Source organism: Crinia signifera, chromosome 1, assembly GCF_055691185.1.
Source record: "Crinia signifera chromosome 1, ASM5569118v1, whole genome shotgun sequence".
Classification (NCBI taxonomy): Eukaryota; Metazoa; Chordata; class Amphibia; order Anura; family Myobatrachidae; genus Crinia; species Crinia signifera.
In genome coordinates this window covers 343,544,182-343,671,803 of record NC_139217.1, presented here as the reverse complement: position 1 = coordinate 343,671,803, position 127,622 = coordinate 343,544,182, and the positions used below count along the sequence as shown (strand labels likewise).

At 43.0% G+C, this 127,622-nt stretch overlaps 3 protein-coding genes and 1 pseudogene across 6 annotated transcripts; 2 read left to right on the top strand and 2 right to left on the bottom strand.

Moving 5' to 3' along the window:
• Positions 1–20,071: 20,071 nt before the first annotated feature.
• On the bottom strand, positions 20,072–20,168 carry LOC146045293 (U2 spliceosomal RNA; annotated as a pseudogene).
• An 8,041-nt stretch (positions 20,169–28,209) lies between these two features.
• LOC146007895 (clustered mitochondria protein homolog) lies at positions 28,210–74,999 on the top strand. Its single transcript, XM_083146639.1, has 26 exons — positions 28,210–28,427; positions 34,291–34,421; positions 35,349–35,520; positions 35,981–36,124; positions 36,885–37,039; positions 40,771–40,925; positions 41,644–41,769; positions 42,278–42,425; positions 45,520–45,612; positions 48,257–48,951; positions 54,138–54,226; positions 55,439–55,543; positions 55,689–55,789; positions 56,531–56,683; positions 57,632–57,694; positions 58,782–59,026; positions 60,023–60,107; positions 61,997–62,150; positions 64,113–64,252; positions 65,062–65,142; positions 65,581–65,706; positions 66,049–66,170; positions 68,308–68,401; positions 70,470–70,604; positions 71,554–71,627; positions 71,741–74,999. The coding sequence occupies exons 1-26, from the start codon at positions 28,340–28,342 to the stop codon at positions 72,297–72,299; spliced, it is 4,233 nt and encodes a 1,410-aa protein (XP_083002765.1). The 5' UTR covers positions 28,210–28,339; the 3' UTR covers positions 72,300–74,999.
• A 1,236-nt stretch (positions 75,000–76,235) lies between these two features.
• SRRD (SRR1 domain containing) lies at positions 76,236–93,658 on the bottom strand. 2 transcript variants are annotated; one of them, XM_083146627.1, is made up of 8 exons: positions 93,502–93,658; positions 91,138–91,365; positions 90,547–90,587; positions 88,578–88,789; positions 88,053–88,151; positions 86,159–86,310; positions 80,130–80,175; positions 76,236–76,864 (listed from the first exon to the last, which is right to left on the bottom strand). In XM_083146627.1, exons 2-8 carry the CDS (start codon positions 91,302–91,304, stop codon positions 76,673–76,675), a joined length of 909 nt encoding a protein of 302 aa, XP_083002753.1. In that variant the 5' UTR covers positions 91,305–91,365; positions 93,502–93,658; the 3' UTR covers positions 76,236–76,672. The 2 variants fall into 2 exon arrangements, with proteins under 2 accessions (XP_083002753.1, XP_083002744.1); XM_083146618.1 differs by having other exon boundaries at positions 93,488–93,645.
• HPS4 (HPS4 biogenesis of lysosomal organelles complex 3 subunit 2) lies at positions 93,596–126,099 on the top strand. Of its 3 annotated transcripts, none has more exons than XM_083146596.1 (14): positions 93,596–93,715; positions 99,699–99,874; positions 102,159–102,249; positions 104,996–105,139; positions 106,563–106,670; positions 107,243–107,356; positions 108,208–108,302; positions 108,807–108,873; positions 115,987–116,017; positions 117,852–117,948; positions 120,515–121,415; positions 121,696–121,828; positions 123,979–124,087; positions 125,756–126,099. In XM_083146596.1, exons 2-14 carry the CDS (start codon positions 99,834–99,836, stop codon positions 125,925–125,927), a joined length of 2,103 nt encoding a protein of 700 aa, XP_083002722.1. In that variant the 5' UTR covers positions 93,596–93,715; positions 99,699–99,833; the 3' UTR covers positions 125,928–126,099. The 3 variants fall into 3 exon arrangements, with proteins under 3 accessions (XP_083002722.1, XP_083002731.1, XP_083002714.1); XM_083146605.1 differs by lacking the exon at positions 93,596–93,715 and adding an exon at positions 93,757–93,987; XM_083146588.1 differs by lacking the exon at positions 93,596–93,715 and adding an exon at positions 95,805–95,946.
• The last annotated feature ends 1,523 nt before the right edge of the window (positions 126,100–127,622 follow it).

Genomic DNA, 127,622 nt, shown 5'->3' with positions numbered 1-127,622 from the left:
GCACATTGTGCTGATGCTCAATAGGAGCTAGTGAGCAGGGACAAGTGTTATAGCGCCAGGGACTTGGACTGCCAAATCGGATTACCATTGTATGTTTTGGGAATAGAGAGTCACTCCGGGGCTTGTGAAAACAATATGATTTATTTGGGTCTACGCCATTTTGGGCCAAGGCCCGCCTTCAGGACACAAACCTATATAATACAAAGTGCATCCTCCCCCTGGTGTGTGGGACTTCTGGGCGGAAGTGACGTATTGCCAGGCCTAGCGGTGATGTCAGAACACTGGCACATAAACAAAAGTAAATACAAAGCAATAAAGCACAAACAGTGCCTTTAAAAAACTAAAAAACACAATACATCCTCAAGTGCTTAATGTGTCCGTAAACATTTTTTTGTATATACAGTAGTGCCAACCATATTCAAAGTAATTTGTTATCTAACAGAATAAAAACGTTGTGTATTGACCAGAGGCATAGTGATGTAGAACTGCCACTAGATGTCACTCTTTGGCAGAACTCTAAATTATTTGTGACAAGTGATATCTAAAAGTGAATGAAAGTGCTCTATATACTACATATCTGCATTGCAGACACTACTGGGGGAAGGAGTTAGAGAATTGTCAACATAATTAATACAGGAAAAAGAGGTCTTGATATTGTTATAGAAAAATATATACAAACATGGAAAAATACATGTGGAAAACACTATTACTGTATATTGCAAATCTCATTAAGAAGCTACCCTTGTGTTATGATGTGCAGCAGACATGATATCATAGAGACTTCTCTTTTATTAGTACTTATTGCAACACTTTAAGTGCTATAAGTTGTAAGTAACAACTAAAATGTATTGCTTCAATTAAGCCTTTCGGGCAATGTATCCAGCATATGTATCCACTTGCATTCCAAGCGAAGTAGCTGTTTATCACAGTTCCCTCCTCTAATAGAGGGGGGGGACGTGGTCTATCATTCTGTACTTCAAATTAGCCATACTATGGCGTCCCATGGCAAAATGTCAGGCGACAGCTACTCACTAGTTCCCGAAGTCAGTGCTGCCCTGATGGCCATTCTGTGAATGGCCATCCTCTCTTTGAATTGGCATGTTGTCTTGCCCACGTAATGCCCACATGGGCAAAACAATAGGTACACAACGTACCTAGGGGTGCACGTCAGAGGGTACCTGATGGTGTAGTATTGTCCAGTAAATGGGTGTGCAAATTTATCTCCAGTGACCAGATAAGTGCATGTGCAAGTAGCACATTCGGTGTATCTAGAACAGCCTGTTTTTTGCAAGATAAAACATGGACTGGTTTTAGTTTACTTATTCCTGAGATATCCGTTCTCACTACAATATCCCTGATGTTCAGGCCACGTGTGTAACTTGGCATTAGTTTGGTAGATTTGAGACATTTCAAATCCAGATCAGCGGTGATCAATGGCCACATTTTTTTCCTTCGATACAATCTGAGGGCTTTTGTTACTATATTTTGTTACCCATATCATCGTCTTTTAGATGTATCTCTGTTTTTTCTTTAAAAGATCTGTCCTCATAGCTTTTGTTTTTGCCCTTACTAAATCCCTTTTAGGATAACCCCTTTGAAGGAATTTGGCCACCATTTTGTTTAGTTGTAAACCTTGAGTAGTGATGTTACTATTAATGTGACAAATGTGCAAAAAATGCGCATATGGTAGCCCAGAGGTGGTTGCTGTGGGATGGGCACTGGAATGATGTAGCATAGGTAACACATGCTACACCCACAAATGACGACTGTCCGTCAATTTGTCTTTTACATCAATTGGTTTGAGTATTTCTACACCATTTCTCACATCTGGTAGCCCAGTGCATTTGTCTCTGTACACACAGGGCGATTTGAGTGCTAAAAATTAAGCACACATCACCCCATGTGTACACACCATAGTGATGGCGATGCACGGTCCCCCGTGTCACCATCGCCTGACTAGATTTATTCAATAATTCTTATTGATTTTTGTTAACACAAGAACAAATAAAACAAAAATAAAGAAAATAAAAAGAAATTACATACATAACTTGAGATCAGACAGATGTCACAAATATATCTAGCCATCAAAAGGTTAGTAGAAATAGAACAAAACAAATAAAACAAACACCTCTTAAATCAAAACTCTATCCATAACCCCCGACCCCGTATGACCTAGCCCCGACTTGGGTATATATGATTCCCTGAATAAGAAAAAACCCTACCCCAACTATGCTAACTACCTATAACAGTTCCTCCCTTTACCATAAAAAAATTATAATAATAAATGGGGCAAAGTATATAATGACCTTAAGCTATGGTAGCCCAGCTCTCCCGCAATGATCAAGTATATATTGCCTATTATCAAAAGTGCACCGTAATATGAATTTTAAAAAAGCGTAATACAAAGTAATATGACATGTTCTTAAGAAGATAAAAAGAAAAACATATAAAAGCATACTAAACAGTATAAGCATTACAAACAACAAACAGGATATTAGAGCAAAAATAGAAATCAGAAAGAAGGCATGGCAGCTCTCATACAGAAATGGTGCATCTCATTAATCCGGCCAGGTGTCAAAGCCATTTTTCGCCATGGCAAAATAATAGTCCCACTCCAAGGTACATGAGGATAAATACAGTAGTGTTCATCTCACAAGTAACGTTGGCAATTGAACTCCGTGTCCTCGGTCTGGAGTACGGAGGAAATCTTCGGAACATCTAAATTAGCTTAATAACATCCAGGCCCTGAGGCAAATCACTTCTCCATCGGGCAGAGCACCTCTGGGTAGGAGAGGAGCACACTGCATCCATCTGTAGGATATGCAGTTATAGCAGGAACGGGTGAAAAAGATGGATCTGCCTCAATCTCTTCAATACATGCATCATTAGCAGAGGAGGCAGTTTGAGCAATAACATGTGCATTATGAAGCAGTCTTCATAAGGGGGCGTTTATTGCATGAAGGAGATAGTAAACATGGGTAGACATGGTGTTGGAGACGTATATAGGTTACTATAAACAGCCGCCGGCTCTCAAATCAGCCCCACTGAGTAATGGAGAATTCAAGCCTCCTGAATCCACAGGGCAAAAGAAGTATAATAGTCTCACTTCTTGCAGCAGAGCAAGGACCGGCATCCGGAGCTTCACACTGCAAGGCTAGAACTCGGAGGTTACCGTGTGTCAGATGAAGTGAGGCACCGCAAGGATACTGGAGAAGATGCCACAGGAGGCGGGCTACCCATGGAGTGGGTCAAAACAGTATCGTAGGTCTAAATCAGGATAAAGTAACAGGATAGAAGCGAGAGAGCTGGCAGATAAGTCCTACACCATGCTACTCTCGCCTGACTAGATTTTGACTGCATCCTGTCAAAATTTAGTCAGATTGCAAGTGTTTTCACCAGAGAACCACGGTCAGCACAGATCTCTCAGCACACATCGCTGGTGCATCGCATGTATGTCAGAGATGAGGAGAGATTTCTGCTTAACCCTTTGAGTGCCAACATCTATGTGAGAGATTTGCAAAATATCCTCTAAAATACCCAGAGGAAACCCACGCAAGTACAGGGAGAATATACAAACCCCGCACAGTTACCCATGATCGCCATGCTGTGCGGCAGTAAATTCTAACCATTACACTGTCCATGCTGCCACATTGCTCTATTTCATTATTTTTTTTTAAAACTGTAATCTTCTAGATAACTTTTTCATTCTGATTTTCTCATCAGGTTGTGACACATTGCTGTTTGTTGCCCATTTGTTCCATTAAATGAGCATTCACTAACTCTGTGGTTCTCAACTCCAGTCCTCATGTACACCCAACAGGTCATTGTTTTTGGATGACCTGTTTGGTGTAGTTAAGGACTAGATTTGAGAGTCACTTTTAAAGAGGATAATAGTAATAATCATAGCCTCCTTGTAATGTATTTTATTTGCCAACAAACTGCAGATGCCAGTCTGGTTTGGGGTCAGACAGGACAGCAACTGCTGAGATGGTTGAAACTTGATCCAGCCCTATTGCAGTAGCAGTTTCCATCTACGTGGTTCAGCTTAAAATTAACCACAGCGGGTTCCGTGTATGCCCCCAAATGACGGTGATGCACGGCCCTGCACACCGCCGTCGCCTGACTAGATCTTGAATACATGTAGTCAGGATCTAGTCAGATCACCAGTGCTCTAAGCAGAGAACACTGGTTAGCACAGATTGCCCACACACACACATCGTTATATGTGTATGGGCGATTTAGCCACCCGGAAGCACAATGGCAATTTCCATAGCCTGCATCGCTCAACATGCAGGCTAGCAAAAACCACTCTGTGTGTATGAGGCTTTATATCATAAAATCTTAACCAGTTATTTGCTTTAAACATTTCTAGAACACTTGCTTTGCAACAAAACAGAATACATTAAACTGCACAAGAACAGTCTTGCAGATAACTTCTCTGTCTCACCATAGACAAATTGGCCACTTGACAGTAGCGATGAACACCTTTCCTTTGTGGTTACATTTTGCATCACTTGTACATGTGCATAAAGTGGTTTAAATGTCATAACAAGCGTTGTCACTTAACCTTCCCTTAGTGTGTCTTATAGATGCAGATGCACATCTGGGGTGACATTCTATGGGATGAGATTTCTGTTTTTTGGCGTTAATTAGTAAACAAAATGGCGACATCACATTTTTCCGTCAAATCGCCTATTTAATAGGATGCGCAAAGGGACTGAAATCGCATATTATGTGCGTTAAAGCATGCGGACCAAAAGTGCGTGATAAATTCGCAATTATATCGCATCCAGATGTTTTCGTACAGAAAAGTATACAAATCGCTTATTTAATGCAATTTTAATCGCACTTTTTAGGTGTCTAATAATCGCATTTATTTCAGACCAGGTTCTGTTTGGCGATTTGGCCCAGAACTCACTTTGGTCAAGTGCACACATGGTTAATTTCAGCACAGGTGCCCTCATTTTCACTCAGAAACACCCCTACATAAACCCCAACATCATTAAGGACACCTGTGAGGGTTTGAGACATGGAGATTTTACAGAGTGGTTTGGAGTTGCTTATTTGTGATGTGGCCCATTTGGAGAAGCTGCGCAGGAGGGAGGAAGCTGCGCGCCAGATCCAGGTAGCCCCCCGACTACTGCGTACCCCACGTATGTATCGTGCTTGGCTGTACCTGGACTCCCTCTCGGATCAACAGGTTGTGGGGATGTTTAGGCTGAACCGCATTAACCTGTTGGACTTATATGAGCAGGTGAGAGATGATTTGGACCCTTTTGGGGGAGGCAACTATGCAGTGTCTGGGCTGCACAAATGAATGTGTGCCCTCTACTATTTGGCCACAGGCTCCACTCAGTCTGTGACCTCATGGTCCTTGGGGGTATCACAGCCCACTTTCTCTAAGCATTTTACTCAAGTGTTACTTGCTTTAAAGAAGTTGTGGCGGACATACATCAGATTCCCCAGTTCTGAGTTGGAGTGGCAGGACCACAAGTTGGCTTTCTATAGACTCTCAGCATTCCCTCACGTGCTGGGAGCTATAGACTGCACACACATTGGGATTAGGGCACCGCACGTGCGGGGCCACGTCTACGTCAATAGGCATGGGCGGCACTCCCTGAACGTGCAGGTTGTTTCCAAGGCTCACCTCAAAATCCTGAGTGTTGTTGCAGGCTTTCCTGGGAACTGCCATGACGCCTATATTCTGAGACACTCAGCCCTCTGGAACCGATTTACCGACCACCAAATGCCAGAGGGCTGGCTACTAGGTAAGTACCTTTTTACATATTACCCTGTCTGTCCTTATTTGTACCTGCTCTAATGTGTGTGTTTCCTGTTTCACAAGCATATTGTTCTTCTACCAGTGTCTCCTGTTTGCAAAAAACACATACCTTACCATATAAGGCAATCACTTCCTCTCTGTGTTTTAGGTGACTCAGGATATGGGTGTGTTTCCTGGCTCATAACACCTTTGCGCTCCCCAGAGGGCCCGGCACAGCACTGGTATAATGAAGCCCATATTGCAACCCGCAATGTGGTGGAGCGCACATTTGGCGTTTTGAAGAGTAGATTCCGGTGTTTGGACCAGTCATCGGGTACGCTGCTTTACCACCCTGCAAAAGTAGTGATGAACATCCAGGCTTGCTGCATGTTGCACAACATAGCCCTGTCCCAACCTGCCTATGTGGAGGAGGAACATGCAGCAGTCGTGCAGAAAGCCCAACCTACCACACCTCGGGTAGTGAGGGGTACGCAGAGGGGGAATCTGGTGCGCACACACATCATCAGCCGTTACTTTTCTGGTAAGCACATGTGCCCTGTATTCCAAATTGTACCTTTGCTGTAAGTGTACTCATAAACAAATTATTTACCAATACCATCTGTTTCCACCCACATTTAGCCTAATACACAGAGCCCAACGGATGCAGCTGGTGGGGCTGACCTATCCCTTGCTGGTATCAAGCTTGTAAGTACATTTGATACATGTATGAATGAAGTTTGCTGTAAAACATGGCTCACTGGTGTTGTGGAACTACACGTGCCAGCATGCCCTGACACACTATAACCATTATAGTCCAAACCATGAGTGTCAGAGCTTGCTGGAATATGTAGTTCCACAAGCTTTGACGGGCCAGGAGTTACCCAACACTACTTTACAGCAATCCCATTGTCATATACCATTACACTATGTCATAATTCACACAACAATTGGTTCATAAATAATACACTGACAAAATGGTATGCGGTTAGACATTTTTGCTGCAGTATACTATGTCAGAAACAATCTGCATTTTTGTCAGTAAAACATTAAAACTGTCGGGGGATGTAACAAGATGTATTGCATATTAGATGCAAATTACAAAAGTAACAAAAATATGACCTATCTTCTCCCACCATCAGGCCACCCTACACCACTTCTTGAACCTGCACCCAGGCCACCACGGGTCCTAATACTCCGACAGGGTGGGGAAGTGGGCGAGCCACTTATTGGGGTGCTAGATACACTACTGAGAGTTGATGCTGCTGCACCTACGACATTGCCTTCCAGCTGCTGTAGTTGGGCCTGCATACCTATTAAGGCATTGGTCTGCGCTGTGCATGATTGGCTTAGTGCAGCTATACTTTGCACAAGGCTGCCAATATGGCTATTCTGTTCCCTCACAGCAGAAGTTAGATCTGCAAAACGGGTGTCAATGCTATTAGCAATGCGCACATGAGTACCTACACCTACCCATACACTACGTGCAATTTTTCGTAATTGAAGAAACGTGTCCGGCATGTACCCCTGGATGTTACCTATTTGCAGGCTTTGGGAGGCCATAAATTCTATTTGTTTCTCCTTGAAATTGACCAAGGAGTTAGCTACTTGGGAAGCAGAAGCTGCTGTATGGGGTGTGTTTGTGGGTGGGGGTGGGTTGGGAGACACCCCACTTGGGGGAAGATCACTCTGTGATGAGGTCTGTATTTCCTCCTCTGCCGCAAATGTCTCCCCAGTTTCAAGAATGATGTCCATTTCGTCCAACACCATCATCGAAGAATCTGTTTGATGTGTTCCTAGTTGTATAGTACCTGTGGATACAGATGAGGAGGTAAGTACTGATGCATATATAGGCCAGACTCTCTTCAGTACTGTTTTAGAAAGGGCTTGAGATGCTGGACGCACATACCTAGGGGTCTTATGTACTTACACATGTTCCCCGATACAGCATGTAACATTGACATTAATAATAAGTGAGATGGCTAGGTCAGATTACATTCATTTCCGTTGCAATGTAGCAGCAGGAGATGAATGTAGTGTGAGATATTGTTGATGTGACATGGGTGTGTGTACTGTATGTGTAATGGCGTGTTTTTTGTTCATTTACCTGCTTCCACAGATTCTGCAGCAACGGGCCTTCTTGTCTTGGATGCGTGAGCACTTCGGGACGGACAATCTGTGAAAGGAAAGATGGGCAGCCATTATGTACCTTGCAATGGATAAGCATTTACGGCAAACATGCATTGAAATGACATTAATGGACAATACTTCCTTTGGTTAAGGACTACATTATTTAGTCCCCACATTATTTGACATCTGTTTTTTTACCTGATTATTTTGTTAGAGTATTATTAAAATATTGGACATATTACAACTGTTGGATAATCTGTGGTATGTAGCCATGGCAGCTAAACCACCAGTACACCTATGTGTTTTTGGCCACATACATGTTAGGCTGCTAGAAAGAATGTTACAGTGTTGATCAATATCAGCAGTTGTGGAACTACAAGGCCCAGCATTATGAGCAATTTGAAAGTAGGAGCAGGCAATTTATTGTGCATGACCTTGCTGGGCTATGTAGTTCCACAGCAGCACTTTACTTAGCATAACAATTCATGTGAACATTACAGTTTGAAAACATTTGCATGTATGTTTAAGATTGCATGTGGTCACACTTACCAGCTCTGGATGGCGTTTGCGGCCTATCGGTATCCGCGACGTGCATGCCAGGCAGGACCTCAGGGGGTATGATTCGCTTCAACTTGACCTCATAGGACGTGTAGCACTCAGTGGTGGGGCTTCCTCCGCCAGTCTTGGTGGCCTCCTCCAACTCCATGGCCATTTTACATTTCAGCTGCCTTTTGATGTCATTGAATCTCTTCTTCACATTTCTGACCAGGTGCTTGTGCTGACTTACAGCGTTCACCGCCTGGGTGATGTCCTTCCACATAGCCCTTTTCCGCTGTGCTGTGGTCTTGTGGTGAGTTTTCCCAAGTAACCGGTCAAACACAGGCATGATAGCCCGGACAAGTGCAGCATTTTCCTCGTAGGAAAATCTGACCTTTCTGCCACTTTTTGTGCGGCCAGCTTCTACCTCCTCCTCCTCCTCCTCCATGCCAATGTCTTCCTCCTCCTCCACACCTCCATCTTCCTCCACCTCTGACATGTGGCCTTCCTGCAGCTGCTGTGGGGTATGGTCAAGGTCTTGGCTATAGGATGGGGATGCCAGCGGATCCTCCACCTCCTCCTGCTGGGGCTGGACGCCCAGGGCCTGGTCTGGGGCTGGCCTTGCTGTGGCCATGCTGCCTGCCACACTGCTGGCTCTCCCACTTGGCTGGCTGCTGCCACTGCTCCCTCTGCCACTTCTCACTCTGCCACTGCTCCCTTTGCCACTCCTCACTCTGCCACTGCTCCCTCTGCCACCAACACCTCTTCCTCTACTCACACTGCCACTGCTCCTCTCCATGCTCCTTACTTCCTATCAAAGAGTGAAATGGCGCCAGTGCCCCTTTATATAGGGGGTGTGATGCATAATGGAGGGGACAGAGGTGGGCCAATAGGTTGGGGGGTTCTTAGTCATGCGGAGACAGTTTTGTAAATCGCACTCCGGTTGGTCCAAAACTCGCACATGACCGGCGTACTAAATCGCACTTTTTTGTGACTTAAATTCGCACCACTTCGCCGCAAATCGCACCACTTCGCACTTTTCAGCCTCCAAAGCGCATCCCATTAAATATGCGAATTATTTAAAAAAAATGCGATTTGAAAAAGGGCGAATAGCGGCGATGTGGTGCGATATAAAAACATGCGCATTTATCTCAATCCATAGAATGTCACCCCTGATTTCTTCTGTGCACAAAGCATCCAAGTCTTAAAGTTGCTTTGTTTCACTTGCCATAATCCACATATTATTTATGCAGACCTTTACTTGCAAGTCTTTTCTCCATGACATTGTCGTAGGAAATTAACTGTGTTCTGCATAAATGATCAAAAAAGAACACATTTCTAGCTTTCATTCAGGATTCTATGGGGTCTATTTATCATTCAATATTTGTGCTATATCCCACCAAAGCATCTGTTTTAATTGAATATTTACATATATTAAGTATTGTCGCAATGTAGCATAGAAGGGTAGCTGCTGATGTCACCCTATCTGTTGCAACCCCTCCATTTCTGAAAGCAGCCATAGCCCCCAAAGGCTTCAATGGTGGTAGCGAAGCTATCATATTTATCAATCCGGCTCCTGCAGCTAACACCATCTGGCATTAGCCACTGTAGTCCGTGGGCTACAATCTGAAAAACATACCATTACATACTGTTTAGATCAGCCCTACAGATACAGCCCCTCATTCATTCCCGGCGCCCGTCAGAATGTCCCCGCTGGCGAGGGCTGTTGCGAGAGACGGACTCCATCAGACTGGGACGCGCGAGCGTCTCACACGCACATGCGTCACAGTCACTTGGCGGCGGAAACTCTGCAGGGATGGGGGGGAGGGTGCGGGCAGGCAGTGGGCACTAAGGACGGTGAGCGGGGAGCTCCATCGGAACGGGGCGCGCAAACCCACTTCTGATGGATGGCGGTGCCTGTCGGCTGTCGAAGAAAGCTGACAGCAGGGGCGGATTTAGGGATGAGGGCACCCCTAGGCACAACAATAATGTTTGCACCCCCGCCTAATTGTATTATTTTTATTGATTACTTATAAGCCCTCGTTTGATAATAGCCAATATAATGGATTTATTAAAAAAAGCCACTAACTGTGACATGTTCTTTTATTATGTATACATAGTTACTAAGTAGGACAGGTTACAGGGGCATTATCTGCATGTCCTATCCATTTACACTCTATTTAAGATGGAATATAGTACAGTACAGTGGATATTTTGCAGTTATTGGTATACTTCGGGCTGACAGTACTATCACAGGCATCCAAGTGCCGCCCCCAAACATGTGCCGCCCCTAGGCACGTGCCTCACGTGCCTAATGGGAAATTTGGCTCAGGCTGACAGGAGCTCCATTTGTATGTCATACCTCCCACATAATCATCCTTCAACAGGCATGTCCAAAGTGTGGCCCTCCAGCTGTTGTGAAACTACACATTCCAGCATGCCTTGCCATAGTTTTAGCATTACCTAATAGCAAACCTGTGGCAAGGCATGATGGGACTTGTAGTTTCACAACACTGGTGGTCCATAGTTTGGACATACCTGTCCTACAGTATAACAAATATATAGAAGAAACTCCTGTTTCTGCTGCTGAAACCAGAGAGGGTAAGTTATCTCAGCATGATGGCCATGATGTGTCGTGATGTGTCATTCCAGAACAACACATCACACCCATCAGCAGTGTGCTGGTAAACTTGCCATGTATGCACTACCATATATGGCTGATATGTGTGCTGCTCAGTATGATTCCTGCTAGAACCCTGCAGAGAAACAATCATGCACTTATGGAAAAAAGCGTTTGAAGCTTATTTTAAGAAAAGTCACATAAATGCGAAATTTTGTGCCGCTTGGGGCACGGGTTAGAGTTGTCCAATTAAGTTGATATTTTGCATGGGCTCTCGGAATAGCAAAAGGAAAACAAATCACGGTTGTCCTATCGCTTTTTCGGACCTCCGATTTTAAGGGATACCCTACCCAGGGGGCCCACACCCAGATACTTACCACAAGAAAATGGGTGCCGGATGATGCTCCGACAGGGGGGATCCCGACAGACAGTATCCCGACTGCTGGTGCTCCGACAGGGGGGATCCGAGCTCACAGGGGCTATTCTCCCTTGTGGGGGAGAATAGAACTTGTGGCCTGCAGCATGGCGAATGCAGCGAGCCCGCAAGGGGTTTCTTTGTGCTCCCCCCTGTCAGAGCACCGGCAGTCAGGATTCCGACGTCGGGAACCTGACCATTGGGATCTCCACTGTCGGAGCGCCATACCACACCGAAGAAAACTTACACTCAGAACAGTCAATCTTTGGAACTCTCTTCCTGGAGAAGTGGTGTTGGCAGACACTATAAATATGTTTAAAATAAGGTTGGATAAACATTTATTAGTTAAAAATATCCACGGTTAGGAATAAGTAACATAATCTGTCTTTAAAATATCGAAACATACGATACAACAAGGGATAAACTATTATAAACATACGTTGAACTAGATGGACGCAAGTCTTTATTCAGCCTCACCTACTATGTAACTATGGGCCTTATTCTGGTCTGTGCGGACGGAGCCGAATATGCGGCCAGGACCGTGTGTCCTAAACCCCGCCTTTCGTACGGATCGCTCACTCCGTCTGAATGCGGTAAGAAGCTGTCCGAACGGACCGCAAGTGTATTTCTCATGAATACACCTCCTCCATCTCAGGGAACCTCCCCCATCATTCGATGGTCGCAGACCATCGAATGCAGGACCGAGTGGTCAGGCAGCTCCCGCAACCTCAGACCACACGGGCATTTCTCCGTGCAAAAGCAGGGATCTGGGCGGCCAGCTGACATCCGGCAATGTCATATGTCCGCCCCCTACACGTGCGTCACGGCCGCATTACGTACGCCCAGCGTTTTCATGGGAACGCCCATGAAACGCGGGGTGTAAACATATGGTAATGAGCCCAAACAGCCCTTCACGCCCCTCTCCACTCCCTGTTCGTAGTGTACACATTTCATGCGGAATTTGGACGTGCGTCCCGTTCGCACATGCGCAGAGACGCCTCTGCACATGCGCAGACACAAAACATTGGCGGACCGACCGCACGCGGACATTACCGCACCAACCAGAATAAGGGCCTATGTAACAGTAAATGTACAGTCACTGCTAGTCCCTGCTTAAAAACATTTGAGGGAGGGGTACTAATCTAGGAATTAGCAATCTCAGACTTCAGGTGTGTAAGAATATACAATATGAACTACAGTTGTGCTCATAAGTTTACATAACCAGAATTTGTGATTTTCTGGCCTTTTATCAGAGAATATGAATGATAACTCACAAACTTTTCTTTCACTCATGGTTAGTGGTTGGTTGGGTGATGCAATTTAGGGGGACATTTACCAAAATGGATTCGTAGAAAAAAGGTGTATTCGTAGGGAGAAATACACCTTTTTTTTAACGAATTTGTATTTTCGGGATTTACAATCCCAAAAATACAACAATTCGTATTCCTAAAGATGGAACATTTTGTATTTACAAATACGAATGTCTACACCATCGATAGGATACGACAGAAATCACCATTTAAAAGAATGGTGGTTTCTGATTTACTAAGCAGCCGTACTGATAATACGGCTGCTTAGTGGTGTAAAACAGGCATGCAAATACGACAGGAAAATAGAACACCATTTTCCTGTTCTATTTGCTATAAGCCTGCACGGATCAGTCAGATCCGTGCAGGCTTCAGTGTAAAAAAATAAAAAAATTAAATAAATTAAAAAAAAAACGGCGTGGGGTCCCCCCCACAGCCGAAACCAGCACCAGGCTGAAGGAGCCGGGGCCGGTAATTAAAAATCAGGGAACCCGACAAATAGGGGTTCCCCGATTTTTAACAACCAGCCCCAGGCTCCAGGATCGGGGCTGGTTCCCAAAATACGGGGGACAAAATGACTAGGGGTCCCCCGTATTTCAAGAACCAGTCCCCGGCACAACCAGCCAGCAGGGTAATGTCACAGCCGGGGGACACTTATAATATAAGGTCCCGCGGCCAAAACATTAACCCCCTGACCGGTCAGCCTGGCCAGGGGCCCTGGGGGAGTGGGGACCCCCCCAATGAAGGGATCCCCCCCCTCCAGGACTTACCTGACCAGGCTGAAGCCTGGTACTGTCCCCGATGCCCCTGGGCGGTGGGCATCGGGCTGATTATGGTGTAAAAAAAAGACTAATCTATTGTTTTTTACTGTGGCACTACAAGTGCCAGCAAGCCTCCCCAGCAAGCTGGGACTTGGAGAACCACAAGTCCCAGCCTGCTGGGCATTAAAGGGCTCGCTGGCACTTGTAGTTCCACAGTTAAAAAAATAGTACACAAAACACACTGACACACTTTTAAATTAAAACTTTAATACATACAAAGCCCACACATACTAATACTTACCTATCTTCTTTCCGTAGGTATCCCTGGTCCTGTGTCGTCTTCTGGTCCATGTCGACGTCCTCTGGATCCATGTCGTCCTCGCTGTCGGCGGTCCGGAGTCCGACGAAATCCATGGAGGAAGCTGTGGAAGGAAACCATACTCACCTGTCGCAGCGCGACATAGTCCAGGTAAGTGTCTTGGCAAAAAAACAAACCGAACACCCCGAAACCAGACGGACAGGGAGACGCACGGTACTCTGTGTACATCGTGCGGCTCCGCCTCCCGAATGCCGCTATTGGCCGCCTTGCTCCTGATTGGCCGCTAGGCCGCAAGGCGGCCAATAGCGGCATTCGGGAGGCGGAGCCGCACGATGTACACAGAGAACCGTGCGTCTCCCTGTCCGTCTGGTTTCGGGGTGTTCGGTTTGTTTTTTTGCCAAGACACTTACCTGGACTACGTCGCGCTGGGACAGGTGAGTATGGTTTCCTTCCACAGCTTCCTCCATGGATTTCGTCGGACTCCGGACCGCCGACAGCGAGGACGACATGGATCCAGAAGACGTCGACATGGACCAGAAGACGACACAGGACCAGGGATACCTACGGAAAGAAGATAGGTAAGTATTAGTATGTGTGGGCTTTGTATGTATTAAAGTTTTATTTTAAAAGTGTGTCAGTGTGTTTTGTGTACTATTTTTTTAACTGTGGAACTACAAGTGCCAGCGGGCCCTTTAATGCCCAGCAGGCTGGGACTTGTGGTTCTCCAAGTCCCAGCTTGCTGGGGAGGCTTGCTGGCACTTGTAGTGCCACAGTAAAAAACAATAGAGTCTTTTTTTTACACCATAATCAGCCCGATGCCCACCGCCCAGGGGCATCGGGGACAGTACCAGGCTTCAGCCTGGTCAGGTAAGTCCTGGAGGGGGGGGGACCCCTTCATTGGGGGGGTCCCCACTCCCCCAGGGCCCCTGGCCAGGCTGACCGGTCAGGGGGTTAATGTTTTGGCCGCGGGACCTTATATAATAAGTGTCCCCCGGCTGTGGCATTACCCTGCTGGCTGGTTGTGCCTGGGACTGGTTCTTGAAATACGGGGGACCCCTAGTCATTTTGTCCCCCGTATTTTGGGAACCAGCCCCGGACCTGGGGCTGGTTGTTAAAAATCGGGGAACCCCTATTTGTCGGGTTCCCTGATTTTTAATTACCGGCTCCAGGCTCCGTCAGCCTGGTGCTGGTTTTGGCTGTGGGGGAGACCCCACGCCGTTTTTTTTTCCATTTATTTTTTTTATTTTTATTTTTTTTACACCTTGCAGCCTGCACGGATCTGACTGATCCGTGCAGACTGCTACAAATAATTTGTATTAGCAGCCGTATATACGGCCGCTAATACGAATTCCTACGACATCGGTGGGTTACAAAGCAGTCGTATCTGACTGCTTTGTAAATGACCCTCCGGAACACGACTTTGCATACGACTGAAACAGTCGTATGCAGTCATAGGGAAAATACTAATACGAAAAACTCGGTTTTTCATATTAGTAAATTTCCCCATTATTGTCAAACAACTGTGTTTACTCTTTTTAAATCATAATGACAACAGTAACTACCCAAATGACCCTGATCAAAAGTTTACATACTGTACCCTGGAGATTTTGGCTTGATAACATGCACACAAGTTGACACAAACGGGTTTGAATGGCTACTAAATGTAACATCCTCCCCTGTGATCTGTTTGCTTGTAATCAGTGTGTGTGTATAAAAGGTCAGTGAGTTTCTGGTCTCCTGAAAGACCCTTGCATCTTTTATCCAGTGCTGCACTGACGTGTCTGGATTCTGAGTCATGGGGAAAGTAATTGAACAAAAGAATTGTCAAAGGATCTGCGGGAAAAGGTAATTGAACTGTATAAAACAGGGAAGGGATATAAAACTATATCCAACCAATTGAGAATGCAAATCAGCAGTTTTAAAACTATAATTAAGAAGTGGAAAATCAAGTATTCTGTGGAAACCAAATCATGGTCAGGTAGACCATCAAAAATTTCAGCCACAACTGCCAGGAAAATTGTTCATGATGCAAAGAAAAATCCAAAAATAACTTCAGCTAAAATACAGCACTCTCTGAGAAAAAGTGGTGTGGTTGTTCCAAGATGCACAATAAGGAGGCATTTGAAGAAAAATGGTCTGCATGGTCGAGTTGCCAGAAGAAAGCCATTTCTGATTGAAAAAGCAAATCTTTATCGTACATAAAGAAAGCAAAAAACAGACGATAACATTTAAACATATTTACCGTGTCACTGCACAGCCAAAACACTGTACATAGTACACATTACAACATACAGCATAAAATTACACTATAGGCTACACTATAGGCTATACTATACTATGCACTATGCATGCTAACGTTAACATTACAAAACAGTATACAAGACTATGGGTGTGGAGTGTAGTCGGGTGATGGAGGGGGAATCACATGCCTGAAGCTTTATTGACCAGACAGACACATATAAGAAGAGGGCAATAAATAGAAAGACATCAACAAAACAACAGACATTGTGAATTGAGGGGGAAGGGGCCACAGTCTCAAAGTCTTATAAAAGAGTCCAAACACGGGGAGAGGACCAGAAGAAGGGGGGTTTAGTCCTCTTCTTCCTCAGGGCTATCCCTAATGGAATAGTCTCTGAGCAGCCTTTGAACCAGCGGCAGTCCTGAATGGACATTCTCTCCCTTCCCTGAATGAGACGATTTCTGGCAAACCACAAAGCGTCCTTAACACAGTTTATAAGGCGCCAGGCTTCCTGGGTCGCCCCATATGTGTAGGTGCCTGGGAATAGTCCATACAGTACCGAAAGGTATGAGAGACAGTGACTGGGCACAGAGTCTTTGAATTCAGTCTCTAGGGCATCCACAACAACTGTGCTTAGGCGCAGTCCAAGAAGATGTGCATGGAGGTTTCCTCATGCACAAAGCACCAGGGACAATGTCTATACCTACACAAGTTTTGGGAGTGCATGAATGACCGGTGAGAAAAGCCCCCCTGAATGGCCATCCATAATATGTCCTTGTGTCTATTTGTAAGCCTTTTGTGCCACTTTCCGAAGACCATAGCCTCTGGTTTCCCAAATTTGACCTTTGCTCCTGAAGCACGGCCGAAGTCTTCGCAGGTCTGGACGAGGGCCGTCCACCGATCTCTGGTCTGCACAGAACACAGTGACGTCATCCATGAACAGTGAACACTTGACCTCTGGGTGGTCTGGACCTGGTGCGGTGATCTCTCTGATCTCTGGATTCTGTCTGATGGATACAGCGAAGAGCCCTATAACACAAACAAAAAGAAGAGGTGAAAGAGGGCAGCCTTTTCTGACCCCGGACAAGACCGGAAAGGGGTCAGTCTTCCAGCCATTCACCAACACCGAGCTGTGAATATCAAGGTACATAAGGTTAACTTAAGAACAGAATATCACACAAGACCAAATTTACGCAGTACCTTGCCCATCAGCTTATGGGAGACACGGTCAAAGGCCTTTTCCTGATCAAGACTGATCAGGGCCGTGCGCACATTACGGTCTTTCACGTAATGGACAGTGTCTCTGAGGAGGGCAAGGCTGTCTGCGATTCTGCGGCCAGGAATGCCACAGGTTTGGTCTGGATGAACTATCTGCCCAATGACATCCTTTAGCTGGATGGCCAGTACCTTGGCAAGGATCTTGTAGTCCACATTCAGGAGAGAGATGGGCCTCAAATTTTTCAGCTCACATCTCTCCCCCTTCCGCTTATATAAGATTGTGATCGTTCCTTCCCTCAGCGAAGGAGGCATTTTGCCCTCCACCACCATCTCCTCATACAGCTCAAGCAGGTCCGGGCCAATGAGATCCCACAGCGCCCAGGTTCCAATGAGATCACTGCCCGGGTTCCTGCCTTGCCAAAAGGATTTAGTAGAGAGCACCTCCTCCAACGCCAAGGAAGTGTCCATGACTGATTTACCTGCAGGATCAATAGTGTTAGTGATACTTGACAGGAACTTATCTTCCTCATCGGTGTCTGTAGTCTTAGAGGAGTAGAGGTCGCTGTAGTAGTCGCAGACGACTTTCATCATGCCCTCCTCCTGTCTGGGGATGCCATTCTCATCATGCAGCTCGGTCAGGGGCGTGTGGCCAGAGTGGAGTTTCCTGAAAAAGAAAGAAGAACACTTCTCACCCTTCTCCAGATTCTCCACCTTTGGAATGGAAGACGATGCCTCTGGACTCCTCCTCAAAGTGCCTTTTCAGGCTCTTTTTGGTCTCGTCCAGGTCATCTTTCACGTCCCAGCCACACCGTTGGAGGTCCACCAGGGACTGGAGCTAATGCTACAGTTTTCTGAGGTTCCTCTTACGGTCGAATGCCTGGATACGCCCTTTGACCTGAAAGAAACTGCGGATGTTAGATTTGGCATATTCCCACCAGTCAGACATACAGTCAAAATAACATTTGTCATTCTTCCATGTGATGTAGGCATCCTTAAGCTCAGGCAGTAGAGTTGCAGTTGGGCAGTTGAAGTCCCTGGCCCTCACTACAGCCCTGGTGGTGGCTGCGAGCTGGGTCCACAGGGTCTGGAATAGTTCCAAGCGCTCATTCTTAATAGGTGAAGAATACACGCAGATTAGCCTGATAGACTCACCTGCTCAGGAGCCATCTACGACAAGTAACCTGCCGCAGACAAACTCCTGAACAGAATCTCATGTGAAGAGGCTACCCCTAATCAGAATGGCTACCCTTGCAAACTTACATTTACCTCCACCGGACCAGTAGGACAGGCCATGAGACCACAACTGGGCCAGGTGCTTGTAGGACCTGGAGAAAGGGAGAGAGCATTCCTACAACATATACACATCACATTTCTGAATGTGAAGAAAGGCAAAAATAGATTGACGTCTGCACTTATCCTTAATACTCCTCACATGAATGGTAAAAGGATTAAAAGTTACCATTTGTTAGGAGGTAATGCAGGGTTAGGTCATTGTATGTTTACGTTACAACTCCCATCGGGAGGCGCTTCCTCAGGGTCTGCAATCGGATCTCCCTGTTGGGGTGTCTGGATGCAGTCAAGCAGTTCATCGATCTCTTGCAGGCTGTTGAGCTCAGGTACCCCACTCTCATCATACACTTCCGTGTAGGCCTCCATCTTCCCTTCGAGGATTGGTTCAATCGATTCCACTGCCGTTTTCTTGGAAGATTCCGGGTCAGCAGCTGGGCTGTCCAACTCCTTCTCTTCATTCTCAGCTGTACATTTCCTGCAGGGGCAAGAGGTGGAAACTCTTCCTTGGAGAGGAGAGAGACAGGGAGGGGAGCAGAGGGGGTGGTGGGAGGAACATTGAAACCATCACCCACCTCTCTTTGAATAGGGCAATTGCCCACAAAGCTTCCCAATACCTCTTGTAGATTGCAATGGAGGCAAAGGTGGCATAGAAGATGCCTTTAAAGAAACTCTGGTGCAGATAATCCTTGCTCCTGGACCATCTTCTTGCCGGAGTACTCGACCGTCATGTCCGGTACCCGTCCGTCTACCTCCTTAAGCTTCATCACCACGGTCTGCCTCATGCCAGGGCTCCAAGGGTGGAAGGCCCTTGGAGTGGTCCTGGATGGGCACCATTGGTGGTGTCGCAGAAGGGGCAGTGGAGCTGGGGCTGTCCGGTCCGGTTGGACATTCAGACGGTGACTTACCCTTCTTCCCAGCGAGGAGGACCGAAGTGGAGGCTGATGGTGGCATAATGGCGGGAGCAGCTGTGACCATCCTTCCGGCTTCTCGGGGCAACAGAAGTCGGGGCGAGGAGTCTTCTTCGGTGTCAAGAGGGCAGAGCAACACAAGTCTAACCCTCCAAGGAGGCTAGGGAGTGATGCACGGCTTCAGAGGGCAGAGCAAAGCAAGTCTAACCCTCCACGGAGGCAGGGGAGCATTTCAGAGCTTTGGAGGGCAGAGCAGAAAGGCTGACCCTCCAAGGCAGCTCGGGAGCGCTGCAAGGCTTCAAGAGGGCAGAGCCAACAAGTCTACCTCTCCAAGGTGGTGTTGCAATCCTCTTCAGATGAAGTCCTCTTCTACTCGCAGTTGGGGCGAAGCGTCTTCTTCTTCAGCGTTGAGAGGAGGAGGGTCGGAGGTCGCTACAGAGGACAGAGCAGAGCAAGTCTGACCCTCAGTCTTCTCCCTCTTCAGGCAAAGTCCTCTTCTCTTCGCAGTCTCAATGTCTTTGCTCTTTTGCTCTTCTCGGCCTGGCAGCAGTAGCCCTGAGAAGGACCATTGTTGGTCCGAGAAAAAAGGAGCAGAGCTGCCTCTCAGAGTGAACTGATAAGAACAGATACTACACTTGATCTTAGCCAAACAGCCGAGAAAGCCATTACTATGCAAATGCCACAAAGCATCACGCTTACAGTACTCCAAACAGCACAGAGACAAGCCTAAAAACTTCTGGAACAAAGTCATTTGGAGTGTTGAGACCAAAATTTAACTTTTTGGACACAACCATAAACGTTACGTTTGGAGAGACCTATGATAAAGGGTACACCATTTCTACTGTGAAACACGGAGGTGGATCTCTAATGTTTTGGGGATGTGTGAGCTACAAAGGCACTGGAAACTTGGTCAAAATTGATGGCAAGATGAATGCAGCATGTTATCAGAAAATACTGGAGGAAAATTTGCACTCATCAGCCAGGAAGCTGCGCATGGTACGTACTTGGATGTTACAACATGTCAATGATCCAAAACATCTCTGGGGAGATCTCAAACGTGCAGTTCATGCAAGACAACCCAAGAATTTACAGGAACTGGAGGCTTTTTGCCAAGAAGAAGGGGCAGCTTTACCATCTGAGAAATTAAAGAGCCTCATCCACAACTACCACAAAAGACTTCAAGCTGTCATTGATGTTAAAGGGGGCAATAAACTGTATTAAGAACTGGGGTATGTAAACTTTTTATCAGGGTCATTTGGGTAGTTTCTGTTTTCATTATGATTTAAAAAGAGTAAACACAGTTGTTTGACAATAAATGGCTTCACCCAACCACTAACCATGAGTGAAAGAAAACTTTTTGAGTTTTCATTCATATTCTCTGACAAATGGCCAGAAAATCACAAATTCTGCTAGGGTATGTATGTATTATGAGCACAACTGTACAGGGGCAGATCCAGGATAAAATGACAGGGGGGGCACCATGATAAAAGCGGGTTTAGGTGGGGGAGGGCCAGTGTTAGTCGTGCCAGTGTACATGCTAAGAGAGCGGCAGAGAGAGGGTGGCAATGGGATTAAAAATAGGCCCTGGCATTTAAAGTACGCAGGCCCACCATGGCAACAAAAGTGAAGGCGCGCTCTGGAAAAGGGGGTGTGGCCACTCAACAGGGGGCATGTACAACACCATATACAACTTCTACACATTATGCAACAAAATACTAGACCCCATTATACTTGCCCCTTACACATGATGCCAAATGGAATGAGCCAAAAATTCAAACAATGCCACATGGATTGTGTCAAAATTCACATAATGCCACACAGATTGAGCCAAAATTTACATAATAACAAACGGATTGAGTCAAATTCATAAAATGCCAAATGGATTGAGCCAAAATTCACATAATGCCACATGGATTGAGCCAAAATTCACATAATGCCACATGGATTGTGTCAAAATTCACATAATGCCACACGGATTGAGCCAAATTCATAAGATGCCATATGGATTGAGCCAAAATTCACATAATGCCACATGGATTGAGCCAAAATTCACATAATGCCACACGGATTGAGCCAAAATTCACATAATGCCACATGGATTGAGACAAAATTCACATAATGCCACACGGATTGAGCCAGAATTCACATAATGCCATACAGATTAAGACAAAATTCACAATACGCTTCATAAACAGGGACATTGTCCACCAAAGGTGCGCATTAAACATTTACACCATAATGTCCATTGCACGTTAAGTTACACGGCATGATGTCCATTATGTATTATGCCAAACACCATAATGCCTATTAAAAATTATGCTACATACAGTAAGTGCTGCTTATCTACATGCTCATTGCCAAGGGTTCCATGCTCATTTCCAGAGGTTCCATGCTCGTTGCCATGTGGGATTACATGCTCATTGCCAACGGAGAATACATGCTTGTGGTAAATGGGGGACAGCCGCCGCCAGGCAGAAGTGATAGCCACTGACAGTGGCAGAGCCTGGCTGTATTCCGAGCACTGCAGGTCCCAGCTATTTGAAATAATACCCATTTCACACCAGAAAATGCATTCCCAGGTTGGCCCCTTTTACACCAGCCTAGCCCCTGCATTTTCTGGTGTGAGGGGAAGAGAAAACCACCCCTCCCCCCCTTTAACCAGTTATCTCATTTAACCGGCTATATCTTCGGAACTAAAAGACCCATTTACATGAGACAAGTATCATATTGAAGAACTTTTGAGTGGGCTTTGAATGATTTTGGTCCAGTGAAACTGGGCCGTTTGGTTCCAGAGTAATCTGCCCTCAAAGAACATGAACAGCCATGAAATAACATTTCAAAAATAAAAAAATCGATTTACATGCTATATCTCTGGAACCGATTGACCGATATGGACCATCCTGGTATCATATTGAAGGCCCAGCGATTTGGAATTGAATGACATCAACCACAAGCTCCTGTGATGCCAGGGGGGGAACTGGCAGCCGTTGGAACAGGGTGGGGGTCGGAATTGACTGGTCCCATATCATCCTATGGGGAAAAAATGTTACAGATTTGCCAGGCGATATCTCCGGTTCCCGGGGGGGCTAGAGACATGGGGCTGGGCTCGTTGGAAAGCTCTGGTCCTCATCTACAACATGAATGACAGGGGGGGCACATGCCCGGGTGCCCCCCCCCCTGAATCCGCCACTGCAACTGTATATAGGAAGAGGGGGCCTGCACACCCTGTAATGAGAGGTGCTAACTTGCTGAGACTTTTAGCTACATGCAAAACAGAGGGGATTTGCTGATGCACTATGCACTAATTACTACTAACATATTCCTAGCGACCAGTCATGCATTTTGGGGGAGAAGGGAATGTAAACAACATTCTCAGCTACTTAGTTCAATGGCTTCAGGTATTGGCGTTTTGTTATTTTTCCTCGCGTGGATGCTACTTGGAATGACGAGTACGTGATCCACGCCCAAGGAGCTGGTGAGTAGAATTTTCAACCACAGGTACCCATACGGAATTTCTACTGGAGAAGTGGACCGATCCTTTGTGTTAAGGTAAGTATAAGAATGTATGGGCTACGTATGGAATAAATTAATACTTTTCACCAGTGTGTGACTCTTTATTGGGCTATTGGTTCTGCTGTGGAACCATCATGCTTATTAATGCCCCGCATCCTGGTACTTGTGGTTCTCTGGGTTAGATGGGGGGGCACTGGACTGGGGCTGGTTGATTAGATGGGGGTCACTAAGCTGGGGACAGGGGATGGTTGGTTAGGTAAAGGGCACTGGGCTGTGGATGGTTGTTCAGAGGGGCGTTGAACTGGGCCGGGTTCCCAGGGACATGAGTGCATTGAGCTGGGGACAGTGGATGGTAGAACTGACCTGGGGTTTGCTTCTCCTGCTTACTCGATCCAGCTCCTCGGCTTCAGCTGCTGCTTAAAGGTCCTTGATGATCAGTTCCAGGGGGAGGGGGGAACAGAAAAGCCCCCCCCCCCCCCCGGGTCTCATGGTCAGCGCTGGAGACAGAGGTGGAGCCGGCGCGATGGACGGGGGAAGAACCAAGGTCAGTTCCTAAGCACCGTCCCACCGCCGGGGTTTCACGATCAGCATCGAGGAGGGGCTTGCCACCATGGCCAGATCCTCCTGCTGTGTTTCACTTCTAGTGCTGGAGCTGGCTCACCGGTAATGTTGCGCGGGTGGGGGGAGGGTGAGATCTCCTGCTCACATATACAAGAACTGTAGGAATGGAGTGAAGTAGATCACCAAAGCCTCTGCCAATGCACACTTAATTAAAAAACTTCAAGAGGGAGCAGGGGAATGTAAATAATATAAAGTGTCATAGAATATATGGTATGAAAGCAACTAATAGTGATAAGGGGTGTGTCAAAAGATAAAAAAAAGAGAATTGGTGTCCCCATTCTGATATTTGAATTATTAAAAGTGCATGCTGAAGATCCCACATGGCCACACAATTGTACCCCCAATTCAAATTGTACCACACAGTAGTGCCACCTTTTTCACATTATACAACATGATTGTGTCCATAATTCACATTTTATCACACAATAGTGCCCCCTGTTCACAATATATCCCTTACACATAAGCCACACATTATTACTCCTCCCAAACACACTGCACAGCACTTACCTGGCCTGGACTCTGCAAATTTTAAAGCATTGGCAGCAGCAGTAGCTCGGTCGTGCTGTAAAGGAACATTGTAGGAGGAGCTGCCCAGTCCCAGAAGCCCTTCTCTTGTTCCAGTGGCATTTATGTTAATAAAAGCTGCTGCCTTATTTATGCTTCCCGGTACAGTGCTGCCACTGCTTCCAGTTCAGCTATATGAACCACCGTCTGATTAGAGCTGAGAGCTCTGATTGTGGTAGGCAGCCAGAGCCGCCAGTGCCATCCGCCTGTCAGACACCACCGCTGCCAATAATCAAGCTGAGATAGCCCTAGGCTATAAATGCATGCATCTCTAGGCATTCCAAATGCCAAAATGCCCAAGGCATTTGACTAGTTTGCCTATGCCTAGGGCCAGGTCTGAGACAACAACTTTTGCAGAGGGTTGTGAACCGGACATTGGAAGCAAAGCATTGAATGCTTGCCATTCTTCCGAAACCAACCATCTGTACAAACATAATGGTTATAGTATGTGAGGTACTTGTTTCCTAGAACGGCGCCCAGATTTCCTACGTACGGCACCGTAGGGAAATCGCATCGCATGGGCCATTAGAGTGGCATGTGATGCGATTTTTTCATGTAATTTTTTTCCCTCATTGTAACCCACTACATCGCATCGCATTGCTTTGCATGTCCCGCAAAATCGCATGCGATTTTATAGGGTGTGCGATGCCATGACATTAGGTATACAATAATATGATTGTATGTCCCAAAAATAGGCAATAGGTTTAACGCAGACACCACTTCTGGGGGTCCACACCTGTATAGAAGCAGCAAGCTGTTGAATGGGCATCAGAAAGCTGATTAGATTAGAAAAGTATGTCACGATCCCTGGACACAAGTGGCGCTTACCAGTTTGGGTCCAGCGTCTGGGTCTTAGGTCCCTTCATGTTGCTACCGGCTGGAGGAGTCCTGCGGGTATGTCCTAGTGCTCGTGCCTGTCATCACCTGCCTAGCATTGTGGGTCTCCATTCCCGGGCGCCATGTTGGCTTGGCCCTGTGTCTTACAGTGCGCCGCCATCTTCCAGTGGCCGCCCAATGGCTTTCTCTCCCTCATCTGTGCTCATCTAATCAGGAGCTAGCCCGGGGGATTTAATCCCTCACCTGAGACTCAGCAGACGCCAGTGCTTCGCTATCTCTTCCAGGAGGTAACCTGCGACCTGTGCTTCCCAGTGTGCTGCTGAGACCAGCTCCTGCTTCCAAGATCTCCCAGTGTGTACCAGCACCAGCGTTTCCATACCTGCGTGCTTCTGAGCTCCCTGCTCCCTGCTTCCTAGTTCCCAGTGAGTACCTGCACCAGAGTCTCCGCACATGCGTGCTTCCAAGACTGTGCTCTATCTCCCAGTGTGTACCGGCACCAGCATTTCCACACCTGTGTGCTTCCGAGCTCCCTGCTTCCAAGTCTCCCTGTGAGTACCTGCACCAGAGTCTCCGCACCAGCGTGCTTCCAAGGCTGTGCTCAATCATCTCCCTGTGAGTACCTGTACCAGAGTCTCCACGCCTGGGTGCTTCCAAGACTGTGCTCTATCCTTCTCCCATTTGAGTACCTGCACCAGAGGCCGTATCCGTGTGTCTCCAGCTCTGCTGCTCCGCTGATCTCTCAGTGTGTACCTGCACCGGTGCTGCCGCATCCGTGTGTCTCCAGCTCTGCTGCTCCACTGATCTCCCAGTGTGTACCTGCACCAGCGCTGCCGCATCCATGTGTCTCCAGCTCTGCTGCTCCACTGATCTCCCAGTGTGTACCTGTACCGGCGCTGCCGCATCCGTGTGTCTCCAGCTCTGCTGATCTCCCAGTGTGTACCTGCACCGGCACTGCCGCATCCGTGAGTCCTCAGCTTGTCTATTCCATTGGATCCCAGCGAGTCCTGACACTTGCACTTCCGTCTCCGTGTACCTTGTGTTTCATTGCTCCAAGGATCTCCCAGTGTGTTCCGTGAACTCTTGCTCCAAGTATCTCCCAGTGTGTACGCTTGTTCCATGAACTCTTGCTCCAAGTATCTCCCAGTGTGTACACTTGTTCCATGAACTCTTGCTCCAAGGATCTCCCCATGTGTACACTTGTTCCATGAACTCTTGCTCCAAGGATCTCCCCGTGTGTACACTTGTTCCATGAACTCTTGCTCAAGTATCTCCCAGTGTGTACTCCTGTTCCATGGTTCATTATTCAAGTATCTTCCAGTGTGTATCTTTGTTCCATGAACTTGTTCCACGCTTCAAGTATTAATATCTGTGACTGTGACATCTTAATAAATGGTATTATTAATCCTAGCTTATGTGTAAGACTTACATTAAGCCTGCTACATTCCAGCCCTCAGTGTGCCCCCAAGCTTCTGGTCTGCAAACGGACTCACAAAATCCAGGAGTCCTGACAAAGTACTTAAATCAACTCAATAACATTGGTTGTTGCTATCCATCTGCTTACTATATCAATCCCTATGGCTGGCTGTGTCACATAATTACATTTTTTCATGTTTTGTAGGGCTACCCAGGTAGATTAGGGGCCTGATTCAGTACCGCTCGCTAAGTAGCGGTTGATTGCTGCTTAACGCCACCCAGCCGAACGTCCGCAGCTGCTTGTGTCACATAGGTTAAAGAGTTTTATTTCTTTTTTTTGGTACTTGCTTCCTAGCACAGCGCCCATCGCATGCCATCTTGTACCTTATTTAGTGATCTGCGATGCGTGCGATGCTTGTACAATTAAATATCGCATGCCAGCAAATGGGATGCGATTTTTAATTGTACAAGCACCCATACCATGAGATGTGATGAGTGCTTACAATGAGATGTAACCCCCAGTATCCACACCATCCCGAAGCGTGGTGAGCGCAGCGGTACGCGTCCTGTGACCTTTTCATACCCCCACTATCCACGTCAGCGTGGAGTTGAATTTATATAGTGTGGCAAGCGCAGCGAGCCACCGAGCCCAAAGCGTGGCGAGCGCAGCGAGTTTACTTCATGCGGGGATGCGGTTTACTTCACATGTATTCCACGTCCGCTCGCCACGCTTTGGGCTCGGTGGCTCGCCACACTATCTAAAATCAACTCCATGCCGACATAGTGGGGGTATGAAAAGGTTGCAGGACGCGTACCACTGCGCTCGCCAAGCTTCAGAATGGTGTGGATACTGGGGGTTACATCTCATTGTAAGCACCCATCACATCTCATGGCATGGGTGCTTGTACAATTAAAAATCGCATCGCATGCCGCAATATTCCAGGGTTGCCGACTTTAAAAAAATCCTCTCCGGGAGAAGCCCGGAGAGGAATCTTGCATTACGCGTTTTGGGGGGTGGGGCTTAACTGTGACGTCATTAAGCCCCGTCCCCATTACGACAAATAGCCGAAATAACTGTTATCCATGGAGGGGCTAAAACGTCACGATTGTGCCGTTTTAGCTCCGCCCCCTCCCCTGAGACCCGCGGATTGCGGCATATAAATGCCGCGATCGGGGGGCTCAGTGGGGGTCCCGCTGATTCCGGGAGGGTTGCCCACCCTTCCGGGGGCCGGGAGGAAGGACCCGATTTTCGGGAGACTCCCGCAAATTCCGGGAGGGTCGGCAACCCTGCAATATTCCAGGGGAATGCGATGCAATAAGATTTTTAGGAGCCCATACGATGCAAATCGTGGGCGCCGTTCTAGGAAACAAGTACCCTTTTTTTCCTTAAATCAACCATATGGAACGTCCCCTTTCAGAAGCCTGGCTGGTTTATCGTCCCTTTGTCATGCTCCATTTCAGCCTGTCGCATCAGGGTAGGTTCTATGTATAAAGGTTACATTGTAATAGTTTAGTAGGTGCACTGGAAATCATTCCCTTTCCTGCCGGGCTATAGAGCAACGTCCGGCCTACAGCAGTATAATAGGGTCGGGTGCTATGAACTTGAGCCATTGTTGCCAGAAGTTTCCCTGCACTGGTGACCTCCAGCAGAGCCCTTGCTGCGCGCTGTCACCTCTACAGTACAACACCTGCTGCCACCAGCGCACATGTACCAGAGCAGGATGGCCGGCAGCGGAAACGCCCCCTCTCCCTGACTGGTCATCCGCCGCAGCGCCGCCCCCAGCACGAGAGGCAGGGTGACCTCTGAATGCGATCATTCGGTGACTGCGCCGGGGGTGAAAGCGCTGCTGGGTCAGTTCACGAAGAGACGGGGGACCGGGCACGGGAGCATGGTGAGCGATACGGAGAGCCGGGCGGCGGGGCTCTCCCTGCCCGGGCAGCACAGTGCGGGGGAAGCTGCGGACAACTTGCGGCAAGGTGAGAACGGGACATTGCCTGTGTAACTTTGTCTGCTGCATGGCAGCTCGTCCAAGGTAGGCTCCGATGTTATCTGCGAATGGGGGCACAGCTATTCGGAATGCTATAGGGATTTGGTGATGCTGCTGCACTGATCACACTGGTGTCTGCTCGTACAGGGTAATGCAATGTATTCCTAGTAATAAGGGTTCTTAGCGCAGGCTAATATGACATCCTCATATACACAGCGAGGATACTAGTATCTCAGTGACAGGAATGACTGAAGGCAGGGTTGAAATTTAGGACTCGCCCTAAATCTTATATGCCCGTGCCCTGGCTGCATAGGGTCATTCAGCACATGGATGTGTGTACAAACTATCAAGGTCATCTTTACCCCTGCTGTGCCCGCCTCTAGGGACCGACCCCTGCTGTGCCCGCCTCTAGGGACCGAACCCTGCTGTGCCCGCCTCTAGGGACCGAACCCTGCTGTGCCCGACACCAGGGTTATTATTCCTGTTATAAGTGTTCATACTGTTGCCACCCCCCCCCCCCCCCCCCCCCCCTCCCCAAGCCATCACTTGGCATGAGCTTTTCACTTTTTTTTTTTTTTTTTTGGTGTCAATGTCGATAACTGAGCATGTGGACCACCACTTAGTGTACTGCATGCTTCAGGTCGGGTATCTCACTGCTACCACTGTGCTCGGCACACTTTACCATTCCCAATCGTAGTCCATATGGATGGTAAAGTGTGAAAAAGTTCTCAAAAATTTAAAAAATCGGTACTCTTTACCTAGAAGGGCTCCAGCGATTGAAATCGCGGTGATCGGGGGTAAAAATCGCGGTGATCGCGGGCATCGCGGGTAAATCGGGATGACCGCGATGCCCGCGATGACCGCGATCACCGCGATTTTCCCATAGGGAACAATGTTAAAACAGCTGATTGACCGCGATTTTACTGTTAAATGCCTCAATGGACCCGATTTGGGGCCAAATAGGCCAAATTAACCCTTAAATGTCCCCCCAAATGTTTAACGCCACCCCACGATCCACGCCAACCCGACGCGTCCCCTCGCGTCGACACGGACACCTGTGAAGCCCGCGAGGGGACGCGCATAACTGTGAAGGTATCCGCGGGGCTCGCTGCGCTCGCCACACTATTATATTCTCACACCACGCCCTAGTGGATAGTAGGGCATGAAAAGGTCGGAGGACGCGTACCGCCGCCCCTCGCGGGCTCGCTGCGCTCGCCACGCTTCGGGTTGGCGTGGATCGTGGGGTGGCGTTAAAAATTTGGGGGGGCATTTAAGGGTTAATGGGCTCTGTGGCCCATTTAACCTTGATTCCTATGGCCAAATCGGGTGGATTGAGCCATTTAACAGTAAAATCGGGTCCATCGCGCCTTTTAACATTGATTCCTATGGGAAATCGGGAGCATCACGTCGCGGGCATCGCGGGTACATTTATGTGCGGCCGCGACGCGACCGACACGATTTCAAAGTTTAACATTGGTTTCAATGGGATATCGCGGGCATCGCGTCGGTCGCGTCGCGGCCGCACATAAATGTACCCGCGATGCCCGCGACGGGCGCCCTTCTAGGTAAAGAGTACCAAAAAATCTTGAAAAACTCAACTTTACCTTTTTCACCTGTCAACCAATGCCATGTTTACCTTTTGTCTATGTGGACCTTATGCATGTCAACCATATGGTATGCAATGGGATAAGGATTTGCAGGAAAAGACTGCCACACATCGCAGTTTTGTACCCCGTGCCAGATCCACTTTAAATCCATTGAAAAAACCTAACTACCTTGCCGCCATGGGTACTGATTCACCTTTCACCTACACTGCCACCACTGGCACTGATCCGACCATCACCTACCACTGTGGGCCATAGTTGCCAACTTTCAGTTGCTATTAGCAGGTCAGCACATCAACAGAAAATGTGGTGGGGTGTGGCTTTTGTCCGCATCAACCTAGACACGCCTCCCAGTATTCGCTGGTGCGATTATCGGCTTCGTACAGCATAGGGAGGGGGGATGTGTGTGGCTACAAAGACAATTCAATAAAGTCATAAAATAAAAAAACTTAACTCCTGTTTATTTTATGGCGAAAAAGAGCAATATAAAAAAAAAGCAATAAAATGACCCCAAACAATGCGCTAGATTTAATACAGTAGACTTTGAAGTAACATAAGACACAATTATGTTCCACAACATGATTTAGTACTGTAGTATCAGAATGCTTTCTTCCCAGGTAATAAGTTGGATAGCTCAATATTTGACCGCACCAGTATGATGTGAGAAGAACATGATCTGCCTTTGCAAAAATGTTACTGGAGGGCCTTTTAGAGGAGCTATAGTTTGATCATGCCTAACATACAGTATTTACCTGTAGGGGATGGAATATAGGAATTTATCAAGCCTTTAGTTACTTTCTGGAATCTTTGCTGCATAGTCACTGTTAGACTGTCCGGGGATTTTTTATATCGTTTACAAGTTTGGTTGAAACTGGGGTCAATGGTATATGTAATAACACTGTATATAATAAAACCTGTGTGTGAATATACAGAATGTACTATAATGTACTGGCTGCTGCTGTAGTCTGATGGTGTGTACACACGGTCAGATGTGCCTTAAGATACTATCCACGATCCGATGAGATTGGATCGGAATCAGATTGCAAGGCACATCCGATTTGCATACAAGTCTGACTATATAGCGCAGATCTGCACTATATAGTCAAGCAAGGGCGTAACTACCATAGGTGCAGGGGGTGCAGTTGCTATGGGGCCCAGAGCTTAGAGGGGCCCACTTAGCCTGTCAAAGTATCATGTGCTGTATACATTTTTCAGCATTAGGTGATAAATAGGGGCCCTTACAAACATTTGCTATGGGGCCCACATGTATCTAGTTACGCCACTGTAGTCAAGGCAGACAAGACTTTCTGCCTTGCGATACGTGAACGCGGATCGGGATCGCAAGGGTTAAAACCCTTGCGATCTGCATCCGATTCTGATCCGATGTTGACAACATCGGAAGGCAAAAAGTACCGTGTGTACTCACTATAACACCCCATCATGACTTTCTCAGTATTGCCTGCTCTTTAGGTGCCACAAAAGCAATGGCCATGTTTCTTCATAGAATCTCATACTGCTTTCAGACCACAAATGCAGGGTCACACCGGGACTTTGAAATGGTTCAGTCCAGTGTTCCCTCTAAGCTGTGTGCGCTGACATCATCCGGGGCAGGGGAGGAGGCAGCGCTAAGAGCTGGCGCTGCTCCAAGCACTGCCTCCTCTATAGTGTTAATGGGAAATGGGTCGCTTGACCTGATTAACCCGTTCACACCACAAAGCAGCATGGCTACAAACCAGTAAGAACCCTTCTTTTTAACCAGTTCTTATTGCCGTGTTGCTACCGCTTTCCTGTAACTGGTAACCCCTTTCACACCGCACCAATTACCGTGTCAAACCAGCATGAACCCTGTAATTAGGTGCAATGTGAAAGGGGTATAAATCTAGCTACATACCTTTCTTTATATTTTTATTTAAAGCATATTCTGCTTCTCTTAACAGATAATATTTATACATTCACATCAGTCCCTGCCCCACTGGAGCTTACAGTCTATATTCCCTACCACATGTACATGCACACACATTCATTCTATGGGTAATTTTGTTTGAAAATTATTAGTCTATCAGTATATTTTTGGATTGTGGGGGGGAACCATGGAACCCGGAAGAAACCCACGCAAGCAAAGGGAGAATATACAAACTCTGCACAGTTGAGGTCCATACACACTGGGCGATTTTGCGTATTGTATGTATGGACAACGATGATGGGAAAAATGACTGGGCTGAAAAATGCTCAGTGCATTCAGCATTTTTCACCTGTCTTATCGATTTTTCCTAGGAATGGATGACTTTCCATAGCAGGAGCCAGCAATGATGGGGAGCGTGCATCAGCGCTTGCCGCTGCCCTGTACATACTGGGCAGCTTTTGAGCTGAAAGCCGCTGAAACGAGTAAACTTAACGGCTTTCTACTCAGTCACCCAGTGTGTATGGGCCTTTAGCTAAATGATGGGCATACAAACACCAACACAATATTAAGCACAAACAGAGGGAGCAATAATAGTGCAGGATATACTGTATACAGAGCTTACTTTATAATGATTACAACATATGTAATGATAAAAGGATGGAAACAACACAAATATGTTCAGCTATGAGTACCCCTGGGTGGGTATCAATGTCTATATGTCTATTAAAAACAAAAACAATATATTCAAACCTTTAAAAAGAGTAAAAGTGAAATTGCTTATTTGGATTTTCACAATGAATTTTAGAACAATGAGAGTGTGGGGAAAATGTGGTATAAATGCTGAGGAAACTTCTACCCTTGTAGAAGGGTGCTGTAGTACCCTTATGTCTGTATCTCTCTCTTCTTTGCTTTCGTACCCATAAACCGAAGTGATGCAAGTGTAATTATAATTACCATAATATAATAAACATGAATTCCTAAAATCATCTAAAAAAGTAACAACTCCTTTTTATTTGACATGATTTAGTCCACACAAAAGAAATGAACTTGTGTTATGGAAAATAAAGGGTACTTATGTAATATCTGGGCTCCCGTTTTTCTTATGAGACCGCGTCCCCTTGCGGGGCTCGCTGCGCTCGCCACGCTTCGGGCACGGTGGCTCGCTGCGCTCGCCACACTATATAAAATCAACTCCATGCGTAGTTGGATAGTAGGGGTATGAAAAAAATGGGGTGCATTTAACATGGGAGCCCAGATAATACATAAGTACCAAATAAAGTTATAGCTACCATGAAGAATACTGTAGAACTATCTCTCATACCTAATTCAGACCTGTTACACCTGTTAGCAAGGCTGTAATTTTTGTATGTGGACAAAACCCTGTTGCACTGCAGTTGGGGCAAATGTTACATGTGCAGAGAGAGTAATGGCCAATACACACTGGGTGACGAGAGCAGTGTGCTGAGCGATCTAGTTAAGCACAGATCGCTCAAGACACAGTGCTGCAATAGTCATGTGTGCTGAGCGATCTGTCACGGCCAGTGTTGTCAATTGAGAGAACATTGGACCGGAAGAACCATCGTTGTATAGGCGCTTGAATCTCGTTTTTCCAAATGTAGCTTATCAGATATGGGTAACTCCCATGAGGATTTTCATAAAAAGGGGCAAACCATTACCAGGTCTGATTCGCCACAGTGTGGATGGATAGTGATAATGGAGCAATTGGTTCGTACCATACTTACATGTGCAGAAACAAAACCTTTCTATTAAGGTATCTTTAGATCCACTCCCAAAGGTATGGGTCCGGGAGGATCTCACCAGTAGGCAGTGGTATAATAAGAAAGACTGTTTCTCAGTAAAAATGTTTATTTAAAAAGGGGGGTAGTGCATATACAGCTGTAACAATGATGAAATAAAAATGGGGGTTTGGCATCATGAAAAATCAGTATGTGGCCATCAACCGCTAGCCAGGTAGTCACAGTGTTACAGGTAGGCAATGGCAGTCCCTCTCCACCAAAGCATTTCGACAGTCTAGCTGTCTAGCTTTTGCTTCGAGCGGGATTACTAGTGATTTAATAATATGAATGATGTTCTGACATAATGTGTGTATGTGTGTGTGTATGTGTGTGTGTGTGTGTGTGTGTGTGTGTATATATATATATATATATATATATATATATATATATATATATATATATATATATATATATATATATATATATTAATTTGTTTCTGAATGAACGCTAAGTGTAAAAATGTTTATAGTACATTAACTTGCTTTAAGTTTGTAAACCCTTACAATTTTCAGATTTTTTGCATATTTTAATAGCGATATATAATTCTAGATCTTACTGGTGTGTCTGAAAGAATGGAAGACAACAAAGTAACTGTCAAAGTGGAGACTAAGGAAGATGGCTTACAGGATTTATTTAATGTAACTATTCAGCTGCCTGGAGGAGATGATCTTGAAATACAGGTGAGAACCTCATTAGGAGTGATGACATTAAGTTAGCAGTAGACTTCATTGGGTTCGTGCAGGGAAGGGGAACCTCCAGCTGTTGTTGAATTATACATCCCAGCATGCCCTGCTACAGTTTTGCTATTTGGTCATGCGCTAAAACTGTTGCAATTCTTGGATGTGTAGTTCAACAGCTGACGAACCGAAGGTTACCCATCCCTTTTGTTAATGCGTGGAAGGTGGGGTTTTTTCTTTGTTTCTTGGATGGACGTTGAGTTTATAGGATCTGGAAAGAAATGGGTTCCATCTTGAAGACTATATTCTCCCACTGTACTAACCCCCTAATGAGGTTATTGGCTACTTTTGTTGTAGAATAGAGGTCTATCCTACTTATAGAACAACTGCATGGAAATGGTCCCTAATCACATGGGTTGTATTAACCCTTTGTGCCCCACGTGAATTTGGCAAAATAGGTGAGAAAATTGCCAAGCAAACATTTGTATTCATCATAATGACCTGTAGTGTTTATATGAAATGTAATCTTTTATTTTATTTTTTTTTACACAACATTTTTTATCTTAATTGCCATAATTAATCTGAGGAACACTGGAATGTGGATATTTTGCGCATCTCACAGATGTTGGCACCCAAAGGGTTAAACCATATTTGGAAGAATATTTATGTGGGTTTTATTTGTTTTTTATTTATTTATTTACTGTTTTGCTTCATTATATGGTACTTAGTTTATAGATTGTTTCTATATATCATATTATTATATTATAATTTATTTGTATTATTTGTACAAAATATCATTGATGGGAATTTGTCTTTTTAAAAGTTTTTTTGAAATGCAGAGTATAACTTATATTCAGAAGACCAGTTAATGATGATCATGTTTAAATTCTTTAAGATTATGTAAAACTATAAACTTCTATATTTGCACAGGTATCATCAAAAGAGCTGGTTCAGGAGATAATCCAGGTCTTGATGGAACATGAGGACTCTTGTCATAGAACATGTTTCTCACTGCAGTTTGAAGGGAATGTTCTAGACAACTTTTCAGAGCTAAAGTTGGTGGAAGGACTGAAAGAGGGGTCTGTTTTAAAAGTTGTGGAGGGTAAGACCAGAATTTGGGATAATAAAGTTTCAATCTAAAAACAAAAAATATATGAAAAGGTAAATTTGTATTTTTGAACTCTGTAAATTTAGTCTTTTAGGAATTGATGATATTTATTAACATAGTTGTCACCTTGTACCGTGAAACAACTGTTACTATTGTCAGTTGTTAATTTTAACAGTTAGAAAACAGACAATGAATGGAACAGTTGGTTTTCCAGCCTACGATCTGCAGTGTCAGGACTTGCCGGGACTTGTAGTTTCACAACATGTGGAGAGCTAGAGGTTTGCCAGGCCTGCCCTAGAGTGTATTAAATTACAAATATTTGTCTACCTGTCATCCTTGGGGTCAGTTATGTGGGGGTGTACAGAATTGTACTTCTGCTTCTACTTCTCTATGATTGTTTAGATAAAGTTTGAATTACTGAAAGAAAATGAAATTAAAAACGTTTTGCTTTCAGAACCATATACCATTAGAGAGGCTCGAATTCACATCCGCCATTTCCGGGACTTACTGAAGAGCTTGGACCTCACAGATGCCTACAATGGGGTAGACTGCAGCTCGCTATCCTTCCTCAGCAACATCTTTGAGAGTGATATTGGAGGTACACCTTACACAACTTTTGCTGTTAAAGACTGGAAGTACCCTTGTGGCCCAATATTATTAGGCATTTAGGGGCTTATTCAGCATGTGTATATATTAATGTGAGAATTCGCAGTGGGCTGCAAAGGCGCAAGCAACTGCCCAAACAGAAAGAATACGCCCCATTGCTATATTGTGAGAGAATTGCGAATGGATCAATAATCGCTATCTACTCGTAAATCTATACGCAATTTCCGAACCATCGAAGAAACTTTGCCGTCTGTGCAAATCTGAGTATCTCTGAGGCTTCCGCTAATTTGCGATAGAGACAGGCTGGAAGTGGTCAGCGTAGATGTCAGTTTCCACCCTGAAAACACCTGGACACGCCTGTAGTTTTCAAACATTCCAAGAACATGGCAGGTTCCACCCCAAACTCTGGCTTCCGGTCAGTCAGACTGTGAGGGGATGGTGTTGACAATCCATACGCATTTATTTTTCTGTTGCTGTTTCCATTTGCGGGTGTGCAATGCGTATGTTACAGTCATTCGATAATCGCTCGATTGGCAAATTTCTTGATTAGTGGTTTAAGCTAAATTAGCCCATTCAGTCTTGCTGAACGTGGAGGGACATTAGCCATGCAGACTCTCTCATAGCTCCAGTTTTAGGATTTCATACCAAACCAGGGAATATATAGATCGATCAAATTAATTTATTGAACCTTTGATTTCTTACCCATGAAACTCTGTCTAAATTGAAGTCGTGGCATTTTGTCCCCATTCTAGAACCTTCCTCAAACGAAAACAATGGCAAGAAGAAGAAACGATCATCTACAGAACAAGGGCTGGATGCAATAGATTGTTCTCCTCCAGAGTATATTCTTCCTGGAAGTACAGAGCGTCCTTTACAGCCTCTCCAACCCATTAACCTGGATAACAAGGTAAATGTAATAACCATTACCAGTTATTATGTAATTTCTCTAACCAGCCCAGTAAGGTCAATTCGATTTCTACCGATTAACTGTTTTAAAACAAAACCACTGGATAGACTTGCTATTCAGATTAACATCTAAATCACTCACGGAACAAAATGCTTGAGTTCAATAAATCCCATTAGTCATGAGCTGCCCTCAAGCTTTAGGGTTGAATTCAGATATGTACTCAATGCTGTTTTGCGGTTGTATGATTATTTGCCGACTACTCATGGATAGTTGTCACTGCAACCACGCAAAGGTACCTTTAGCATTGTTTGCAGGAAGGATTCATTCCCAAAGTGTTTGAAAGTCTGGGACTGTGGGCCTTATTCTAGTTCACTCTTTCTGACAAAATCCTTCTTAGATGGACAAAACCATGTGCACTGCAGGTGGGGTAGATGTTAGGTGCAGAGAGAATTAGATTTGGGTGGGGTTTTACTTCAAAGTGAGATCTATATTGCAGTGTAAAAATAAAGCAGACAGTATTTACCCTGCACAGAAACAAAAGAACTCACCCAAATCTAATTATCTCTGCACATTTTACATCTGCCCCCCTGCAGTGCACATGGTTTTGTCCATCTAAGAAGGATTTTGTCAGTGTGAACTAGAATAAGGCCCTGTTTGAGGGAGGTTATATGGAGTGGCAACAAAAATGCAGACGTGTTTTCTGGTCGCACCTCTGTATACAACTGCAAGGAAACATGGCAAATATACAACAGGTTTGTCTGTTTAAACAATGTGTGTGTCAGTCTCCTATGCTGAAATGGCACAAATAAGGTATATAGAAATAGAGAGAAAATGGCGCTAGAGATAAAAACATAGTAAAAAAAAAATAGTGCGGTTTGATATTAATAAAAAGGTATAAAAGAACAATCAAACATAGTGACATCGATTTTGGTTAAATAAAAAGTGAGCAATATGTTCTTATGTTGCCAGTGTCTCCGTTCCTGTGACTGTAGAGTTACCAAGACGGTTGAGTATTGACTGAATACCTGAATCGGGCCCATAGTTCCTCCTCATGGTTTACCATTGTATGTAGTTTGAGTACAGCACTGTTTAATATGTTGGCCTTTTATAAACAAAATAATTTAATATTGTGTTTTTGTGTCAGCTGATTCACTAAAAATGGAACATTCTGTGGGAACCCTCCCTCGTGTACCCTCTGCCTCCTAGTCAATAAAAGGTTGTCTCTGCTCCACACCTCTATGAGGGGAATTAGAATGTATTGCTTGTGGCTGGCCATAGATAGCGGCCTCGGAAACAATACAAGGGTTTCTCTGTTCGGGTGGGGTATGGGTCATAGGGTCAACATACATTAGGTCGACCACTAAAAAGTTGACCGGGCATAAGTCAACATGGCTAATGTCGACACAAGCATTATTATTACAGTCAAAAGGTCGACGTGAGTTTGTTTTTTTACCCCGAATTTCAATGTAAGTCTACATCATGGGTCCTCAAACTGCTGCCCTCCAGATGTTGTGAAACTACAAATCCCAGCATGCCTTGCCACAGTTTTAACACTCCCTTATAGCAAAACTGTTGCAAGGCATGCTGGGATTTGTAGTTTCACAACATCTGGAGGGCCGCAGTTTGAGGACCCATGGTCTACATCAGGGCTGGGCAACACCGGCCCTCCAGATGTTGATGAACTACACATCCCAGCATGCCTTGCATCAGTTTAAGCATGGCTACATAGCAAAACTAATGCAAAGCATCCTGGGATGTGTAGTTCATAAACATCTGGAGGGCCGGTGTTGCCCAGCCCTGGTCTACATGGACACTGTATCAGTGTGCCGATACACTTGCCATGCTTCGGGCACGGTGCCTTGCGGCGCTCGGCACACTATTATATTCTCTCTCCAGGCCCTAGTGGATGGCAGTGTATAAAATACCGCCAGTTTAAAAAAAAAAAACATGATAAAATTCATGTCTACCTAATGCTTGTCGACCTTAGCCACGTTGACCTATTTCATGTGTCGACCATTAAGTGGATGACCTCATGTATGTCGACCTTCGTAATGTGGACTTGGCGACCGTATCCGGTTCGGGCGCATACATTACTGTTATGTTCCGCCATTTTGGCAGGCTGGTAAATAGTTTCATAAACATAGTTTTCTGCCTCTACAGAGATAACATTTTACCTACAAAAACCATGATCTACAGTAACAACAACTTGACATTTTACCTACAATAACGTTGTACATGATCTGAAGAGGAGCCATAAATGACAGCCATTAACAGATTTATGTGCTGTAAAAATGCCAAGGTCTTACTTTCTCACAAACGTCTGCCTCCATACTTTCCATGTTAGCTTTGGCTCACTAATGTTTTCCATGGCAGACCAGAATAAATGTTATGAAGACACAAATATTTCTGTGAGGAAACCGCTACAAGACCATTGCATTAAAATTCCCCTTTATGTGCTCTATGCACCAGTAGTCTGCAGGGGATGTGGCCCCTTTGGGCCTTTTTCAACCTATCCATTCACGAGTAATGAGACCCTAAATTAATTGACAGGTTGTGTTCTTCTTAATATGGGCACAAATGTACACCTGTGCCTCATATAAGAGATTAGTACACTTCAAAGATTTTGGGTTGATTTGAGTCAATTATTTTTAAAGGCTACATAAAGTATAGCCACATTATTCTTATTATTATAATAATAATAATAAAAAATATTATGTCATCATCATTTTGAGAAGTACCCACATTAATTTACCTTGGGTATTTGTATCCACAGGGGTTATTCAATTGGCCCCATTAAGCGCAGGTTGCAGACAAAACCAAATCTCTGAAAGCTTGTCTTCTTGTGAAAATGGCGCTGCGGCTGTGAAAACACACAAGCTTCACTGAACCTGTGCCTTTCTTGTAATTTTTTTTATGGGTGCTTTAATAGGATAGCTGTCGGTTTTTTGTTTTTTTTTTAAATATGGGTAAAACATCAGTTAAAAAAAAAAAGTGAAAACCATTGTTTTATCATGGCTAAATAAATAGCTACCATATATATGACATGTACAGTGCACACATTTTTGGCAAATGTGCAAAGTAAAAATGGTTTAAAAAAACAGATATGTCAAATATTTTTTTTTTTTTATTAACAAAATGCAAAGTGAATGAGTGGAAATCTAAATCAAATCAATATTTGGTGTTACCACTTTTTGCTTTCAACCGCATCAATTCTTCTAGCTACACTTGTACATCATTTTTGAAGGAACTCTGCAAAGGGTGTGGGGGGGGGGGGGGGTTTGGTTACGTAGATAATAGACAATTTCTAGGTCAAACATCACTAGGTTGACCACTGATGAGCATTCATAGGTGTCAACCCAGTCTGTGTAAACCAACGTAGTGTGGAGATATTAACTGCAACTACTTCCCAGGGCTTACAACAAACTGAATTTTCTGACTTATGTGATTGGGGTTTGCACAGTACAACCAATTGAATAGCTTCTTGCACCTATCCCTGGATCATAGCAAATTCGCACTGAATTGAATACTCCCCATGGTGATAATAAAATTGTCTGTTTCCAAGCTCATGGATCGAAGTCGGAATTAAAATAGGATTACCTTTTTGGTGATGCATCCTTTTTCATCTTCGGGGCTTTCAGTGTGATTTTTCACTGGTTAGAAACTAGTTTCACATAGTTATACTGTATATATTGTTTGCTCACTATTCTTATTATTCATTGTTTTTAATTCAGCCTCCCCAGTGTCTCAAGTCCTTGATTATGAGTGGCTGGAATCCTCCTCCAGGCAATCGCAAAATGCATGGCGATCTTATGTACTTGACTGTGGTGACTATGGAGGATCATCACATTAATATCACCTCTTCCAACAGAGGTTTCTACATAAACCAGTAAGTAGCAATATATGTGGTTTCCTCTGAAATACAAAAGATTTGGCAGTCAGAAATGGGATGTTGATGGCTAAAATGGAATTGGCTGAATGCAGCTTATGCTCACACACTGGGGGACACTGTACACTTGTCACATGCATTCCCAGACACCACCACTGCTCTATTATTATTATATTTGACCGCTTCCATATTCCTGCCTTTGTTTTCACGTCTGTATTTATTTGTCTACCATGTACAGCTGGTGTTTTATGTACTTTTAAGAAAGCTGTTGAGCTGGGGAGTTTTAAGAGTGATGGTAGGCCATGTTCACTTTCATGCAGTGAGCCCCAAACACTAGTGTCTGATTGTGTGTCTCCGAAACACTGCCATCTGTTGGCAGCAAGTGAAACTACAGTTTCTCTCACACATACACAAACACAGAGGCAGTTATAAGGTATCAGACTAGCTTTCGAAGCATTGGCTAGTATAATAAGTGCCTTAGAGGGTTGTGTGTGTGAAGAGGTGAGTTTTCAGGGAACGATTGAAAGTTTGGTGACTAGTAATCCATGCAGAAGACGGTAGTAGAACTTTTGCAGAGCGGAGTAATCAAATTTAGAGATAAAATGGGTAAACTTATATGGGTTTGTTTTTTTAATAATTAAAAATGTATAACTGTTGCAGTTATTTAACTCGTACTGCTTTGGACATTGTAAATGATTACTTTGTTTTTACTGTTAAGATCTACAGCAGAAGTGTTTAATCCCAAACCGGCTTCACCAAGCCACTTGTGTCACAGTATTGTTGAACTGCTGAACCAGGTCAGCCCAGCTTTCAAGAAGAACTTTTCAACTTTACAAAAGAAAAGGTAAAATACACAACTCTCACTTCTCCATACTACCGGTACAGAAAATGGTGTGCGCAGTACCATACATAACAGATCAGCAGGTTGAAGTCAGTGGTTCCCAATCTGGTTACCGTGGCACCCTGGGGTGCCTTGGGGTACTTGCAGAAATGAGAGGGTGTTCCAGGACTATTTAAAATGATTTATGGTCAATATAATGGGCAAAACCAGTGATGGGGCTTCCAGTGATAAAATATGTGGACAAACCGAAGGAATTCCTGTCCTTCACCATGTAACTGATCCTAAGGATAACAAATAACACAATTTACTTAATTAAATATGTTTTCTGAATTGCACAATTGGTTCCGCTTGCCTAAGGCAAGAGAACTAAACCCTCTCCGTAAGTTTCGGGGATCGAGGCTAATAGGAAAGCCGGGGTGCGCTATGTAGCAATGGCTAATAGGATACCAATTGATGCTGTGAGGTAAAGAAGTATAGTATACACAGTGTCTCTTTTTTTTCCACCACGTAGGGTTCATCGTCATCCACTGGAAAGAATTGCAACACCTTATCAGGTATACAACTGGATCGCTCCCAGTACTAATCATATCATTGACTGTCTTCGAGCAGAGGATGCTTATAATTCACGTCTGGGATATGAGGAGCACATACCTGGCCAGGTACAGCAATTTATTATTATTATTTTCCTTTATAAAAGGGGGTTTAGCAGTGCCCAACAAAGTACATGCACAAAAGTGATTTTAGAAGGTGTGAGTGCAAACATTTTCCATGAACTTTACCAGGTTACGGGCTTAGACCAGGGAACTTGCCAGTATGCTAAACAAATTCCCAGGTCACATATCTGAAAGGGGTATTTCAGTACAAGACATTTGCAGGACAAGTACATGGCTTATGAATATAACTGCATCAGTGGTCATTGTACCCCAAAATGCATCAGGGTGGCAGACACTAAGGGCCGTATTCAATGAGCCTAATTCGCCATGTTTTCTGGCGAATCTGTGCTTTTTTCGTGTGTGTAGGCGATTTTTGGAGGTCCAAAAGCGAATCACCCTATTCAATGAGCAATATTCACCGATGGCGGCCTGCGAATGACGGACAATTCGCCATCTGTTATTCGCAGCAAATCGCCGGGCTTTGTCAATAGGATTTTTCATTGAGAATCGCCGGGATTCGCCATGAATCGCCATTAGTGTATTCAATGAGAAGATGCTCAATCTTTTTCTTGGTTTTTATCGCCGTTCTTCTCCGGGTTTCCCTTGTCATCTTTTTATGGTGAACTTTAATCTGAACTTCGGAAATAATTGGTTTTAAGTGTTTAATTTAACTCTGCAAGTGTAATCTAATATTATTTGCTGCCCCTATGTGATCTTATGGTTGTAGAAGTGCCATATAAATATATATTTAATTTTTTTCTGGTATTTATTTTTCTCCCACAATGCATTATTACCCATGATTCACCTCAATTACCCATGAATCTCCTCCCCATCTCACTCCTTCGTTTGGCCTTTGAGGAGATAACACAGCTTTTGCAGTCTGCTGTTTTGGAATCGTTTTTTCAGGGCAATTTGCGTTTTTTTTGTATTTCACTGCAATTTCTTAAACACTGACTACAGTAATGGAGCTGTTTAGGGATACGCCGGATTGGCTGAGATTTGCCGTTAGGGGCGGCGAATCTCAGCCACGTTGAATAGGGTGACTTGTTGAGTCCCGGCGAATCGCCATACATGGCGAATCGCCGCAAAAAAGCCGGTGAATTGATGGCGAGTGTAAAAACGGAATCGCCGTGGCCGGCGATAAAAGTCATTGAATACGGCCCTAAGTATTAGGTGCTGTTGTTTGGAGTAGATAATCCTATAAGAAAGGGAATGAAAGCACATGAGAGGAATATACCCTGCTCATGAGACCATAGCTGGTGGGATGTTTGCCTGGGGCGGTACACCTGTCAATCCGTAACACAGGTGTCCTGAGTTGAGCTTGGGGAGGACTGAAACTTTCTGAGGAGCAGGAGGACTTCATTTACTAAAATGGGAGTTCTATTGACGATGGGATGTTGCTATGGGCAACTAATACAATTCTATCTATTCTAGAAGATGCTAAATAAATAAGTTGATTCTGATTGGTTGCTATAGGCATCATACCATCTTCAATAGAACTCCCATCTTAGTACTTAAACCCCTTAGCGTCTAATCGGGAGGGGAAGACCGTGAGAATGAACCAAGGTTAGGATGAGAGATTGCTGGGTTTAAAGAAGAAGTTGGTCTTGAGAGCCTGTTTGAGGTGTTGTAGAGAGGTGGAGAATCTAATGCCCCAAACACACTGTTCGATTTGGTCTATTTTTCTATTCATTATTGCTTATAAAGCATTAGATTTCGATTCAATTGCGATGTGTGGCACTGAAATTGAACAGAAAAATGGACTGTGCAGGCAAGACTATATAGTACAGATCGAATGCGTTTGCCTTGCCATGCGAATAGCAAGGCAGTCAGTGTATACACCCCTTGGGCGAGATGTACTAAGCCTTGAAAAGTGATAAAATGGAGAGCGATAAACCACTAACCAATCAGCACCTACCTGTTATTTTTCAAACACAGCCCATGATATGGAAGGCAGGAGCTGATTGGTTGGCTGTTTATCCCTCTCCTTTTTTTTTCACTTTTCAAGCTTAGTACATCTGGCCCCTTAAGAGGGAGAGAATAACAGTGGTAAGGCAAAGAATGGGAAAAATCTCAGGAGTGAAGTGGGTGGGCAGGATTTTAAATGGAGATGAGGTTGGACATCCAAATGAAAAAGAAATGGGTGTGGCTTTGTAAGAGTGAAGATTGAATTGGGTTCTAAAGGGGAACAAAAATCAACAGCAAAACTGTGGCAGGCTCTGCTGTCATCTGTAGTTCCACAGTAGCTGGCATGCCAAACCTTGCCTACTCTGGAAATAGCTAATACATTGTACATGTTATAGTGTAATCGATAAACATGTTGTAATACAGACAACTAAGCAGAGCATCTAGTAAGTGATACATTAATAACCCTAGTTTATTGCAATAAGTTTGCCAGAGAGGTTGTCCTTACTGCTTTACAGTTGGTTTTATAAACCTCTGAACTGATCAAAACATGAAAGATGCCCGTTCAATCCCTCCTTCCACCTTTACCCTCCCTGTTTCTTGTCCATTGGCCAGCAGGTTGGAGAGAGAAACAGGCTTTCTGTAAGCCACAATTTTGGTGGGATGCGTCAAAGGTCTAATTCTGCTCAAGCCTCCAAATATACCATTTTGTAGGTCTGGTTGCATTTCACATATACACCAAGCTTAGGAATGAGAGAGATTCTCATGGGCTTCTGCCTGTAATGTTCACTGAGACCGTGTTCCCTGTGGGGGTGTCGTCATCAGGCGTGATTGCAGATAGGACTCCACACACCACTGAGGACAGCTGGGTTTGGGAGAGATGTCCATTTTGCTTACGTTTTCTTGCATATGGTAATAATAAATGCTGCTTTGTATGTGTATTTACTAAAGTGGGCATTTTTAGAACTTCCACTCATTTCTCTAGCACCTTCTAGAAGACAATAGCTAGAATACTGTAGATTGTTTGCTATAGGCAACATCTCCACTTCTAAAAACCGTGCATTAGTAATTATACTCCTAAGTATCTTAATCTAATGTGTAATTACTTTATTTCATACTGTATTAGAAATAAAAACTATTAGACTAGATAGACTGATAACTCTATAGTTTTATATATATTTTTTTAATCCCAAAGACCAGAGATTGGAATGAAGAGCTGCAGACAACTAGAGAGCTCCCACGTGACCTTTCTTCAGATCAACACCTGCGACAAAGGGCCAACTTCAAGGTAAAGACATGGAGGAAGCCACATACTGTACACATGTATTTCTAAAAACTGGAAGTATTCTTTCAATGCTGTATCAGACTCTTCAAGTGTCTGCTGTCCAGTTGAAAGCATGAATAACACACCAAGTAACCCATTTGACACGTCAAAGACTACGACGTAACCAAGCCAACCATTTTTTTTTCTTGTGTGTGAACAAAACTACATTGCAAGCATACTCTGACCACTGTGGTTGACAGTACTTGTGCTTCTATCTATGGCTGAGTTGCAAGCCTGTGTGGATACAAAGGTTCCAGTATGAGAGGATGCAGCCAATCCATGTATTTTTTGTTCTCAAGTATTTCTTTTTAAAATGTTTTTTCAAAGAGTTGAACAACTTGACTTCTAGACTAAATAAGTGAGCTGTAAAAACTTGGTGTAGATCATAACAATACAATATACTTTAGGGATGTCAGTAGTGCAAAGGTTATTTCTACTATTAAACAGTACTTACACATCCAGTATTGCAGATGAATAGTAACGCAATTCCTTCCAGCAGCCGCCAGCTTGGTCACATGAGATGAGACCGTATCAGGAAAAGCCCAGCTGGATGTGGTTGTTTTGATTCAACCACACCAAACAAGTGGTTTAAAATAAATAAATAAATACCCTCCGATATTGATACTCTTAACTTTTGAATACAGTAGCCAATAGTCTGGCTTCTGTTTTATGGCAGAATATGAAGTGGTTCACAGGACTAACAGAATGGCTTAACAAATAAATAAAAAAAAAACTCAGATTCTCAGTTGTGATGCTGCTTGCATCAATAACTCATTTACACAGTATATAATATCAGTATGCCGGATTGTATTACACATTTGGTATAATCCTGGGATGTAGTCAACATCCAGCATGCTTATGGTCAGAATCCCGGTACTCAAAATCCGCCTAAGGTTAGGCTGTGGGAGGATATGGTTCGGGACAGTGGTGGCTGCAGGACTGACCATGTGGTGCAGGGGGGGGGATCGATAAGCACATACATACATACATACATACATACATACATACATACATACATACATACATACATACATACTATCCTAGAGTAGATGGATCCCCCAGAGATCATGCAGCGCCCAGGAATCAACATAAGCCATAACATACTCTTTCTAAGCATGCCCATTGGCTAGTTTTACAGGAGCCCAGGGGTGACCTTAAGGTTGTGTTTTGGCTTATTCTGACTCCCACTCTTTGCAATCCCTGGGGGATCCATCCACCACATATATTACTTACATGATAAGTCATATCTGCTAATCACATCATATTCCATTTAATGAGTTTAGTATGTTCTATTGACACGAGAATATTTACATGGACGTTATGTGAACATGTTGATCATATTGACTGTTTTGGAACATGAATTTATTAGAATGTCAACAATTTGCTATTGAATTAAGTCGGCCCCTCACCGTAATGGTAAACATTTTTCACAATGTTGACATTCTGCTCATGTTGACATTTTAAAGGTGTCAACATTTACGCTTTTTTTGGTACTTATGTAGTATCTGGGCTGCCGATTTTGTGATTGTATGCCTTACCTTAAGGCATACAATCAGATGCGATGCGATGCGATGCGATTCGATACGATTTTGCATAGGATTCAATGTTAAGAAGGTCCTGTTCATTTCCCCACTATCCAAGTGGGCATAGAGTTGATTTTATATAGCGTGGCGAGCGCAGCGAGCCACCGAGCCCGAAGCGTGGCGAGCGAACGCATATTTCTTAAAAAGTATTCCTTGTACCCTTGCGGGGCTCGCTACGCTCGCCACGCTTCGGGCTCTGTGGCTCGCTACGCTCGCCACAGGTTTATATCCAACTCCATGCCCACTTGGATAGTGGGGAAAGGAAAAGGACCCCTTTTCCCATTGAATTCTATGTTAAAATGGACTCAGACCATTTTAACATTGAATCCTATGGAAAAATCTTGACCATCGCATCGCATACGATTTGGTCGCATGCGATGCGATACGATGCGATGCGATCCGATCCGATTTCTAAATCGGCAGCCCAGATACTACATAAGTACCCTTTTTTTTGTTCGTTTTTTTTAAACCAATGTCTAAATAATTTCTTGTCATGTTGTGACTGTCGAATTTGTCAAACACCATAGGATGACGTCATGTGAGTGAGCAAACAGTAGACATTGGGCAGTATTCAATGCTGCCGGTGAAAAGGTGTCTGCGGTGAGGCTGGCTTGTTTTCGTCGAGGATTGCCAGAAAGCTATCCTCGCCATTTAACATCTGCGGCCACTGCTTGCCCTATTCAACATTCCGGGGGACTCCAGACGGCGAGGTTCGGTGCTAATGCAGCGAGCCCCCTGCATTTAGCTGCGAGCATTGACTTTTTGACGGCTGCATATGCCCTTTCCTTGCTGGAAAAACCAAGTGAGGTGAAAATGGCTAGTGCAGGGGAGGTCAGTTGAATATTGACCCACAAGCTTTGACTGCCAGCTATCGTCACTGTCACAGCTCGCTAAAAAGCAATGAATATACCCCATTGGCTTGTAGGGTGCCAATTATTAATGTATAATATAATACTAATATATTCTTCTCTTTGCATTGGAATAGCACCAGATTGACGTTTGACAATTCCATTTTTTCTTTGTAGATCAACTCTGATTTTGTTGGTGCATCCACCCGAGGCGCCATGGCTGTGATTGATGGAAATGTGATGGCAATTAACCCTGGGGAGGAGATAAAAATGCAGATGTTTATTTGGAACAACATTTTCTTCAGCTTTGGATTTGATGTGAGGGACCACTACAAGGACCTTGGTGGAGATCACGCTGCCCATGTTGCTGCTACCCATGACCTGAAAGGAGTGCAAGCCTACAGTGATTTGGATATTGAAGAACTTTATGTGCTAGGAACTGTGGTTCTTGACTACAGAGGATATAGAGTAACTGCTCAGTCAATCATACCTGGAATTTTGGACCGTAAAGAAGATCAAAGTGTAATTTATGGTTCTATTGACTTTGGAAAGACAGTGTCTACAAATATAAAATATCTCACGTTACTTCAGAAAGCCTGTAAACCATTGAGGATAATTAGACATGCTGTGTTAAATGAGAAGGATGAAGAAGTACTTCTTTGCTCTTCTGTGGAGTGCAAAGGGATTGTGGGCAATGATGGACGCCATTACATTCTGGATCTCCTCAGAACATTCCCTCCTGATGTAAACTTTTTGCCACTGAAAGAAGAAGACATAATAAAAGAATGTCATGATCTTCGATTCCCTAAACCTTATCACCACCGTTTGTGCAGTTTACGCCCAGAGCTGATGGAAGGTTTTGTCAAACACAAGTAAGTCATATAATCAGCTCAAATTGGATAACCATTAGGATAAAGTATGATGTATAATCAACTCACGTGAGATGGGAATATTATTTTCTCTCGACTCACCTTACATTAAAATTATGATCTTTCACCTTCATCCACTAGGTGACACTGGAGTTACAGTGGGGGATAGAAGGGTGACCAAAGGGAGCATGGGCACTTTAAATTAAATTGACTGACTAACTCCTCCCTTTCTACTTCCTCTCCAAATCAGTCAGATTGTGCCCTGCGGGAGCTAGGCACATCAGTAGATCTCTCTTCGGCTTTTTTATTTTATATAGTTATGATCTGCATACAGCAGGAGGACAGGCAGGTAGCACCCTGCCATTACCTGCCTGCGCGGGGGAGCTGCCGGAGGGACAAGTTGCAGCTGCATGCGGCTTGCGCTTGGGTCCCTGGCTGCTCTGGGACCATTGTCTTCAGAGGCTCTGGACGCCGCCGCGTGCAGAGTGCGTCGCAGACCTCCTTCAGCCACACTGCCGCCGGCCTGCATGGCATGGGTATGTATGCCCTGGCTGCCCGCTAGCATTGGCGGTCAAAACTGCACTTTTAAAAAGAGCACATTTTTAGGGGGTGGAGCTTATCATGACACGGCTGCTCGATTCTTTACTGTGTCATACCTGGATCATTGAGTCTCACAGTAGGGGTGTAGAAGTGTGCAGGAGAGAATAGGAATGTGTCCAAATTTTAGTTATTGCGCTCTGTGACAGCTCCTTCTAAATATTCCTCTCCTGACCAGTAATTCTCTCCTGTTTGACACTACTGTCTGTGTGAGTGCCTATTGTGTGCACCATGGCAGGAGGTTCTTCTAAGAAAACCTCCTGTCAAAAATGCAGCTTTAAATTTACACCTCAGTCTGAAGGAACTCTTCTGTGATCTAATGTTATGTCTCAATTATCCTCTGAGCTGTCCACCTCACAGAGGCACTAGGAGCCAGCAAGCTGATGTAACGTCACCGGTTGAAGGGCTTACTAGGGCCTTAGCTCCAGTGACTTCTGCCCACCCCCCTCCCTCTTTGGTCCAAACTAAACGGCTATTCACTCAGAGTCCTCAATTGGAGGACACTGATGATGAAATGCTGGATTTAGAGGAGGGGTAATTTGAGGACCCTGATGAGCAGGCACTTCCGGAGCAGCCGGAGGTGGCTTCTCAGGGGTTGAAGGATTTAATCCAGGCTGTTAAACTAACATTGAGGGGGAAATTTAATAGGATGAGAGATTCGGTAAGAAATTTAAAGCGGCAATCATTTAGACTTCAAAATCAAACTGGTTTTGCATTTTGTGTAAATGATTGCCACATTAAAAAACTGGATATTTCTTACCAACTCTCTCACTTTCTGAATCTCTCATCCTATTAAATTTCACCCTGAATGTTGCAGAGGGGGAACAAACTCCTGTTCGCCCTTCAGTTTTTGGTAAAAAAAACAGTCAGTGGTGTTTCCTACCTCATCTGAGTTAGATGATCAATTGAAAAATGCCTGGTTACACCCTGATAAAAATTTCAGGTCTCTCCTCAGGTTTTTCTCCTCTTATCCCTTTCCTGCAGATAGTTGAAAACTATGAATCCCCTCCATCTGTAGACTCTAGACCACGGGTGTCAAACACAAGGCCCGCGGGCCAAATCCGGCCCGCCAGACCTCTTCATGTGGCCCGCGCAAGGAGATAGCACGCAGGGGCAGTGTGTCTAAAACAGGAGTGCTGCGGGCCACGTCCACCTTACATGTTCCTTCACTGTAGGCGGCCATGTTCCTGTAGGCACATATGTATGCGGCTACAGAAACATGGCCGCCGGCCTCCACGGCTACGTGGAGGAGGGCCCGGCCGCCTGTTCCCTCTGATGCCCGGCAGTGACAGACACTGGGTGGGGATGTCATGACGATGACGCCGCCCGCCCATGCGTCTGTAGAGAAGTAGTAGCAGGCAGGGAAGCTGGACCGGGAGTCGGGGACAGTGTGGCCGCAGCAAGCAGTGAAGAAAAGCTGGAAGCCGCAGTAGCTGCAGGACAGACGGAGAAACAGTAAGTGAGAATGAGGATCACACTCGCAATAAAAAATATATATATATCTGCTGTTTCCTGAGGTGTTCCCGTGTATAATAATAATAATGCCATGACACCACAGGCTGCTCCTCCTGTATAATCATTTATGTGTCATGGCATTACTTTTATTATATTATACAGGGGGAGCAGTCTGTGGTGTCATGGTATTATTATTATACAGGGGGAGCAGCCTGTGGTGTCATGGCATTCATTTTATATTATACAGGGGGAGCAGCCTGTGGTGTCATGGCATTATAATTATACAGGGGGACCTACAGATACAACCGGCCCTTTGAGGGTGACCAAACTGCTGATGCGGCCCCTGATGAATTTGAGTTTGACACCCCTGCTCTAGACTGTCAATAAAGACTTCTTCCTATACCGGGAGCCTCATCCCTTAAGGACGCCTCTGATGGCACACTTAAGAATATTTATACTGCTGCAGGTGTCTTGCAGCGTCCAGCTCAGGTGGGTTGTTGGCTCAACAAGGCCATGGAGGTCTGGGCTGGTCAGGTGGCCACCATTCTGTTGAAAGATCCGTCAGCTGGGGAGCGCTTGTTTTTAACAGAACACATTTGTGAAACAGCAGGCTATCTGGTAGAGGCTTCTTGCAATGTCTGTTATTGCTGCACTCTCTATTTCAGCTTGCAAAGGTCTTTGGCTGTGGCAGTGGCAGGCAGAAGTAGACTCTAAGCGGGCTGTGGAAGCACTGCCCTTCTCAGGAGACGCACTCTCCGGGCCAAAAGATGATTTCCCAGGCTTTTCTTCCATGCAGGGCCGTATAAGGCAGAGGGGGGGTCATTCCTTTCGGCCGGTAACTAAATTCAGAGGCCAACCTTGAGGTGGTGCAACCACACTCCGTGGTTCAAAAGGACAGGGTAGAGAAACTACCTGTGCATCCCATCTGGTCTTCCTCCCTCCAAATCCTCGGCATGACTGTCTTCTGCCCCCAACTAGGGGATTTCAGAGTGGGGATCTCCTGTTACATTTTAAATTGGTATGGTCCCACTCTTTTAGATATGGTTGGGTGAAAGACTTGGTTTCCTTTGGGTACAGGCTGGATTTTCTGTTACCACCCCCTCTCAAGTTCTTCCCAACTGATATGCCAGTTTCTCCAGAAAAGTGCACAAGGTTGCAGGAGGCTATCCGCAACTCCAGGGCACGGGCGTGGTGATTCCAGTCCCGGCCACACAGGGAATGCAGAGCTTTTACTTGAGCTTCTTCCTAGTGCCGAAGCTGGATGGCTCAGTCAGGTCTACTCTCAATCTGAAACACTTTGATCCATACTTGAGGGTAACCCGTTTCAAAATGGAATCTTTGCAATCCGTAATTGCGGGTCTGGAGCGAGAGGAGTTCTTGGTATCCTTTGATATCAAGGATGCCTATTTTTACATACCCATTTCGCCTCCATATCAGGCCTACCTGCAGTTTGCAGTACGGGATTGTCACTTTCAGTTCCAAGCCCTGCCATTTGGCCTATCTCCGCTGCACCCAGAGTTTTTACCAAAGTAATGGCGACTATGATGGAATTACTGCGGGCACAGGGGGTGACGTTTATACTTTACCTGGACAACCTCTTTATTAAAGGCATCTTCCAAAGAGGTTCTGTTGCACAACATCCACTTGACTCGAGAGACCTGGTCACCCATGGGTATGTCTTTAATCTTCCAAAATCACTCCCTACTCGGTTTGATGTTTCTAGGGATGATTCTGGACACTGTCCTCAGACGAGTTTTTTCTTCCTCCAGACAAAATACAATCCTGTCAGGCATCTGTTCGTCTGGAAACACCGACAAGTCTCTCTCCTTCTTTGTACCCGTCTGCTCGAAAAAATAGTGGCAGCTATCGAAGCCGCACGGTATGGTCGCTTTCGGACTCAGCCATTTCAACTTTGCCTTCTTAGTCAGTGGTCGGGTTCTCATTTTTCCCTACATTAGCCTGTCTTCACAGGCTCGCTCCTCACTGGCGTGGTGGCTCGACGCCACGAACAACTGGGCACAATTACACAAGACTGCCTTGGGGAGGAATTAGTCAGTCAATTTAATGTAAAGTGCCCATGCTCCCTGTAGACATCGCTACACAAGCTTTCTGGAAATACCCAGTGATTTCAGATGGATAAAATCACTTTAATATGTAGGAGACCCACGACGCCACTGCAAGGAGGCTTAATCTCACTACCCAAGCAAGGGACATGGCTGCAGGTAGTGGTCATGCCCCAGTATGCTGGAGATGCTTCAGTGTGAGGAGGTGCTCACTTTAAAAACACACTCCGTTCCACTGGTGCTGCTAATACTGTGGGAAGGAAGGATCTAATTCCAGACACGGCAGCCCAGAGCAACACTGCTCTCTGTTCACCCAGGGTCAAGGCACTGTGCAATAGAACATTTATAAGAGCCGTAGGTAAGTGCTGTCTCGGGGTTGCCCCTGCAGTGTGCTAACTCAGGACCTAGTTGCAGAACACCGGGGATCTAGTCACCTATGTGGTGTATGATCTGGGTTTGCGGAAATGTGGTTGTGAGCGAGGGATATAATTTGTGTCACCCTCAATATTGACTTACAGTACGTTTTTCATTTTATACTGACGCACAGAAATGTGCTTGTATGCAAGTTGTCTCCTTTCTAAGTACATATTCCACTGATGGTAAACTTGGTGGATCGAACTCTTTCATGTGGATGTTGCTTTGTGCGTGTGTGTGTGTGTGTGTGTGTGTGTGTGTGTGTGTGTGCGTGTGTGTGTATAGTAGCGATGTAGCTTTATGTATATTTTTAGCCTAGATTCTGGTTTTCAGCTTCATATAATGACTGTCATGTTATAATAACACCCACGGGCCACACTTGATCAAATTAATTGATTTGTGTTGATCAATTTAATTGATGATTTTTGTATGAAATTACTGAGTTCTAATAACTTTATTGAAGCATTGGTGAAGGTATATTGAATTTTTGTCGGGGGGTGTGGGGGTTTACTGGTAAAACATGATGCTCATATAAAAATAAAATACTGATTCCTGTTTGTTACTCCCAATATACCATTCCAGTTTGTTTAGAGGCTTTTTCATTAAAACCTTTTAAATTTGAAACCAATCTTTCCTGACTAATCGGCAATCTTCTCACAGGTATGCGCAGTTTATGAAAATTGTCATGGAAAAATCACAAAATGGAGACTTGCTTCAGCTTGATAACAGTGGAGATTCCCCCCAGGATGGTAATATTCTGATATAGTCAATTTGAAAATATTAAGGCATTCATCAAATTATTATATATATATTTTATTCCATGCATTGTTGTTCCATTTATCATGGATTGCATATTGATAATATTTCAATGTGCAATCCTATCAGCTGGATGTACAATCCAGCATCTGCAGGTAAAAGCTCTCCAATAGGATCCAGTCCCTGCGACATGCTGATATGGCTGCAGGGAACCTGTGCACTTTCATTAGAGGGTTCCTGGAGAGCACTGCCGGAACTACATCCCACTACCTGTAGCCCATAAGAAATAACTTGCTTCCAGCAATCTACACATTGTGGTAGCTGCGGGGACCATCTGGCAGTATTGCATCCCTAATAGAAACCTATGGGGGATGCGGCTGCTGGCAGGAATTGAGGGATCGTAGAAGGTATCGAAGTTGCCTACCTCTGAGAGAGAACATAGTGATAACTTATAGTTTTAGGCAATATGGTGTTCTTCACCATATAACAGTGGAGATTCCCCCCAGGATGGTAATATTCTGATATAGTCAATTTGAAAATATTAAGGCATTCATCAAATTATTATATATATATTTTATTCCATGCATTGTTGTTCCATTTATCATGGATTGCATATTGATAATATTTCAATGTGCAATCCTATCAGCTGGATGTACAATCCAGCATCTGCAGGTAAAAGCTCTCCAATAGGATCCAGTCCCTGCGACATGCTGATATGGCTGCAGGGAACCTGTGCACTTTCATTAGAGGGTTCCTGGAGAGCACTGCCGGAACTACATCCCACTACCTGTAGCCCATAAGAAATAACTTGCTTCCAGCAATCTACACATTGTGGTAGCTGCGGGGACCATCTGGCAGTATTGCATCCCTAATAGAAACCTATGGGGGATGCGGCTGCTGGCAGGAATTGAGGGATCGTAGAAGGTATCGAAGTTGCCTACCTCTGAGAGAGAACATAGTGATAACTTATAGTTTTAGGCAATATGGTGTTCTTCAGTTGAGTTCATGTCATGTTCCAGTACTGAAAAACAAGAATATGCCTTCCATTATATGCAGAATATGAACTCAATAGAAAGTAACGGTTTGGGCTTGGCAGGTGGAAATTTAGAACCCTTTGGTTTAAAGCCACACAAGGAACTGTACTAGATATCGCAACCATTAGGTTGTATTCACAGAGTAGTAATTGTAATGTTTCCCTTCCTCAGATGAGCTAAAAGGAGCAGACATTGTGAAAGAAGCCTGTCAAGCGGTTGGCTCTTCTACAGACTACATTTTTGATATACGATTTAATCCGGATGTGTACTCGCCAGGTAAGTGTTTTATAGCAGTAGCAACCTTCTGAAAAATGTGGTTATTGTCATCATTAGTGAATACTGTCCGAATTAAAAAATATAAGCTGCAAAAATACATTTTTCTTTGCAGACGAAATTGACCTCCTTTTTCTTTTCACTTTAGTGGTTAGGTTTCCAGAGAGCCAAACCCAGGCCATACAAATCCAGAAGCGTTTGTTGAGTGAAGCTGCAGCCTTCATACTCACCGTGCAAATCCCCAGCTTTGTAAGATATCCAAAATATTTGGGATTTATAAATGTGTAATGCTTTTAGCGTGCAGTTGTAAGCAGGGATATGTAATGTAACAAAAAAAACTTTCTTGTTTGGTAGCAAAGCAGATTAATTGCTTTTTTTTCAGTACAGTCTATTGGGTAAATGTATGAAGCTTGGAGAAGTGGTATCTATGACCGTAAAGAATGTTATGGCAAGGTGATAATGCTTCAGCCAATCAGCTACTTACTTTCAATTTACATATTGTAGCGGATTGGCTGGTGCATTATCACCTTGCACTTTATGGGGATAGATACCGCTTCTCCAAGCTTTATACATTTACCCCTATATGTGATGTTAATAGATTATGGGGCCTAGGGAAGTGAAAAATGCAGAAGGGACTTGTTAAACTGATCCAAGTATTTTAAAATCCCCCCACACACACACACACACACACACACAGACACACACGCGCGCAAACACACACACACTTACTTTCTGGTGGGTTTGAGGTTTAAACCGGCAGTCAGTCTAAAGCCCAGCATGCTCTACACCGCTGCGAGTGCCACTTTCAATCATCACCTCTAACACGCCTGTTAGTTACAAAAATCACTGCTATGTGACTAAAGCCCTTTTTAATTTATATTAGAAAATATTCTAAGCACAAGACAAAAAAAGGGGAATGTACACAGTTTATACATAATTGTGTTTTGTTTGTATTGTGAATTCACTTTTCTGTATTGTGTGTCCTGGCAGATAAAGGCATGTCTAAGTCATATGATTGTTCCCCTGGATGGTAAAACACTCACGGAGGCTCTTCACACGTATGGGATCAATATGCGGTACTTGGGAACAATCGCAGAAATGATTGATACGATGGAGACATGCCACTCTCTGGACCATATTTATGTAAGCATCAGATTATTGGTACAAATGGTGTAATTCAACTGAAGTCTGTCTCTGCCCCCAATTATTGCTAGTGAAACCACATGTTTTCCATGAGCAGCATGAGGACCATTTCTGGACTGGGACAGAGGAGATGGGCATTAAGGTTGCAGTCTCTTCTTAATCTTGAATTCCTATCCCCCACCCCACCCCCACATAAAGCAGTACATTTAATGATACTGGAACAAAATAATCCTATGCCCCTTTAAGACCGCACTTTTTACCCGTTATTTTGACGTGTTTTTTTACCGTTTTAAAACGGTAATTTGTGCAGTCTGAAAGGTGCAGAGTGAAATTACTGGTTCTATTGAACTGGTATTTCTAAACGGTAATAAAGCAGGGTCCTACCTGTTTCAGTCCTGTTTTTTTTTCATCCACTGTTTTCTATGGGTTAAAACAGGTTCAGGGTTGTGAAGGAACAAAAACTGCACTGAAATACTGTTTAAAAACATGCGGTGTGAAAGGGGTTTTAGCTGGCAGACCCGTTTTTAGAAACGTTTTAAAATACCTGGTCAAAGCCAGTTTTGCGGTCTGAAAGTAGCATTATTTGTATATTTATGGGGATTTAAAAATGGATAGAGAGCGGACATTGTAGTTTAGCTAGGATTTGTATTATGGATAGACTATACTTTAGCAATGTAGAGAGAAGATTATTCTATCTATTGGTGTTTACAACCTTAATTAGATAAAAGTATTGAAAAGTCCCAAGTGTCCAGAGCTGACTAGCGGTATTCTATACATTAGCAAGATGACTCAAGCACTGAATAGACCAGCCATCTAATTAGCGGGCAAAACTCTATGGTAGTAAAATGTAATTAGAAGCCTTGGGGAGAGATAAAGTTCTGTAACAGTGGGAATTGCCAGTGGTGTTCTGAATCTTCATTATGAACCTTTTTTTTATTTTATCAACAGAGCACTATAATCATGGAGATAGTGACACGTTCAGCCAAAACGATTCTACGCAGCTACTTACAGGTATGAGGAACAGGAGGAAACATCCCAGGATAATAGGAGCAGAGTTTGCCAGAGGTGCAGGATTTTTTTTTTTAAAAGCAGCAATCATTTACAAGGCATTGTTTTAACCTGTAAACGATTGCTGCTTTAAAAAAAAAAAGTCTGAGATCATCCTGCACCTCTGGGAAACTCTGACCCTATTGCTTATGAACTCATAATAAAATTTGACCAAAATATGTCAATATATCATGGTGATTGCACTGTATTTTCAGATCAGTTCTTGGTTATTAGAACATTTCTTGAGAGATGACTACTGCTATATGTCTGTGGAAGTTCATCCAAGTCACTGACTTTAATCAATAAACAAACTGCTGTTCGCAACAATGTACCATATACTGCAGTAGAATTTGTTTTCTACTGTGTTTTCGTCGTTATTGATTACACTTCAAAATTAATGTAACTTGGGCAATTTACTGTCTGTGTATTGGGATCAGCAGCTTAGTTTGGCATGTCACATTGCAGGCACCAACATTGGTCCTTGTGGAACGTCATCCTGACCTATGTGTTTTTCTGACTGCAGCCTTCCTAATTAGTATTGGGACTTGCCCCCACACCACCATGCTGGGTGCAAAAGATTTGTCTTAAACAGGCACCCCATCTCTGTCTGCACACTGTGAATGATCGCTGAAATTGATTGGCACACCCATGTCAGTTATCACTCAAATGCCCATTTTACAAAATGAGTGGTGTGTTAACTGACTGATAGATCCAGACCATCTGCTATATCTGTCCGTTTTTATGTATTATTATTCTGGCGCATGTGCAATTTGTGATGACTTTTTGCACCAGATGGCAGGTTTCCATAAAACCAAACACCTTTCTCCTTGCATCCCCTAGAGTACCAGAATTTTCATGACCCCCCCCCCCCTCCCTCCTTCATGTCAAGCCTAGATGCCTAAGCACACAGTTTGGGAACCACTGAAGCAATTTATACATTACCAATATGCTAAAATAGAATTAGGTCAATTGGTGCAATGATGGTTGATATTGGTGTGTACAAGTGTGTAAGTTGGTGTTCACAGCATCACATTCTTGTGCTTTACGGCAGGGAGTAGAGATGTCGGCTTTGTCAGCTGCAGTGAGCCACTTCCTGAACTGTTTCCTGAGCTCCTACCCAAACCCTGTGGCTCATCTGCCTCCGGATGAGCTGTTGTCTCGGAAACGGAAGAACAAGAAGAAGACTCGTCCATTGGAAAATGGAGACAGCACGGCATGGGCCAGTATGACTCCGGTTGATCTATGGAAACAAATCCAGCAAATTGCCAAAGAGAGCTTTGATTTCACACTTCCATGGTAAGATTCTAATAATGAACACAGACGCAGAGATGCGATCGCAGGCACACTCCCCCCAGGATCCCGGGAATGTGCTCTGTAAGATCACGTGTGTCCGGGCCCAGTGTAGCTCCCTTTTATAAGCAAGGGGCTGGAGGGTCAGTCTTGTTCATAATTGGGTGAGACAAGGAGACCAGACGTCTTCTCATTGGTTCTTACTTACTTCGATTTCAGATGTCCATCTGGCGTTCATCCTAGCCACAAGGTATAGCTGGTTTAAACCAGATACATTTACAGCCCTTTGTTCCTTGGTTGGAGCTATTTGCTATTTTATTCTATACATTGCACATCTATACATACATATATCTCTGGATTTGTGTATCTATTTGCATTGCTATTAGTTTAGTAAACTTGCGTCTGACGGTGGTTTCAAGAATACTAAACAATAAAGTATGGACAATCATATGCCAATACTTTGGGGAATACCTAATGTGCATATGTCGGGAGTACCACAATGATTAGATATTGATGCATTACGTCCACCCTCGATCGATTTAAACTTCTTTTTGATTTAAACTAGATCTACGCAAATAGCGTAGTTAAATGGCGTAGAGGGCGTTCACAATACATTAATACCATAGAGGTGCAATTTCAACTTCCACAAAACACACACACACAGTTGAGTTTATCACAAACAGCTAGAAATGCAGCAAGGAAACACCCTGCAAGAACATGCTTTTCCCCACCACAAGATGGCTTGAGTTAAGCCCATTAAGAAGGAACGTGGTCCCGCCCTTCCTCTAGGTAATATGTAACAGAAGTAGCCAAAGTGCTTTCTGTTTAATAACCTTTTTAAGCCATCTTTATCTGTATTGAACATGCTGCATCCTAGTAAGGTGTTTTACCCATGTTAATGTATGAGAAATGGTATTGTCTTTTTGCATATTTTCCAACTGTTGCAATTCTCTGTTCTTACACTCGGTCTCCTTATCGGACTCTTCCCGCTCTGTGTTTTAGTGACTCTGTGGAGCAGTTAGTTGAAAAGTTCACGCTGCAGAAAGTGACACTCCTCCGGGAGTTCTGCATAAAGGCTGGAGTCCAGGTATTGTCTCGACATGTTGATAGAATTTTCTGCTCTTGTCTGCAGGGCCCAAGCTACATATGTAGCAGGTCTCACAGATTTTTTTTTAGCATTCAACAGTATAATCTACATTGCCCTGTGCGCTATGCAGTCTTATCATTAAGCGGTGTGCTCCGAGCCAGAGAAATTCCAGTACGGACATGCTAAACCTGAATACACAATATTCTAAGTTTATCCTGTACGTATTTTGACAGTTCAGCAGGTTCAGTGGTCAGTACGTGCATCCATATCACATGTTTTTAGTCATAGTCTTTCTTTTTTTTATTGAAGCAATGCATCATAAACACATTCAGTTTACATTTTTAGAAGTTTGTTCAGGGTACAAAAGGAATAGGACCATTTACAATGTGAGTTATAAATGTATATCTATTACACCCCTCTTTTCCAACCCAAACTAATATATTTCAACATATCAATAGTACAAGTACCAATATATTTCGATGTACAGTGATACAGGTAATTTTTCGTGAAAAGTGTAAATTAGATATTTTATAATGTGATATTAATTAATACACTACAGCAGGCCTGGCTAACCTGAGGCTCTCCCAGATGTTGTGAAACTACATATCCCATCATGCCTTGCCACAGTTTTGCTATAAGGGAGTGTTAAAACTGTGGCAAGGCATGCTGGGATTTGTAGTTTCACAACATCTGGAGAGCCACAGGTTGGCCTGTCCTGCACTACAGTAAAGAAATGATCTTGTGGACATACAAAACAAATGTTCAAAAATGTGTTCACACCTATGTAACAGTTGTTTACAAAAGTATATGTAAGGTATTGTTTGATATTAATCAATATATTACAACAAAGAAATGATCTTATGGACCTACAAAACAAATGTTCGAGTTTTGTTCACAGCTATATAACTGTTGTGCTCTTCTCCCCCACCCAATACCAACATGCAACACAATTTATAGTTGAATAAGAGGGTAGTTTCCTAAGCTTCTAGGGTACTTATGTACTAACGGGGCTGCCGATTTTTCCATAGGATTCAATGTTAAAATGGACTGAGTCCATTTTAACATGGAATCCTATGGGAAAAGGGGTCCTTTTCATACCCCTACTATCCAAGTGGGCATGGAGTTGGATATAAACCTGTGGTGAGCGTAGCGAGCCCCGCGAGGGGACACAGAATACCGTCCCCTCGCGGGGCTCGCTTCGCTCGCCATGCTTCGGGCTCGGTGGCTCGCCACAGGTTTATATCCAACTCCATGCCCACTTGGATAGTAGGGGTATGAAAAGGACCCCTTTTTCCCATTGAATTCCATGTTAAAATGGACTCAGTCCATTTTAACATTGAATCCTATGGAAAAATCGGGTCATCGCATCGCATGCGATATGGTCGTACGCGATGTGATGCGATGCGGCATCGCATCTGATTGTATGCCTTAAGTTAAGGCATACAATCAAAAAATCGGCATCCCAGATAATACATAAGTACCGCTTCTAGTCATATACCATATAGGATTGCTAAAAGACATGTGTCTTACTTTTTAATGTCCTTCTGGTTAATTTGATAACTGTTGGGACAGGTAACCACATAGGTCAAAAAGGTAATCTGTATTCTAGGACGCTTGTGAAGGTAGACTTTTCTGTATACAATAACAAAATGGGCCAGTTGTAACGATACCCAAATTGGCTGGAGGTGTGGGTTTCTGGTTGAAGTCTGACCTTTTTTTTTTTTTTTTTAAAGCGCCAATCTACTTGGTATGGGTTTGCCATGTAAATGATTGCCACTTTAAAAAAATGCCTGTGTTTGGCCAGGAACCTGCATCTCCGGCCAACTGGTTTAATTGCATCCTGCCCAATTGTTGAACACTGCAGGTCTTATCTCCCTTTTTTACTGTAGGTTCTTCTACGGGAATACAACTTTGAAAATCGCCATAAACCAGCTTTAACAGAAGAGGACATTCTAAATCTGTTTCCAGTAGTGAAACATGTCAAAATTAAGAGCAAGGAGGCAAATGAGCTGTTTAATAAAGCTCAACTCAGCATTCAGCAGGGTAAAATCTATAGCATGCGGTTATGTTTATTGTATGTTTATTGTATGTGTATCTTTTGTGCCATGACGCTAATCAGAGGAGGGTTGTTGTTGAAAGCAGTGCGCTGTCATCACTGTTGCCTTGATCATAAGATGATAGTCAATTAGGAAACCGTTTTTTATGCCTGTTAGTGTTTAAATTTAGGCAGTCAAAATTTAATTATGCAGGAAATAAGTAAACATATAATTTAATAAGGAGCCAACATAAATGTTCTATAGTATATTAAGGGCAATATTACTTTGTAACAGGAGCAATAAAATGTATTTGATAATGGGGAAAAATATATGTGTGTGTGTGTGTGTGTGTGTGTGTGTGTGTGTGTGTGTATGTATGTATATATCCTCTTTGCTTAGTGTGGGTAATCTTCTATATATAAGCAAAAAGTTGAAGTTTATATCTGCTCACCACTTTAAAAAAAAAAATGCAGGAGACCTGTGCTTTCCTCATAAACATATTATATTTATTACTTAAAATCATTTAATAAATGGAGAAATGTAAAAGTAAAAAATTCATTATAGCAAATTACGCTCTATCCCCTTTATAAATTTGGCAATAAAGGTAAATGTAATAGTGCAGTATCTCAAACTGTAAAGGTTGTGTCGATGTAGTATAAAGAGATTTATAAACTTCCAATATTGATCCACAGCATATACAGTCACTGATTTAAATGGTAAAGTTTGCCGACACACGTCAATGGTAAATAAGAATAATGCTCCACATATAGTCACAGGTAGGAATCTTCACCCCAGATACCGGTGTCCTGGGTAACTGGAGGCTTATAAAGAGGATTGGTAGAACTGTATAGTGTTATTATATACCCCAAACAGGCTACTCACAAATAAGCTGATGAGTGATGGCACTGTCAGAGCATAATAAGCGTCAGGGTAGCCTTTTACCAGATACTGAGTGGTTCGCTGGTGGTCTCAGTGTATGGGTCATAGGGAGGACCGTCAGGACGACCACTGTTGGTCGACATGTTAAAAAGATTTAACAAAAGCAATCGGTCTGGCATGGTCAAAAGGTCGACATCCAAAAGATGGACATGGAAAAAGGTTGAGATGTTTTTAGGGTGTCTTTGTCGACATGGACACTGTCTAAGTGTACTGCTTCCCCTTAGACATAGACACTGTCTAAGTGTACCGCATCCCCTCGCATGGCTCACTGCGCTTGCCATGCTCCAGGCACTGTGCCTCGCTACACTCGGCACACTATTTTATTTTCCCTCCGTGCCCTAGTGGATGGTAGGGCATGAAATACCGCCTCTCGGCTGAAAATTTAGTTAAAAAAAAAAAAGCATGTCGACCTTTTTCATGTCGACCTATTGCCTGTCAACCTTTAAACCCTTTCGACCTTTTGACTGTCGACCATATGACTGTCTATCATGAGTCAGTCTACGATCAGTCTGGATGCCGTCTCATGTGGTAGTCTAATGCCTGGGATGCTTAGTAGCGGGTAGATCACTAAATAGCCTGCACTTTGCGACTTGAACTTTTATGGCGTCTGGAGCGCTGGTAGCGGCAAGCATTGTGTTTATGGTGTTCAGGGATGGCGGTGGCAGAGTGATTTCAACACGCTTTGACCCGTAAGTCACCGGAACTATCTCAAGCCTTGAGAGAGTCCCAGTGACTTGCGTGACTTTCTTGACCGCAGTTTTGTCACTTACAAGCAATAAACCAATAGGCCTTAAACAATACTTAAAAGCTCATTCAAGTCTCCACCTTAATTGTCTGTTGATGAACATGCCTAACTGCTGCCTTACAGTGTAGTGCTGCTGCCTTATAATGTAGTTAGTGTAATGCCATTGTGTCTTACTGTGCACACAGATCCATAGTATTTTGTAGAAGGAAATTTAATAGGCTGTAAACATGCTGAAATATCCGTTTATATGCAAATCCTGAGAATGTGTGTTATTTTGCTTTGCAGGTAGCCTAAAAGAGGGTGTGGTTCTGTTAAATGAAGCCCTGGTACAATTCAACACTGTGTACGGTGCTGTACATCCAGAGATTGCCATGTGCCTGCGACTGCTTGCCAGGATCAAGTTCATTCTAGGAGACGTAGCCGAGGTTACTATCGGTATAGATAACACATGTGTAGATATGCAATATGAATAGTAATTATGGTACATGAAGTTAGTTCATAGTTAGGGGCAGATTTATCAAAGCTTGGAGAGAGAGATCAAGTACCAAACAATCTGCTCTGAGGAGTAGATTTACTAAAGTGCAGATCTATAGAAGCGGAAATATTGCCCATAGCAGCCAATCAGATTCTAGCTATTATCTTCTAGAAGGTGATACATAAATAGATGAATGCGGTTGGTAATTTACCACAGGATTATTGATCCCCCGGGGCTATCTAATTAGCCATGAAGGTAGTCTAACACTTACCTGGGGTTTTTTGTTTTTTTTCCAGGACCTGCTGAGGTCCAAAAGAATATCCCCGATAAGTGCCCTGCTTTTTCGGTTATGGCCACAAAAACATAAATATGTCATCTGGCCTGTCAAAAAAAAATGTTTTTAATCGCACAATCCAGATAGTCAGGTGAGGATATGGCGACAAAACATGGACCTTCTTGCATTGTCACTACCTATCAGCTTGGAGCTGGAAACATGTTTGCGTTAGTGTCTGGCCCCATAGATTAGTGTGGACAGTTAGTAGACTTTAAGCCTAGAAGAATTTGAGCAGTATTAGGGGAAAATGTGCCATGTACTAACCCAGTGGTCATGTTAATTTGGCCACTCATTGCATTTGCCACTGACAGGGGCCTTTAACAGTAAAATCTGTATATGCCAGTCTGATGCTGAACTGACACAATGTGAGAATCTGAAATGGTACTTGTAATATTTATACATATATTTTATTTGTTTATCAACAGGCCCTGGATGACCAGCAGAAAGCACTGATTATGACAGAGAGGTCACTGGGATATGACAGCACAAACGCCATTCAGGATTATGTATGTTTGTCACTCAGCACATGGGAACATGTCATACTGTATCTTTGCCTAAATATGTAACATGCATAGGAATTATACAGGGGGGTCTGTAGATGAAGTAGCTGGGATAAACAGGTTAAATCAGGTGCTTGTATTGAGCAAGCAATAAAGCCGGTTACTGTAGTTTATTTTGCTTGCCCAAGAGTCCTATTGTGATTGGTTAGTCACATGCCGCTTCCTTTAGAGCCGCTGTATCAGGCCTATTACTGTAATATGCAATAACTGCTTATAGTGATAACCGTAGTCCAGGAGTGGTCGCATGTCTTTTATTCGCTAAAATACATTTTGTGCTTCATAATAAATCACGATAAACACAATAAAACCATATTGTCTATTAACCAACACAAGACTACATGTTTGCTCAAAATGTTGACCGAGTTGTTGTGCATAATCCTACAGGTCCTCCTCTCACATTACTGTTTTGCCAGTGGGCAGCTACCAGTATCTTTGAAGCTGCTTTACCGTGCCCGATACCTGATGTTGATTATAGCCGGTGAAAACCATCCAACTATGGCTACTCTAGATGTAAGTAAATTCTTTGTACATGTGATCTGACACAAATATTCAGTGCGATCTGAAGATCTAAGTACACCACACATTTGTATAACAGACTAATGGAACACTACTAAGAATATGATCACTAAGCAAGAATTCACCTGGTACAATCCATCAGGTTTTAATTTAATTCAATAAGATACATGTGATGTATATTTAGATGTGATCTGTTTAGCTACTTGCAAGTCTTATTTTAATTTTACTGTATACAGTATATCCTTTTGGGTTATGCGGTGTGCAGCTAAATGTGCTCCAACACTGAGCTTAGGACACAATTTCATATTAGACTGATATGCCTTCTAACCCTGACAGAGTAATATTGGCGTGGTATTACAAGCTGTCCTGGAATGTGACTTGTCCCTACGGTTTCTGGAGAAAGCTTTGGAAGCTAACACCAAGTACTATGGAAATAAATCCTTGGATGTTGCTCTAAGGTATAAAAATGTTATATAGTTATGGAATGCAAATTTACCTGCGATGAGTGTGTGTCTTCTCAGTGGGAACTACGTTAATTTTGGCATCCTATTTCTGTCAGTGGTATATATATATTCACCAAACTAGAGGAATGTTCACGAGCACGGCAGTTTACAGTTTAATGCCAAAAAATGTAAAATCATGCACTTGGGTCTCAGAAATCTGAAGGCTAAATATAGTATTAATGGTACTAGATTGGAAACTACTGAGGAAGTGCGGGATCTAGGAGTCACTATTTCAGGTGACTTAAAGGCAGGTAGGCAATGTAACAAAGCAATGATGCGGGATCTAGGAGTCACTATTTCAGGTGACTTAAAGGCAGGTAGGCAATGTAACAAAGCAATGATGGAGGCCAGTCAGATGCTTGGCTGCATAGGGAGAGGTATCAGCAGTAGAAAGAAAGAAGTAATAATGCCACTGTATAGGTCATTGGTACAACCTCATCTAGAGGACTGTGTCCAGTTCTGGCGGCCATATCTCCAGGATATACCGTATTTATCGGCGTATAACACGCACCTTCATTTTAAGAGGGGATTTCTAAATAAAAACTTTATTACAGTGTTTATTAACATAATTGATTATCTGTAAAAGAAAAAAAAAAATCCACCTTGAATAACAGAAGCAGGGCAGCACAGTTAGCACAGAAATCCTTCTCCTCCTCCAGGCTACAGCCAGCGCTTGGGAAGGCTGATGACGCTGCTGTAGCCAGGGAGGAAGGAGTCACTGTGCAGGGAGGAGTTTTAAGCGTGCTGCTGCTGCGAGGACCCGACGGTGAGCAGCAGCAGCAGCAGCAGAGAACGCGCGATTAGTAGGCGTCCCGTGGATGACAGCAACGCGCATAACAGCAACACCCGGCATTACAGGCATTACAGGTACCCGCCGGGTGAAATTACCGCCGTATAGCACGCATATCGGCGTATAACACGCACCCATCTTTTCCCTCTATTTTCAGGGGAAAAAAAGTGCGTGTTATACGCCGATAAATACGGTAAATACATTAGAGACTGTACAAAGAAGGGAAACTAAAATAGTACATGGATTACATTACAAACTTACCTGGAAAGACATGTATAAACCATTTGGGGTTGGTAAAATGGGTATGTTTAAACATGTTTAATTTCCCCAATTCTCGGATTGATTGCTGATCATCACTGTCCACCTATCTGTTGTTGGCAGATTGGGGAATCAGGGCTGCTGATGTACAGTATGCAACCTTTAACTTACTCCCCTCCACCCCAAACATTCATGAATTGCTATGTAATTAAATGCAGAGCAAAAATTAATGGGACATACCTCCCTCATACGGACAGAGACCTGGAGGTGTCATTTAATAACCCACAAAGTTTAGTTGGTTCCTTTTAATTACTACTGTAGACCGCTGCAATGAATTACTGCAACAAATGTCTATAGCAACTTGGAAACTTATGAGAGTCATGAAGGAACTCCTGACACCACCCATTAGTCTTTTATAGAAAGAACATTTGGTTTTCCTCTGGCTTTGTACAGCTTTCCAATCACTGGCCTTTTGAAAGGCATAGTACAGTAAATTACTAATTAAGCTATATAAAGTATGTGTCGGTTATCAGACTTAATTTCACATTCTTTGTGTTTTTTACATATTGCATTAAAAATGAATCCTTACAAAAGGCTATTACTTAAAGATGGCAGTTTCCTGCCAGTGCCGCGATCCTTGTTTAATATCTCTTTAGAAGTTCTGCTAAAAACAATTCATAGCAAATCTGGAGGCAATAAGCTTCGCCAGATCAAATTGCACACAAAGACAGTCTCCCTCTGCATCAATGCCTAACAGTAGTAGGTCAGAACTACTACTGCACACTTATAAAGGAGTCCTGGTTTTGCCAAAAGGCTATACTGTAACGGTGAACCAAGATCCAGGCATCTATGGCAGTGGGGTCCTACTTGCTAACTTATAGCATAGATGAGTTCTGAGGGAAAACTTTCCAATTGTTTTTTTGGGAGTTTTTTTTACATTTAAATCAAAGTTTCTTTTTACCAGGCAGCTCAGTTTAATGCAGTAAAGTTATAGATTGATTATTTCATTAACTGAATTACTTTGGTTCAATTTATGTCTTCCAGTCACCATCTGATAGCCCTAGCATATACAAGCAAGGCAGAGTTCAGAGCCGCAATGCAGCATGAAAAGGAAACATATACTATATACAAAGCCTTGGTAAGCATGTGTAGTAAAGCATTACATAGTACAGCAAGTATATGGAAAAGTGTAATTGCTTTTACAGTAGGGTGTAGTCATAACTAAGGTCTCCTACTTACTTACCGGGCTGTTACAATTAACCCCTTGAGTGGTGGGTTTTGCTGGGGCAGGACAAACCTACCAGGGCAGGTTTGTCCTGCCCAGCAAAACCCACCACAGGAAGTTATAAGCCCCCCCTCCCTCACCTCTGCTCCGGCGTTAGTACGCCGAGCTTCCCTGCCGCCGCTGTCCCCGCTGCATTAGCCGGCCGCCTGTCACATTCAGCAGTGACGTCGGCGGCAGGCTGGGGGATGTTCGCGGCGGCTCGGGAGGACTCTGGTGCCTGAGCGCTCCCGAGTCCCCCAAGCCTGCCGCCGACGTCACTGTAAAATGGGTGTCGGCTGGCGGGCGGGTCAGGGGAGCTCCGGCGTGCCGATCACCGGAGCAAAGGTGATGAGGGGGACTGGGGGGACACCATGGTTGTAATGGGGGTGGGCTCTAGAGTATATTAGTGGTATGCCTGGAAATTTTCCGGGACAGCCCGCTGCGGCAGCGCAGCTGAGCCCGGAAAATTTCCGGGCATACCACTCAAGTGTTAATATCCATAATACTACCATCAGTAGCTTCCACTTCCAAAGCTTCAAATACATTCTTCTGTACATCCATGTGTAATAATTACTTACTTGGTTTACAATTAATATGGTAAGAAGGCTCATCAAACACAACAGAATACAGGTAATGAAACAGTCAGGTACTGCTTGTTAGAAAAAACACATCGAACTGAGAGAGGTTACTCTCAAACACCCTTCCGCTCCCCTCCCAATATTGAAAATATTGAAAATATTTATAGTTGCTCTAAACTTCCGTTACGTGACAACTGATTTTTATTAATGCATAATTACCAAATATCTTATGACACAGGGACTCAATTGCAGGGCAAATTTGTTCTCACAATGGACAAAACCATGTGCACTGCAGGTGGGGCAGAGAGAGTTAGATTTGGGTGGGGTGTGTTCAAACTGAAATCTTAATTGCAGTGTACAAATAAAGCTGCCCGTATTTACCCTGCACAGAAACAAAATAACCCACCCAAATCTATATTTTTCTCAACCCCCCTCCCCCCCCTTGTAATGCACAAATTTTTGTCTATTTTGAGAACAAATTTGTCTTGCGATCAGGTCTGAATTAGGCCCATAGATCAGTCTGTTAAAAGGGAAACCAATAACCATCCTTTCTGGCAGATTCAGCAGCTCTTCTCACTGATGCAATAGGTCTTTGCAGAGACATCACGCTAATCCTATGTAGTAAAAGGCTAACACTGCTCCTCTCCTCTATGGGGGGGGGGGGGGGGGGGGCGGTATTCAAGTGTTTTGTGGGGCGGCCACTTCATGGCTCTGAAGGAGCAAGTAAAGTGTTGCTCTGTTCACATGCGCACATCCTCCCCTGCTGATGTTACGGTTCTGATATTTTGATGAGCTGGGGTAACTAGTGTACTATGTAACTATTAACATCTAGTATCTCTTTAGTGTACATTTTCTGGCCTGATATTTATTTATTTCATTTAGTAACAGTTATTTATATAGCGCACACATACACCGCAGCGCTTTTACAGAGAATATTTGAAAATTCACATTAGTCCCTGGCCCAGTGGAGCTTACAATATTCTAGACATGTACTCAGACATATTTTAGGGTTAATTTTTATTAGAAGCCAATTGACCTACCAGTATATTTTTGGATTGTGGGAGGAAACCAGAGTACCTGGAGGAAACCCACGCAAGCACGGGGAGAATATACAAACGCCGCACAGTTAGAGCCATGGTGGGTATAGAACCCATGACTTCAGCGCTGTGAGGCAGTAATGCTAACCATTACACCCTCCGTACTGCTCGATGAAATGGGCAGTATGATATGAAAATGGGCCATATATATATATATTTGTATCTGTTATTAAATTGGGCATGCGTTGTTTGGAGTGGAAACCCGCCTGAGCATTGCTGTTTATACGGACATGGCAAATATTCATATTTTCTTTTTGTCGCTTCTAGCTCAGCGATTCCCATGAAAAAACTAAGGAGAGCTCTGTATTTTTGAAGCACGTTACACAACAAGCTGTAAACCTGCAGCGAACCATGAACGAGATTTACAAAAATGGATCAATTGGCACCTTATCTCATGTCCAGGTATGTTGTACGGATGTGGATCATTGAAAAAGCCAACAGAATAACAAAAAAGATTGAAGTGGAAGTGGCCTGGGGGCTTAGTGATGTTTTTCATTGAATCATGTCATGGTGACCACCATGGTGTTTTTATCACAGTAACAATATATACTTTGTGTTTCTGTGTTTACTGGAGCCAGGATAGACTATAAATGATCACATAATCCCTGAGTTAATAGAAGTCGGGATAGGGGAGGACTGAGCATGCCCCTAGGCCTCTGGGTGCCATGGTGGGGGAGATTACATTTTTATTCAGCTGCTTCCTTCAAAAGCAAAACTTGTGGTTTTGTGGTTATTGTTCTGTCTTTAAGCCCTTTTAAAGGTCTTAATACACTAGTCCGATATGGCTTGATTTCACCCGATTCCAATGGATAGGCGAAAATTGGATGTGTTTGACATCCCAATGCGTGGTTTTGTGCACATCAGGCTGGAGTCGGTGGTCAGACCTGCTGCACATCCGACCCCAGAATCAGATACCCTCTCGCTGGCGGGAACAGGGTCGCATGAGATACATTGCATGTCAATGTATTGCATGCTGCCACCCGTATAGACCCCTTGAGCAGCCTGGGACATCTGATGGCCATACACTGTTGGGAGAAGTTGCAGCAATGTATGGCCACCTTAAGACTGAGTGGGACTAGTTTTTAGCACATTTTAGAGCTATATATTCACAATTAGTCTCCCTTGTACTTGCCACTGAAGGTGTTAATTATATTTTATATAAGTGCTACTTTTGCAATTAAGTGCTAATTAAATTATTCATGTATTTTTCGTGTGCAAATATCCCAGACCTGCTTCCTCCTCTACGTGAGCCCCAATTTGTTTTCACTCTCTACTTAGAGCGTACACATATTACTGTTGGATGATAAGTTTAGTGTACATTTATGGTTTGTCTACTTTGTTTTCCATGCAGACTGTCCCTCCAGGGATTGATACTTTGTTGCAGCAGCTGAACCTTCTGAACGGCATTTTACGGATCAATGTCTGGTAAGGAAAAGCTGGCTGACCATTCTGGCTGTTACTCAGTTCTTTGTAGTGTAATGGTGTTACAAGGGATCTTTGGATAAATATATACTCCCATATTGTGCCTTATTTTGCAGCACTCGGGAACAAAATGGCAACCATGCAAATGAAGTAAAAAAACAGAATTCTTTGGAGAGCGCTGAGGAGCCAATAGAGCAAGAACAAAAATTATTCTCTAAGGAGGAAAAGCCCGGTTCTGAGATAAAAATTGAGACCAAAGATCAGGTAGAGGATGAGCAGAAAAAGGATGATGTTGGAAACAAACTAAAAGATGAAAGTGAGAAACAAGTTGGGACTGAGAAGCCGCCTAAGGACACCGGGGAACTAAAGGATGGGACTGAGGTGCAGACTAAAGAAGCTGAGGATAAAAATAGTGCAGTTGAGGAGCAGACCGAAGATGGTGTGGAGAAAAAGAATGAAGCGGAGAAGAAAAAGGAGGGACTTGAGAAACAGATTAGTAATGCTGATGATAATGGTGGAGAGCAGACTAAGATAACTGAAGAGCAGGAGGATGCGCTCTTAGAGCATAAGGAAATAAATGTATCTAAAGATGGTGACAGTCCCGATGTGGAGGCACACAATGACAGCAAGTGCTGTGCGCCTGTGGTCAAGCAGAAGGAAGTACATGGAAAATAATACTGTACCAGTCCTGACCTGCAAGACCTGGACCGCCCACACTAATATATTATTAATGTCTATCTATTGATTACATATAGAGAGAGGTCAACTTGTGAATTCATTTTTTTTACAGATTTTTTTATGTAACTATTGTAGAAGACTGGCACAAATCCTAATTGAACACTGTGATGTATGTATGACATGTTACATATATTTAATATGGGAGACGAAGAGTAAAATCAAAGCAAATCCTATGTTGTACACATGTGCCAATAGATTGCATGATGCAAAACAAAGCATATTAAGGGTTTATCAAATGCACTTTGTAGATGTTTACATCCCAGTTGGTGAGCAAAAATAAAATACAACTTTGTGCATTGAGAGACATCTACCTTAAAATAATATTTCTATTTTGATAGGATACTAACTTATTGGATTGTTTGCTCTAGATAAAATGCAATGAAAAGCAGTCCATAATATTTTGTGATATTAACCCTTTGAGTGTAGGTGAAATTGTCTGTATAAAGACGTGTAATGTTTACCATATGCAGGAAATATACTTTTTTTTTTTTTTACACAACATGTTTTGATTTGACTTTATATAACAAATGTGAGCAATGCTGGCATTTTTAGCAGATGTTGGCACTCAATGGGTTAACATTCATAATCATTATTGCCTTGCCTAGCAATTGCATATTCCGTTATATGTGCCAGGATACGGACAGGCAGATCAGTTGAGTGCAAAATGGGCTACTAGTTCTTATTTGTTTGGGGTTTTTTAAGCTATAAGACTGTTATTTGTATTTCTAGTACATTAAAGTACTACTTTTTGTAAGCTGTAACATTTACAATGGTCTGCACATTTCATTAATACATAAATCAATTACCAGCATATTTGCCTACTGTCCTGGGACCTATTTTCTGTTAGTGAACCCCTACCCCCCCTCTCACTTAGGGACAAACACCGTTAATCCAGAAGTGAGCCAGTTCAGTCCATGAAGGCCCTGTCTTCACTGTAACTGCACGTAACTTCCTATTGGAAGTCCTCCCTGTCAGTCAGACACACGGGGCAGTGCCATTGAGGTGTTCCCTCCCTCCCGGGATTGCCAGTTTGGCCTGCGATTAGCAGAGACCTGCCTTATGTCAGTCCAAGACAACTTTTATGGGCTGCAGCCAATGTATTCTATAGAACTGTGTTTTCCTGGCACCAGTCAGCTTCTTTAAGCGGGTGCGGCATCTCCTCCTTCTCTAGCAGACCAGGCAACTTAGCACATGTAGGAACCACCGCTTATTACCAGACATATGGGCATATTTATTATTTGTCAGGATGTTAACCTAATAATTCAAATTTTTTATTACAGCAAAAGGATTCAATCCAATGATTTGCAGGCATAGAACATTATTCATAAGCAAATCTTAACCCATCCCTGCATTCTGTACAATTTTAAAGAGGGTTTTGGCGGTCAGGGCCAAGCTTGGTCATTTTGACATTTCATCAGCCCTATGGGCTGATTTGTGACTGAAAATAGAGGGCTGCAGCAGATATCTGCTGTGGTACCCTCATTCTTACAGGTAGATTTACTAATGCTTCTAAAAGCAACCAATCAGATTGTCTATCATTTTTTAGGATGTGATAGAGAAATGATAGACAGAATGATTGCATACTAGGGGCAACAACCTCTTTTGATATTCGAAAACTTTAATAAATGTACCATTTCCAGTTTAGCGATTTGATGAATAGTCAGTGTGCCTTACTAGAAGAGGAAAGTTATGATAGCCTCTCACTGCCATTTACAAGATGAAGCATTATATAGCTAAACCTCTGTAGGTAAATTCCTTGCCGTAGGATTGCCAGCACCCTTTAGGTAGTTATCATTTTTCAAAAATTTTAATTCTTTCTGCATAGTGGAATTATTTATTCAGTTTAGGAAGCTGCTATTAAGGGAACATATCGCACACAAATCTAGGTACACCCTATTCAATTATTGGACTGATTACCCAATAAGAGTTTAGGCAAAATACTGATAAACTGTTCAGTATAGAGTACGACCAGGAAAGCTCTGCTTCTTAGATTATTGGTTTGGTTGACTTTGACAAAAAATATCTGCCAATAGGTCCCGATATCATGCAGTGTGTTTTGCATGCCCGATAATGTTTTATCCTGGTTACCTCATCGCCCCTGTGGACAGGCATATGCAAATTCAGGGTGCTGGGCCGAAAAATCTGAAACTCATTGGTCATTGTGACCAAATAAATTGCATAGTGTGTACCTGGGTTAAGAGTAAAGAAGGACAGATCTTTGTAGTCCACAACAGCATAGTACCAGATTCATAGAAAGAAATGGGATTACTCTAACTGTGTAATAAAGGGTATATTCCACAATAAAAGCTGAAGAGCATGAGCCACTAAATTGATTTTAATAGTACTAAAGTTAAATATTCCCATTTGGCTGAATGTAAGGGAGAAGTCAGTGAGCCGAGGTGACCTCCCACTATAGTTCCTGATGTCAGAATGAGTTTACATGTGGAAACCTGGGAGCTTTTGTATGACCTTTTTTTACAACAATAAAGAGGTTACTTTGGTTTGGATAGTACATTGTAACTATAACTTTTTGATGACTAATCTTTATATTTTTTATTTTTACTTTTTTTTAAAACAATCGGCTTTCTAAGATTTTATTACTTGCAATTTAATAAAGATTGTAAACTTTCTGCAGTATTCATAGTCTTATGTCAATTATTGTTTATTGGTGCACATTTGAGTATGTATGTTGGCAGTCATTCAATAAGAAAAAAATCGCTTGACCAAATGGGCTATAATGTCATTGTATTGACACCATATGGACAACCTGCATTAGGACTACATGAATATAGTTGACCCACAAATCTCGGTTCTTGCCTCACTTCACTAGACCACGCTTCGGGCATGGTGACTTGCTCCATTCGCCACAGATTACTATTCCCAATAGATATTCGTGTGGATAGTAAAATCAAATGTTTTGACCATTCAAAAGGTCAACATGAATATGGTGGAAACATTTTTAAGTTGTTAACCTAATAAATATGGTGTTGACCTGTACATTGCAATAGAGGTAGCTGGATAATAGATCGACAAACTGTGGGCCTCAAAGGGCACTATTCAATGCGGCCGGTGAGGGGTTAAACGGTGGGGATCGCTGAAAACAAGAGACTCTCACCATTTTAACACACACACCTCCCCCCCCCCCCCCCCCCCCCGCGCCAGCCGCTCACTGTATTCAATATTCCGGGGGGAACCCTCAGTGTCAGATGACTAAGGATTCTACCAAACAGCGAGGTTCACAGCTAATGCATTTAGCCACAGGCCTAGCTGTTTTGGCGGGTGCACACGCCATTTCCACGTCGCTGGAAAAACTGAGTGTGCAGGAGGTCAGTTTAATACTGACTGTGCTCGCTGTGACCGCAAGCAGGCAGCACTGCTCGCTGTCACAGCTCACAAAAAACATTGAATATACCCCTTTTTGTGCTCTGTGTGTGTGTGTGTGTGTGTGTAAAAATTCTATTGGAAAAAAGTGTTGCATGTTTATATTCACTTTACTTGAAAAGTGAATATAATTTTTATTTTTTTTGCTAGTAAATTAGCAAAACAATTTTTTACATTGTCACTAGTAATTCACATCAAATGGATACATATACATGTATTCGTAACCATTCGATCTTAGTAAATTTCCACCATTGAGAATAACTTTGGCCACTTTAATGCACTTTCTTGCTGACCAATTCTCCTATTCACACAAACAACAAAAGGTGGGTTACCTTTTACATGTGCAACTTTTGTCAAAGAACATAGACCTTTATCATAAATGGAAAAATATTGTTGAAAATGGCAGAGCAACATGGCAATGAGGTCACTACCGAGGTTTAGGTCAAAAGCTCATCGGCTTAATGCTGTGCAAAACATATCAAGACGCCAAAATCCAACAATAGGAATTTATTAATGATTCAAATGAAAATAAATATTTTTGTACACGAGAAAATCTACTTAAAAAGAAAATAAGATAAAAGCAAAAGGTATCATTGGGGTAAATTTACTAAAGCTTTTATAATTGAAAAGAGGTGATGTTGCAACCAATTAGATTCTGTGTGTCATTTTCTAGGAAGCAGTAAAGAAATGTTAGACAGACTCTGGTTGGTTGCTATGGGCAACATCACCTATTTTCATTTTTAGAAACATTATTATTAACTTATTGTGCCTGGATGTAGGAGTTACAGTGGGAACCAGCACTACCAGCTTGTGGTGTTCCACGTGCGATTGGTAGTACAGGGTGCGAGGAGAGAACCAGCGGTGCAATCTGATCTTTGCATGTGCACCTTTTATGTGAAGTCTGTAGAGTATGGCAAGTGCAGCCAAGGCTATCTTCTAGGGTTGCGGATGATCTCCAGCTCATCACAGTCTCTGTACTGGGGCTCATCTCCAGGCTGCCACATTTCTACAGGTAAATTCTCCAGTTTTGCGACCGTAAAGATATGGATGGATGTGTCATTGAAAATATCACTGTATTGAGTACTCTCTGGAAATGGTGTTTCTTCTATCACTTGTAAACTCTGTATTAAAATAAAGGACATTTGATCATAATAAATATGTCACTTGCACGCAAATAGTGAATTTAGTAATTACAGGTTCAGAGTACCACAGTGTCCCTCTAGGACTAACAGTGCAAGTGCCTATACTTCACAATGGTACGGGTCATAGGATCGACCACAGGAAGGTTGACATGGGGAAGGTCAACAGTCAAAATATCGACATTTCAGGTTTTTCAAGTTTTTTTTTTTTGTAGTGAATGTGGACATATCCGTGCACTGCTTTATTCGTCCTACATGTCGGCTCAAAAAAAAGTGAAAAACCCATGTTGACCTTTTGACTGCCCACATATTGACCCAGTCAACCTAAGCACATGTTGACCTTTCTAGGTGTTGACCTAAGGCCATGTCGACAGTCAGTGGTCACCCTTAGGTATGTCGCCCCAACGACCATATACCTTCACAACTGCAGTGACATTATATTCTCTGTTTGCGGCTTACCATATTCACCCCAACAATGTCTTGTTAAACCACGGCCTAGTGCCGTACAGTATCAAATACCCCATCAGGATAATGGACTCGCTTTATGAAAAATGGAAATTATTATCATTGGACTACGGTATTAAATTAATTATTAGAAAATGTAGAGACTAGAATTTTGTGGCCCTTAGGTCACCTAGGAGCGCTGGTTGAACTGGAGGAATATATGTTTTATAATAATAAAAAACTGGACACAGTTGCCGTACCTTGTTCGAGGTTGTGTACCTCAATCAGAGACCAGATAATGCATGCAGCCTAAGCTTGCAGGCACTGCCAAGAGGTGCAGCTGTGTTCAGAACAAGAATTTAGAGGCTACAATCTCCTTAATTAATATACATATTTGTTAAAAAAAACACAGATAATTCATAAAATCATAAAGTGCACTTCATATAGAACACTAAACAAAACAAGACAGATAACATACATAATGCTTGGCATATATAGATTTATATTATCAGGCTAGAAATGGCTCAATTCTCAGGCATTTTGACATAGTTTAGTAAAGCATGTTCTTATAGTTACCAGTCCCGCTCATATATTGAAATACTCCAGAAGACTGTATTGATCAATACATCAGACAGCCTTCTGGAGTATTTCAATATATGAGCAATATCTGATTTTAGACTAGAATGTTCAGAATTTTTTTTTCAACGCTACACATCTGAACTTATGAGTCATCATGACCTAGAGAATTTAATCTTTTCAGGACACCTTTAGGCCAAATGTTTCTTACTGAGAAATTCAGAAACAAATTTAAACTTAAGTAACCTGTGTTTATATGTCAGACTCAGTTATGGGGTGAGAGACAGGATTCTCTTCTGGTTGCTAATTTGGAGTGCATACAGAAATTATTCACAGCGCTTTCCTTTTACCACATTCTGCTTTTGTTACAGCCTTGTTACAAAATGGAATACATTTTTTTTTACACACAATACCCCATAATGACAATGTAAAAATATTTTTAGGAGATTTTTTGTTAAATTATTAAATCTAAAAACTAAGAAGTCACATGTACGTAAGTGTTCACAGTTTCAACCATTCCTCTTTTGCAGCACCTCACAAGCTCAATCAGGTTGGATGGGAAGCATTGGTGTAGCAATGTTCAGAACTCTACAGAGATTTTTAGTCAGATTCAAGTATCTGCTCTGTCTGGGCCACTCAAGGACATTCACAGAATTGTACTGAAGCCACTCCTTTGATATCTTGGCTGTATGCTTAGTTAGGGCAGGTCTGAGGGCAAGAGCAGTCATTGGAGCAAGTTTTCATCCAGGATATCTCTACGTTGCTGCACTCATCTTTCCCCTCTATCCTGACTAGTCTTCCAGTTCCTGCCCCTGAAAAACATCGCCACAGCTTGATGCTGCCACCACCATGGTTCACTGTAGGGATGGTATTGGCCTGGTGATGGGCGGTGCCTGGTTTCCTCCAAACATGATGCCTGGCATTCACACCAAAGAGTTTAATCTTTGTCTCATCAGACCAGAGAATTTTGTTTCTCATGGTCTGAGAGTCCTTCAGGTGTATTTTGGCAAACTCAAGGGGGCTGCCATGTACTTTTTTTTACTAAGAAATGGCTTCCATCTGACCATACAGGCCTGATTGGTGGATTTCTGCAGTGATGATTGTCCTTCTGGAAGGTTCTCCTCTCTCCACATAGGAATGCTGTAGCTCTGACAGAGTGACCATCAGGTTTTTGGTCACCTTCACGACCTCTCCCCTAATCTCTCAGTTAACATGGCCGGCTAGCTGTAGGAATAGTCCTGGTGGTTCAGAACTTCTTCCATTTACGGATGATGAAGCCACTGTGCTTATTGGGACCTTCAAAGCAGCAGATATTTTTTTGTACCCTTCCCCAGATTTGTGCTTTAGGACAATCCTGTCTTGGAGGTTTACTTTGACTTCATGCTTGGTTTGTGCGCTGACATGCACTCTCAAGTGCGGAACCTTATATAAACAGGTGTGTACCTTTCCAAATCATGTTTAATCAACTGACTTGACCACAGGGGGATGCCAATTAAGCTGTAGGAACATCAAGGATGAGCAGTGGAAACAATGCACCTGGGCTCAATTTTTAACTACATTGCAAAGGCTGTGAATACTTATAAAAATGTGGGTGAAATGTAATAGGGTGAGAGATTCAGAAAGTGAGAGATTTGGTAAGAAGTCTCCAGTTCTTTTTAGCGCAGCAATCGTTTACACTGCAAAATCAAACTGGTATTGCAGTGTAAACGATTGCTGCTTTAAAAAAAACTGATAGTACCAGGAAGCTAAAAGCCCTTGCCTTTATTGCCTACTGTCTCTCAATCACTACCTCTGACAAAATTTATTACAAGGGGTCTTCAGAACTGTATAAAAAGAACAGCTTTAGGGGCTGATTCAGACCCGTTTGTTCAGTGCTGAATGTGTCCAATGGTGGGGGGGGGGGTTTGTGCATGTGTGAATCTGCGTAATCCCCGGGAGCGAACGCCTCTTACACACTCGCTGAGCCATTCGCTCCGGACAGGGAGGGTTGGGAGCAGGGGAACGCCCAGCATTTTATGGGCATCCCTATAAAACCACTGGGCGTTCCCCTGGCGAGTCGATGCGTAGGCGAGGGGGCTGATGTCAGCGCTCACCCCCTCTTCGCCATCTACGGCCGAGATAAAAATGTTGGCGCTTACCTGTTCGCTAGGCTGCGAGTATTAGCAGTCTAGCGAACGGATCTGAATCATGGTCATTGTTTTGTTTCATACCGACCCAGACAACTTACCTTATGGATATAAGCATAATCTCTCTGTAGGATTCTTGATACCAATCTATAAGACAAGATCATTTTACGATTTGAGTAACTGGTCTAACATTTTATGGTTTGGTTATTTTTTCACAATATAATAAGAAAGTCCTGCAACAACAAGCCCGGTGATGGGTCTCAGGGACCAGATATATATACAAAAATTTGGGGTTCTACTTGTATTTGTGTCTCATCAAAATATATGGTTATTAATTTGGAATTTCGACATCAATGAAGATGCCAATGTCAATATCCCAACTGCCTGCATCCAAATTGTAAGTATGTGGGGGTGGGTTATGTTTTGGAACTAGCGGGGATACGTTGTTAGTCTGATGGGGGGGTAGAGTAGTTAGGGTTAGGTTGCGGGGAGGGAGGGTTAGAGTTAGGCACTAATGTGGAGGGTTACGGAATGGGAGAGGGTTTGGGTTAAGTTGCAGGAAGGGAGGGAAGTAGAACTACTGGACCCCTGTTGAGATTCCCTCTTATCGCATGGGTCTTCAACCTGTGGCCCTCCAAATGTTGTGAAACTACATGTTCCAACATGCATTGCCACATTTTTTCCTATAAGAGCATGCCAAAAAACCTCAGGGCATGCTGGGACATGTAGTTCCACAACATCTGGAGGGCCACAGGTTGAAGACCTGTGCTCTATCGGGATACCAGCTTCTGTATTCTGACCGCAAGCATCCTGTCTGTCAACCATGTGAATGGATTCCATATACAAACATGCAGCTATGCCAGGAGTGTTGGGTAGTCAGGTGAAGAGTGCTTAGGGTGTCTTGTTGCCTTGGTAGGTTGTTTTTTCTCATTGTAATCCACCCTGCCCCTTTAAAATGCGCCCCTCTGACGCCTCTGAGAGCGGCGGGGGGACGACAAAGAGACTGGAAGAGCTGACATTTGTTCTCCGCGAAGGAGGTGAGTGGCCTGTCAGCGCGGTGTGAAGCAAATAAATATATATATATACATACTCACAGACAATATAGGAGGGGGGGGGGGAGGGTGGAAGTACAGCAAAAAGTGAAATGGGGTGTTGGGACTGGGAGAAAAGACAGCAGTCTTACAAGGAATGCTATGATTGCGAGCTGAAGTGCTGGGACTGGTAGAGGCAGTGACAGCACACTGCAAACAAGAGTGCTGAGTCTGGTAGGGAAAATGACAGCAGAATGAAAAGAGGGATGCTGGAAATGGGAGGGAAGATATGATACTGGGAGACTGGGACTGGAAGTATATATGTTGGGACTAGGGCGCTTATTCAGATCTGATCGCAGTACAAATTTGTTCTCAAAATGGGCAAAACCATGTGCACTGCAAGTGGACAAAGGACGGTGAACCGAATCAGAGCGCTGGAGTTCTGCAGGTGGGTATGGAATGCGTGTGGTAACCGCGTACCACAGAAATAATATTTTCAATGGACAATGTGTGCAAGACACATCTATTGCACTCCAAAAATCCTCCTGCGAACTTTAGAATATGCGGGTGAAAAGTTACGTCCCTGTCTCAAAAGGAACGCTCCTCTTCTCCGTCACCGTCCATAATTCAAACCCCAACCATATTGTCAGATTCCTGGGCATCAAGGAGATAAAGGATGACCCGAGAAAAAAGAATAAAGTATCACAACTGGCAAAGGAGGAAATGAAATGTATTTTTAATCTCAATACACTACTCCCCAATGGTCTCAACAAAGACTTTGAGATAAAATGTTTTTTATAGTCTCTTTTTTTACCACATTTTAAAGTTTTTTTATTATACTTCTAACCATTCATTATTCTAGTATTCATACTTTTGTATTTTTATATTGTGCCGATTTGATCCTAATCATGTTCCCCCTTCTTTCTATTTATTCCTCTTAAAATTATTCTTTGGAGGAAAATATTCTACAGAAAACGGCTCCTTATCGCTCTGATTCCCACATGTTTATACACACTCCGATGTCGACGCAGTGTGGAATGCAGAAGACATGATTCATCAGATGACTCCGGGCGCTACCTGAGCGTCTATAACGAAAACCGGAAGTGTGGCAAAGACGCAGCACCCGGACAAGACGGAAGTGGGGCAGGATCAGTGATGACGACTTCCAGCACTCGTAACGGAGAACTTTTGGCGCGATCAGACGCACCACCCTGATTGGCCACTCATCATCATAAATAGGGTAAATGACAGCCCAACAACATATCCTTGATAAAGACCGCAGCAGGCGGTTGAAACGCGTCGGATCCAATCTACTGACTACCGATCTGGGGACCTACTGCCAGAATGACAAAGGGTGTTCTATTTGCCTGAAGTAAGGGAGTTTCCGGGACTCCAATCCTCCATGCTCGTTTGAGAACTTTTTCCACCAAGTTCTCCACCCATTCTGGTAATTGTTTGATTCCCCTCATACGGCTGTCTTTTATTCTTCCACTACAGAACTTTTTTTATTCGTTTTATAATCACATTGTGTGTCCAAATAAATAAGATTGTATTACACTATATTCGATTACATTTCATTCCCATATGGTGTCTCGATCTACGGCTGTATATATGGAAAAGAGAAGGATACTAATGCGAACCAGTGTGTGACGATATAATACTATCTCGGAGAAGAGGAGACGTAAAATCCCTCATAAGGGACGTACGGTACCTCTTCGACTACTATAAAGTGTGGTGCAGGGGTGCACACCTTGTTCGATATTGATGAGATAAGAATACACAGTGGTGAAATTTGTATACATCTAACCTTCCTGAGGCGGAGAAGAGGAGCGTTCCTCGTGATACAGGGACGTTACTCTCTATCCGTACACCTATTGTGAAACTTGCTTATATATCCATTTAGCTTGAGGCGGAGAAGAGGAGCGTTCCTTTTGAGACAGGGACGTAACTTTTCACCCGCATATTCTAAAGTTCGCAGGAGGATTTTTGGAGTGCAATAGATGTGTCTTGCACACATTGTCCTTTGAACATGTGCACTGCAGGTGGGGCAGATGTAACATGTGCAGAGAGAATTAGATTTGGGTGAGTTATTTTGTTTCTGTGCAGGGAAAATACTGACTGCTTTATTTTTACACTGCAATATAGATCTCACTTTGAAGTAAAACCCCACCCAAATCTAACTCTCTGCACAAGTTACATCTTTCCCCCTGCAGTAAGCATGGTTTTGTCCATCTAAGAAGGAATTTGCCAGAAGGAGTGAACCAAAATAAGGCCCTAGGAGGGAAAGAAAAGCAGACAGAGAGATGTGGTGCCAGGATTGGGAGAGGAAGAGACAACAGACAGGGAGCAGGGGTGCTGTGAGTTTGCCACAGACTGAAGAGGGGCACCAAGACTAGGATGGAAAAGAACAGCAGACTGGGTAATGGGGTGCTGGAACTGGAAAAGGGAAGAGCAGCAGACTGGGAGCAGGGGTGCTGGAACTAGGAGTGGGAAGGAACACCAAACTGGGAGAATGTGTACATACAAAAGTTAAGTTAATATGGGATGAAGAGGTCAAGGCTCACTCGGGAATGTCATAGGATCCTGACATGGCTCATGAGGCAGACAACACTGTAGCGCTGTGTGCATTGAGCCACAAGTGCCATTGCTGCAATGCCCACAAGTTGAAGGATTAGACCAAAGGCAAGAGCTGCAAGGTGAGGCACCCATCCTTCAAACATGTCAACAGAGTGAATTATTAAGTACATGTGAAAGAAATACTGATGCTTAGACATACTGAGTTTTTTAATGCATATTGAATAAAAATGATATATGGAAATGATACCAGAAGAGATGTCATTTATTAGGAATGCAGCACATGCTCGGGCTATGAGTGACAGAACAATCTGCCTTTCCTTTGGTAGTCGTATAGTTGGCATTGACTATATATGAAAAAGTGGTACGCAACACTTACAGTACCTACTATGCATAGCTTGACAGAGGGATTATTGTATGCCTGGTTTGAGTACGGTAGTATGGGATACTGGCAGTGAGGATGCCGGTGGTCAGAATACCAACACAGACATCCTGACTGCATATTATCTCGACATGGGCGCTCAACTAAACTAACCCCAACCACCTCACCCCCTAATGCAGCCTATCCCTCCTCTGTCACAGCTTAACCCTAACCTCCCTCTTGCATATTTATGGATGGGAATCAAACTGTTGGCATTCTGACAGGAGGTGGGATTCTAGCGCCAATATTCTGCTGGCTGGAATGCCAACTACATCCTGTATCCACAGGTGAAATATCTCCCCATCACTTTCACATAGAGTAGACCAGTCTGGGATAAATTATATTAAGGCTTCTCTCTCCATGTCTCTTGCTACTGGCTCCATGCATGGGCTGTATATTACTGTCAGTCCAGCACTACTTGTGTTACACAGTGGTTTCTTTGTGGAACCTTATGTGGAGTCTTCCACACTACCTACACAACGAGCAGACTTCACTACCTGTCAGACAGGAAATCTGTTCCTGTATCTGTCACTCTTCCACCTTCCATATTACATACAGTACATTTGTGGGTTTCTTTCCCCTTGACCTATGAGGTGTTGTTTCACAACCAACAGCATTGTGTATTATGCTTACTGTTTTATTGACCAATGTCATTTCCTTTACAGGCGCATTTATTATCATATCATCTCCATCCCTAGCAAATGCAGTGCAACATATTCAGGGAGTCTGGAAATAGTTTTCCAATTTAAGTTTATTACTTTTTATAGTTAAACCTTCAGTCAGACTTCAGAACAAAAAAAAAATGGTGGTGGAGCACTCAACTTTTCTGCAAATTAGCAGTAAAAAGGATTATGATCAATTAGGTATCACATAAAACAATTTATTTTAAGAGAACACATAGATATATAAAAAATAAGATTAAAATTACATGTAAACATATAATATAAAATGCACTCTGTTGTAAAGTAAAAGGACAATGGATTATTAAGCTTATATTCAATCTCTCCTCTGATCATTATATGTGGTTTCCCATAGTGTCCATAATTGAACTGGTATGGTGGGTGTCCATATACCTGGCTGGATGCCTTATATGTTATATCCACTTATGTGAGACAAGTTTGTTGTAGTCTCTTGATCTGGATAAACTCCAATATTTAGCAGGTGGTCTTGTCCCAAAGTGTCCAGTTGATAAATGGCAGATATGGAGAACCAAAAGTGGAAGAATCGTGTGGAGAGCTGGTCCAAGTGGGAAGCAAATTCAAAGTCCAGCAACAGAGTGTAGCCTGGCCTGATGCGTTTTGTTGTTCTCAGACAACTTTATTTTTGATAAAGTTGTCTGAGAACAAAGAAACGCGTCAGCCCAGGCTAAACTCTGTTGCTGAACTTTGGACTTTGCTTCCCACTTGGACCAGCTATCCACACGATTCTCCCACTTTTTATCCAGATCAAGAGACTACAACAAACTTGTCTCACATAAGTGGATATAACATATAAGGCATCCAGCCAGGTATATGGACACCCACCATACCAGTTCAATTATGGACACTATAGGAGACCACATATAATTACCAGAGGAGAGTATAACTAGGAACAAGTGAGATTGAATTTAAGCTTAATAATCCATTGTCCTTTTACTTTACAACAGAGTGCATTTTATATTATATGCTTACATGCAATTTTAATCTTATTTTTTATAAATCTATGTGTTGGCTTAAAATAAATTGTTTTATGTGATACCTAATTGATCATAATCTTTTTTCAGCCACTATTCTTTTGTTCTTGTTTCTATAATATTTTGGGGAATGACACCCCCCCCCTTCCAGGTGTGAGCAGCTATCTCAACCACTCATCCCACTAGCGCCTGTTTTTCCCACCTAGGTGGTAAATTCTTTCCTTCAGTCAGACTTAATAAAGAATCTTATTTCAATCCATGATGCTCCATCAGAGTCGTCTTTATTTTCTCCATGTTTGTCCTATAGTATTCACTGCCAACCCGACACATTGTGGTATTATACCGTATAACTCATGTCATGATGTTCTGATACTTGAATGTCTTCTATCATATATTATCTTATGGTAATACATTATTGTATACTGATCTTACCGTTCTTCTATCCCTTTGAAACTGTTACCGATAATAGCCATCTGTGATAAAGCATCCAATGACCAGTTCCGCCACAGCAAATTATTGTAGAGAGCCTTCCCACAATGGACCATGTAGAACAAGGTAGGTTTTCCGACAGCATGCTTTCCCTCCTATAAAGAAAATGTTGTACAGGGCAAATTACATGGGAAGTCCTTATTAGTAAATTGTTAATATGACATAAAAAGCAGGGCTATTAAAAAAAGGGCTTGAATAAAGACCTTTAACTTTTGTTGTACTTCCTTCTTGCTAATCTGCTCCAATGGAGCATATAAGTAGTGTCCGTTCTTATGATTCCCCCAAGTCACAAGAAATTCCATAACCACAAACACATTATTCTGAGCACTCATAACACAGGGAACCATGCATTTAATGTTGCTTCTATTTCTTATGCATTTGAATATTGGTCGTTACTGAATTATATTAGTTACAAAAAACACAATTGTGATAAAAGACCTTTTAAAGGCCCATACACACTCTGCGTTTTCAGCTTAAAAGCTGCCCAGTGTGTACAGGGCAGCGATGAGCGGTCACGGTGTGCACCAATGCATGCTCCCACATCATCACTGGCTGCCACCGCTCATGTGCTGGAATTACCAGCATACGAGCATGGGGGTTCACGCCTTTTTATAGCGTCCAGCTATGGTACGTCGTCACCCCTGGAAAATCGCTTTATTTGTATGCACCTTAACACACACTGAAAGGAACCACAGAAAGTGAATGCTGCAATGTGTGCTGCTTATGCACCTTGTGGGAATGTGACTGCGCAGAACAATCATCTCTCATACACTTAAGGCTACAAAATGCCAGGCAAGCCCTGTATAGATGTTCCCTTCTGTACCTGGGAGGTGAATACATTTAACGGCAACGTAATGGTGTGCTGAACCTATATGCTAGGTTATGGACTTGCAGAAGGTTCCTTGATGTTAAGTGTTTTGACCAAATAAGACCAAATCCCCTCTCCTTTATCTGGTGCACCAAGTTGTTTTTGCCATGGTAATGATTCCGCTTTATAAAAATGGGAGAAAAATGGGAAGAACAAAGCCTAGCATTGTTATTTCAGGACTTACTTTAGGTAACATGACAGAAGTGAAGAGATGGATCTAGGAGATTAGAAAGAGGTAAACCCCATGTAACAAATCACAATCTATGGAACCATAGTTAAAAATTTCCAACTTTTCTAAAAAAAAAATATATATATATATATATATAAATATAGATGGACAGAATAACTGCAGAGACTGGCTTCTGAACCCCTAACAACCGCATCCCCTCCACTTTCTCCAAATTACTAATTAAGCAATTGGAGGTTTTAATTAGTCCAAAAATTACTCCTTTCCTGGCAGCTCTGTTCGCTGCCTCAAAGATGCTGAAATTACATAGGTTGGTGCCTTGTACATCTCGTGTGATTCCCCTGGTGTGCATGTGTGAGATTCCTGTTTGTTAAAGTTCTCCTGTCAGTGTGTGTGTGTATGGGAGACCTCACAGTGAGTGAGACCCTGTCAGCCTCGGTGTGTGTGAGACCGTATAGTATGGGCCTCTCCTAGGAGTCTGAAATAAATGCGGCAGCCAGACACAGCAGTACTGGCTGTAATTCAGCGGTGAGTGCCCGGTGTTCTGTGACCCCAACTTTTTTTTCTCTCGATTAAAATATTAGATTCGATTATTGATACAAAGAAGTTTACGAACATTTTTTTTTAAATTGAATACTTCAGGTATCGGGAGCACTCATACCAGCGGTAATTCAAAATGTCTTTCAGCGCACGCATATGAAACGTCTTATCGTTTATGCCACTGGTCAAAAGCCTGAAAAAGCGCTACCCTGCTTGAAAAGAACAGCATCACAATTACTTACCTCATTTTCCAAGACAAGAGTCATGCCTAGTTCTTGAAGTACAGTAATCTCCAAATGGGAAAAAATTGGGTCAAAAATATAGCACTGGTGTCTTGGAATCTGCAAGGAAGGCCAAATACAAAAGTTATTTCAGGAACCAGATCGGCTTTCATTATCTGCTCCTTGTAATGTATGTCTTAAGAATCCCTGAGATCTCTAATGTAAACATAGAGATATCAGTTTTGCAATTTACAGCTAGTGATGCAGTAACAGCCAATAACAAATATTAATCGTGTGAAAGGCATAGGTGATGCCACTCTAAAAATATTAAAATATAGAAATGAAAAACCCATCCAAAAAATGATTATTTTCTGTATTGTCAATAAACAAATCCTAAACTATAATAGTGGAATAGTTTAATGTCAAATAATTATAAATAAAATAAAGGTACTTAAACTAAAATATATTCCTTACCAATTGTAGCAATTACACTCGACTGCACATTCTGCAGTGCTGTGATTTATTCTCATTATTTCAAACTATCACCTTAAAAAGTTCCAGGATCAAAAGTAAGGCGGCCATTTGGTGTCGGGATATAACACACGATGTAAAGTTTCCCAGCCCATAGCACACACAGTCAGTGTATTGGAGCGAGCTGTAGGGAGATTCCTTCAGTTGCAGAGTTTTCATTAGGTCGTCAGTACCACAGTTGTTCTCTGAAGTCACTTGAGCTATTTGATGACATTTTTTCAGACAACCTAAGAAGATAAAGGTGTAAATATGGTGTCCAGCAAAACTGAACAACAAATTCAGAACTGTGATATTGTGTTGAAAAATGTACTTTTGTTGCTCACATGATTACACTGAAATAAAGAATAATTTTCATGTTCACAGATAATCTCACAATGCGTTAAACCAATCAAACTGGATTATGTTTCGATTATTCGGATCAGTCACCTTGGTGGTGACTCTAATTCAGAAGTAAAGACATAATTGCCAGTGCTAGGTTTACGCTGGGGACAGACCTGACAACGGTGCCCAGTATCACAATGTATTGAGAGATTACATCGTGGCTCACGGCAAAATCCGCTATATCATGGGGCGATGCCGAATGTAACAACACATCAGCTGTGCAATCCCATTAGATTTGCAGCTCATCCCATGGAATTATGTGCCCACCTATTTCATCAAACAATGAATTGATTGGATTTAAGCATACACACTATATGATGTTGTTGCAATCTGTTGCTTATAGCAACATGTCAGGTATATTGTATAGTGCGTACCCAGCTAAAGAAATTTAAGGTGTCTGAGACTTTGAAATGTTGTTTGTGGTCAAAGCATAAGTAATGTAGTCAAAATACCAACAGCGGGATCCCAACAGCCAGACAGCGTCTGGGGGTAGAGTTAAGCACTAATGGGAGGGTTAGCAGTTAAGATTAGCCTGCGGGAAGGAGACTGTGGGAGTTTGAGCTTTAGGCTGCAGGAGTGGTGGATCAGGGCTGGGGTAGGGGTGTAAGGTAAATATACTTACCGAGATGTGTCAGGGTTCTGGTCACTGGGATCCTGCTGTCGGTCTGACTGTTGGGATCCCAACAGTATTTTGTACTTAACCCATAATGAAGGGTATGGATCATGGGGTCGACAAGAGGGAGGTCGACATGCCTGAAGGTTGACATGGAGTTAGGTTGAGACAAGCATTAAGTTGACATGGGTTTTTTCACTTTGTTGACACATTCGGCATAGACACTAAACAAGTGCACCACTGTGCTCTCCTTGCTTCAGGAACGGTGCCTCGCTACAATTGGCACGCTATTTTATTCCCCCACAATGCTGTAGTGGATGGTAGGGCATGCAGTACCGCCTGTCGGGACATGGCGGCTCAAAAAAAGTGAAAAACGCCACGTCGAATTTTGACTGTCGACCTCGCCCATGTCAACCTAAGGCATGTGTCGACCGTATGTCCCTGTCAACCTAACCCCATCTCGACCTTGATGTGTGTCGACCCCATGCATGTCGACCTTCCCCTTGTGACCATATACCATAATGAAGACCTATAAAGTTCTAGCAAATTGCGAATTACATTTATTCCGCTTAGCTGCCTACATCTATCCCCATAATGGTTACTGGCAAACACACGTGGCAACATTTTAGATGACATGATTTAGCATACAACATGTAAGTCATTTGTTTAATCAGCAGTAAACATATTTGTTAAATCATTTGGGTGAATGGTTGGTTGCAAATACACACAAGGCTACAACTATTCTTAGCCAGAAATTGCTCCATTCATTCCATAGGCGTTACTAGAGCAATTACAGGTTGCAAATAATAATTGCAGCTTCATGTCCCATGCAGCAAGCCAAGTTGCATCATGCTGCGTCACAGCAAAAATGAGCATGGCTACATCAGTACGTATAAATGTTGATATACCGGACAATAGAATTGCTCCAGTTTGTCTTTCCAAAAATTGTGATTTATATTTCCATAAACCATTTCACTTGAATATACTTACCATGACATGAGCGCCAAAAGTCAGATAGCCTCAGATTCTCTCTGTAAATGAGGTAATAAAACCATTTATTAATAACATAATACATTGATTTTACTACTAAAGTTAAGAAAATAAAATTGCCAAATGATGCTGCTCAAACATATACCTAAACTAAAATATTACATTACAAATAAATAAAGCAAAAAACATTTCTGTTATTGTTTTCCTTTTATGACACATAAAACACACTGAAAATAAGAAAATATCTAATTCAATAGCAACAAAAACATGCATCCTAAATGTCTACACTGAAATAAGCTCAGTACTAAAAACGCTGCATTTTCCGGAACCCTAAATGTACTGTGATGTGGTACAGTCTTGTCTGCTGGGACAGTGTATAATATCTGAGGGGTGGCAGAGAAATGTGTAAGGGACAAGTTCCCTTCTTGTTTTTTTGTATGGTTATGACTTTTAAAGTTATTTTTAAAATAGTGACTTCCTTCTCCTTTAAGTTTTCCTTTGCATTGTCCTATGTTACAATAATAATTCAAATAATTACACTGTTTTAAATAATAAGCTGTAGGGAAGCATCACTGCAGCTAAGTAGCTCACATTGTTTCATTAATTTGCTTGATGACAGCTTTACAGTCTTTAACCGGATACAAAGGAAGAGACTGCGTAGTTCCCTCAGCTTCTGAAACTAGATTTTCTTTCAGCCTCATGGATTTCTTCTTGATTGCCTTCTTCTTACTGACCACCTGCCACGTGTCTGTTTCCATCCTTGAGGACAGTAAGGATGACTATGTACTGTACAGCGGACATCGAGGTTCCCAGGTGTCTCTGGGAAAAGCAAGACACACAATATTTTATTACTCTTGGCACAGATAATGAAAGCTGACTATCTTACTTGATTATATAGCCTAGTACAATGGTTGAAACAATAAAATGTGACTAGGACAAAACAATGTTGAGCCAGGATGTAGTCATAGGGGTCAATCCAAATACCAGCTGTATCCTGCACTTTGGGTACTCGCAGAGTTCTGTCTGCAGAAACACAGGACTGCATACAAAAGTCTCCAAATTTGGAGTGAGATTGCAACGCAAGATAGGTGATTTGCAGCAAAAACACCTACTGTAGGTCTGTCAGATTACTGCAGATCTGATATGTTTTCACCTGAAAACAGGTAATTTGTCAGACAGTAAAAATGGGCTCTAAATGGATTGCCTGATAAAAGAAAACCACAGGAATATCCTGCTTTTAATGCCGGCAACTGAATTCCCCCATGTCTGTTCCTGTAGTCAATTCGACAGTCAATAGGTTGACATTGACAAAAGGTTGTCACAAGCAATAGGTAGGTATGTCAATGGTTAACATGAGTTTTTTTATGATTTTTATTTTTCAGAAAACTCTCTCATACTTTTCGATCCATGTGAACTACAATTGGGAAAGGTAAAGTCAATTGATCTGCAGTTATAGCGACAAGTGGATTGGGCAATGTGTTCTCCATACATGCTGCCAGATTCATCTGGAATGACATCACAACTGGGCAGGTGCTACTGCCAGTGCCCGCTCATTGAGTTGTCGATTAACAGTGGCTCCTGCAACATATGTATGAGTAGTCTGTGGATTGCCCCTAGACTCAGCACACCATACTGGCTATATTGCACAGCCAATGCAATATATCTGCAAACGACGTCATTCACAGATATATCGCTGGTACACACTGACCGATGTTCCAATGATATATCGACTAGTGTGTAGTCATCTTAACTGTCATTTTTCAAATTGAGCCGGTTTGAGCCTGGCAATTAGCAACTGGCCTCTATCTGTCTTAGCACATAGGGGAAGATTTATTAAGCCTGGTGAAGTGATAAAGTAGTCTTGATAACGCAGCATCCAGTCAGCTCCCAAATGTCCTTTTTCTAAACCAGCATGTGTAACTTGACCCAGATCCTCTTCAGCAAGACCCTCTTGGCAGGAAGGAGACTGTACGTACATCCTGACTGGACACAGTCTCTTTTGATCCTCCTATCCTGCCTCCGTTCACCTCCGTTCCTACTTATCCTATTGTATTTCGTTCGTCCACCCACCTATTTTTAGTATGTTAACTCTTATGAGCAGGGCCCTCCTTCCTCACGTACTCACCCTACCTCATTACCTCACCTGTGCTCCTGTCCTGTTCTTCCCTTCCTCTACTTCATCTTCAGTCTCCTTGACAATTTTGACACCTACTTCTGAACTGATGCTGATTTTAGTTCTACCAGCTATACCCCTATTTATACTGTATCTTTCAACACACCCTGTACGTCACCTTGTAATTTTTTTTGTTTTTTTTGTTTGCTATGTACGGCGCTGCGGACACTTTGCGGCGCCTTATAAATAAACGTACTACTACTACTACTTATGTTGCCAGCAACATATATACAATGGGCCACAGCGTCAAAACGCAGATGCCCATAACAGCATGCTTTATGAAATAGAACTCCCATCAACAAATTTCCCCCTTGGTCCTCAGGATTGCACACAGGTCACACTTTTCAGGGCTGCTCCCAGAATCAGAAAGGACATATTTAGCCTCGCCTCTAGCACTTTTAAAATGTGTCAGGGAAGTGAAGACTGCACCAGTGCCCGTCTGCTGGGTGTCCTGTTTGTGGACCTGAGGACCGAGCTTTAGAACCCATCAACTAGGTGTAAAGGACATGATGAGGGACGATCCTTTGCAACACTACACACCACACATGGGGGTAGATTTATTAAGCTCGGTGAAGTGATAAAGTATCTGGTTTTTATCACCGGACAACCAGCTCCTACCTGTCATTTTTCAAAACAAGCCTGTAACTTCACAGTTGGGAGCTGATTGTCCGGTGATAAAAACCAGACACTTTATCACTTCACCGAGCTTAATAAATCTGCCCCATGGGAACATAAGACAGCAGTAACGCCGTACACAGGCACACGCACCAGAACTCGCATACCAGCCACGCTTCGCTCCAGACAGAGCGGAAACTTTATATCGCTATTATACGTTCACTAGCATTGGAATGCGGCGGGTGCGATCCAAGCCTCGTCCTGGCCGGTGTGGGTGACGCACAGCTTCCCGTTTCCTCCTGCACATGCTCTGACGTCTCTATTGTGCGACTTATGTTGTGACAGTGCTGCTGCTGCTGTAGCAGGAACTTGGAAGCGCAGGTAGGGAGTGGTAGCGTGTGTGCATGAGGAGGGTTTAGGGCTGTCTGTGCACCTTTCAGACCAGCAGCTCCCGGGTGGCGGCGCTCCCTGCACTGTTTATGAGGGCATGACCCAGGAGTATATGTGCGATCTATAGAAGTGCCGGGTACTGGCATAATTTCCTCTCCCAGCAGTAATAGTCATTAGTAACCACTGACACAGTCATGCCCCTGTCTTTTGGGATGGGGCGATAGAGGGAGCATGAAGACTGCTACATTATGCTGGTTTTAAAAGTACGTACCTAGGCTAATAAGATTATAAATGCACAAAACAGAACATTATCACTTATTATATGGGTTTGTTATAAGTTATCACTATTCATCTTGCATCTTTATACCTATTACGGTCAGTTTATGATTATTTGAGAATTTGTATTTGCAGGAGCCAGTGTTTCTACTATTAAAGTTGTGACGAGTGAAGCAAGCCCACAAGGGGGCAATGGTGCTGCTATACATCATCGTCCCATCGTGGGCTCGCCACGCTTGCCATACTTTGGCCCGGTGGCTCGCTCTGCTTCGCTCACCACAGCTTTACTAAAGGTAATAGATGGTGGCATGGATCTTTTACCTCAAAAAATGCCTCTAGAGCAGATTTGTATTGGTTCCCTCTCCGAAAATCCTTACGCGAGTGTGTGTGTGTTATTTATTTTTATATATATATATATATATATATATATATGTCAGAAAGGTAGCGTCACTCCAGGTGCTTAGTAAAAAAACAAAACATTTTACTGCAAATTGTCATTAAAATATTTTTCTACTAAGCACCTGGAGTGACGCTACGTTTCTGCCTCATCTATGCACCGGAGTTACTCTCCGTGACAAGCGGGCGCCCAGGCCAAGGTAACTTAGTGGAGCAGGATCCAGTGTGAAGTGCCAGAGCCTTAGAGATGATCGGGAACCCGACTGCTAAAATACCGACAGATGGGTTCCCAACGGTCACCAACTATTCTCCCTCGTGGGGGTCCACGACCCCCATAGAGGGAGAATAGAATAGGTAGCGAGCCATCGTGCTCGCAGCGTGGCGAACGCAGCGTGGCGAACGCAGCGAGCCCGCAAGGGGCTTTGTTGCGCTCGCCATGCTGTCTGAGTCCAGCCGCTCGGGATCCCGACTGTCGGAACCCTATTCCACACCCCTTCCCAGGGATGGTTATCTGAGCAGGCAGGCCACACCAGTTTCTAAAGCTGTGTACACACGGGGGCAATTTCAGCATATATTGCTGGCAATATGGTCGATAAATCGCCGGGTGCGCAATCCCATTTTCAGCCCCCTAATGGTCGCTGGGCGGAGGAGCATGCTCCTCTGACCAGCGACTTTCCCTGCCTCTTCTCCCGGCAGTGATGAAATGGGACACTGAGAAATACTGTATATTACTAGCAATTCTATTGCTCCGTGTGTACGCACCATTAGGAAGATTCCCGGCTACCTTATAATTTTCTGTTTCTTCAGTAAGCAGCAGCCAGAGATCTGTTGCTGCAGAACAATAAAGGCCCCTCAATTAAACAACAGGACTACATTGTGACACTTTACCAGTAACTTAACACATTGTTAAAGAAATCTATAGATCTGTAGCCCAGTGCTTTTTTAAACTCAACCCTCAAGTGTCCCAGACATGGTTTGAGGATTTCTGTCTGTTGAAGCAGGAGGAATAATTACCCAGTAGAATGGAAGAAATCACCTTTACGTGGTCATAGAAATCCACAAAACATGACTTGCTGCTGATACTCTTGGACTGAACTTGCAAAAAGTAAGGTAGAGAACAAACCAGTATCGTTCCTAGGGGTCTTACTCATGCTCTGATTTTATTATACAATGATAATTCTGCACAATTGATCATTTACAATGTAAAAAAAAAACATTATGACGATTTTGTGTTTTGGAATAACTAATCTTAAATTCCACTTTATGGTATTGATCATGTTTGAACAGTTTTAGTAGAGTGACTTTCAAGTACATGGATTATGCCAAGAAAGATTGCGTAAATGCACGCACTCCATCTAGTGGTACGTTTAGGTATTAGAGGTTAACTTATAAAAAATGCTGGGGGTGGAGAAATCACGAGAAATGTCTTGTGATCAATTATGTTGTCCCCGTGTCTCCTGTTCTTACTTAACTGGCTGATCTGGATGGAGTCTCTGCAGGGTGGGGAAATGCTCTGGCATTGCTAAATGCACATTGATTTGTTGTGAGAGGTTCGTACTATTGCTACGCACACTGATAAATTCTTACACATATATAAACTGACACCACTTTAATTGATGCAATGAGATACTTCATCATACAGACACATTCTTAATATACCTACATACCTAGATAGTGAAATCTAGATTTTTTTCATAGAACATATGATGTGCGCTGCTTCTACATACTAGGCTTCCACACACACTACTTCGCACACATACTTATAGGCGTTTTAAACAAACTTTAATAGGGGCAAATATTTGTAAGTCAATGGTTCTGTATACACACACACATTCTAGCAAGTGCTCATTGCGTGCCAATGATGACATTGCCAGGGGCATTAGCTATCTGTAATATAGAGGAATTCTTTGTAAACACATATTTACACACATTATGCTGCAGGGAGACTTTGAGATGTGTTAATGAACATGCTTATAACACTGTTTGTTAGTTTACAAGCCCTAATACACCTGCTCATCCATACAATGGGATCTGCTGTACATCCAGAAACCAGTTAGTGACATTCAGAATGGAGGACACGGTTACACGTAAAGAAACATTTGGGAGCACAGCGGGACCGTTCCCCCACAGGAAGTGCACATGTTAGGGAAGAGCAGGCTGTACATGATACATGCATGTGATAGCAATTTGGATTTACACTAAGCCTAGAATGGCTGCGTCTGTTGATATTACATATTGCACCACAGACAGGATGAACTTGAAATATGTAATTTTTTGTACATCATTGCACAGTTCAGAATGCATCAATACATTATGTACATTATAATGTATATTAATAGATATATAACAGTTTATGCTGATCATGGCATACTTAATTATTATGTAAAGTTTTAGGGTACATCCAGACTTTTTGTTTAATGGTATAAGCTTTTTCAAACACCCAGAGTCCTGTTGGAGAAAGTGCGCTAAAGTTTAATGGTTAGCATTACTGCTTCACAGCGCTGTGGTCATGGGTTCCATACCCACCATGGCTCTAACTGTTCAGAGTTTGTATATTTTGAGCCCTAACTGCAGAGTTTGTATATAATCCCATGTTTGCGTGGGTTTACTCCGGGTACTCCGGTTTTCTCCCACAATCCAAAAATATACTGGTAGGTCAATTGTCATCCGACAAAATGAACCCTAGAATGTCTGTGTGTGCGTGTACATGTGGTAAGGAATATAGATTGTAAGCTCCATTGGGGCAGGGACTGATGTGAGTGTTCAAATACTTTCTGTAATGCGCTGTGGAATATGTGTGCGCTATATAAGAATCTGTTAAATAAATAATACATAAAACTTAATTACTCCCGCCTTGTGACCTACCATGGAAGAAATACGTTCTTGCTCAGTTTCAGAGCATGTAAGCAGTAACATAGGTTTTGTTTCTTTAAGATTCAGGCATTTTGGGACATATCTAAAGCACCAATTACTTTATATATATATATATATATATATATATATATATATATATATATATATATATATATATATATATATATGTATGTGTATATATATATATATATATATATATATATATATATATATATATATATAGGTGTTTGGACACAGGAGAGCACACATCTCTAGGAGCCAAAAGGTTATCATAGACCACGTTCTTAATCCTGTGTTCTTCAAGGAGATCACATCTTGGACATTTGAGTTTATCCCCGATTATTATTATTTTTAAGGGGACTACACCTCAAATACTAAAACCGGTTATCGATTAAGAGCATAATTTCTCACCTTAAGGTTTATTATTAGGTATTGAGAATACCCCAATTTATTCAATAGAATTACTACAAATCCTAAATCGGGCATTGCCCATTGCCCTTAAAAAGTCTTTATTAAAGTTTATCGATTATACGTCAAGAAGACCGCCTATAAAGAATTGGAGCGTATCCTTGAATATACCATAAGGGGACCACACCTCAATTATTTTAAATTATTTTAAATTTTACCACTTATTTAGAGCTTAATATCTCAATTAACGGTATTGTTATACCCTAAAATTTAATAGAAGTTCTACAAAACCCATATCGGACACCGCATATTGCCTTAAAGATTCTTTCTAACCTAAGGGATTTAAGTTATAATTCCACTACAGCTCAAAAGTTTGAAATTATACTACCTATCAACAATAATATTGTCATAAAGGGACTTAATAAGTTGACTATTTGAGTCTATAACCGGACCATCTACCACCACTATCGTACAAAACTATTGATTAGAGACCTAAAAAGATACACTACAATACCTTTTCACCCCTGATGAAGTCTCATAAAGAGACGAAACGCGTTGGGTAACCATTGACCACTATTGCACACCCTGCGCTGGCAGGGTGTGCAATCTGCGGAGGTACACAATACAGGAAAAAGCACAATCAAGGGATTGATGGGTGAAGTGTTGGTGCATAGGCTGACCCTGCTGCTTCCCCTCACAGCTCCATGCTCACCATGAGGGGTAGGGCTGGGGGTAGTCCAGGTGTTCTCAGCCGTAGGGGTGGTGGGCCTGGTCCACTCATGGCAAAGGTGAGTTGAGGCCACATGATATTGCCCTCCTCCCTCCTGTTCTCACTGCACTCTTCTTGTATTTCAACTACAGCTCTCTTACTCATCTACAATCTATACCTGCATCTATTCTCATTCACTTCCTTATATCTCAGCTGTATTGTGTACTAAGAATGGTGCTTTAATTGTGTTATGACTAGTTATGTGTACCCTGTACTGTTCTTTTGTGTTCTATATGTACAGTACTGGCTGGTGCAATCACCATGTGGCGCCGCTGATTGGCTGCCTGGGTGCTGCACAGCTCAGTAATGATATGTTCCCCATGTCTGTGACCCTCATTAGAGTACATCTAGTATATATATCAGTACTGTTACTGGCTACCTAGCTGGCTGTGCAATCACCATGTGGCGCCGCTGATTGGCTGACTGGGTGCTGCACAGCTCAGTAATTATATGATCCCCATGTCTGTGCTCCTCATTAGAGTACATCTAGTTTATATATATCAGTACTGTTACTGGCTGTGCAATCACCATGTGGCGCCGCTGCCTGGGTACTGCACAGCTCGGTAAATATGTTCCCCATGTCCGTGTCCCTTATTAGAATGCGTCTTGTGCATATCTGTATGTGTGATGTACATTTGTACTGCCATTGTTGCCTGTTCCTTGTACTGATAACCCTTTGTATTGCAGTATGTGCATTGTTATTTTTATTGTCTGTAAAGCGCCTTGAGTCCTGTTGGAGAAAGTGCGCTATATAAATAAAACTTACTTACTTAACTTACTAAACCAAGAATTACATCTGTATTAGAAAAACCTTCTATAAAATGTTAAACGTTTTAAATGTTTTAATAAATGTTTTTTACTTTAAAATTGTTTATGGTCCATCCAATATTGTAAGGAAAGACAGGAAATATCCTAATTAATATACAGGGCGCTATATAACACTTTTGGTTTGGATATTGGCTTTTCGATCTCTCTAGTAGGGGATCAAGTGTTATCAAGCGACCGACACAGCATAGCGCAAATTCTGGAGATATTGTACATTATATATATATATATATATATATATATATATATATATATATATATATATATATATATATATATATATATATATATATATATATATAATTTTAAATTATAGTCTTGATGTAGCTTTATGGTGGTTTAATATTGCTCAGAATTATTCAGAAAGTTCCGTTCCCTTATCACAATTTTTCTGTCTTCTTCACATGTGTGTTTGTGCTGTATCAGGAGCAGATAAAGTTGGCTTACCGTTTGCAGATAAGAAAGCGGATATGAGGAAGTACAATCATTTTTACCATCTATTCCTATTACAAAGTTTGTGGCTGTGATGTAACTAGACCAGAACTACAGTACAGGAACTTCATGGCATCGCCCTGTGGTGTAGAACCCAGGCCAGAATCATGGTGAGTCTGCATTATAATGCATTGCTATTTCTGCATCCTGCTCTTAATCTTTGGCTCTGTACGCTTCTAGAAGTCATGTAGTATATGTTGTGTTGCACTAGCTATAGCTTCCATAGGAAGCTTACCCCTACCCTAATCACCAAACAACCCTTGGGTGGCAAGACTACGATAATGCAAGTCACGTCATCAGCCTATACTTGGTTTGCCAAAAGTATGTGGACACCACAGTGGTGTTAAACACATGTCTACTCTGCATCACTACTGCGGGATGTAGAGGAGCAGGAGGAAATCTGGGACGAAGCAGGGAGATATGCAATGTTACTGTCAGTGGAAGCCCATCTGATAGTGATTGCATCCCATGTGACCATGTTGCGAAGTGGTCAAACATATTCAAATCACAATAACATCGCTTACTACTGTCTGAAGCACCTGTAGCAGTGTTTTCATTTTCCAAAATAACAAGGAGGAATTATTATGTTTACATGTTCAAAGTTGTTGAACTCCTCATTAAGACCCAGTCTACTGCTAATGTCTATGGAGATTGCATGACTATATGCTTCAATTTATGTACCAGTTGTAGTGTTCATTCTAGCACCCGCTATCTTTGAAAATCAATGCAGTTCCTCTTCCCTGCCTGGGTTGTCGCTGTCTGCTGTAGTTCTTTTAGCACAGTGTGGTCTGTATATCAGCACTGATATGCAAACCAGACCTGTGCTAGAAACACCACAGCAGACAGCGACACCCCAGGCAGGGAACAGGAACTGCATGGGTTTTCAAAGATGGTTATTCTGATTTAATTGGAAAGGCACAATCACTCTCTAATGGACAAAACCATATTCACTGCATATTTGGGTGGGGTGTGTACATCAAACTGATATCTATATTGCAGTGTAAAAATAAAGCAGCCAGTATTTACCCTGCACAGAAACAATAAAGCTCCCAAAACTAACTCTCTCTGCACATGTTACATCAGCCCCACCTGCAGTGCACATGGTTTTGTCCGTTAGAGAGTAATTGTGCCTTTCCGAGTGAATCAGAATAACCCCCTAAGTTAGAAAAGGTTGTGGCTGAAATGGGCAAACTGTAATTAGAAAGGTGGAATCCATATACTTTTTTTTTTACCCTAAAGTTCACCTCCAAATTTGCTCATGCCATTGTGTATATAAAGAAAGGTCCTTCTACATCTAACCTCAATAAGCCATGTGCCACGAGATGGCTGGCATGAGTGAGCTGGCAGCTCCTTTGCAATTCTGCTAAACATAACATGTCAAGCATTATATATGTACAATTCCATCAATGGTTTATATACTTTAGCCGTAGAGTTTTTAAGCTTAAAATGTATTCTATTTGCATCACTATTACTCCTTTCACACCACACAAATAACCAGTGTATCTCTGCTGTGTAAAAGAGCCATTTGAAAAAACCCAGGTCCAGCAACCCGGCATTCCAACCAGGTTAATCCAGAGTCCAACCCAGGTTGCTGGGCAGTGTAAACGAGTAACCCAGTTTGAGTTCACACTATAGGGAGGAGGCAGCATCTGCTCCAAGCACTGCCTCCTCCCCCGCCCCCCAATAGTGCTCCGTCTCACTCCCTTTCTGATGTCAGTGACCTGGCTTATCGCCAGGCCACTGTGGGGGCTAATCATTGCAAATGCCAGGTTGATCCCGGGGCAGACCGTGTCAATATCCCAGTTGTGACCCAGCATTTGCGATGTGAAAGGGGTATTTGTGTATATGTGGTACAAGTTTGCTGATTGAAATGATATGCAACATGCCAATATTCCGTGTGTGTCTGCGGCTATATCTGCAAACCACTGTAATGTAGCATTTCGGATGCAGATACAGGCGAGATTGCACACAGAATATAGGCATGCTGCATATAGTTTTAATCAGCAAAGCTGCTTGTTCATCTAATTTGCATAGTGAAGAAAATAATACACATTTTCAGGTAAAACGTGCTTAAGTACAGTCGTTCACGACTAGGTGCCACTTGAAGGGCTGTTTCACATGACTGCAGCAATGATGAGGGAGGACACATCTGTATTTGATGCAAGTGTTGGTTTTCACTTCATATAATCACGATTTTCTGTGTTTTTCAGTAATTCACTCAGGGTTCTATAAATTGTGTATGTTAATGTTCTGTTTAGACAATGAAATATTTCTGGGATGGAATAAAAATTGCTAAAAGCAGGACAGCAGGCAAAACCTCACCATACAGTAATATTACATTTATTATATGTCTACATTTGCTTGAATACATTTATTTATTTTCTACATCTGCAGGTTAAATTATTTTTTTCTTTACGATGGTTCAAAGGTGAAAGGGGAAGGTGACCCAACGAGGATAGGCATTAATTATTTTTATCCTCCTCAGGTAATTATTATCTGTACATTTAAATGACTATATATTCCTGATGATCTGTTTGCAGACTAATTCTATTGTGTTCATTAATCCTTTGCGTGCCAACATCTCTGTGAGAAATGCGCAAAATTATCTGCTAAAAATGCCAATACAGGTTGAGTATCCCCTATCCGAAATGCTCGGGACCACGAGCATTCCGGATAGGGGAATTTTCCGGTTTTTGGAATAATTTTTTGTAGCCATACTTACCTGTCCCCTGATGGTGTCCGGTGGTCCCTCGGCGTCCGCGCAGTCCCCGGGCGTCCACAGCAGGCCTCCGGCATCTTCTCCTGGTCTCCAGCGGTCCCAGGAATGCATTGCGCGAGTGTGCGCGCGCACCGGTGACGTCACCGGCGCACTCGCGCAATGCATTCCTGGGACCGCTGGAGACCCTGGAGAAGATGCCGGAGGCCTGCTGTGGACGCCCGGGGACTTGGTAAGTATGAAAAGAGGGTTAGGGGGGGTTAAAAAAAAAAAAAAAATTCGAATGATTCCAAAAACCACGGTTTTTGGAATAATTCGGATAAGGGATGTCCGGATACCGGATACTCAACCTGTATCTCTGTGTGAGATGCGTAAAATATTGGCTAAAAAAGCCAGCGCCTCTCACATTTGTTATATAAAGTCAAACAAAAAAAATGTGTATAAAAAGCTTATATTTCCTATATAAGGTAATCATTACCAGACATTATGCTGAATAAAAATGTTTTCTTGGCAATTTTCACACCTATTTTGACAAATTCATTTGGCACTCAAAGGGTTAAGAGAATTGGCCACCTTCCAGTGGTTATAGAGTACCTGCCAGGTTTCTAAAAAAACTGTATTTATCAAAGCTTGTAGAGAGTGAATATTTTGAGAGATAAATGGACAACCACTTGGCTCCAAACTATTTTTTTTTTTTTTTAGCACAACCTGTAAAATGCAAGGTAGAAGCTGATTGGCTAGTACTTTATCTCTCACAATTGTATTGATTTCTAAGCTTTTATAACTACACCCTTAATGTTTCACAGATAATCTTTTGAGATTTTAAAATGCAGGTCCAGATCTTCAATTTTGGGGAAGCAGCACATAAACAGGGAAATGTATTGTTTATTGACTAGAGTAAAGGTTTTCCTAGCAGCAACTTTATCAGTTCTGGTGATAGTTAGTTTTTTCCATTTAAAGGGCTCCACGTTAAATAATCGGGCAGGCCGTGTCCTCCAGCGGTATATGGTCATTAGGTCAACATGCATTTGGTAGACCACTAAAGGTCAAGATGGCTTACATCAACACATAATAGGTCAACAGGGTTGGAAGGTCGACAATGGCACGGTCGACAGTCAAAAGGTCAACACAAGTTTTTCATGTTTCTTTTGAGAAGATGTGCCGACAGGTGGTATTCATGTCCTACCATCCCCTAGGGCAGGGATGGGGAACCTTCGGCCCTCCAGGTGTTGTTGAACTACACATCCCAGAATGCCCTGCAACAGTTTTAGCATGGCCAAATAGAAAAACTGTATCAGGGCATGCTGGGATGTGTAGTTCAACAACAGCTGGAGGGCCGAAGGTTCCCTATCCCTGCCCTTGGGCATGGAGGGAGAATAGAATAGTATGCCAAGCATAGGGTACTATTTGACGGTGTCCATGTCGATTAGGCCACCATCCGGGGCAAAAACAAGTCGAAAAACTCATGTTGACAGTCGACCTAATGCTTGTGTAGGCCTTCTGACCATGTCGACCTTAGCCATGCCAACCTATTTCATGTGTCAAACTTAAGCCATGTCAGCCCAGTGACCCATACCCTCACCAGCAATGTGAGAGACAACATGACCCTTACCCCCACCAACACAATCCAGCATCTCATTTTTGTAGCAATGTGATTGTAGCCTAGGATCTACCCAATATAATACACTGATTGGGGGAGGGGGGTGTACAGTGAGTTGCAGATAATGGTGATAATTCTGTCACTAGGTGGCGCTGCACCGTCACTGTGCATAAGGAGGATCATTTTCCCTTAGAGAAGCGAATTGCCATGTATCTGCCAATGAATAGTTTGGTTTTATTTATTTTTTACAGCTGGAACCACTTTAAACATATTATCTAAAATCCCTTCACTGAAACAGTAACTCATCTGTAGGATACTTCCAGGGCATATCATTGTAAAAATCCATTCCCAATTTCAGCAATGCACACACATTAAACAGAGCAAGTATAACATTGACATATTTAAATAACTACTTTAAGGTTTTTTTTTTTTTTTTTTTTTTTTTTAATCTTCTGAAAATAAAGATCTGATTGAACATTTGGAGTTACCTTTGCCATACAGAAATATGTATACAGTATAGTGTGTTTTTGTTTTAATCTGCATCTGGTCGTAGCCCTGGTCCTACTCGGCGGAGGCATATCCTGGCTGGCGTTGACATCACACACTCTTCCCTAAAACGCTCAGACACACCTAGCATTTGCCCATGCATCCCAGCATTTTCCTAGGCACATTGGTGTTTTCTTAGCACTCACATTAATGGTCGTTTCCACCCCCAGACTCCTACTTCCTGTCAATAACCTTGCGAATAATGTGCGTATAGAAAAAGTTGCAGTACTTCATCGCAGGATGGCCTCCTGATGATCGGCCGCTGTGCTAATTCTCAGCCGCACGATCAAGTCTGAACCAGGACCATTGTCCCACGTCATCTAAAAGGAGACTATGTTGATGGCTAATCTCGCTGCTTCTGTTTTTCAGACTGTTACAGACCAGCAGGAATTACTGTGCGGCCAAATTGCGGGAGTTGTCCGCTGTATGACTGAGATTTCCAACTCCCCTCCCAATCTTATCCGATTACGCAAACTGAAATTTGCAATCCAAGTGCATGGGGAGTATTTGTGGGTGAGTAGCTAACTCTGAACTCTAAGTCCTAAAAGGAGAATAGGATTTTAACAGACCAATAATCTCATTTTATTTTTACATGCATTAAACCTAGATCACAGAGGAGAATGGAATTAACAACCCTTTAGCTTAAAGCCCCATATACACTGGAGGATATAAAAAAGGCTTTCTGAGCGCTATCTTTTACTATATCGTCTAGTGTATACGCTCAGTGTTGTTAATGATGCACGCTCCCATGCATCATTAGAAAGCTTCACTGTCTGCTGAACATGCAGGTCAATTTGGCTATATACCCAACAATCTGCATGTTCAGCGGGTCTCAGTGACATCAATGAATGATATTGTTTACCGATACTGTTCAGTGTATACATGCAATATCGGTCACCCGAGGCCAATATTGTTAACGATATTGGCCACGGCCAGTATCGTGTAGTGTGGATGGGGCTAAACACCAAACCACTAACTAGTATACAATTTACCTTACCATTACATTAAGTGTTTTTAAACTTTTAATAAAACGTTCATTTATCAATTGGTCACAGGCTCTCAAAGTCGGTCCTCGGGACCCCACACAGTTCATGTTTTGCAGGTCTCCTCACAGAATCAAGTGAAATAATTTGTGGATCTTTTAAAATGTGTCAGTCAGTAATGAGTGCACCTGTTGGGTGACCTGAAAAACATTAACTGTGTGGGGTCCCGAGGACCAAGTTTGCGAACCACTGGTCTGTGCAACTTTTACTATATATGCGGACACACATGTATGTAGTTTCCTGTGTTTATTTGCACTGTTACTCTTATGTCTGTCCTCACTTCATTGTTCCCTCTGGACCTCTTTGCAGCCAATATTCCCCTCTAAGGGGTCGATCCTATGGGTGCCGGTCGGGATCCCGACTGTTAAAACACCGACGGCCGGCGGCTATATTCCCTCGTGGGGGTCCACGACCCCCATAGAGGGAGAATAGAATAGGTGGCGAGCGCAGCGAGGCCGCAAGGGGCTTTGTTGCGCTGGCCATGCTGTCTGAGGCCAGGCAGTCGGGATAATGACTGTCGGGATCCCGACTGTCGGTGAGTCATACCACACCCGATCCTATTAGGTGAGGATGATTCACACTCGCAAATCATCACGGCGCTGGGCGCACTTTACGGTGGACTGAATTTGCTTAAAAGTGCTCGCACCTCCATAGGGGTGCAAGCAATTTTAAGCAAATTCGGCCCAGCGAATGGTGCGAGATCGGCTTAATTCGGGTGCTGTTTCCAGCATTTAATCGGCACCCGAATGGCACCTCGAACCCTTCAGCACTAATAGGATTGACCCCTAAATATACTTGTGTTCTGTAGTAAAACACCTGATATGAGGATGGTTGGAAAACATTGTGTGTTCCAGCTGTGCAACTGCTAAGCTTCTCCCTGTACTTTCTTTAAGGCGCTTGGATGTTCCGTGGATGTTGCTGATGTCAGTTGCAAATGTTTTTTGGAGGACTTGATTGGACTGTTCCGGTTTTATAATGGACCCTTATGGCATGCTTACCGGGTACGTATTGGCCTGCTGGTATTCTCTCCCTGGGTTGACAGTCACTAGCTCAACCACTATTGGTCGACAGTGACTCTGTCAACAATGACAGAAGGTTGACACAAGCTTAAGATCGACGTGACCATGGTCATGGTCTTTTTTTGTTTATACCGACTTGGTTCATACTTTCTTATCCAAGTGGGCATAAATTTAGATTATAATAGTGCCCGTAGCGTGTTGACATATGTCAACATAGACACAAAAAATCCAGTGAAAAACTCTTGTCACCCACATACATGTCGACCTTCAGCTTGTATCGACCATTCTTAGGTGTCCACCTAGTAACTGTCGATGTACGCCTTGTCGACCCATTATCCCAGAATCAGGTCTGCTAGTAATGGTAATAGTTTTCCCATTCAGTTTTGTGTAAATGCCCTTTATCCTTGTTAATAAACTCTGTTCCTAACTTATTCATTACATGTATTTTAGTTTATAATATATATTGCAACAATAATTAATTCCGTTGAGTATTAGTAACATGTCAGCTGTGTATTATGCTGCCATTCTGAGTGTTGATGTATTAATGGTTCTAGGTCCGTTCCCAGTTGGAGCTGAGCGAGGAATGGAACACTTACATAGAGCACATACAGAACACCTCAGACCTGCACAGGATCTTCAACACCCTCAGTCATGTGGACAAAACCAAAGTAGGATCTTATCACACACATTATTTCATTCTCCTTGTACCACAGCAGGCTGTGTTCTTATATGCAGTGCTGTGGCCTTCTTCATTTGCTATAATAATGTAGTGCTTTGGATGTTTTACTGTCCGATACAGCTGTGGCTCTCAGTCTTTCTGCTATTTGGCTCTATGCTGAGAACATTTTAAAGACACATGTGTATGTGTGATGTTTTCCATGTATTGTTCTGACATACGTGTTGGTGATGTGCATGGTCAACCTGTGGCTCTCCAGATGTTGTGAAACTACAAATCCCATCATGCCTTGCCACGGTTTTGCTATAAGGGAGTGTTAAGTGTGGCAAGGCATGTTGGGATTTGTAGTTTCACAACATCTGGAGAGCCACAGGTTGGCCTGTCCTGATCTAGATCGAAGCGGCATGATTGGAAGAATGTTGGAAATTACTCCATTAGACCATTGGTTCTTTAACTCAGTCCTCAGGACTCCAATCTAGTCACGTTTTCCAGGTCACCCGGCACGTGCACAGGTGTGGCCATTACTCATTGACCAATTTTAAAAGATCCACAGGTGGTATTATTTCTTTCACTTGTGATTCTGTGAGGATACCTGGAAAACATGCACTGTGTGGGGTTATGGCAGGGCTGGGCAACACCGGCCCTCCAGATGTTAATGAACTACACATCCCAGGATGCTTTGCATTAGTTTTGCTATGTGGCCATGCTGAAACTGATGCAAGGCATGCTGGGATGTGTAGTTCATTAACATCTGGAGGGCCGGTGTTGCCCAGCCCTGGGTTATGGGGATCGAGGTTGAGTACCTATGTCTTAAATTATTCTCTGATTCTTTTCTTGTTGCAGGTAGATCCACTCCTCTTGCTGAAAGCAGCTCTCATTTTGCAAACCTGTCAGCGCTTCCCTCATGTACTTGCTGGCTGCATTATGTACAAAAACCGGTATGCATATTATCTCCAAGATCTGGGGTCGAAATAAATGTATCATTTACTGAAGGACATTTGCCTACAAGCAGACTCTGAAGCTGTATATGATGTGCTGCGATGCAGAGTATCATTCGCACACCGATATACAAGTGTTGCATACCACAGTAATCAGCATCATTTCCTGGTGTGGCCTAATAGCATCAAATTGCGAATAAAACACTTTTTCGGCAAAGTTGATGCAGATAAGTTAAAGATATTGGACATCATTAGAGTCTCATGAGACCTGAAGTGATGAAAGAGGCTGTCTGGCACATTTGCAGCAGTCATGTATGAGGTCACATCTGTAGCTGATGGAGGAATACAGAGTACCACAAATCATACTTAAATAAAAATATCCACATTGTAATGGAACAATGATTATTTCCGCCATAGAAATCAGACCTTCGTTGCTTTTTATAGAGAAACAAACAAGAAAAATGTATTTACCATGTTTGATCGTTTTTCTCTCTTGTTTTTTAGGATAGTGAGTACACAACTCCCTCCTTCTCTGACTTCCAGGGTTCTCATTCAGAGGCTTGTGCAAACTGTGAGTATCCCAGTAAATGTTTGTGTGTGTAGCTCATCAATATGATGTTACTGCTGTGGAATATCATATGAAATATTGCAATGTATATCCGCACTCCACAGCAAGGCCACCAAGTAACCAGCACTACTTGTAATTTGAATTTGAATTATTGCATCCTGCTTGTAGCATCTGAGATTGTCATGGGTACTGCATAGGGCCTTAAAGTTAATTGCTTGTGAGATGTGGGCAGCAGCAACATTTCAGCAATGTGCAGATGTAGCCACACTCATCATTGCCGCACCAATCTCCGTGTGCGCCTCCCATATCTATTGGCGCAATCTGGATGCAGACGCGTGACTAATTCTCCCCCGTGTCTCATAGAAATGCTTTGAGTAACGATATCGCAGGGTGGCGATTCCGCAGTGGTGATCCAACTAGGATGAGCGCGGCTACATCTATAGCTTGTAGATCTAAAGCGCCAATATGTTTTGAGGTGGTATAAAGCATCAATTTGGTTACTTAAGCACCAAAATTCATATACAGAGGTAGGGCTACTCACAGTAACAAATGACCCCAAGGCTGAATTTCCTCAGCTTGGGGTAGTATAGTGCCCGGAAACAAAATTTAAAAAACAGGCCCCTACCAAAAAGAGAGGGAAAAAGGCCGGTGCCGATAGCATTGGTGCTGCCAACATCTCTGTATACTGGGAGCTGAGCTAATAGTATTAAAATCCATGGTCTCAATGTAATAGGGTACAAGTTTGTTTGCGGAACCAAACTCACACCTAGTTGCACAGTGTGAAGGTGAGAGTTTGTCCCACAATTTGGAAATGTAATAGGCTCTGAATTAGAGAGTTTGAGGGTTTTGTGTTTTAAACTCACACATTGTAATGAAAGTCCAGTTACAAGGGGGCACGTTTGACAGAAGCCTTCACAGTTCAGTGAGATCCATGCAGGCTTCTGTGTGTGTAATAAAGGGTTAAAAAAAACCTTAAAGAAAATGTGACACAGTGTACACGTGCCCAGATGCCAAAAGGAGTGCTAGAGATCATGTGACTGACGGTGATGTCACATTCGGCTTCCCTGTCCACCGGAAACATGTTAACGTTAGAGAGGTTGCCAGGCGAACAACAGGGGACGCGCACATTACTGCAGCTGCACAGTCTGTGTGCCAAATAGATCGTGCATCCAATTCTTCGCTCGGCACCCTCTCCAACGTAAAATCTGCCGGACGACAGGGGGTATTGGCTGCCGAGCAGCAAGGGTAAACATGCCGGGCGGACCACCCGTAATTTAAAGCATGGGGAAAATACTGCATTTGACAGGGTCTTATGACCTTGGGTGCTGTGTTTTTTATTAGATAGATGGAGATATACAGTACATAGATATTTTTATATTTAACCATTCCAGCACCTTTACACAGAGGGAGAAATTTACTAAGATTGGAATAAGACTTCCACATGTGATGTTTCTATGGGCAACCAATCAAAATCTACTTCTTATTTATTCTAGAAGATAGTAGACAGGATCTGATTGGTTGCCCAACATCACATGTGAAGTCTTATTACCATCTTAGTAAATTTCCCCCAGAGAGTCCTGCACTGGTCTCACTGATCTGTGCAGGCTTCTGACAAACTTGCCCATCGGAAGCTGGTTTATTTTTTTGGGTGAGATTTTGTGTAGAACTTGCACCCTATTACATTGTCTGAGTTGTATGCTTTTCCATAGGAAACCATGGATGCGAGTGCGAGAAACATACAAGTTTGTGCGAATTTAGCTATAAACTAATACTTTATTTTTCAACTTGTGCCTTATTACATTTAGCCCCAAAATAGCATTTCTTGCATGGCACTACTGGTACCAGCAAGTAGTGTTCAGGTTTTTTTTTGCAGGGCACCGCACCCTGCCCTGCACTGAGATCGGTGCTCTAGTTGCTTGCCGGGTTGTTCGATCAAAGTTATAAGCTCTGTTGCTTTCACACTGCAATTCGACCCAAGTCGACACGTCACCAACCCCGCAATAACCTGGGTCTGAGGTGCGGTGTGAAAGGGGTGTTACATAACAAAATGAAACCTTAACTGTCCTACCAGACCTGTTTTTTCTAAATTGTCCACTTCAACTAAATTTTTCTGCCTCTTCCCACAGCCTATATACACAGCTTTTTATTGGTTAGCCTGCTATTTTTCTAGAAGAGATATTGTTTTTTTTTTTTTTTTACTAATTAATACATAATTAAAAAAAAAAAAAACCTCTTACATTTCCCTTGGTTAATGAAGGAACACACAAGTGTGGAGTTATTTGTTAATGGCTTAACCTCAAAGTGTATCCTGATAGACTTTCAAAAGCTTTGAAGTTGGCCTAGCGTTTAATGAGATTACTGGGCCACTGTTTGTGTGGCCTCTCATCATTTCCATACATGTGGTCAGCAGATTGGTGCAATAGGGATGAGAGAGATTTCCCAGCTACCTTCTGAGAGCCATTGTCTGCAAACAAATGATTATTGTGAATTTGGTTTGATCTAACCTCATCCTTTCAGTGTAAAGTAATCCCATCACTGCTGTTTGTGTGGGGATAATAGTACACAGAAGGACATAGAATGCAGATTCCCTGTCCCTGTACTGCAGCAATCTCACAGCTGAGGCATATTTTAGATACAATGGGAAACATGAGAACTGCAGAGGGAAAGGGACAGATGTTTTCTCACATCTTTTTACTTCTGGTCCCATAATTACAGCCTCACATGTCTTCTTTGCACCAGTATCCACTAACAAGTTTGCACCACAGTGAGTGAAGGGGCATTACTCATAACCATAAACTGATTTTCAACTCTTCAGGCAACCAATCAGATTCTACTTATTTATTTGGCACCTTCTAGAAGATAATAGACAGGATCTAATTGGTTCCCCATAGCAACATCCCATGTGAAATCGAACTCCCATCTTAGTAAATTTCCTTCTTGGAGAGTGGATTACAGTGAGCATTCGAGGGAAGTAACTGGGGATGATCCGCCAGGTGTGTGCTTGTCATTGAGATGAGGAACCACTTACACAGGACTCAATGTTCACACAGAGAAACTATGCCTGCCATAGGGCTGTAATGTAACCAATGGTGCATCTAAAGACGCCCAGGATGGATTTTATGTGGGTGTATCTGTATGAAGATCATCATTCGTGGCATTGGTGTAAAGGCCCATCTTCACCTGACTCGGAATCAGCCCCTACGTGTGGAGTAGACTCGATAATGTCTGCATACCTCATACTTACGTGATCCAGCTGTGGGGTCAAAAAAATGGCTCTTACACATTACTTGCCAGGAATCACACACTTCTTACTTCATAGAATCCGTATACGATAATCCTATATATGAAGTAACTAGGGAACATTTGTTTTCTATTAGTTTTCTAGGTTTTCATTTTAAACACATAATAAAATACAGGGAAAATAAAACAATTTTTGTGCTTTATGGGCTTAGTTTACAAAAGACACATTTAGTTGGGTTGTCCTGTGCACCAGAAACACTAGTAGAACAAGGGAATGGGGAGAAGTTCTAAAAAATGTTCAAATGTCCCCCATCCTGGCACCTACACATCTAAGGACACATACATTTAAATGAGGGACATCCTCCTTGTTACAATGTGCCCTTTCCATAGTGGTTCCAGACAACAACAGCCTACACTACATGATTGGAGTGATGGAGTGCAAGTTGGGGGGGGGGGGGGGGGGGTGTCTGATGATGAGATCAGTGGCAGAATTTGTTAGGGGTAGACCTCCACTTCTCAGATTAAAAAAATCTGAACTCAGATTTAAATCCCTGAAATATTTCATTTAAGATCATATTATATCAAATATTATTGGTTCTACAATGGATGCTGCATCTTTGCATGCCCGCTGGTGGCATCTTGTAAAAAATCTTGGCAGCTGTTTCATTTGCATATCTTCACACAGTCCTGCCGGTATATGGTCACTAGGTTGACATGCATTAGGTCAGTGATGGCTAACCTTGACACTCCAGCTGTCCTTGAACTACACATCCCAGCATGCCCTGAATCAGTTTTAGCATGGCTAAGTAGTAAAACTGTAGCAGAGCATGCTGGGATGTGTAGTTCAACAGCTGGGGTGTCAAGGTTAGCCATCACTGCATTAGGTTGACACATGAAAAGGGTCAACACATGAAAAAGGTTGATATTGGAAAGGTCGACAGTCAAAAGGTCGACATGGTATTCTTTTTCTTTCTTTCCTGAGCCGACATGTGCTGACAGGCAGTATTTCATGCACTACCATCCACTAGGGTGTGGAGGGAGAATATAATACTGTGCCGAGTGTAGCGAGACACATGCAAGGGCACGAGGTGCACCGATGCAGTGTCAATGTTGACACTGTCGACATTCGGGACAAAAAAGAGAAAACCCTATGTTGACCTTTCCAAAGTCGACCGAATACTTATGTGTACCTAATGACCCTGCTAAAGCAATGTTGACCTTTTTCATGTGTCGACCTTCAGCGGTCAACCTAATGCATGTTGACCTTTGTTTGGTTGACCTAATGACCCATACCCGTCCTGAAAATGCATTTTCTTACATCTCTGAATAGGCTCAGCAAGGGAATCCACCATTCTATATGAATGCTTCCATTCTAATGAGAGGTAAGCCACTGCTACATTGTAGAAAGGTCATAGGTTTTGTAATTTTCCAGAAAATATTTCCTATACCATCAAGTTTCCTTTTGATGGCCCGGCTCATGTGTAGGGCCAGCAGGTAACCCACCCAAACAGATATCAGTCTATATTTTCTGGAGGAACAGAAGCAGATGGGTTGTAGCCTAGGACAGCTCACAGGAAGATCTCTATCTATATATCTCTATCTATAAATATAAAATGTGTGTGGCACCAAAACACTGCCATCTGTTGGTAACAAGTGAAACAATCTCATTCACTCTCTCTCACACACACACACACACACACACACACACACAGGCAGGCACTCATATACAATCAGCTGCCTTACTAGCTTGTGAAGCATTTGCTTCAAGTGGGCTTACTAGCTCTTTCATATCACAGCATTGTTCCTCACTTAGCTCCCCTCCAGATGTGTTCTCAGTGCAGCATGATTACCAGAGTGACACCAGATGTTGCCCTGTCCTTACTGGTATACTATTACACAGTACTATCATTAGCCCCAAATTCACACCAATATCTGCGTAAAAGTAGAATAATGTTAGCCAAAAATATCCGAGAAGGTAATCACCGCCCAGCCAAGCACCAAAGCCCCCCCCCCTCTGGCCCAAGTGCATTTGCATCTGTGCACACGGAGGAAATGACCAGGGAACGCGTGCATTTTTCAGGACACTCCCACAAAAGCCTGACTCCTGTCAATCACCTTGCGAGCTTGTGAGCAATGTGCGTATGCGCAGCCTTTTGATAATCTGCAGGGCTGTGAATGGGTCTGAATCAGGCCCATAGTGTGCACTCTGCTCCGTGAGCTGCAGTACTTTGCATCTGTTGTGTCATCCCCTTTGGAAAGATAGTTGTGTGAACTGCACTGGCATACATCCATAGGCTTCAGTGATCCCTGTGTACACATTTGTTGCTGCCAAAATACAAAACAAAGGGGAAAGGGAATTAACACATTCATATGTACATAGCCTTAAACTACTGTATTTGGGCTACACCTTATTGGCATGGAGCTAACTAATTCCTAGGAAGGTCAACTGACAATTTCCCCCCCCCAAATAGTATTTTTTATTTATTTACTTACATTTAAAAAGTATGTAGTTTTAAATATTTTATCTAAAAATATATATATACCATGGGCAATGTTCCCTCTAATTTTACGAAGGCTGTGTGCGGCAAAAGATATTGGCTGTGCATTTTTGGAAGGAAATTAAAATTTTTGTGCGTCACATAACGTATAAAGGCCTAGGTTTCGAGTTCTGCTGAGTTAATAAAGCAATTTGAATGCTTACAGACTTCACACACCACACATATAGGCTATAGCAGTGATTTTCAACCTTATTAAACTCGTGGCACACTAAACAAGATTTTAACCTTTGTGCGCTCAGTTGTAATGTCTGTGCGCGGGCTCGGCGAGACGTGTGCACACGCGCACAGCTTAGAGGGAACACTGACCATGGGGTTGTTTTGCACCTCCTACCCCCAACTCTGTGTACCTTGGCCTCCCCTTGTAATTTTACTTCCCACCCCCACCTCGCAGTGGTATAAGATCCCCTGAAGTGCCAGCTGCCACAACCCCTGGTGGTAACCGTTCTCTTGGCAAAACCCCCACTCTAACCCATGGTGTCAATGGCCCCCATAAAGTTAACACCTTGTTTCACAATATATATATTTCTTTAGATTATTTATCGCTTTTATGGGGCAGCATAATCCCCTAGTCATGCCCCCCCCCCCCTCCCACCACCGGTATAGCCTCACCCCTTGGCATTTTTGTAAATACTCAGAAGCAAGGGGGACTGATCATCCCTACCCCCCTGCTGCAGCTGATGTCTACACACGCAGAGATCAGCATAGATGTGTTGAGTAAGGGAACGGTGTTTCCTCCATGCATGTATAGTTCGTGTGCATGCACCCTGGAATTCCGCTCGCAAGGCATTCTGGGGCGAGATTTTGGAAGTGATCACGGTGTTCATGGAGCACGACCTCACTTCAGCGGTGCTGATGCACCAGGAGGAAGTCTGTTCTGTACTTGTGCAGCATGGACTTCCTCCTTACAGATGGAGGACATAGCGTGGCCTGTTGGCCATGTGTGATATGGCCATGCCTGCTGACAGAATCTTGCAGTTGCATCACAGCCATTAGCGCCAGGCAAGTGGTTATTGCATAGGGTTATGATTATTTTCACATTGCATGTCCCTCTTGTACCTGCAATGTGTACTTTCATTTTACTGTATATAAATAAGCAAACCCTCCTTCCCTATGAACTACTATACCATAAAGTTCTTCCTTACAGCTATGGAGAAATGTTCATGTATTGGGTCTCTGCAATATAGAAAACAGTATGTGTTTAACTGATGCCTTTGATCCCTGATTTTTCCATCAGTGTTCCAGCTACATTCATTTTAAAATAGCAATGTGATCAACATTACTAAATGTAGTGACTGCAGTCTTTCTGGTCTCTTTTCAGTCACCATCAGCGAGCAGCGATCGAGGCCATGGTAAGAATGCTGTGGAAATAACAAAAGTTCTTCTCAGCTGACTCATTCTCAGACATGAGATAACTGCTGTAGAAGATAAACAGCCACAGGCTAGCAAGGAGGCACACTTTAGGTGTACAGTACATACAATTGTTAAAGCATAATGGGGCAGATGTATTAAGCTTGGTGATAAAGTAGAAGGTGATAATGCACCAGCCAATCAACTGACTCATTTTTGAAACATAGCTGATTGGCTGGAGTGTTATCACCTTCTACTGAATCTCCACTTTTACACCAAAAACCCTGGTCCGACCCTGGTCTTTGAACGCTGGAGTTTCCAGGGTCTGACCCTGCTTTATACATATACCCCATTTACACAGAACTTCGATCTGGGTCTGCACCATTTATACTGAACCTGGGTCAGCCCTGCCTTTTTTTGTGGGTGGATGTCATAAAAAATGCTTGCTTGTTGCCAAGGGGGGTTAAATTGCTTGTTGCCAGGAGGCAACACACATATATATATATATATATATATATATATATATATATATATATATATATATATATATGTGTGTGTGTGTAACTTTGCCTACGTGTGGATAATTTCTGAGTGCTGCTGTACCCCCCAGGACTCTACATTGAGACAGCACGCACTGTCTGCATCGGAGGGCACCATTTTATTACCTTAGGAACCATTTGCCTTTCAATTTGGAGTGCTGCCAAAGGACACTATATATATATATATATATATATATATATATATATATATATATATGTATTACTTAAATAAAAATTCTGAAGGGGTAGAGGGGGGAAGCTGTCCCCGGGTGCTGGGAGAAGGGGGGTTTCTGTGGCTGCTGAGGGGAGGTGGGGGTACCTGGCTGTCAGCCTGAAGTCAGAGCCGTAGAGGACGATGTGCGCCGCCGCTGCTGCTGCTGAATCAGGCCCAATAGCATACAACTGCGTGAGCCGGAGAAGATGATGTGCGCCGCTGATGCTGTACCTCCCCCCGCAGCCGCGAAGTTCCTCTGGCGAATGGACAGTCAGTGGCGGGGGTCCCTCCGGTGCATAGGAAGTAGTACTAGTTCCCATGCATCGGAGGGACCCCCGATGCCGACTGTCCATTCGCCTCAGGAACTTCGCGGCTGCGGGGGGAGGTACAGCAGCAGCGGCGCACATCATCCCCTCCGGCTGCGACCTCAGGTTCCGACCATCATCCCCCACAGCCCGCAGTTGTATGCTATTGGGCCTGATTCACCAGCAGCAGCGGCGGCAGCGCACATCATCCCCTCCGGCTCCGACCTCAGGCTGACAGGTACCCCCACCTCCCCTCAGCAGCCGCAGACACCCCCCTTCTCCCAGCACCTGGGGACAGCTTCCCCAGTGCTGCACGCTGTGGACCCGCTGCGGGTGCCTGCATCCGCAGCGGGACCATTTACACCGGCCTTTACACGGGTCCTATCCGGGTTCTACCCAGGTCAGGACCTGGGTAGAGGATCCGTGTAAATGGACACTGATATACCCCATATACACCGCCGATGATCCGGGTCTGACCCGCTGCTGACCCGGATAAATCTCTTTAATAGTTGCACCTTGTGTAGCATATTTCAGATTATGGGCTACTTTGGGGCTTAATAATACAAATCAATCATTTTACTATCATTGGCATTGCAAGAAAAATGTTCTAGCTGAGGTTTTTTGAAAAAATGAAGAACAGTAACAAAAATGCAAAGAATAAAGATGGTGGAAATGCAGTGCAGAGATGAAACCGTACCTGCTTTATAATATAATATTAGCTGAAAACTTTGAACATTTAATATAACTGTTTCTTACTATTCTCTTATTACTTTTACAGATGCTTTGTTGCCACAGGATGTCTACATGATTCCAGTATTTGTAATGGAGAAGGAGGCAACTTCACTGCGGCAGTACCCCGTCCAGTGGATGACCAGGTTATGAAAGTGCAGAATAGCTGACTTAAGAACAAGCAATGTTCTATGCTTTATACTGTATTTCAGGATTGTTCTAGAAGGCCCAAGTCAGCAAGTTTTTCTACAGTTAGGTTGCAGTTGCAATCTATGCCTAGTTTTTTAGACTGAATACAGACCCAACCCAAACCATTTGCGCTATTTCCTTTTAGCAGTGCCTTAGGCTGTGTCTACACATTGCCTTTTGACAGGTCCCTTTTAAAGGCATCTGTTTGGCAGGAAGGAGCCTGCACATCACTATGTCGGCGTCTACACATTGGGTTTTAGCAAGATGCAGTCGAACAGGAGCTGTTTAGTAGGTGCTTACACAAGGATATATCCACAAAAAGCTGCATCCTGCTAAACAGGATCCTGTTCCACTGCATCCTGCTAAAAGGCAATGTGTAGACGCAGCCTTAATGTATAACATTCGTTTTTTAAAATCCTGAATAATTTAGTTTATGTTAAGTTTAAAAGATGTGTGTGATATCTGTACACCTAGAGATACAGGTGCTCATGGTTTTTACAATTTTTAACATTGGCATTGCTTGATGAGCATATGCAACAATAGGCAACGATGGGCAACTTGGAGTCCTACACAAGCCAGTTGCATCACTAATTGTAACTTAATATGTAAATTGGCAGCAGTGTGCTTGAAGACTTAGCTTTCATGCAGAGTGTTGTCAGAGTTGCAGATGCTGGATAGAGCATACACAGAAATGATTCCAACTGATTTTGGATGGATCTCTTGCTACAGGTATGGTGCTGGAGCAAATGCATGTTAATAGTGAATACAGCCACGACAATAAGTGGTTGATTGGCTCCGTATACAACTCTGCATATAAACCAATATATATATATATTTATTTCCATGCAACCATACTTCTGGCTGGCTGGCTGGCATGTCATTCTGTATCAGAACGACCTGGGTCCTGTTCACACTATGGAGGAGGCAGTGCTTGGAGACATCGTCAGCTCCAAGAAAATGCAGACTTCCCCGCCCCCCTGATGATGTGCCACTGCTCTGCCCTGCCCCCCGTGTGATGTCAGTGACCCCGCAATAAGGGTTCCTGAAGGAGCTTTCAGACAGCAAATGCCGGGTCAGTCCCGGGACAGACCTGTTTCTCAAACCTGGGTTTGTCCTGGTATTTGCACTCTGATAGGGGTATAAGTGTTTATGTTGTTTCTATTATACAAGATAATAAAAGCCTGTGTCTTCTGCATTATTTGCTTTAGCGCACCTCTGATACCCTAATACATGGCATATACTTTACTAGAATTAAATGAGACCCCATCTTGGATTCTTGACTTGAAATAGGGAATGAATGCCATTGAGTTATAACCTTTATCCAGTTTGTTTATGTCATATTTTGTACAGTAAAAGTACTAGAGATTGTTAATGTATTATGCCATTTCATATGATTTGGTTTATGAATGGAGATCTGGGGGTGTATTGACTAAAATGTGGGATGTTAGAAGTGGAGATGTTGCATAGTAACCAATCCAATTCCAGCTTAGAAGGTGCTAGATAAATGATTATCGAATCTGTTCGGTTGCTGTGGCAACATATCCATTTCTAAAATCCCGCACTGTTCTTCATTGTTCCTTTTATGAGCATTTACTGTATCTTGTTGTCTATACTGGATAGATGTTGGTGATAAATACTGGCCAACTATACTAATATGGGTACTTGTTTCCTAGCACGGCTCCCATCGCATCGTATACCATAAGCCATACAATGGTATGCGATGCGATGGCAGCCGATGTTATACAATTTTAAATCGTATACCATCGCATTGTATGCCATATAAAATGGTATATGATTTAAAATTGTATAAGCACCCTAATGGGTGTTTTCAATGTTAAATGGGCCCCCAATAAGATTATTAATTGTATAAGCACCGTAATGGGTGCTTACAATGTTAAAAGCACCCCCACGCCACCCCCACTATCAACGCCAACCCGAAGCGTGGCGAGTGCAGCGAGCCCACGAGGGGCGGCGGGGCGCGTCCTCCGACCTTTTCATACCCCCACCATCCACGGTTGAATTTAGGTAGTGTGTCGAGCGCACCCTGAATACATGTAAAGTAATACGCTGCGCTCGCCACGCTTCGGGCTCAGTGGCTCGCTGTGCTCGCCACACTATATAAAATCAACTCCACGCCGACGTGGATAGAGGGGGTATGAAAAGGTCGGAGGACGCGTACCGCCGCCCCTCGCGGGCTTGCTGCGCTCGCCAAACTTCGGGTTAACGTTGATAGTGTGGGTGCATTTAACATTGTAAGCACCCATTAGGGTGCTTATACAATTTAAAATCGCATTGCATGCGGGTATATGGCATGCGATGCGATACAATGCATAAGATGCCATATGACTGAATATCGTGGGCGCCGTGCTAGGAAACAAGTACCCTAATATGCTATGCCGTGAGTGGGTAGTGAAGGGAAATTACCATTATGTGGTGTTATTGATTGTTTTCACCAAGTGTACAACATCTCCTGTTGCCAATAATTCAGGGTGACTGACCCTATGAGATTTATTTTCTTTATAGAATACCAAGTTCCTCAAGAAGAAGTTCAAGCATTTCCCACAGCCTCAGTGAAGAAGCCCAGGTTAATCAATCTGGCATCTCAGAGAACGAGTCCTTGGAAAAAGATAAAAGCAATCTGCCATCTTCTCCATTAATAGAGGTGGTAGTTTCAGAGGCGTCCTCAATGGCCACTGTCATAGCAGAGAGTGACAGTGTTGCTTCAGAGACTGGCCTCCTCGGCACGCCACACATACCCGTGCGAAGCTCCTCTCCATTAAAATGTGCTTTTACCTCTGATACGGATTGTGAAGCTGATGAAGGTACTATAAGAGAGTGCAGCTCTGAGAGTATAGCCGCTGAAAGCAGTCTTGATAATTCATTTGCAATGGCTTCTGAAGGCCGAAAAGGGCTACTTGGATTAGAAAAGGATTTTACGAGTAGAAGTGACAGCGTTTCCACTCTAAGCTTTGTAACCTGTTGTTCCACAGATAAGCTAGGTCCAAACAATCTCGAGCAATCTTTCTTGTCCAGTCTAGAGGAAATCAAAGTTTCACTGGAAAACTTGTCTACAGTAAACCAAGACGATACGGTAACCAGTGAAGACCTTTCTCCAGGAGAACATCCGACATGCCTAGTTAAGACTACTGAGAGCAGTACGGAGATGTTGGACTTCACAGAAGGTGAAACACAAATCAACATAAAATCTACTAGACCTTCAGAATTGATCACCCCATCTTATGAAAGCACAGACACTAAATCTTCTAGTATAACAGACTGGACATTAACACTGAGCTCTAATCCATCCATCAGCAGCAAAAAACTGGTGCAAATGATTTTATATGTCCATAATGTGAAAGGATTAGTACTAACACTTATAGCCGAGAGTGATTTCAAATACATCAAGGAATCCATCCAAGATGTGGTGAGTACTACGTACATGTAAATCACCATGTATATCCTTTCTGTGAAAGAACGACACCGTATGCCATGTATGTTTAGATCACATTGCTAGCCAATGTCAGGGGGGAAGGGCAGCAGACTGGTGCACTGTGTCATTAGGTAGAAGCTTTCTGTTGATATTTTGAACGTTATTTATCTTTTTTTTGCTTTATTATTTGATGGTGGGTTATGTTTTAGCAGCTTGCGGTAGAACTAGAAAGTGTATGTTAATATCCGTATTTTGTATGTGCTTGATTCCCTAGTATGACAGCACTTTGGCTTCTCTCAATGGCTTAGAAGTTCATCTGAAGGAAACAATGCCCCTGGAAAGCGGCAATTTAACAAAGAGTACCTACAACTTCACCCACTGCGACTCTGTTCAGAACATTCTCACTGGTACACAATGGTTCCTTGTTACTGCGCAGCCTGTATTATTACATTTGTCCAATCCACTAAACAGTTGTCTCCATTCCATATAGGCTGTAGCTATACTTTAGTGACCATTCTTATCACACAGCATGTATGCTGGGCTTGATTAATGGGAATGCAACATGTCTTTTGCTTTAAGCAAAGCTAAGGCAATTAAATGAATTTATATCAATTAAAGGCATGTTATTCATTTTATCTGAAACCAGTTTGGTTGTAGACTATTGTTTTATTGCAAATATCTGTACACTAAATATTCGGAAGTGATTCCACCGTTCTGCAGTTCTCCTATTCCTGGAGTACTACAACCAGTTCCATATTCTCCTATTCCTAGAATACTACAACCAGTTCCATATTCTCCTATTCCTAGAATACTACAACCAGTTCCATATTCTCCTATTCCTAGAATACTACAACCAGTCCCATATTCTCCTATTCCTAGAATACTACAACCAGTCGCATATTCTCCTATTCCTAGAATACTACAACCAGTCCCATATTCTCCTATTCCTAGAATACTACAACCAGTTCCATATTCTCCTATTCCTAGAATACTACAACCAGTTCCATATTCTCCTATTCCTAGAATACTACAACCAGTTGCATATTCTCCTATTCCTAGAATACTACAACCAGTTCCATATTCTCCTATTCTTAGAATACTACAACCAGTTCCATATTCTTCTATTCCTAGAATACTACAACCAGTTCCATATTCTCCTATTCCTGGAATAATACAACCAGTTCCATATTCTCCTATTCCTAGAATACTACAACCAGTTCCATATTCTCCTATTCCTAGAATACTACAACCAGTTCCATATTCTCCTATTCCTAGAATGCTACAACCAGGTTCAAATTATCCTATTCCTAGAATACTACAACCAGTCCCATATTCTCCTATTCCTAGAATACTACAACCAGTTCCATATTCTCCTATTCCTAGAATACTACAACCAGTTCCATATTCTCCTATTCCTAGAATACTACAACCAGTTGCATATTCTCCTATTCCTAGAATACTACAACCAGTTCCATATTCTCCTATTCCTAGAATACTACAACCAGTTCCATATTCTCCTATTCCTAGAATACTACAACCAGGTTCAAATTCTCCTATTCTTAGAATACTACAACCAGTTCCATATTCTTCTATTCCTAGAATACTACAACCAGTTCCATATTCTCCTATTCCTGGAATACTACAACCAGTTCCATATTGTCCTATTCCTAGAATACTACAACCAGTTCCATATTCTCCTATTCCTAGAATACTACAACCAGTTCCATATTCTCCTATTCCTAGAATACTACAACCAGTTCCATATTCTCCTATTCCTAGAATACTACAACCAGTTCCATATTCTCCTATTCCTAGAATACTACAACCAGTTCCATATTCTCCTATTCCTAGAATACTACAACCAGTTCCATATTCTCCTATTCCTTGAATACTACAACCAGTTCCATATTCTCCTATTCCTAGAATACTACAACCAGTTCCATATTCTCCTATTCCTAGAATACTACAACCAGTTCCATATTCTCCTATTCCTAGAATACTACAACTTGTTGCATATTCTCCTATTCCTAGAATACTACAACTTGTTGCATATTCTCCTATTCCTAGAATACTACAACTTGTTGCATATTCTCCTATTCCTAGAATACTACAACTTGTTGCATATTCTCCTATTCCTAGAATACTACAACCGGTTCCATATTCTCCTATTCCTAGAATACTACAACCAGTTCCATATTCTCCTATTCCTAGAATACTACAACCAGTCCCATATTCTCCTATTCCTAGAATACTACAACTTGTTGCATATTCTCCTATTCCTAGAATACTACAACCAGTCCCATATTCTCCTATTCCTAGAATACTACAACCAGTTCCATATTCTCCTATTCCTAGAATACTACAACCAGTCCCATATTCTCCTATTTCTAGAATACTACAACCAGTTGCATATTCTCCTATTCCTAGAATACTACAACCCATTGCACATTTAATAAGTCTAATGCTACAGTACATCTCACCTACAGTATAGAGTTCTGATGAAGCCATTCTAGGTTTATACTTAGTGGTGAGTCTTACTGTGTTCTTTTTACTACAGCCAATCTCCCAACTGCTTCAAATACATTTGAGCATCATTTCCTCCGAGCTGCCAATGTCATCCATTCTGACTTCAGTCTACACCCGTCTCTGCAGGAGGTGACCGTGAGGTAAGAGCACAGTGCGCGACCACACATGGGGTGGAAACAAGGAGATTATCACCGTGCTATTAAATCCGTTTTAGTTCTTTAGTCCTACCTAGTTGAATCCTAGTCATATATGTTTGAAATAAGATTCCAGGTTTGTATCTGAGCAGTTAATGGTTTATGATAATGTTATTCTTTGTATCCTGTCAGTGTTTAGAAACCATTAAGAATTATGAATAGACATTTGTGTTAGAGTTATGTCTGGGCCAGTGGTTCCCATACTGGGAAGTGCCCCGGGGAAATACGGTCTTAGGTTGACATGCATTGGGTCAAGCATTGGGTTGACACATTAAATATGTCGACATAGCTAAGGTCAACAGGGTTGGAAGGTGGACAAAAGCAATTAGGTTGACAATGGCTAGGTTGAGAGTCAAAAGGTCTAAATGAGTTTTTCACCTTTTTTTTTGAGCCGACGTGCTGACAGGCGGTGTTTAATGCCTTACCATCCACTAGGGCATGGAGGGAAAATAGAATAGTGTTCCGAGTGCAGGGAGGCACGGTTCCCGAAGCATGGTGAGCGGACATGGTACACTTTTACGGTGTCCATGTCGACATTCGGGACAAAAAACATGAAAAACTTGTGTCAACCTTTTGACTGTCAATCTAGCCATAGACGACCTAAGGCTTGTGTCGACCTTACAACCTTGTCGACCTTAGCCATGTCGGCCTATGTCATGTGTTGATCAAAGCCATATTGACCTTCTGTGGTCCCGCCCCGGGTTGATGGTCCAAGTCCAACTCACATTATTTATGGTCTGTATGATACTCAAAACCAGTGCTTTGTGGTTTCCAATCGCAAACTATGTGGGCATTTTGAACTGAACCCTGCCCCTCACCACATGACTGAACCTAAGGGTGACCTATAAACACCCCCATGTAATGTTCATTTTTTTTTTTCTGACTCCCTCAATAAGAAATGTTTGCCCTAGGGGTGCCCTGAAATTTGTTTTGATACTCTAGGATGCCATGGCAACCACTGGTCTAGGCAATGAATGTCCTGCAGTACAAAACAAAACTGCAGTGAAAAATATTGGACAATAAATAATAGTTAAAGCTATTTGGATAAGAGGTAAGACATTGAACAGGTGTGTCACTCATTGTATGTGGGTGTATGTATCACAGCAAAGCTAAGCATGGCTACATCTGTATGGTCATCACCAGTTTACTTTGGTGAAGGATAGATAAGAAATATTAATTCTCACTTATGAGATCCAGAGTGAGGAGGCTGCATTGCAGTTTTGCCAGTATTCAATTAGCTGCAGTAAAGTACAATGGATCCCCCGGGGGCTATCCGGTTAGCTGAATACCCAGCACTTATCGGGGATTATACTTCTGGTGCTTCAAGCTCACAAAAAACATAAACCCCTCAATAAGCAGCTCTCAGAGCCACAATAACACATAGGATCCCCGGGTAAGTATCCAGTGCCCAATGTGCATGAAAACTGGACATTTTTCTCTGGGCAAATAAAAAACAGGCTCTAATTGGATAGCCAGAAAAGAACCAGGAGAAAAGTGATTATAACTAATTGAATATGTCCACAGTTGGTAATTGATAGCATAGTTGCCTTCAGTATGTTCATTGTGTGATTTTAAAGTAATATATTTGTCTTTCCTCTCTGATGGCACTTGCAGAAACGCTTCTACCTCGGTCTACGGCTGCCAGAGCACTGTCCATGAGACCTACTTCCAGCAACTAGCTCCTCCATTCAAGAACTCTGGTGCCCCAGATGCACAGGACACTGCCTTCATCCTACACAGCAAGGCCAAGCAGAAGCTACTCAAACATGGTCTCAACCTGCTGTGATATTCCTCCTAGCAACATATCTACAAAACAAGAGCCATATAGAGGACTATGGGCAACAGTGGGTTTTGAAAGCCACACCTATGTATACTGTACTGGGAAATTATACACCTCGTGTGGTTTATGGAGCACAGATAATGCTCCACAAATTAAAGTAATTATTAAACCCATCAAATGTGTTGTTGGTTAGTAGGTGTCAGAAACTAATTGTCACCACTGTGTCTAGTGGAAGAGGCTAACAGCAATGCATGCCCTAACTTCTTCAATATTCCCTTTTCTAAAGACCTGGGATATTCAAATAGTATTGTGTAACATTAGGGAGATGTAATGAGCTGGACATTGGAGGACAAGTGCATCCTGAGGGGGAATAGGAATGTTAACGATTTTCATTCTGGGGGAGAATTGAACAAGGGATGGCCATCGACCATCGATGATTAGAAATCATTGATGGTTTATGGGCAATTTTGAATAGTTTTGCTATTGATGGGGGAGAACCAGATTTTTTCTCACCATCGATGTCAAGCTTAAACAAATAGTTTCGTTTTTGCTTTTTCCCCAAAAAGCTGGGACACGGAGCATAGCTCCGCCCCTGACGACCGCAAAGCCCGGGCCCGATATTTTGATTGGCCCACAGGCCAATCAGTCAAAGAAGATGGATGACCATCGATATGTAAAAACATCGATGGTCATCCATTGAATAGCAATACACTAAATCGACACTGGTATTGACTTTTTGCATTCTGAGGGGGGAACAATCTGACATGTTTTTAACTGCACAGCCTGGAGTTTCACAAAACAATGTCTTTCAATGGCTAATGCAGTAATAGGAGTACCTCTGCCAGTCTAGTGTGAGGATATCTAAGTACAGGGACAGGTGTGCTGTCCACGTGTCTTACCTGCCAGCACAACCTCCTCCTCCAGCTTGTGCTGCTGTTGTCAATGGGATGAGATTAACAGCCACGGTGTCAGTGTCACTATGTGTATATGGCTGCAGTAGACTACTCAGGCACATTGCCAGGGCTCCCTCAGAAGAAAGAGCACTATAAGGATACATTTCCAGATCTGTGTTCGCACCAGACAGATAACGCTTTATGTGTGTACCCAGCATAAAGGGGCGCACACACGGGGCGATTTCAACCCCATTTCTAAGCGATCTGACTGGATTAGTTTAGAAATGGAACACTGATTGCTCTGTGTGTGTATGTGATGCGCGGTCCCGTGTATCACTATCGTCTGCAGGGAAAGCCAGCGCTAGATCATGGGGCTTTGCTCTGCTCAGCACAATCGCTCAGCACACAGCATTGCATGGTGCAATGCAGGTGTCCCGCGATGTGTGCTGAGCGATCGTGCTTAAGCCCGTTACTCCGCACAGAGGATGGGTCGCCCCATGTGCATGGGGATTTAGTGTGCCTTGAGGACCAAGGTTGGAAATGCCTGCCCTAATGCAACAATGCAGTTTGCACGGCATCATGGGCTGCCAGTGGGATAGGGCTGCTCTAGACCATCCCATTATTTATTTTTGTTACGGAAAGTAACTCCTCATGTGCTCTAAATGTGCCAAATGCTGAATTTTTCTAAAGGTACAGGTATACAGACACTATAGCTTCCCAGTAAGGATTTATTTGTATACTGTGACAAAGGATAGATAAACACAGAATACTATGGAATGTTTACCAGGTACTTGATGGTATTCCATTA

Bases quoted from the DNA above. Each gene is read 5' to 3' on its own strand.
- LOC146007895 (XM_083146639.1), top strand. From the start codon at position 28,340: ATGGTGAGCGATACGGAGAGCCGGGCGGCGGGGCTCTCCCTGCCCGGG. The intron at 70,605-71,553 runs GTATGTTGTACG...TTTTCCATGCAG, and splicing joins GCACCTTATCTCATGTCCAG to ACTGTCCCTCCAGGGATTGA. The intron at 71,628-71,740 runs GTAAGGAAAAGC...CTTATTTTGCAG, and splicing joins ATTTTACGGATCAATGTCTG to CACTCGGGAACAAAATGGCA.
- SRRD (XM_083146627.1), bottom strand. From the start codon at position 91,304: ATGGAAACAGACACGTGGCAGGTGGTCAGTAAGAAGAAGGCAATCAAG. The intron at 88,152-88,577 runs GTGATAGTTTGA...CCTTCCTTGCAG, and splicing joins TGATCCTGGAACTTTTTAAG to ATTCCAAGACACCAGTGCTA. The intron at 86,311-88,052 runs GTAAGTAATTGT...TTTTCTTTATAG, and splicing joins CTCTTGTCTTGGAAAATGAG to GAGGGAAAGCATGCTGTCGG.
- HPS4 (XM_083146596.1), top strand. From the start codon at position 99,834: ATGGCATCGCCCTGTGGTGTAGAACCCAGGCCAGAATCATG. The intron at 108,303-108,806 runs GTATGCATATTA...CTTGTTTTTTAG, and splicing joins TGCATTATGTACAAAAACCG to GATAGTGAGTACACAACTCC. The intron at 121,829-123,978 runs GTACACAATGGT...TTTTTACTACAG, and splicing joins TGTTCAGAACATTCTCACTG to CCAATCTCCCAACTGCTTCA.